The 124275-nt window shown below is 41.9% G+C and overlaps 2 protein-coding genes across 2 annotated transcripts; one reads left to right on the top strand and one right to left on the bottom strand.

The window, feature by feature from the left end:
- The first annotated feature begins 9585 nt into the window (after window positions 1–9585).
- SH3BP5 (SH3 domain binding protein 5) lies at window positions 9586–57810 on the top strand. Its single transcript, XM_075271299.1, has 9 exons — window positions 9586–9840; window positions 22224–22286; window positions 35579–35707; window positions 41155–41319; window positions 44501–44631; window positions 48477–48519; window positions 51430–51646; window positions 54842–55102; window positions 56754–57810. Exons 1-9 carry the CDS (start codon window positions 9763–9765, stop codon window positions 56963–56965), a joined length of 1299 nt encoding a protein of 432 aa, XP_075127400.1. The 5' UTR covers window positions 9586–9762; the 3' UTR covers window positions 56966–57810.
- Window positions 57811–62782: 4972 nt separating this feature from the next.
- Window positions 62783–112451, bottom strand: CAPN7 (calpain 7). The gene is made up of 21 exons (XM_075271298.1): window positions 111493–112451; window positions 93990–94098; window positions 92421–92578; window positions 90989–91056; window positions 88856–89062; window positions 88653–88739; window positions 85230–85356; window positions 81629–81714; window positions 80824–80917; window positions 80574–80720; window positions 80222–80328; window positions 78604–78724; window positions 77715–77859; window positions 76506–76605; window positions 72186–72321; window positions 70903–70978; window positions 69239–69384; window positions 68428–68490; window positions 68217–68347; window positions 65814–65906; window positions 62783–63623 (listed from the first exon to the last, which is right to left on the bottom strand). Exons 1-21 carry the CDS (start codon window positions 111592–111594, stop codon window positions 63479–63481), a joined length of 2448 nt encoding a protein of 815 aa, XP_075127399.1. The 5' UTR covers window positions 111595–112451; the 3' UTR covers window positions 62783–63478.
- Between the last annotated feature and the right edge of the window lie 11824 nt (window positions 112452–124275).

Below are 124275 nucleotides of genomic sequence, written 5' to 3'. Positions count from 1 at the left end.
ATCTGAATTCCGATCCCGATCTTTTTAGGCGGGATCGAGGTTGGAGGTTATTTCCCACAATGCTTTGCTACTGGCCATAATTGGCCAAGTTTTGTGGGAAAAGCTAACAATGTTAGCTAGGTCCCATAGGAATGAATGGATGCAGCCAGCACACAGCCTGTGCCGGCGTCCGGCTGCATAACCCCCTGTGCTCCGGCTGCGTCCATTTATTCTAATGGGAGACTAGCTAACATCTCTAGTAGCTAACACTTACCTGCACAGATCGCTGGTCCCCGCTGTTCTTGCTCCTCTTCTCGCTGCTCCCACCTCCCAGGTTAGTGTTACAGCCCTAGGAAGAAGGCGTGGCTTGTGGCTTAGCAGAGTGTGGGCAGGTACTGGGAGGGCAGACGTGAGTGATACACTCACATCTCCCCGCTCTGTACCCGCCCACACTCTCCTAAGCCACAAGCCCCGTCTTCTTCCTAGGTCTGTAACACTAACCTGGGAGGCGGGGGCAGCGAGGCGAGAAGAGGACCAAGAACAGCGGGGACCGGACCAGCGGCAGCGGATCTGTGCAGGTAAGTGGACACCAGGAGGGATAAGTAGCCAGAGGATTTTTTTTTAAAGCGTTCAATTTTTAGACTCCATGCTGTGTAAAGTGAATAGGTTCATTTTTAAAATCCGATCTTCAATTATTAAAAAAATCCCATTGACTTGCATTGGGATCGGAATTGGGATCGGGTTCGAATGGAAAATGATCGGAAATCGGATTTTAAAAACGATCCTGAAATCTCAAGATCGGCTCAACCCTAATGGGCTCATCTCAGCCAGTTCCAGACACATATGCAGTGTGCCTCTTAAGCCAGCGAGAGTACATTCCTCATCTTGTTAGGTTTCCTAAACTCCAGCAGCATAAGCAACCTAATGTAATTTCACTTTAATGCTCTTCTCAAAGTTTTGGGTATACATTTGCTACAAAGGAAACGTTCTCTGATGTATTCAGTTAGGGTACATTCACACAGCAGAAAAAAAGTGGAATTTGTGACTAAGGGTTGGTTCACATTTGTGTATGTATTCCGTCCGGGTAAAGTCCGCACGGAGATCCCCCAAACGGAATACAAACGCAATTGCAAGCGCTGTGCTGTAAAACAACATGGACTCCATAGACTATAAAACTGAAACTGGACTGGGGACGGAAACTCGGCAGCCAGTTTTCAAACCCATTCACTTGAATGGGTTTGCAAAGTGACCATCCATGTGCATATTCTACCTCTCTACGGTGAAATGGTTTTTTTTTGTTTTTTTTTAACCAGACACAAAGTTCTGCATGTCTGACTTTGTGTCCGGTTAATAACCTGTTGAAACTGATTTGGGTGTCTGTCTCTGACGGTCTGGGTGTGTTGATGCTACCACTGAGCCAACCTCCCCTACATTATGTAAACTCCAGGCTCTAGTACATGACAACTATACAGTGTTGGCCAAAAGTATTAGCACCCCTGCAATTCTGTCAGATAATACTCATTTTCTTCCAGAAAATGATGGCAATCACAAATTCTTTGGTATTATTATCTTCATTTAATTTGTCTTCAATGAAAAAACACAAAAGAGAGTGGAAAAAAAAGTCAAATCATTGATCATTTTACACAAAACTCCAAAAATGGGCCGGACAAAAGTATTGGCACCCTCAGCCTAATACTTGACCATGCCACCGGTTCCATAACGGTTCCAGTTGGTCGCAATTGAGCCCCATTGTCCGGGTGCAGGGATCAATGACCGGTGCTCAATACGTGTAACATGGTAGACCATCTGCACCTCTTTCTGGTGTTGTAGTTCCCTGATGAGGATGCTGTGTACCAACAGGACAATGTAACATGTCATTGCTCATTGGTGGCACCAGTGACCTCACGACCCTTGATTAGCCTGCCCCCTCGCCCGACCTCAACCCCATAGAGCATTTATGGGATGCTGTGGATACCAGTGTCCACTCCATGGAACCAGCGCCAACTACACAGGACCAATTGTGAGCTGCAGTGCAGACTGCATGGATCAACATCCCTCCAGAACTCTTCCAACACCTCGTGGAGTCCATGCCTCGTCGTCTTGCTGCAGTTATCAGGGCTCGTGGAGGGGCAACCCACTACTAACGCTGATATCTTCCATGACTTTTGGCTACTGAATGTACATAGCACATTTTGCGTTTGGGCCAGGAGTTTCATGTTACACCTCTGTGCAGGCCACTGTGATAGTATTATGGTGAGGGGCAGAAAGGTAATGTATGCCCTCATCTTCATTGGCTGTGCACTACACACTATATGTCCATGTATGATTATTCCTCAGCTTATATCAGGGATATTGTCCTTGAGCCTCAATGTATTTATTTTTTAGTTTATGCTTACTTGTATAGCGCCATCATATTCCACAGCACTTTACAGACATAGTCACTGTCCCATATAGGGTTTACAATCAACACTCCCTATCAGTATGTCTTTGGAGTGTGGGAGGAAACTGGAGTACCCAGAGGAAATCCACAAAAACACGGGGAGAATATGCAAACTCCTTGCAGATGTTGTCCTTGCCAGGATTCAAAAACCCAGGACTCTAGTGCTGCAAGGCTGCATTGCTAACCACTGAGCCCCTGTACTGCTTCAGTTCTTCCTGGTAAGTATGAAAGGTCCAGCATTGGTGCTACATTGGGAGGAAATATCACAGGCTTGTTGTTGGAGAAATGCGGTCTTACAGCTTGTTTTGGGCTCAAACGGGGTCTTTTATCAGGTATACAAATGACCCAAATAAGATATAACCAGCAAGATGCACAATGCAACATGTTAAAATTCACATGATGCAGTATTTGCATCCAAATATAGTTGACAGGTAGATGAAGTGAGAGTCTGTAACTGACCACGGATTCCTGGATAACAAAAACTTATCATGCTAGGTTCACATTAGTGCCGAGCTGTCCGTTGTTTGTGACCATCGGGGAAAAAGCGGTGGAGAAAAAAAAAATCCTCTGTGCAGGACTTTTTTGTAAGGGGATACCAACGTAGACTCCTACGCATAGGTGAACTCAGCCATAACAGTATAGATAAAAATAGAGAACTTTTTATTTCCCCTCAAACTCAAAAATTATTCAGCTGTAACTTTCCCTTTCAATTAAACCCTAAACAAATCTCTTACTTGAGTATTAACTTAACTCCTTTGGTAAATGCACTGCTAGCAGCTAACTTTCCTCCCCTAATTTCTACCTTTCAGACAGAATTGAGTTGACTCGCTCAATTTTTATACTCTTGGATGGTCAGAATAGTCCTTTATAAAATGCTTTATTACCACGTATTTTATATTATCTTCTAAAATCAATGGTTCCCATTCCATCATCCACCTTTACCACTCGCCATAAACAAGAGAACCCGTTTGTTTGGCAAGGGGCGAAACCAGGCGTTTTATTCTCCACAATGACAAAGCTGCCGTGACATGGCGGTGTGGGCCCCCGTAATCTCTACCATCACCACTTAGCTTTTATACTCATCCAACTGAAATACTGGTGGGATGACTCTCATGATAAGCTATGGCCAGCATTGGAGGCTCATGTTACCCACATCTCCAACTGGAGAGCCCTCTTAGGCTGAGTGCACACAGGGTTTTTTGGTCCGGAAACTGAGGCGGAGGCCGCCTCAGTAACCAGACCAAATACCAGGTAGCTGCGACTTGATGTCAGTACAGTGCAGCGGCATCCAGTCGCGCACTCCACTCTGGATTAGGCCCAATGAAGGCGGAGGAGGGTGTGTCTTCAGGCGGATTCGCGAGGTGAATCTGTCTGAAGAATGAGCCGTCTTTTTGGTCAGGATTTTGAGGTGAATTCGGCCTCAAAATCCTGACCAAAAACCTCTATGTGAACTCACCCTTATTCTACTCTCCTAAATCTGCTTTAGCCTTTCCGATAGTTCACACATCAATCCAGATATCTTTGACGCCTGATGCTTGGGGTTCTCCTCCCATCATTCTTTTCTACCTATGATAAATTTGTCCATTCCACTTCAGACTTTGATGCACTACATTCCCAATTTATCATTATTAACATGGATCTCCAGTGGAATACGTCACATATCTGACTTTCTTCAAAATAATTCCATTCTCTTCTTTGCTCAATTACAATTGAAATTCCTATACAAGAAACTTTCAAATATATTGAAATTAAAGACTTTTTGTTATCTGACCCCTCTATCCACTTCATCATGAGACTTCCTATAACCCCCGAATGCTTCTAAATCAAAGGGCATCAAGTCACTGTACCTTCTAGTGGCCAATGACCATCCATTTACTAAACCCCCCAGCTCTTGAAATGGGAATCTGACTTTGCTAGGAGCTTTAGCGTGTTGGAATGGAGCAATAAAATGAGTTGGGCTCGTAAATCTACCTCTTGTGCCTCTCACTGGGAGCAATATCATAAACCCCTCTTACAATGGTATTATACCCCATTGATACTCTCAAAAATCTAACCAACGTCTTCACCTAATTGTTGAGAGTTTGCGGCCAAATAAGATCACTTGTGCATATCTTTTGGAGGTGCCTTGTGTTGCTCCTATTTGGCACGCCAGCATTAATTTACCCTGTGGCTATACTGTATACAGTCCGGCATTTCCCCCTCTGCCCCCTTTACTCTCTTTCTACTTGAGATTCATACTATCGCTCCTCATTTTAGGTCACTTACCTGCCACTTCCTTCATGCAGCTCAGTTCCTAATAGCTCGACATTGGAAATCCACTATTATACCATCCCTTGCAGAACTTATATCCATAATTTCTTCGGACTGTATACAAGAACACATAATTGCTGATCAGAAAAGCAAACTTAAGTCATTCTACTCCCATTGGTCCGCTTGGCTGTGCCATCATCCAGTCCCTCACCCCTAAAAATATGGCTCTGATTTCTGAGCCCACGTCTCATGACTACCCACACAACTTCTACATGTCCAATTCACCCCATATCCATGCCCATTTCATGGTATTCTGTGAGTTGGACGCCATCTCCTTAACTCCCCCTGTTGTTCTTATGTTACTCTTGTTTTGTACAAGAAGCGATTAATAATATGCCTGTATAAAATATTATGTACACCTGATTATTTTGTTTTCTTTGTACATGTTGTTTTAGAAAATTTTCAAATAAAAATTTATTTGAAGAAAAAAAAAAAAAAGAGAACTTTTATAATGTAATACTATCAGTTATCACTAGGGGTCCTCGGTGTACCTTTAGGATTTTTGAGGTATTCAACTCCTTGGAATGGTCACAAGATGTCGCTCTTTAGTGACTCTATATAGGATTTTTCTGCAGTATGATTTGGGAAAGTGTCCTTTGTGCAAACTTCAGATTTAGGGTATGTTCACACCGTGGAATTTGAAGAAGGATTTGAGGGAGTCTTCCACATCACAATCTCCTCCATAAACCAACCTTATGGAGACCACGGCAGAAAGCCAAAACTGAGCCTCAGGGTTTCTGGGGTGGGTTTGCAAGTGTGGTTAGTCTACTGTGGGGCTACGTAAGTGTGAGGCCGCACACTGTGATTTTCAAGTGATTTGACCAGGAAACTTTTTTTTTTTTTTAGTGTTTGTCACTTCCACCCATTGAAAACAATGGCAGGCAAAAAAGGGCCAGTTTTTAAACAGAATTTTGAGGTAGAAAACCATCTCAAATTATCCGGGTTATTTTGGTCATCCTCATACCAGCTTTGGCATTCCCTTGTTGGTGATCGCCTTTTAACATTGCAATTGTTTTGCTTACCCTTTGTTAAAGGCGGATCACTTTCATTAGCATTCCCGCCCCCCTCTTTATCTTGGTCTGTGCTGCTCAGCACTTCTAACGGAGCTTACTATGGATATTGTTGTGGAATGCACGCGTGTAGTTGGCCAGTCACGCCTTTGTCTTCTGATTGGCCAGCGAGTTGCACCCCCATTCTCCTATAGGTTATTTGTCGCGCATGCGCAATTATCTGCCTCAGGCTCCTGTTCTGATGGCCTGAAGCATCAGCTGATGTTGATACACAGCGATTGGTCGGCGGTACATCTTAGGGGTGGGGTCTCTGCTTTATTAGACCACTCTGCTTGCGGTCCCTCACGTCCATACATCAGTGTCGAGGGGGAGCAGGAGGGTCTGCACCAGCGGTTCTCAGAATCTTGCTCTTAGAGTGCCCGACTTTTCTCCCTGAATAATGCCTCTGTTGAGACTACTGTCATTAGGGTTAGACAGTTGTCCAAACGCGTCAGATGTCTAGTACTCATTAATTGTTCCCCTGTAGTTAGGGTCTTTTGTTTCACTCGTGTAGGGACTTATTTAGTGGTGATTTAGGCAGATTCAGCAATATTGCCTTGCCCTTTGAATGATAACCTATATTTTTTGAAGGGGTGGCTATTCCAGCCCAGGTATGTAACAGATTGGGGCTTGTATGTCAACCTATTCCTAGGGAGTTAGAACCCCCTACTCAGGTTTTGTGAGGTTCTACTATATTTTGGGCCTTATAACTGGCAGGTTGTGTACCCTATAGTGACTTTGTTTTTTGCCACTTAGGCAATGGCTACACCACCCAGGATCCATTTTTGTCTGTCACCGAATGCTAGGTTCACACTTGCGTTTGGGTCTTTGTTCTGTAGTTTCCATCTTCTGCATGCAAGAAGAGTATAAATGCTCACCGCCGCTCGCGGCCGGACAGCTTTCTCAAGAGAAAGAGTCCTGCAGGTTTCCGTCTCCTACCTCTGTTTTGTACAGAAAACGGAAACCTGCAAAATGGAGACCGGGCGCAGATGTGAACGAGCCCTGAGTGTGGCCTCTTTATACCTTTTATAATACTACTTTTTAATGACATCAATAAAGTTTTGAATTTTATACGTCCTTTTGGTTAGGCGTTACTCACCGAAACCCTTGCTTATTGGGGATGGACTTGGCTGCACTGCCGGGCGGAGCGGCACAGGTCAGGGAACACCAAAAACACACAGCACACAACAAATCACAGTAAACCAGACTCTGAGATCTCTTACCAACAGATGTTTTGGGTAGCAGTGCAGATCCAAGGATCCATAAGGCTAAGGTGGGTAGTCAGCAGGTGGCAGCAGAAAGTCAAATTGTAATCGTACGGTCTGGGTTGTCAACTAGAGGGTAACACTGTACAGTGAGAAATCCAAAGGGAACATCAGATATTCTACGTGAGTAACAGGAAAAGTAAATCAGTACAAAACGGTGTTCAGGAAGCAGAAGTCTAGAGGCAAGCTGGGTCATAAACAGGAGCAGGCACAGTACAAAATTCAGGAGGCAAAGGCAAGGTCAGAGGTCAAGGCAAGGGGTCAGAAACACAGGCAATTGGATACAGGAGAAACGCTTACTACCAGGACACAAGGTACAACTGAATAGCCAGAGCCCTCCTTAAACAGGCTCCAGCCCGCTGCTAGGCCGAAACTGGAAGTCTCCTGTCCGGCTCAGAAGGAGATTGGCAAACCCCACACATCACTGCGGAGGTTTCGGCCTGCCTCCCGAGAGCCGGAAACAGGGGACTTGGGAGTGCCAGAGAGAGAGAGGTCCGGCAGCCTATGCATAGCGCTGCAGAGGCTCCGGTCCTACTCCCAATAGGCTAAGATAAAACAATAGATGTTTTCTGGTCCAACAGCCAGTCTGAAACGGCTACCAAAGAAGAGCAGCGTAAAAAAAAAAGGAAAAAGGAGCCCCCAATAAGTTGAGTGTTTTGTATTTGAAGCCTCCAGTAGGTTGTTAGTCTGACAAGTAGCGGTAGGAAGAAAAGGCAGGTGAGAGGCGGCCGAATGACCTGGGTCAAACCCTCTCTGTCGTGGCTGACAACAGTGGCCGATAACGCCTGCCGGCTTAAAAAACTGGTTTCCCACGCTCCCCATAGTCTATAATGAGGTCCGCCAGGTTTCCAGCTCAAAAAGGCAAAAAAGGCAGAGAGAAAAGCGCGGCTTACATGAGGTTTCTTCCCGCATTTTTAGAGCAGAATGGGGAACAGAATCCCGCATCAGAGAACAAGCGCAGGTGTGAACTGTTAGCTAACAACAGGTGATAAGTATATAGCTAGATAAGGTGTGATATGTATTATACATAGATAATAGGTGATATGTATAATGGTAATAGATAATGGGTGATATGTATTGTAAGTTAGATAGATAATAGAGGATATGTATTATAGTTAAATAGGTGATATGTATTATAGATAAACAATAGCTGATATGTATATAGATAATAGGTGAAATGTATTATAGATAGATAATAGGTGATATGTATTATAAGTAGATAGATGTATGTGATGTACATATAGCTAATAGGTGATATGTACAGTATATAGATAATAGGTGATATAGAGATACATAATAGGTGATATGTATATAAATAGATAACGGGTGATATGTATTATACAGTAGATAGATGTATGTGATGCACATATAGCTAATAGGTGATACTGTATGTACTGTATATAGATAATAGGGGATATGTATTATAGATAGATGATAGTTGATATGTATATAGATAATAGGTACTAGGTATATAGATGATAGGGGATATGTATATAGATAATAGGTGATATGTATATAGATAATAGGTGATAGGTATTTAGATAATGGATGATAGGTATATAGATAATAGGGGATATGTATTATAGATAGATGATAGTTGATATGTATATAGATAATAGGTGCTAGGCACATAGATAATGAATGATATGTATATAGATAATAGGTGCTATGTATTATACAGTAGATAGATGTATGTGATGTACATATAGCTAATAGGTGATATGTATATAGATAATAGGTGATATGTATATAAATAGATAACGGGTGACATGTATTATACAGAGACATATGTGATGTGCATATAGATAATAGGTGATAGGTATATAGATAATAGGTGATATGCATTATAGATAGATGATAGTTGATATGTATATAGATAATAGGTGCTATGTATTATAGATAGATGATAGTTGATATGTATATAGATAATAGGTGATAGGTATATAGATATTAGGTGGATATGTATTATAGATAGATGATAGTTGATATGTATATAGATAATGGATGATATGTATATAGATAATAGGTGCTATGTATTATAGATAGATGATAGTTGATATGTATATAGATAATAGTTGATATGTATATACCGGTAATAGGTGCTATGTATTATAGATAGGTGATAGTTGATATGTATATAGATAATAGGTGCTATGTATTATAGATAGATGATAGTTGAGATATATATATAGATAATAGTTGATATGTATATACCGGTAGATAATAGGTGCTATGTATTATAGATAGGTGATAGTTGATATGTATATAGGTAATAGGTGCTATGTATTATAGATAGGTGATAGTTGATATGTATATAGGTAATAGGTATATAGATAGTTGATATGTATATAGATAATAGGTGCTATGTATTATAGATAGGTGATAGTTGATATGTATATAGATAGACACGGTATATCATAGTGGTCACTGCTGTCGCCCCTCTCACGTAGTGGTGTAGCCGCTGGTGAGGGCTCTGTCCTGGCAGTGACATGGAGGGCGGGCTCTCCTCACATCCTCCTCCTTCTGCTGGTTTCCATTTCCAGACGCTCAGCAGCTTTGGGCGGCCGTACATGGGCTCCGCTGCGCTCCTGCAGTCTATACGGCGGGGCTGACCACAGTGCATGTGACCGGGACATAGGAGACAGCAGTGACCGCTCAGCCCTGTGTGTCCTCCGGTGACCGGCAGACCACGCTCTGACTCACATATGTCTGCTGCATAATGGAAACAATGGGAGTAAGAGGCAAGGGGCAGGAGACCGTGCAGCCCGAGGAGGAGGAGGTGGACCCCAGAATACAGGTATGATGTATGGGCATTGGCATTGTGTACCACCCGGGCGAGGTGACACTTGCTAGGCAGGAGGTGTGTCTGACTGGCTCCAGACAGGCTAATATGCAGGGCACTGGCTAGTGGGGTATGTATTAGTATAGGAATTCTGCTGTAATGGTGCAGTATAGAAGGGCTAAGTCACATTACAGATTGTATACATAGCCATACTGTATGTGTAAGATATTCATCTGCAGGCTGGCATGTAGTATACATGTAGGATATAGTGAGCTGGGTGCATGTAATAGGCATGGCACATCTGACCCAGTATATGACTGAGCTCCCTGCAGGAATCACAATACTTGTGTTTACACACATCATCACAATGGCATTACAATCCGAGGAATCTCACATCACTGCCCAGAAAATCCTGCCAAATCATATGACACTGGCATTAGAAGCATTCATTGGCACTGTGGCACTATCTGAAGTATTCTGTAACTGGGGATTCACTAAATATAATCTCCTCGTATATCATATATAGGGGTCCGTATATGTGATCCACACATGTCTCGGTCTTACTATTTGCTAAATATGCCACATTGGTTATGTCCACAACAACACATGGCACAGCTATTGTAGCACGTGGTTTGGGAACAAAGGATTTTAGGGCATTGGCCAAGGTGCTTTTCCTAGTGACTGTAGTATTACTGGTGTAAGAAGCAGGTAAAATCTCCAGGATAAATCTGATTTCTAAATGTAGTTTGGTCAGGACAATATTATGGCTCCTGGTTAGTCAGTGACATGGATGTATGCACCGTCAGAGGGGGGCGCTCTTGGGAATGTCTGCGCCGTGTAGTGAGATCAAGAAACGGAACCGGCTGTAATTTCTGAATATAATCTAGTTGGTGTTTTCTAACTCTGTAATAGATGATATGCTGTATATGATCTGTTGTATTAGCTGTCAGCCTTTATGTTTTAGTGGAGACACTTATTGTCAGAATTCCTCTTGTTGTAGAAACACAGATGGCAAGTCAGAAGATGCCAATGCACTAATCTACCTCCAATGTCATGAATGTCAGATTGGTGTGAATTAGTTCTGATTTTCTTTCAAAAAGCATTCATGTACATGGCAGTATTATGGCTTTTGACTTGTACACAGACCCAATAGGGTATTCATAGACCACTATTGGATTCCTGTGTACTCTATATGCCTACATTAGAAATAAAAATGCTCATCAAAGTACAGTATACCAATATAGGTATATGTCTTATATATAGTAATGCACATCCCATGTGTCTCCACACCGCAGGGCACACTTGTAGTTGGTGTTAAGTAGGATTGGACTGGCTCATAGGGGAACAGGTGAATCCACTGGAGAGCCCCTGACCTAAGGGAATCTAGTGGGCCCCTTACCTGCCAACCCTTGCAAGAGTGGTATATGGGGCACAGTTCACTCTACATATAATAGGCAGCAGACAGCATGTCATGCAACCTATGCTCCAATATAATATTTAGCATGAGAAGACAACTGGCTACAGAGGCAAGTAAACCACTATCCTCCCTGCTGTGCATAGGTTCCCACTATGCAGGGCAAATTGATTCTCTTCATGGGTTTTTCTTAGACCTGTTAGTTTATGATCTACGTGTAGGACATATTATCAATTGAAAATCACTAGAGCCCTGTAGATCAGCTGCATGCATCATCAATGTGATGCCACGTTCATTGATCACATGGACTATTTGCAGCTCAGTCCCATTCAAGTGAATGTGCTTAGCTATGATACCAAGCACAACCACGGAAAAAAATGTACAGAATAGAGATGAGCAAACAGCGTTCGATCGAGTACATGTTCGATCGGATATCAGGCTGTTCCAGATGTTCGTTTCGAGTCGAACACCAGGTGGCAAACTCAGTAAAAATTTGATTCCCCTCCCACCTTCCCTGGCGCTTTTTTTGCACCAATAACTGCACAGGGGAGGTGGGACAGGAACTACGACAACGGAGGCATAAAAAAAAAAATCGGAAAAAAGTAATTGGCTGACTAATTTAGGTGACCTCCAATTTATACAAATAGTGGATTTAATATCCAGTTCATATGAGACTGTGAACTATGTGACTCAGTGGCGAACTTTTGACATGGGGCCCCCCCGACACCGAAGATCTCGACCGACCCCTCCTACGCATTCCTGCGTGCTCTATTATGCCCCATAGTGGCCCCTGCACACAGTATTATGCCCCATAGTGGCCCCTGCACACACTATTATACCCCATAGTGGCCTCTGCACACAGTATTATGCCCCATAGTGGCCCCTGCACACAGTATTATGTCCCTTACTGGCCCCTGCACACAGTATTATGCCCCATAGTGGCCCCTGCACACACTATTATGCCCCATAGTGGCCCCTGCACACAGTATTATCCCCCATAGTGGCCCCTGCACACAGTATTATGTCCCTTACTGGCCCCTGCACACAGTATTATGTCCCTTAGTGGCCCCTGCATACAGTATTATGCCCCATAGTGGCCCCTGCACACAGTATTATGCCCCATAGTGGCCCCTGCACACAGTATTATGTCCCTTACTGGCCCCTGCACACAGTATTATGCCCCATAGTGGCCCCTGCACACAGTATTATGCCCCATAGTGGCCCCAGCACACAGTATTATGTCCCTTAGAGGCCCCTGCACACAGTATTATGTCCCATAGTGGCCCCTGCACACAGTATTATGCCCCATAGTGGCCCCTGCACACAGTATTATGTCCCTTACTGGCCCCTGCACACAGTATTATGCCCCATAGTGGCCCCTGCACACAGTATTATGCCCCATAGTGGCCCCAGCACACAGTATTATGTCCCTTAGAGGCCCCTGCACACAGTATTATGTCCCATAGTGGCCCCTGCACACAGTATTATGCCCCATAGTGGCCCCTGCAGGACTAAATACTGTCACGTCACCCGCTGACCGCTATACCAGGACAATTGTGGATAAAAAATCTGGTCATGTGCAATACAATTTAGTAACTCCATGTGCCTCATATTAATAGCAGTTAACCCCATCATGTCCCTCACATTAACCCATGTGTGCCTCACCATAAGAGTTACTGATATGTGAGAGACATGGAGGTAATAATAAAATATCTTCATTACTATCTGATCTGCAATGGGGATTTAAAGTTTGCAGCATGTCAATTTATTAGGGAGCCTTCACACGGAGTAAACTCACGTGTATTTTTGCAAAATACACACGTAAAAACACACTTGTAAAAATAAGACTCCCATTGACTTCAATGACATTTTACAGGCGTATTTTTACAGGTGTATTTTTACATGTGTAAAAATATCATTGAAGTCAATGGGAGTCTTATTTTTACACGTGTATTTTGCAAAAATACACGCGTATTTACTCAGTGTGAATGCACCTTATACTGTAAATTTCCACAGTGGATTTTCAATGCATAGGGTGAATCTCAGTCCAGTGTGTAAAAAAAAAAAAAAAGTGACTTGGGGTGCAGAACCCGCAATGTAGCACAATTTTGACTCAAAAAAGAGCTGTGCAACAAAGATGCTCCACATTTACACCGATCTACACCAGAAAACTGGCCTAGATGGGTTAGTAATTCCCCACCTAACCCCATTGACTCAGATCAGCAGAGGAGTTCAGTTATAAGAGAATTTCAGGTCGATGACATTCTGTATGACTGTTCAGTGTTCCCATAACTTGCCTCCAAGCGGAGTCTGTGCCACTTTGCTCATACAATCTCATATACTTCACGGACTATTTAGATACATTTTGCTAATGGATAGAAATGACCTAGATTCAGATTTTTTTCATTTTTTTTTCCTTCGGGTATTATAGATTGTATTAACCAGTATATTATTTCTTTACCGTATAATGTGGGCATATCAGCTTGTTTCAGACATAAATGACCCTTTTCTAAGGGCAATCTTATCAATCGCATACACAGTAGCTTAAACTGCAGGTAGTACTTAAAGGGGTATTCCCACGTCGCATACTCATCAGTCTTCGCTGCTGTAAAATCTTCTTTCTTCCTGGTTTCTTGCGTCATGTGGTGGGCGGGGTTTCACATGCAACCTGCCTGTTTAGCTCCGCCCCAAATTAGCGTGTAGCGGCTGAAGGGCCTGTGATGCGCTCGTAGAGAAAAAAGCAGCCCATTCATTTCAACAGGGAATGGGATCTGCTTTATACGCGCTGATTCTGAACGTGTTTTAACGTTCAGAATCAGTCAGCGTATCCGTAGTGTGAATGCACCCAAAAGCTCCATGCACACATGTGCTTAGTCAGTGTGCTAGCTGTGTTTTTAACGACTAGCACACTAACCCATTATTTTCTATGGCCCTATACACATACCTGTGTATTATCACTGGTCCATGTAGGGGGGCCCCTAAGAACAGATCCTATACCTCGACGTGGACTTTCCGCAGGAAATCACTGGGTCTGTAAAGGCTCGGACAGCACACAGGTATCATCCATGGGCCGTTTTCTCATGGACCTGTTGCATCATACATTTGTGTGTATTTAGTCGAAGGTTGGGAACACATGGCATTCTTGATGTAGGGTAAACAAATCCTATGCACAAAAACACGTGATGTGAGATGTCTTGCGCTGTGGGATTCTTACACATAGGCACCTGGGAATCACTCCTGAAAGCCTGATTCACTAGCTGGTGTTTTCTCTTCTATAGACAATATTTTCTTATTTCTTTTATTATGGATGAATATAACGGGGATTTTGACAGTGAAAGCAGTTTCACCACAGAGCAGGGGTGCAGGGTAATAGTCTGACAACAGCAGAAATGGCGCTGCTCGCTGATATATTACAATGTTTCCTACATTTGTCTATACATTTCACTTAGGCAGAGTTTGTTGAATTACCAGGGCCCATTTGAAAGTGTTTCTCTATACACCCAGGCTTTTTTCATGAGTCAACAGGAAAGCAGTCAGGATTTTACTAGTGATGAGCGAATATACTCGATCGAATACCTCCGCCGCATAGCTCCCGGCGCCAGGGAAGGTAGGAGGGGCAGTAAAAATGCGAAACCCCGGAAGTGTTTTTGCAACGGGAGCTAGGCGGCAGAGGTATTCAATTGAGTATATTCGCTCATCTCTAGATTTTACCCAACTTTCATCATTCTTTTGGGTGTTGCTGTGGGATTTTTTCCAGCAGGCATTACTAAGATAAAAATGCAGTATATAGTATAGGTGAGATCAGTGACCTGCATGTCGGGTTTTTCTGTCCGCTTGAGAAGTCGGACATCTTCACTTGCGGACAGGGAAGGACGGGCACGGAGTGCAAAACAACGCACCCGATGCCCATTGAAATGAATGACAGGTGTCACGGACACAGCTAGTGTCCGATCCTAATGTCCGTGACAGATTTTGAGCGGACACTAGGAGCGGACACTACCTGTCGGACACCGACGGTAGTGTGAACGCCCCCTTATCCTATATCTAAGATCCCAGTGTAAAATAATTGTTTGGAATGTATAGCTTAAATTTTTACTTCCTTTTAAAAAACAAACAAACTAGTCTTCGTTCAGACACAGCAAAAAATTTTTCTGCTGGATTTTCTTCACATTAAGGGGATTTCACTAGAGTTGAGCACGCTCCATAGAAATGAATGGATGCACCTGGTACTTCCGCTTTGACGGCGGCCGGCCACTTAACCCCCCGCGTGTCGGCTACGTCCATTCATTTCTATGCGAGCGTGCTGTTCGGATCGGCTGATGCGAGCGTGCTGTTCGCATCGGCTGATCCGAACAGTACTCGCTCATCTCTATTCACCTTGTGTGTTCCAGGAACATTTGAGACCGTCCTATTCATGTGAATGGGGTTTGCAGAAATTCATGTGCTTGCCATTAAAACATCTCCTTTCTGATGTATTGACAGTTGCAGAAATTTCTGCAACAAATGTAGAGTCTGTGACCATGTGACCTTATGCTAGTAGACTTGCTGCAGTTTTGGGACTGAGGGTCCGGGCACTGGGACTATTTCAGTAGAGCACTCTGTCTGCACTGAGACAGATGGCCTGTTTGCTGTTCTTCGGTGATAAGATTCCCTCCTATACAGGGTAGTAGTAATCTGCTGGCAGTATGCCTGGTATGATGGTATTGGCACAGTGCAATAAATTTACGAGAACTCCAAGTTGTGCCACATTTAATGGGTACTATTGACAACAGTTTCCCAGTTAAGTAAAAATTCAGACATGTTTATTAGGAAATTAGATCTCATCATTTTACAGATCAGATGTGTTCCAGTTAAACGAGAATACATCAAACCTTAGGCAGCAGTTTTCTGATGTCAAAAACTGGCATAAATGTGGGGCAACACGGTGGCTCAGTGTTTAGCACTGCAGCCTGGAGTCCTGGGTTCGAATCCTGCCAGAGACAACATCTGCAAGGAGTTTTTGTTCTCCCCGTGTTTGTGTGGATTTCCTCCCATTCTACAAAGACATACTGATAGGAGAAAAAATGTACATTGCGATCCCTATATGGGGCTCAGTCTACATTTTTTTAAAAAAAACAAAACTGGCAAAAATGTGATTTGAAATTTTTTCGGCTACTTTCTGCAAATATTTTGTACCTTTTCCCAGTTTTCCACTACTCGGGATGTTTTTGTAGGTTTGCTGTAGGTGGAAGGTGACAGAATCACATGACAAATTCATTATAGTTTAGTACAGAAAACTGGCGTAAATTACAATGAAAATGTAAATCGCATCCTCGTTGTTTTAGCTTTCACTTTTTGACCAAGAGATTCACCAAATCTATATAAAAATAAATAAATTATATATATATATATATTTATTTATTTTGGTACATCTTTCTTCAACAAGCCGTCTTAGAATAAGTGGTCTTATGAAACCGCCATGTTTTTGTTTGCTCATTGTCGGGGAATGGCTGCTTGCAAGTGTAACCTTCTGGTTAATAAATAGGTACAAATTTATTAGCATTGCAAGTGTGCTATGATACTAGCAGGGCGCATGTGGTTATTTAATTTCCTAACATACACTTAGCTATAATTTGTTCCCCTGGGTGCTGCAAGAAAAGTCTGAGCTTGTATATTTACATATGCCTTGTCCTCAGATGTACTGTATGATATGTCTATGTAAATAGCCAATCCTTGCGAATGCATAAGACAAACACCCCATGGAAACACCTCCCCTCCTCACATAGCATATGCAGTCTCCAAGATCAGCACTTCAGGCCAAATTCAGACACAGGCCTAGATTTACTAAAAGTTAGAAAGTGCATACTAACAGGCAGTCTGAAAATATGCCGTATTCTTCTTTTTTTTTTTTTATGTAGATTGTGAGCCCCACATAGGACTCACAATGTACTTTTTTTTTTTTACCCTATCAGTATGTCTTTGGAGATGGGATTATTATTATTTATTATTATGCTTCCTTGTATAGCGCCATTATATTCCACAGCGCTTTACATATATTGACAGTCACTGTCCCATATAGGGCTCACAATCTACATTCCTTATCAGTATGTCTTTGGTGTGTGGGAGGAAACCCACGCAAACATGGGGAGAACATACAAACTCCTTGCAGATGTTGTCCTTGGCAGGATTTGAACCTAGGACTCCAGCGCTGCAAGGCTACAGTGCTAACCACTGAGCCACCGCCCTGCTCCCAATATGCTGTATTATTCGCAGTGAATGATTCCCAATGATAAATCTGGTGTATCTTCAGACTACTCTAAGTGTACACTACATTTTAGTTTTCTTACTTTGAGCCAGAATTTTCGGACACCATTTTGGTGTATTGTGTTTCAGTTAAATGACACCCCTTTTTCTGAGAATCCACAAGTCTAGTAAGTCAAAATGTGCCAGTGTCTAGTCATAAGGCTCCGTTCTCATGGAGTAACGCGCCGCTCATTTAGACACGTATACACATGTCAGAGCGCGGCGCTTCAAAACAGATCCCATTGATTTCAACGGGTGCCTCCCATTGATTTCAAATTGAAATCAATGGGATTTGTTTTGAAGCGCCGCACTCTGACACGTGTATACGTGTCTAAATGAGTGGCGCGTTACTCCGTGAGAACGGGGCCTTACAATAACCAAAATCTGCCTTTTTTTAAATTAGATTGAAGTAGAAGACACCCCTCTGATTGGCGGGGCACCCCTCTGATTGGGGGGGGGCACGCCTCTGATTGGCAAGACATTCCTCTAACTAGGCCCGTTCATCTGAAAGTGAAAGGCATGGTAGAAAGCCAGAAGGTTGGAAAGCAGAGTCTAAGAGTCTACCTCAAATTCTTCTTCCTACCTGCTATGTGAACATACACTTCGGCTTTTTCTCTATAATCTGTTCTATATTCCTCAGTGTGAACATACTCTTATACTCACCTGCAACAGCTATATTGGGGCATGCCATGGATTTTTAGCTCTGTTTGTCAGTTTATGATTTCCTTTTGAAAACTCACAACAATTACACTATAAATTCTGAACGAAAAACTTCCCTTTTGGGGTTTTTTTTTTGGTGCTGTTGAAAATCCTGAGCAAATCAGTCCTGTGTGGACATACCCTTAATTTCTAACACTTTGTGACATTTGTATTGTGCTGTGTTCACTGGCGCCGTGAACCATTGTGAAGTAGGATGAGGTTTTTCAGTGTAAGCAAAAAATGTGTCGAGAGGATATAGGCAGAATAACACTACAGTTTTCTCACAGAGGAAATCTTCAATTTCCTCCATACTAAATAAGCAGATGTATGGAATATTCATTGTATCTTGTAACCTCACACCAGCCAATTCATTTCCTCTTTTTCTTAAAGCAACAGGAGACTTGTTAATATAAATGGAAACCTTTCCGACCCTCTAGTCATCTGACCAGCATTTCCACAACAGAAAAGTGATCACTGTTTCACTGAGCCCGTACTGATCACTAGAAGGGGGGAGGGGCTCCAGATCCTTCTCATCATGCAGGACTTATAATGGGAGCTATTGGTCAAACTCTATGGGAGCTATAGAGCGGTCATTCATATTGCACTGCATTCATGGGGCTCAGAAGGAAGGGGGGACCTAACACGTGTGGGCTAGTGATTGGTGAATGTCTCACCATAGATAGATGATGGATCCATTTGACAGGTAACCCAAAATGTATTAGCTGAAATCTCAAATTAAGAAAGTTAAGAACAGCTTAGTTGTTTTAAAGAGCTTGTCCATGTTTATCAGGGTATATGAGATGTATTAATTATTCTGGTAATTGCAAGCTTTCCACAGAAGAAATGGTTAATATGGACAACAACACTGAAAATATTTCTTTACAGTGAAAAAAAAATAAAAAAAAATATGGCATGCAAAATACAACTTTACGATACAATATCTATTTCTAAGTAAAATAAAGTATGATGCTTAGGGGGCGCTCACACTGCTGTTGGATTCTGTCAGAAGTGTCTGTGGCTATTGTCCATTGCTAAAATCTTGCACGGACACTAGCTGGTCCATCTCAAATTTCCATTCATTTCAATGGGATTTTATCTTGTGTCCGTTAACACTCATATTCGTTTTTTCAAGTGGACAAAGAAATCCTACATGCAGGACAAGTGTCCGTTATTTATTTTAGCGTTGAAGTCTATGGGCAACGGACTTCTAACGGACAGTAACTGATAGCCATCAGTTACTGTCCATTTCTGTCCGTTATGATAGTTGTCAGTGTTTTGTTTTGTTTTTTTTTAAATGGACCACACCTGAATGGAATTCAATCCAGTTGATCAGTAAGTGTCCCACCGCTAGTACCCTCACCGATCTCGAGAACCAGAAAGTCTGGTCGTCCAGTGTGCACTGCTGCATTCATTGGAGTAGGAATTGCTAAACATAGACGAATAAACATTCAACCATCTCTGGTGGATATGGATTAACTGGAATACCACTTTTAAGTAACAGTGCCATAAGTCAGCTAAATAATACTTTAATACACTTAAAAGGGATTACCGTAAATACTCGAGTATAAGCCCACCCGAATATAAGCCGAGGCCCCTAATTTTACCACAAAAAAACTGGGAAAACTTATTGACTCGAGTATAAGCCTAGGAGGGAAATGCAGCAGCTACTGGAAAATTTCAAAAATTAAAATGGTGGGAGTTTTTGGGTGCAGTAGTTGCTGGGTGCAGGGAGGGGGAGGGTTGTTTTGGTTGTCTGTTTGCCCCTTCCCTGAGCTTGAGGACTGAGTTTTTTCCCCCCCACTTGGAATTCAGCCTGGCTGAATATAGGGTATCTGCAGAGCTCCTATTAACCCCTTCCTGACAGAAGAGGAGCACTGCAGATACCCTATATTCAGTAGACCGGGCACTTTCAGACACATGGATACCTAATGTGTGTGTTTCGCAGTAATTGTCTACTTTTATATGTATTCTAGGGAAAGGAGGGATTTAGAACTTTTATTTACTTTATTTTTTATTATATTTTTTTAAAGCTTCTTTTTTTCCCCCCACTATTTTATGGGAGATTCTGTACATTACTATTGTGGTTGGTCATAGACCCCCCCCCTCCCCCCAAAAAATAAAAAATTATTTTTGCTTGACTCGAGTATAAGCCGAGGGGGGCTTTTTCAGCACAAAAACTGTGCTGAAAAATTCGGCTTATACTCGAGTATATCCGGTATGTAGGGAGCAAACAGTTTTGATGGTACATCAAAAAAGGCTCAGGGTGCTAATATATATACACTTATCTCCTGTCGCACATATTGTGAGCTTATCATAACACTCCTGGGGGACCCAAAGTCTCCTAATTTTGTTCCGTCTCTCTTGGGCAATGTCCTAAAACCATGTTGTTTTCAAAGAATACCAACATACAGTAATAAAAACAATAGCTCCATACATAACATGAATCTAATAACCAAAATATGCAATTGATAATAAGATTTGTAGCAGCTCATTCTTCGGGTTCACAAGTCTCGCACATGAACCGCTGGCCCTGTCATGACGTTCTATAATATTTCCTACCTACTGTTGCCTGCAGAATGTGAAATGGCCATTATTTATGGTGGATGCACTCTCTTCTGACTAAGAATGCAAATAAATGTGCATGAAAACAACCCCCATCACACTGCCCCCTCCTTTTATCATTAGGTCAGTATAAAGTAGATAATTCCTCGGAAACTCATGAAACTTTTATTAACTATGTGCTGTCAGTGCTTATCTGTAGTGTGTAGCTTAGGTTGAAAAGTTCAGCATTCCTGCTCTGCATTTCAATGAATATTGTGTAGACAAGTCCACAGGGACATTCCAGCTTTGCGTTTGCCTACATTATGCTTATTACATTGTTTTTGTTTGTTTTTTTTGTTTTTTTCATGGCCACGTTCCTTCCTCTTCCTGTATTCCAAATCTAGCTTCTATGAAACTAGAAAATTTCAGACTGTGCCATCCATAGATCTAGTCCAATATCGACCATGGGTCTTGTATACAGCAACTATTTTTTTTTGTTTTAGGATTGTATGTTGCAGCAGCCATGGGCGCCCTAAGACGTTGTCAGGATTTCTGTAATAAGATCCACATTGTCTGTTTCCAGTTAACATTCCAGAGCTGTTTACGACACTTAAACAAAGGAACTGCATGGAAAAGCCCAAAATTTTAAAGGGATCCTACACTGACATAGCCAAGGAAAGACCTACATTCTGTGCCATATGGCGATATAAAGCAGGGACAGCTTTCCTTTAGAAATGATGTTTGCTAGGTATCCTCCATCAAGGCTGAATACATGTCATCACTAAGTGGTACGACCATGACTGCAACTTGGCCACATGCCAGTTAAAGGGGTTGCCCCTCAACGTAAGCTCAGCAGGACCTTTGTCTTGTCCACACTGAACCAGGGCTGTACTTCAACTACCTCCAACACTCCCGTTTAAGTCAATGGGAGCACCGACCACCATCTTTCCCAAAAACATTCAGCCTAGCTGCATTCGGGTTGTTTTTGGAGTGGGACAAAGGTTCTGCTGACTTTACTTCATGTGACAACCCCTTTAAGTTGTTGAACTGCCGGATGACAGGGTGCATGATGCTGTTTCCTGGAATACATTCCTTTATGTATGACAGATGTTGAACATGTAATGCATAAAATATATGAAGTGGTAATAGTGCTAAAATACATTATATCTGAAACTATGGGATTCAATCCTGTATTAGTTTACACCTGGATTTTCTGTACCATGCCACTGGGAAACTATAGCAGATGCAGTATGACTATACCTTTAATGGGTTATGGGAATAATGTCACTCCTTCAGGAGAGACCACCTTTAATTAATAAGTAGCTTTTTACAATGTCCTGAAATTATTGGCTGAGAAACCTATATTAAAAAACATTTTTATATATGCTTTTATTTGTATTTCTCTATATCTTTTTGTTCTTCTATCAGACTTATTGATATATATATATTTTTTTTTATCCAGGGAGAATTGGAGAAACTCAATCAGTCAACTGATGATATCAACCGGAGAGAAATTGAACTTGAGGTATGGAATTCATGGAATAGTGAAAGAATAAATCCATATCTGTAAAGTTATATATCTGTCCTATAACTAGCCGTAATAAAGCCGGAACCTCAGAGATCTGTCACAGTTTTATTGCCCCAGCTCCTAACAACCTTCTGCCTCTCTACATGGTATTTCCTGGGTTGTGGTGAGATAATAGATCTACTATTGTGTACTAGTGTCAGCTGTGTTTCTGTCCAACTCCTCCTTATTGATAACCTTTTATTGGTATACTGTTGGTCATCAGGGCTGACATCACACCACTTCTGTTTTATATTGGCTGTGCAAAGTCATTACAGCCTCATCCCAAAGAAGAGGAAGATGGAGTGGTAGCAGAGGAGACGTTTGCGCTTCTTACAGTTAAAAAATAGACTTTATTTGCACTGAAATACACAACGCGTTTCGAAGAGGACTCCTTTTTCAAGTGTGAATGAAGTACAAACATATCAACATCGGACGTGGCTGACGCGCATGCGCCTGCTGATCGTTCCAATGCACGGCACAGACAGCCGGCTAAATAATTGCGCATGCGCACCTCTCCTCCGTGCCGAACAAGCTCATGCCATAGAAGGGAAGTGGGTGGGGCTGTAAATAGATTGCAAGACCATGATGCTCGTACAAGTGCTGCAACCCCTTGAAACAACTGATCAGGGGGGTCCCAGGTGTCGAACCCCATTGATTTCTTACAGATAACCTATCGTGAGGATAGGTAATCAATAAGAAGCAGTTGGGACAACCCCTTTAACCACTTCACGACTTGTCATTTTGCTTGGTTCATGACAGGACCCATTTTTCAAGGATTTTTTTGGTACATGTGGGTTGGAAGGCTATAAAAAAATAAATTGTTTGGGTTATTCAAATAATTTTTGCTTCTTTTTCAGTGATACATAGGCATTTATTTTATTCTTTTTTTTTTTACTTTTGTGTATTTTTTGCACCCAGTTCCTGTTATGTTATGGCGACTCCCATAGCTGTATTGAATCCTGCGTATGCAGAGACCTGGAAGGAAGGAATGGTAATAAACCATCCTTGCCTTCTCTGTGGGGATACCACCTGTCACTGACAGCCGGCTCCATGTTCCTGCAGCTGCACAATTTCATGCAGCTGTTAATTCTGCAAGGACATACAGGTACGTCCTTGCAGAGAGAAACAGACACCTGGACATTTATAGTCAACGGGTGGTCAGCAAGTAGTTAAGCATTTTCTAAAGATGATTTACATAGCAGATTTACTGGCTCAAGGCTCTTAATGTGAGAAGCCATTGTTATGGTTGATTTCTGAAGTTCACAGTAGAAAGTGAGGTTGGCTGTACTTTTAGTTGTTTACGCTGTTAGTGAAAAAGGTCATTTAAAGGGGAGGTTTACTTTCACCTCCTCTACCAGACATGTTGATGAAGGTAAACTAACCGGTCTCCTTTGTAAATGCAGACACAATTCCTGACCTATTTCATTTGGAAATGGAGATGAAATCTTCTTTTAATAAAGTTTTTTAGTGATTGTCAAAGCAAGTTACTAAAGTGCTTTAGATTTTAAATAATTTATGGTTGTCTCCATTTCACTTCCTGTCATTTGGTTTTGGAAGTGAAGGTTCTGCTGTAGGCTGCCATGTTTTGACATAGGCATCGGTGGCAGGAAGTCTCTCCCACCTCTTGTGTGGCTGTTTGGTTCCGTTCCTTAGCGAACCCAACGCGCTTCTATGTCTCATTAGCCGTGACTGGTGGCTTAGTTTTGAAGGGACTGGCTGTTAAGCTCAGTTCAAGAACTGTTACTGAAACACTTACACACCAACCCTTACCACTCTCTTACTCGAATAGAAGAAAAGTTGGAGTACTCCAGCATGGCCACTACACAGTGTACAGAGCCATGTGTTTCTGTTTCCCTATACTGTATAGTTACGGTGCTGGAGGATGATGAGAAAAGCTGATTGATGGGTGTTGGACCCATTCTAAGGATAGGTCATCAACATGAAAAGCCACAGGTGGACACAGACATCTGAGGCCCCTTGTGCAGGAACACTTATGGACCCTTTGTTTTCCTGCATCTCAAGATAGAGCACTCTCCTTATTTCTCTCTAACAATTCACCAGTAATCGTTGGTTATGAAGTTGATTAGCTTAGACATTTACTCACAGTGTAATACACAGTAGAAAGCTGCTGTTAAGAAGGTCGTTCCTTTAACTTACTGGGCCCCTGTGTAGCTACACCAATGGTATATCTGTCTACAGTCTCCCAAACCTGGAAGTTCCCTTTTAATGGGGACCTTTCTCTACCTGCACTAGCTCTAGTTTATGCATCTGTTAGTAGGCTCCATTCACTGGCTCTAGCACTGTTGGAATTTTTTTTGCTCTAGGTCTTGCCGGTTAGTTTTGGTACCTGATGTCTCTACTGTCAATGGGGTGGTCTCAGACAGGAGCCGGCAATGGAGTATGATTCTATTCCACTTCTGATTGGAGCTCCTAATTATGCGCCCTTGCCTGACCCTACTGCAGTTCACCTTCTTGACAGTAGAGAATCTAAATATCCCATCAAATTCATTATTTGCTTGGGAATGGTGAGAAGAAAAAATCCAACTTTGCTGGAATCAGTGTAGCGGCACCTAATAAAGGATGCTAAAGAGTGGAGATGGTAGAAGAACCTCTTTAATAACATAAAGAGGCTTTCCAGCCTTATAAGATTAATTGACCATTTCTTAGATTGGCAGAGGTCTGATGCCTGGTACCGCCGCCAATCCGATGATTGAAGAGATCATGTAGTTCAGAGAAGCCAACAATTGTAAATGGTGATATCTCCATTTGTGGCTGTTAAATCTCTAGATGTCGCAGTTGATTGTGGCCACTGCACCTCTAGGCTTATACTCCTGCCATCTGGTTGGTTCTTTTAGCAATTGACATCCCGTATACCATCATAGATGCTCTTCATGACCACCAGGAGCCTATTGAGGGCCCCCAGCCCTGCCAGTGTGGTTGATCCATTACAAGATGCAACCCGTTCCACCAAAAAAGTCATTACACCGCTTCATGGACTGTAGAAATATAAAAAATGGGTCAGAATATAGTGTTGCAAAAGAATCTTTTTCTTTTATAGATCTGGTATTGCTACATTTCTACTGACCCACAGAATAAAGGTGTCAAGTCATTTTCTAAAAAATGTGAACAGAGGAGAAAAAAAAGCCATAAAACCTGTGGCAGAATTTTATTTTTTTTTTATTTTCACCACACACACATTTGTTTTCCCATTTTGCAAATTCTAGCCTTTGGAAGATAGGGAAAAAAACCCAACAATCTTAAAACCACTGAAGAACTTTTTCTGTAACTGGTCAATCCTAGTCCAGCAAATACAATTATCCATAACATATATCGAAGTCAGGCAATGTATCTGAATTCAAGCGTCCTTATCAGGATTTTTAAGATATTTTCTTGCAGTCATTGAATATGAACTATATATAACTTTTTATTTTTAATTTATTTTTTGATGAATGTTGACCATGGTTGGCTCACACAGGTTCATGTCTTGTTACATTTACAGTAGTGGTAACTGTATTGTAATTTGCTTTGCTGTCATTGCATTATATTGCAGTGCAATAATAATGAGATGAGAGAGGAAAGCGGTGGTTCTCTTGTCTTGCTGCACCGCCATGCCAGTTTACTCTGTTTGTCCCAGTTTAATGTATGATGTCTCACTACTAGAGAGGATCGAGTAGGTATTCGATCGAATAGTTGAATATTGAGGGTCTACTCGAATCGAATTTCAAATTTTTAAATATTTTTTAATATATATATATATATATATTTTTTTTTTGGTAATGCCTATGTTGTCCTAGTTCATGTCCCACCTCCCCTGCATAGTTATTGGTGTAAAAAATGCGCCAGGGAAGGTGGGAGGGGAATCAAATTTTTACCGCGTGGTATTGTATTCGACAGAGTACGAGTATTTTGAATACCTACTCGCTCATCTCTACTCACTACGAGTACCCAGGTCCATCAGCAGCAGTGATCGATTAAAAGCTTTTTGCTACTTTACATTTATTATAATTGGATACCTTGTATTAGAAGTAGTAGGGGCAGCAAAGCAATGAGAAAGTGACTTGTAGAGCCAATTTTATATTATTGTTATGATGGAACGATTAAAAAATTTCCACGGGAACTTAAATAGCTTTTTGCTGTATGACCCAGGGACTGTGAGCTATTAGTATTGTATGTGTCAGCTGCTGGCACTAGTAGAAAGCGTCTTCTCTTCTCTTAGACTGTAGGCTGGTTATTAGGTGCGTGTTATCTTCAGCAGACATTTCACATCTGTCATTGCCTTGTAGATGGATTCTGAAGCCCCTAATAAACTAAAGATGTCAGGGGGAAAAGTCATGACTGGCTGTATATTACCCCTGCAGCTGTGTTCCTATAGGATTGCATGCCAGTCCATTCACATTAATGGTTTATCACAGGTCTGCCAGAATAATATACGCTCTTTGTTCTGGTTAATAGGAACCTCACTATGTAGCTCATATCCGGAGACTAACCCTGCACAGTGGTGGTCTAGTTAGAACTCAGGTTATTGCAATATGAAGTGTATTAAATAGTGATTTCCCTAAAATATGGCTTTCACAATTTCGATTGTTAGTCATGAAGATTTACTAAGTCAGATTCCTGATGCCATCAACAGAGTACACAGGAAATTTACCATGACTTCGAATTCTCATGGGAATGTTATGATGACAAAATCCTTCTTGGACCAAATATATATGATGGAACGGTAGGTATGTCCTGATCATTACCTAACCCCAGCAAACCCTTTAATCATTGGAACTAATGGGCGGGTGCATATTAGATAATTGTATTCTGTTTAGCTTTCTTCCCATGATCATTCTGTAGGTTTGGATTGGAACATAGTGCACATATTGCTCTTTTTTGTCAATTAGGTTTTAAAGAGGTATAAGGTAGTGGTGGCTACTCCTTCCCACAGTTTTACCCTTAAAGGGGTTGGCCAGGAAGAACATGCCCAACACTTCCAAGTACTTTCCTGCCCCCCTAATTTCCCAAACTTGAATCCAAGTGAGCATCTGTGGGACACCTCAACTGTTGTGTTCACTTTGTGGATCCTCCCCCTCGCACCGTCCATCAAATGTGGGGTGCACTGCTGACAGCATAGCCCTAGTCACCTGAGACCACCTACCCGCACCCTATTGAGTCACTCCTATCCCATCTAGCTGCACATGGCAGATACTCTGGATAATATATATATATATATATATATATATATATATATATATATATATATATATATATATATATATATATATATATATAACATTAGTGATGAACAATAGTTGTTGGTGCATGTCCTTGTAAAGATCTGTAACCCTTTCTTTCTTCACAATTCTGCTGGACTAACTTCACGATAAATGCTTGATTGACTTTTCTATTAATAATTTGCTAGTTCTTGGGGTCAATGTATATTCCTTGAGAGATTTTTGTAAGCTACTGTCAGTTTTCCTGGAAGTTCATTGAGTGAGCAAGTGCAAGGTACAACTAACCACAAAGGAGAAAACCTGATGTCATCTGAAGTATTCGCCTCCTAAGACAGTGTTCACTGGGACAGCTACAGGGAATGTCATGTAAGGCTTTGTGTAATGGGTGAACAATTGTGGTACAAAGTGTCCCTTTTGGCAGAATATTTTTCTAATAATATTTTAACCATCCAAAATATTTTTTTCTGGCTTTTGTGTCAGGATTCATTCTAGTTATGATCTCCGGTTACAATGGCTTCTACTTACAATTGACGGCCAGAACCAATTAATATTGTAAGTTGCTGGATCATTATATAGATGTGTTATTAGGTCATCTACAATCCTCATACCTATACTCATCCAGGCTAATTATTAGGATTTGTAGCTAAATGAGAAACTCAGCCAAGCATTTCTGGGTTACCCTTTAATTATGTCTATGTTGTGAATGGGCAGATGGGTCATAAATGCTATATCTTTGTATACAGGTGCATGCTAAATGCTGCCTACGCCCTAAATGCACATCACAGAGTGTTTCATTATTAAAGATTGGATTTTCCTGTCTAGTCATCTGCTGATATGAACAGAGCCTGTTGTTATTCTTTTAAGCCTGTGATAAAAACTCAGTAAAATTGATTTTAAAAGGGTTTCCATACTAGTACTATAGGATTTAATAATGTGAGACTTGTTTTGTTTATGGCCTATTTTTAGGGTTGCTGAGCTGCAATATTGGCGCGTGGCCACTATAAACCATCTTACTTCTGGCGCTGTTCACTATTAAGTACATGAATTGAACAAACCCCCAAACAGCTGAATTGTGCAGGGCCGGCTAATGGACAGCTACCAGTTACATATTTATAGCCTATACTAAGGATAGACCATAAATGGGGGGGAAAAAAATCATGGACAATACCTTTTTTATGTTTTTTTTTTTTTTGTTCTTTTTAACTATTAGACTGAGGCCTCACGTTGCAGAAATGCAGCTTTTTTTGTTGCGGTTTTTGGAGCCAAATTCAAGAGTGGATTAAGCAAAGGGTAGAAGTATAAGAACTTCCTATATATTTCCCATTCCTTTTGTAACCATTCCTGGCATTGGCTAAAAAAAAAACACAACAAAATCTTACTTCAAAAAAAGCTGCGTTTCCACAATGTGGGGCCTCAGCCTGAATTAGTTTATTTTTTGCCACTACATTGCGATAATTCTGAATATCTATCTTGCTGCCGTCCCTCGGCTATTTTTCTATGCTATGTATATGTTTTTATCAGCTTATTCAAAGCGAAAGAAGAAGTGTTTCTTGCATTATTTACTGGTGCTTTCCCGGTTCATTGTTTCGGTTAAATAGGTTCCACGCGGTGAAGTTATTACTATTTATATCAGTAGCCTTTCTCACTTAGGAGACTAATGAAGTGATTTAGAGAGCAGCCGTCTCCAGCCATGTCTACTGCTTGTCAAAGACTGAGCCGCATATGACCTAGATGTAAAGATGGCTGTGTTATGAACGAGTACAAGAAGATACAGTATGCGGAGGATGGGCATATGGGAACTAAAGATATTCTTTAAGGAGCAAAAAACTTCAACTAGAAAATAGAAAACAGCCTGAACCTTAATCGATGTTCTGGAGAATTAGGCTTAAAGGGAACCTGTTACCAGGCAAATGCAGTCGGTGCAAATAGTTTTATGGGAAAAGATTCAGTATAAGCTGTGATTTACCAATTGAAATCTCTGGTCTTTTTTTGTTACTAAGTCAGGCAGCCTTATCAGTGACTGACAGCCTCCCCTCGATGACTGGGCATACAGAGATAGCTGTCAATCACTGATAGGACCGCCTCCTTGACTTTTTAGCGAGGAATGAACAAAAAAATTTAAATGAATAAAATACTCAAATCTATATATTAATTTGCTCAGCTACTCCTATTCTATAACATACTGCCTGGGGGCAACACGGTGGCTCAGTGGTTAGCACTGCAGCCTTGCAGCACTGGAGTCACAACATCTACAAGGAGTTTGTATGTTTTCCCCGTTTTTGCGTGGATTTCCTCCCATTCTACAAAAACATACCGTACTTATGGGCTCACAATCTACATTTTAAAAAAAACAAAACAACATACTGCCTACAAATTGCCCAATACTTTCTTGGAGTTGTCTTGGATTTCTCTATTAGGATCGGACATCAGTGTCAGAACTTGAAAGGAACTGACCTTGCTGTACCTTTCTTGGGCGCTACATACTATGCACAGCTGTATAGTTCCACTGCTGCTCTGGTGGGGGAGGGGGGTTAGGAGTAGGGCCCCCACAAATGAAGTGTTGGACAATCCCTTTAGTGGAGTACTGAACAGAATACCTGAAGAGGGTGATGTTGTAAAGTTGGTCATACACTTTACATGAACATTAACCAAATCTATCAGTTTTGGTGGGAATGGTCAACCATCTAAAATGTATGGGGTTGTCCCAACTCACCCTTGATGGTAGATATTGAAGGGTGTAGGAGAAGGAATCGGAATGTTGGATTTCACGTTACCCTGTTCTTTGTTTTCAGCTGTGATGTGAGCCACGACTTATTCCCCTCTATTGCCTGAGAATACACATGTACTTGGACCAGGGATGCTTAGAAAAAGCTTTTACTCTTTATTCAAATGAGGAAACAAAGTTTAATATGTTATTGGCATTTTATAAAGACCTGTCTGTATCTAATAACCTACATCAAGTATGTGCCAAAGTAACCAAACAGAATTCACTGATCCTGCCCTCTACATAGATTTCTAGGCCAAGAAATGTTATATCATCATATTAATCTTTTCTTTGTGTCTCTGCTATGTCTGGAATTTTGAAGTGCAGTAAATCAATGGTTAAATCAATGTCTATTTTTTTTTCTTCCTGTCTTTACCTCACCCGCATTTATCTCTGGTTTCTTCACATTTTCGATAGCTCATACTGGGTTACCATCTGCCACTGCCTTATACAACTAGATGAGCTGGGAAAAATTATGACCCAATTCCTAAAATGCTACAGAAATAAACTTTCATATGATTTAAAATCCTAATAGGGCTTATTTCTGAAAACCAGTATATAATTTGGCTTATGACCCGAAGACTAGAATTTTTGAAGGGAACCCGTGAAGTTGTTTTTCGCCCTAAACCAGTTCCAGCACCAAGTGATGACATCTCCTCTATTGTCCCTCACAAAGTCACATTATAAGACTAGGTTCACACTAGTGCTCAGTCTCCATTTGGAGATTCCATTTCCCATTCTGTTTGAAAAATGTAGAGAGAAAAGTTTTGCAAGCAGGACTCTTCATCTCTCCATTTTTCGGGTGGAAACCTGACGGACCCGTTATATTCTATGGAGTCCATAGGTTTCTGCGGGTAACCACTTTTTAAGCAGATTGGGTTTCCAAGTGGATTCGAAGAAAAGAAACCCAAACGCTAGTGTGAACATAGTGTAAGCTGTTAAAAACTAGACAAAGATTCTTCCTGACCCTGTGACTAGTTAAAGGGCTATTCCCATCTCAAGGATCCTATCTATACTGCTATCTTATGTAAATTGAAGAGTTTTCCTATATATATTGCTTTAGCAATGCTGCTTTGTTTTCCTGCTATGTGAAATTAATCCTCCCATTGTTTACACAGTGTTTCCATAGCACCGGTCATGTGTGATAGGACAAGTGACCTCAGTCCATGCTCTCAGTGTTATCTACAGCTGTGCTGTTTAGCTAATTGCAGTTTTCTGTTATCTCTCAATGTAAACACACAGATTATGTTATCTCTCTATGTAAACTCACAGATATTACTGAGTCCATTCTCTAGAAGTATGTGCATATTATTTGATCAGCATTTATATTAGATTTCTAATAATCATAATAATAATCATAATCATAATCAATAATCATAATAATCAATAATCAATAATCATAATAAGTATTGTGATACTTCATAGTGTCCTGTTCAGCAAGCTGGGGGGAGGTGGCTATAACTGTTTGATAAGGAATACGGGCAGTGAGAAAAAGAGACAGCAGACAAAGCTGCTGGAGATGGGGAAAACTCTAAGGTAAATATGCATATACCAATCTAAGGTTTGAAATGCCTAGAACTTCACTTTCAGCAATAGGGAGCTTAGTGAAGGGCACCATGAGAAAATTCATTACTTGAAGTTACACATGCTGGGGCCAGTTTAGGGTGGAAATAACACCTGATAGGTTCTCTATACATTCATGTATTCGTAGTGGTCAATTATTCACCACAGGTCTGTCTTTAGAAACCCTTAGGGTATGTTCACATGGGTTTTTTATGGAGCGGATTTTGAGGCGGTATCCGCCTCAAAATCCACCTCCAAAAATGGCTCCCATTGACTTCAAAGGGAGTCACTCGCTTCTTCTTTCCATTAACTAGTAGCAGAAAAAAGAAGCAACATACCCTGTCTTGCCGCCCATTCATCGGGCCTAATCCGGAGCGGAATACGGCGATGGCTGCACTGGCATCCTGTCTCGGCTAGCTGCGTGGAATTGTTCACACGCGGAATGCAAATTCCATCATGAACATACCCTTATGTGTGTCTACGTCTCTAATATATTACTGTGTATTATCCTGTATCTGTATTACTATGCTGCTGTAACATGCTGAAATTTCCCCACTGTGGGACTATTAAAGGATTATCTTATCTTATCGCTCAGCTGTTATTGCTGAGGGAAGTGGCAGCCAACTATACATTTAATACCCTCTATAGAAGCAGCCAAATTGTAGTAGTAGTAGTAGTAGTAGTATATGCTGTCCATTTAAATAATTGGGCACCCCAGCGTGGTGATTGGGCTGCCAATGATTGCACAGGGAAACAGATTACGGGCTGCTCCTTGTTACTGGACACACATTTTTGTAGATTACCACATGGCCAATAAGAAGCGGCAGGCAAAAATCTATCAGAGGGTCACTTTGTAAGTGAAATAACTGGTGACCCTGCCTGCTGTCATCCATAGCTGCTGTGTGTGGCTTCTCCCTAATACGTAGATGGAATCAGGGAGTTAAGGTCCAAGTGGGGACCAATTTTCAGTGGAGCCACAGTTGGCGAGAAAAAGTTACTGACTCCTGCTTCAAAATAAAATACTTATTTTTAATGATATTATACAATTATTATTGATGTATTAGATGTATACGTTGTTACATATTTACTTTCATAGGAATTCCATCACTAGTTTTTTAATGAATTGGAGGATCTTTATTGCTTCTGGCTGAGCATGACTGTCGGCCAGTTACAGTATAGAGGTGTAGCATTCTGGTTGTCGATAAGTCGGAGTTAGAGTCTGGTTTGGCCTGTTAGCATACTTGCAGAATGGCTTTCACTCTGGAAGACCTAGCATATTTAGGGCAGTGATGCCAATAGCTTAAGGTTCATTATGTTGGGACTGAATAGTATATATTAACATAAATCCTGGCATGCAAGCTATGGAATCTTCCAGTTGTAGTTGCAGTTTGTCTTGACTGGTTGACTTTCCTTGCTTTGAGTATGTTGTTATTTATATGATCCCATATACCATATATACAATTACATGTATGTAGATATAGGTCACTGGAGTTGGAGATGTTAATTAATGGTTATTTGCAAATCCTTGCTTGAAGCCATAATTAACATTGAGGATACTCCCAGGATCTGGCGTTGGATTATGGCATTATTTACAAGTCTGATGATTTACATCCAACCCTGATCTTTCAAGAAAGGTTGGTTTCCAGCTGTGTATTCAGAGCCTTCCATCCCTTGTACAGTAACTCCCAGCGGGAAGGCACAGCTAGATCTTTATGATTTACGCTGTCCAAAAACTCTGCTTGTGGTCAGTGCCAATTTTATGTCCACATTGTCATCATTTATGGAGAAATGTGATTGTTACATAAAACCCCATTCTAGTCAGCTAAAAGCTAAACCTCTGAGCATGTGTCATTATTTTCCATGGCATGGAATCGGGAGGTTTTTTTCTTTTAGTAGAGATAGCAGTTAGCGTAGGAGGGTTTATAGGCTGTGCTTCCTTGTATAAGGTATACAGAAGTCTCTAATGTCACCTATCTTGAAAGTCAACGCCCAACTCATCTTTTTGTCAACTTCTACCATGTTGTATACTGGGAAAGGGGGCAGAAACCCCCAAAAACCTGTCTACATATGTTTTTTGGCTCTTTATTGGGTGGGCCATTGACTTACAGGGTATTAAAATATAGGCAGCACTATAAGGGCAGTTTCCTTCCTTTTGGAGGAGAGCTCATACTTACATAGATTGAATATTTAGAAATAGAAATAATATAATAATTCACCTGTTGATAAATAACATACGGTACATAACAAAATGAGTTTTTAGGAGGCCGGAGTTGTATATTAGATGTAATACAGAGATGTTGTGTATAACATGCTTATTTCCAGCTGTATAGCTTCCTTCTGTTGGTTTATGAAAATGTGTGAAGAGGAGCTATATGGTCTGAGCCTTTCCCCGACTTATAAAGACAGGGTGAGATTCTGCATCTCCGTTCCCATCTTCCCCCTTCTATTTACTGTTTCACATTAGATGGATTTTTGGGAGATTGGGTATAAGGTGAAACAGAACAGCTTTTTTTTTTTCATGAGGATTACAAGTCTTTACTGACACATGCCAAGGAAGTAGACGGGTCCTCTTTAAGGGGATCCTTGTAGAAAGCAAGTTAGGTTTAGTTTTTGCTGGAATGGAACAACAGGGCTATTTCTCGGCTTCTTATTAACTTGTTTCTTGGGAAGTAAGTCTTGCGTCTGAGCTAGTTTACATTGGCTTCTGAAACAACTTTTAATGTAACTTCACCCATTACCCAATGCTAAGTAAATACAAAGTACGTAGATTATACTTTATCTAGTTATTGTTTTCAACGCACGTTATGCTTACTATCAGGAGAGAAAAAGCTCTGGGCTCTGAATTCACTTTTGAAATGGATCCAGACTTATATTGATACTGACTTTAATGGGATCTGTCAGTTCTGCTAAAAACTGCTTGTTTTTTGCGATTTGAATGGCCAACCCTAGTGTTAACCTGTTTACACACTGCAATCAGATTTTGCTTAATCTGGTCATATTTGGACTGAAAACCTGCGTATTTATTTGGATACAGACTCTTTGAATTATCCTCCACGTAGTGGACAGTGGATATGCTTACATCATAAGGAACGCTACGTGATTTATGCCTTACACAAAATATGTGAATTGTTCATAAAATCAGACTAATTTGCATTGCTAAAGAGTGTATGGTGTGGTCTCTTCTTGGTTGCATTGGGTTAGAGAACCCTTCCCCACTAGCAACACCTCTCCAGAGAGTGTGGTACCATCAATATTTTACCCCAGTGTATGCTCAGTCCATGTTTCCCATTGGTGACAGTCAAGAAAACTCCATACTTGTTTATGAAGTCACTTTAAGTTTACCACATTGGCTTTTCACGGAGTAACATTTATAACTACACCCAGCAACTACCCATGGACCAGTTTACCATAATTCCATTTAATAGTGTGACTAGATGTGGACAGGTCTGCATGTAACAAGGTTGGTGGCATGACATGAAATTTACCCACATCCCAACAGCCAACCCATATTGTGAAGGTCTCGTCTTTCAGATAGAGGAGGACTGAGGTATTGAAAGAGCTCAGACATCCCAATTCTTAAATTTTGTGAAGTAGCTAAGGTTTTACATACGGTATTTGGAAGATAACCATTTCTCTTTCTGTAGGGAGGAAACTTGAATATCAAATTCTAGCATATGAAAGATTGAACGTAATTCTGTCTTTTTCAGGATGCCCGGCAGAAGTTCCGTTCTGTGCTGACAGAAGCCACTCTAAAACTGGACGAGATGGTGAAAAAAATCGGAAAATCTGTGGAAGATTCTAAACCTTATTGGGAAGCCAGGAAAGTGGCCAGACAGGTAAGTGGTCTAGACCCTGCAAAGTATCTAAAAATGGAAAATGCTTTACTATGCAGTGGTATGAAAAATTCAAGCCATATAATATGGATGCAAGACGTAAAATAGTTAATGCAGACCTGTCATAAAAATCGTTTCAGAGCATGTCCAAGCTTTTGACCTCTGGCATAACATTTCAAGATCCCGGTTTTATGTGCACGGCTTTCAGCAGAATTAAGAGCCTGACATGTGAAGTGAAGCAAATTTGTTTCATGGGAAATTTTTACTGAGTTATTTGAGGATACAAATCTACATGCAATTGTAAATTCAGTCCTATTTTATATTGGTGACTGTCACTTTCTACAAATGTACAATGTGAAATGAAATGACAACCATGCTCTGCATATATGTAACCTCTGTTATATTACGAGGGGGAGTCAGAAATGACTGCGCTCTGGCTGTGGAATAAATTGTAATAAATTTTCAGAAAAGACAAATACACTAGTTTTCACCCTAATCTTTCTGCTTTTTAAACCCTTTCTGCATTTTCACATACGTGTTCGTTAGAGATGAGTGAGTAGTATTTGATCAAATACCTCGCCGCCATAGGAATGCGTGAAAGTGGCCGAACACGAAGGAGTTAAACGCATCGAATATTCGATGTGCTTAACCCCTTGGTGTTCGGCCGCTTACACGCATTCCTATGGCAGCGAGGTATTCAATCGAATACTACTCGCTCATCTCTATTGTTCGTCATGGAATGTGGATAATTAGCACGGCTGTTTAACCCTTAAGATGCCGTTGTCAAAAAATGGCCACAACATCTTGGGTATCTGTCAGTGAAATTGACACCTCCAGCAGACCCCCGCAGTCATGTCCTATAGAATACTTGTTACAATTCAGTAACTGGTACAATATTCAATGCAATACAGTATTGTTGTGGTTTGTACAGATGATTGAGCGCCACAATGTAAAATACCGTAGGGGGACTTTAAAAAAAAAAAAAAAAAAAGTTAATTAAAATAATAAAAAAAAGTGAAAAAGAAAAACAAACTCCATTTTCACCATCCAAATCTTTTGTACATATATTTGTACTGTTGCCTGTTGCGCTGTACTGTGAGAGCAGTGAGGAGCACCTCCTCCCCTCCTGATAGTACTTGTCCATAGAAGAGTACTGGGGGGGAGGGGTTTTGTTCCTCACCGCTCAGCGTCATTGTTGGGCGGTAAGGAACGCCCCCTCTCACAGTACAGAACAATAGACGCAACAGTGGGGAAGGGAGTTCCTGACTGTCAGAAACGCCCTTTTAACAGTGAAGAGCTACAGTACCGGCACCGATAGCTCTTTACCGGGGGCACAGAACAGGAAAGCCGATAGTGTGCTGAATCCAGCGGACTGTCGACTTTCTAGCGGTGTATTACACTGTATGTGCCCCAGAAGGTGAAATGTACTCTTTAAGTTACCTATTCACATTAGATGATAGTCAAGCCTTCTTAATTTAGTGGGAGGGGCAGACTGTCTATTGTGGCCGGGTTGGGGGGAAAAAGGGGTGTCCCTGTTCTTCCCCAAATAGAAGATGAGATTCTGTAATAAAGAGGAGGTTGGGTGTGCATGTATATAGTGGTGTCCACAGGAATTGTCAGCCAACCATTATCAAAAGTGTTTATTAAAAAAAAAAAAAGCAGGTTTTTTATTTATTTATTTTGTCCTTTATTATATTTTTTTTTTTTTACACAACCCTGAAATTGGCTTGGCAAGTACATAAGTAACGTAGATCTGCCTGCAGCCCGCCAGCTGCTCAGCATGGATGTGAGAAAGTAACATTCAGGTAATGATGTGACTCTTGTTATATTGTTATGGTCCGGATGACTCCAGTAGTTATTGTTCATTGTACTAAGGGGCTATGCTATGAAACGGACCTTGTGATAGATCCTAGCCTTGTATTTGTGAGTAAGCCGAGGATCCATGTTGTTATTTTCCCACTTATTGTACTTCACATCCTCCTCTAATAAAAGCACCGATGACTTCAGACATCTGGCTTCTTAGTTAAGAAAACGGAAATAAAGTAGGTCATACTTGCGTAGCTGTCATTGATGTACCCATATTGTTTTGTCTTAAGGAGAAGGTTGTGCTTAGGCATTCATGATAAAATTCTGAAAGGAAATGCATAAGGGATGTGCTCCAAGATCACTCTTAAAGGGGCATTCCTTCCTTTGTGTGACAAAAATTAGGTCATAGGTTTCACTTCTAAGATCCTGAGCTACTGAGAAAACTGTGGTCCTGTGACCCTAGTTTGCTGATTCTCTACGCCGTCAGTCCCCATACATCCTTTGTCTATGGGCGATACAGAAGAAGCTTAACCTGCTGACATCACTATATACAAAATAAATGTTGTGCAATAAATAATGCATTTATAATAATACTAGTAACATGGTCATTAGAGGAAGACTGGAATGAGAGTATAAATAAAGTATATATTAGTATATATAAATAGTAATAATATATAGTATATATAATTATATATTAAAGTATAGATAAGTATCTAAATAAAGTGTATATGGATATAACCACTATGTATTTGGTTTAGGAAAATGAAGGGTTAAATTATCTCCTCACTCAGAGGTTCCTGCATTTAATTTCTAAATCTCCGAGTCTCATTACCGGCCTTTAGGTCCAGTCATCTAAGGGCTCAATTCTTCCTAATATTGACTGAGAATTCCAGAAGCGGGCTAGGATTTTGATGCCCACCTTGTTCACATGCCCCACTCTCCTCTGAACCAAACATCTTATTGTCTTATATGGCAGTATTATGTTTGGTGATTCAGCCCTGTGCGTCTCTTACAGTGTGTGCTGTTCGTTCTCTTACAGACTATTATATATTCACACTGCAGACTTCTACACCTGCAGCTGTATCACGGGGAGGGGGTGTCAGCGGCGTCTAATGAAGTGCAAGATTAATTTTAATGCAGCACATTCCTGTTATTTTTAGCACATCAGCCACTTCCTTTTTCTGAAAACATCTGAAAAACAGGTTCAGCTGGAGGTATTACAGCCGCGATATGGAGCTGCCATCATTGGGGCATTACTCACGTTCTCCTCTTACATTGGCACGTTTTTCAGGCTTTTTCTGATTATATTGTGTTAAACACCTATCAAAGGAATGGGGGCAGCAATAATCTGGACACCTCATCCAGGGTCAAAAACATAATTATTTCTAAAAATTGTAGGTTTAGGTTTGGCTATGTGCTGGCCACTGGTACCCTGGACAGGAGAGTGACTATGGGTGGAGCAGAAGTGGCAATCTCGGTTCCCAGGCCCTGGTACCTGAGTGGTTTCAGAAACCATTTTATCTCAAAAAGGTATGATAAGCAAAGGTCAATCCACAGTGGGACCCTCAAGTTATATTTTCTGTCAAGAGCACTGAGGGAAACGGTGTCCACAGGTTGTCAGCCACTACAGACATTGCATAGTTGGGGAGACCTGTCTCCGTAACCTCTTTCATTGTATATCTGATATCTATTGGGTCTTTAAGTTATTGTAATACATTAAAGGGGTTGTTCAGTTCCTTTTTACCAGGATGGGTGAGGGTCTATCTCTCACCTCCACATCAGCTGTTTGAAGGAGAATTACCAGGAACACTGCCATACTTCTAGTAGTGGTTGTGCCTGGTATTACAGTTTGCTGCATCTTTATCCCATTGAAGTGTATTAGAAAGAGCTGTAATACCAGGCACGGCTGTTGCTAAAATTACAGAATTGTGCTGTATAGCGTAGTATACACAACAAGTAATGTGAACACAGGGATGCAGCGGGCACTAAGGTACAGACAGAACTTGAACAATTATTTTACCACTGTATTTGCTATGCTTTACATGTGATGTTCTGCCTCTATATTTTTTTTTTATCAAACTGTCAGTGTCCACCTGTAACGAGTAAGCATCATTGACACAACCAATATAAATGTGGAAATGTGGAACCCATACAATATGCATGCAGAACATACAACTGCAATAAACTGTGCGCTGTTATATATCCATTGACCCCTGATATCTTCTGTGAGTTACAACACTTATATCCAGAAGCGTATTGCTTTAAGTGCTTGTTGTATTGATGTGTATGTATTGTGACATGAATCTCTCCTTGTCTGGTCTGGTTCACTGACCCCTCTACTTCTTTGTGTAATGGCACAATGTAATGAACATTGCAGATGCAAGTAACTGTTTCTCTTCTTGTAGGACCATTTGTTTTAGTGTACATTTTTAGGCAGCATCTTAGAAGCCCTGTATCTATCATAATGAAATGACTACGATCTGTTTCAGCCAAAAAGCCTAATCTGGGGTCCTATAAGACTCTTAAAGGGAACCTGTCACCATGAAAATGCAGTCTAATCTGCGGGTATCCTGTTATAGATCAGGAGGAGCACAAGAAATTGATATATAGGTTTGTGGGAAAAGATTCCGTATAACTTGTCATTTACCCATTTATTTCTCTGTTCTTTCTATACTTAGGAGGAAAAATTAAGTCCAGTGGGCGGTCCTTACAGTGATTGACAGCTGTCTCAGTGCGCGCAGTCATATAGAGGAGGCTGTCATTTACTATTAGGACCGTCCACTGGACTCTATCCCTTCTTCTATGTATAGAAATAACAGATAAATTAATAAACTACAAGTTATACAGAATTTTTTTCACACAACCCTATATATCCATCGGCTCAGGCACCCCCCCGCTCTATAACATGATGCCTACATATTAAATTGCTGATGTCATGCTGACAGATTCCCTTTAATGAATATAACGCTCAGAGCTGATTTTCCTTTATATAGATTTCCACATCATAACACATTCCTGCTATCTACAACTACCACTAGGGGGAGCTTGGGATCTATCTGCATACTGGTCATGCTTTGAAGCAAGTATAGGTACCTCCAGCAAGGGTTAACTCCACTGAGACCAACCAAACAGGGAACAAGTTAGCAGGCCGATGAGTTATTTTAATTGAACCATGCTGTGTCAGGTCAGGGGCCGATGATTTATTAACTGGTTTGCTCCTTCCCTGCCCTGACGCAGCACTAGCATGAGGATGGTTTCTTCAGATTACTCATTGGTCCGCTTGCTTATTCCTGTCTGCCCGTTCTCTGGAGAGTTAACCCTTGCTGGAGTTACCACTACTTGCTTCCCCCAAGCACAATCAGACAAATATAACTCTTGTACCCCTGCATTAGAGCTTCTCCCCCCTAAAAAAAAAAAAAAAAAAAAAAAAAAAGAGCTTTCTGGCCCCTGGTATACAGTAGTCCCCTAAACTTCCTCTACTGATGGCTGCAGATAGTAAGAGTTTTGCCATTACTTATCTCTGTGGGAGATTTAGCGCTTGGATCTCTGACTGCTAAGTAGATTTGTTATGAAATTAATCTGCACTTATAATGTAATGTGTTTCCTGTCATTAGAAGTCACTGATTTTATTTTCCATCACTCAGGCTCAGTTGGAAGCACAGAAAGCAACTCAAGATTTCCAGCGTGCCACCGAGGTCCTCCGAGCAGCCAAGGAGACGATCTCTCTAGCAGAGCAGCGACTGTTAGAAGATGACAAGCGACAGTTTGATTCTGCATGGCAGGAGATGCTGAACCATGCCACACAGCGGGTGAGCCATAGAATGACTGGCTTCTGTTATAGAACTTATACTGTGGGTTATGTCCCAAAATACCTGAATTTGGTTCTTTCAACATTCTAACCCTTATGACCATCCTGTGATCTCATGGCACATGATGTTCTTGTAGATCTGGATGATAAAGAAGCCTTATGTACCTGATAGCTTATATTGTCTATGGTTTCTTTTGATGCTACTGAGTTTTTTCCTTGCTGAATGACAGCCCTATTCTTCATGAGATAATGCAGCGAGTGTACTGCTGTGAGTCAGTAGGCAACATAGTGTGGCGGGTCTGATTTACACAGTCATGTACAGATACTAGGGAAAGACATTGCTCCTAAAGGAATCAAACATTTTATGGCACATGTTAAGATTATGTAAGAAATATAAAAAGCTGAAATCATCTCCAGCGCCCAATTTACAGAAAAAATGGCGATCTGTACATGCTTCTTTGTTAACTTTTGACAGACTTTCTTCTGACGGATGGAATGGCATTCAGCAGTTTTATTGTAACCTAGCTCAACATCAGAAAAGCCACTTAAATGTAAATCATGCCAGAATATACAGTGGGGCAAAAAAGTATTTAGTCAGTCACCAATAGTGCAAGTTCCACCACTTAAAAAGATGAGGCGTCTGTAATTTACATCATAGATAGACCTCAACTATGAGAGACAAAATGAGAAAACAAATCCAGAAAATCACATTGTCTGATTTTGTAAGAATTTATTTGCAAATTATGGTGGAAAATAAGTATTTGGTCACCTACAAACAATCAAGATTTCTGGCTCTCACAGACCTGTAACTTCTTCTTTAAGAGTCTCCTCTTTCCTCCACTCATTACCTGTAGTAATGGCACCTGTTTAAACTTGTTATCAGTATAAAAAGACACCTGTGCACACCCTCAAACAGTCACACTCCAAACTCCACTATGGTGAAGACCAAAGAGCTGTCAAAGGACACCAGAAACAAAATTGTAGCCCTGCACCAGGCTGGGAAGACTGAATCTGTAATAGGCAACCAGCTTGGATTGAAGAAATCAACTGTGGGAGCAATAATTAGAAAATGGAAGACATACAAGACCACTGATAATCTCCCTCAATCTGGGGCTCCATGCAAAATCTCACCCGTGGGGTCAAAATGATCACAAGAACGGTGAGCAAAAACCCTAGAACCACGCGGGAGGACCTAGTGCATGAACTGCAGAGAGCTGGGACCAATGTTACAAAGCTTACCATCAGTAACACACTACGCCACCAGGGACTCAGATCCTGCAGTGCCAGACGTGTCCCACTGCTTAAGCCAGTACATGTCCGGGCCCGTCTGAAGTTTGCTAGAGAGCATTTGGATGATCCAGAAGAGTATTGGGAGAATGTCCTATGGTCTGATGAAACCAAACTGGAACTGTTTGGTAGAAACACCACTTTACGTGTTTGGAGGAAAAAGAATACTGAGTTGCATCCATCAAACACCATACCTACTGTAAAGCATGGGGGTGTAAACATCATGCTTTGGGGCTGTTTCTCTGCAAAGGGGCCAGGACGACTGATCCGGGTACATGAAAGAATGAATGGGGCCATGTATCGTGAGATTTTGAGTGCAAACCTCCTTCCATCAGCAAGGGCATTGAAGATGAAACGTGGCTGGGTCTTTCAACATGACAATGATCCAAAGCACACCGCCAGGGCAACGAAGGAGTGGCTTTGTAAGAAGCATTTCAAGGACCTGGAGTGGCCTAGCCAGTCTCCAGATCTCCACCCTATAGAAAACCTTTGGAGGGAGTTGAAAGTCTGTGTTGCCAAGTGACAGCCCCAAAACATCACTGCTCTAGAGGAGATCTGCATGGAGGAATGGGCCAACATACCAACAACAGTGTGTGCCAACCTTGTGAAGACTTACAGAAAACGTTTGACCTCTGTCATTGCCAACAAAGGATATATAACAAAGTATTGAGATGAAATTTTGTTACTGACCAAATACTTATTTTCCACCATAATTTGCAAATTCTTACAAAATCAGACAATGTGATTTTCTGGATTTGTTTCCTCATTTTGTCTCTCATAGTTGAGGTCTACCAATGATGTAAAGTACAGACGCCTCTCATCGTTTGTAAGTGGTGGAACTTGCTCTATTGGCGACTGACTAAATACTTTTTTGCCCCACTGTAAAAAGAAAAACTCTTATAACATTGAATCTGTCTACATTGACAAATTCTGTATTCTGGGTGGTTTTGCAGCACTGGAGTCCTGGGTTTGAATCTAACCAAAGACAACATCTGCAAGGAGTTTGTATGCTCTCCCCGTGACTGTGAACAGGGACGATGTGCACAATCTAACACCCACTATACATTAGAGTCAATTACCTTATAGGTATAGTTTTGGTGGGATTCGTACCTAGGATCTCAGTGGTTCATGACAACAATACTGACCACTGACCACCATGCTGCAATGAAACCATTTCAGATCTGTAAATGATAGTGGAAGCTTTTGTTAACAGTCTTATTGGTATTAACTACAATAACCCCTCAAATAAAATTAGAACGGTGTTTATTATGCATGACAAACACTATAAACCCTACAATTCAGTTGCCAGAATTCATGTTTTATGATCATCTCATCTCACAAAAACAAAAAAGGATTAAAAACTGATCAAAAAAGTCTTATACACTCACAAAATACAAAATGTTACTGGGGTAAGGCTAAAATCTGTTAGATCGTTAAACCAGAGATATGATTCCAGGAATATTTATTTGAGCCATAAATTCAAAATCTGCAAAAAAACAAAAAAAAAAGTGATATTTATTGAGGGTTTTTGCAGTATTGATGTGACTTGTTAGGGGTTAATGTCTGTAGGTGCTGGAACACTCCTCTCCCCAGTGTTACCAGCGGTGGCTGTTGTGTACAGGTCCTATGGTTTATGTGAGGTGACATCTGCAGCCAATCACAGTCATCGGTGGTGACCACTGAGACCTATGCTTGGCTACAGCGGTCTCCTCAAATAATTGGGACCTCAGTTGAATGACCTGGATACAGAAGTTTCCACTGGAAATGGAGGTCCAGGAAGAAGCAAGTACTTTTCTAAAGGCCCCATTTGCTGCACCTTTACAAGTTTAAAAAAAAAAAAAAATCTGAGATATTTTTTGGGCAGAATGTTTTATACAGTGATGTTTACATTCCAGGTTATGGAGGAAGAGCAAAAGAAGACACGCAGTGAACTAGTACACAAAGAAACCGCGGCTAAATATAATGCGGCCATGGGAAGGATGAAACAATTGGAGAAGAAATTAAGGAGAAGCATCAACAAATCTAAGTATGTGTATACAAGGCATAAATACAGCTATATCAGGGTAACACTGGAAGCTCACGGCATAGGAAGGGCTTCCAGATGTATAGAAATATGCTTAAAGAGGACCTTTCACCATATCCGGGCACAGGCAGTTCTATATACTGCCAGAAAGCTGACAGTGCGCTGAATTCAGCGCACTGTCGGCTTTCCCGATCTGTGCCCGGTGTGAAGAGCTTACGGCCCGGTACCGTAGCTCTTCTATGGTCAGAAGGGCGTTTCTGACCATTAGCCAGAGACGTCCTTCTGCCTCGCGGCGCCAATCGCACTGTGCTGTGGAGCCGGGAGGAACGCCCCCTCCCTCTGCTCACACAGCTTGTCCGTAGACGAGCATTATCAGGAGAGGGAGGGGGCGTTCCTCCCGGCTCCACAGCACAGCGCGATTGGCGCCGTGAGGCAGAAGGACGTCTCTGGCTAATGGTCAGAAACGCCCTTCTGACTGTAAAGCGCTACGGTACCGGGACCGATAGCGCTTTACACCGGGCACGGATCGGGAAAGCCGACAGTGCGCTGAATTCAGCGCACTGTCAGCTTTCTGGCAGTATATAACACTGCCTGTGTCCGGATATGGTGAAAGGTCCTCTTTAATATCCGTATAATACATTTTACAATTTTCTACTATTTGTGTTCAGTTTCTCACTGTTTACAAACATTTAATTTTTCGGCAGTAACAAAAAAAAAAAAAAATACACGTAGCGGTTGCAGACATGGACAAAACTAGTCATGAGAATGGCGCACAATTGTATCCAGTCTATCATAATGTATTTAGCTTCACAGAGCATTGCCAGTTTGTTACAATGTATCTGTATACTATACCCTTTACTATCCCTGTTATGTTATGCTGACTCTGGTCACTGGACTGTAATGGCCGTATGGCTGCGCTACTGAACCTGCACACACAATGAACAATTCAGGAATTTCCATAAACCTGGTTACAAATGACGACTTCATTGATTTCGGCTTTGATGTGAAGAATTCTGATGTGCCGACTGCAGAAATTTCCCTTGTGAATAAGAGCAAAAATAGATTGTGTGGCTGGCTGGGCGACATTTTGTGTACAGCGCTATGAAGTTGTGTGGTGTTATGTAAAAAGTGCGAAATGGAATAAAATAAACCTTGGTTAGAAAAATGTCAATATGAGATTATACAGTAGAAGAACATTGGATGCTAACAGTTTATCTTAATGGGATAAAGATGCAGACATGAAGTGAAAGTGATGGACCGGTATGGTTATATTTATCAACGTGTTACTATTATATACATATTACTGTAATATACGTATTAGACTCCGTGTTACTGTTCTATACATATCAGACTGTGTTGCTGTTCTATATGTATCAGACTCTGGATTACTGTTATATACGTATCAGACTCTGGATTACTGTTATATACGTATTAGACTCTAGAATACTGTTATATACGTATTAGACTCTAGAATACTGTTATATACGTATTAGACTCCGTGTTACTGTTATATACGGATTAGACTCTAGATTACTGTTATATACGTATCAGACTATGTGTTACTGTTATATACGTATCAGACTCTAGAATACTGTTATATACGTATTAGACTCTGGATTACTGTTATATACGTATCAGACTCTGGATTACTGTTATATACGTATCAGACTCTAGAATACTGTTATATACGTATTAGACTCTAGATTACTGTTACCGTATATACGTATTAGACTCTGGATTACTGTTATATATGTATTAGACCCTAGATTACTGTTATATACGTATCAGACTCTAGATTACTGTTATATACGTATAGACTATGTGTTACTGTTCTATATGTATTAGACCCTAGATTACGGTTATATACGTATCAGACTCTAGATTACTGTTATATACGTATTAGACTATGTGTTACTGTTCTATATGTATTAGACTCTGTTCACATCTATGACAAATTCTGATTGAGGGCCCATTATATAAGACTACCATGTGATATATTGCCCATACATTGCTCCCATTAGTGACATTATAAAATGTAGTCATAGTGGCCACTACCTGGAAACAAATGTATCCAGGTGTTTTTAGTGCTTTTAGCTTTTATCACTTATGTTTGTTCACACATCCATTGGGCCTTCTGTTCCTATCGGGGAGCTGTGGCACTGTGATAGATCTTTTATATGGTGGGCCCCAACAAAACCTGACGACCCCATTGATTTCTTCATTTGTCATTGCTTTCTGTCATTTTGGCTTCAGGAATAGTGCTGTGAGCTGTCCTTGCTGCCAAATCTGACAAAAATGCAGACGACTGGAACCACAAGTGTGAATATTACCTTATAGTTTACATGTACAACAAGGCAATTCCTGTCATACAGATGACGGTATCAAGGCTTGCGTTGACCAGTGTGTAGTTCAGATGGACACGTACATTGTGTTGTTGTGTTAGGCTCTCTCTTATACTCTATAATTAGATGGATTACTTATGGCGGTGATGAAGCCCCAGAGACAACGTGGCCCCTCTGCTCATCTGTGTCTATTAATACACTCGCTTCTCTGCCAAGATAGCTTTGAGATATTCATGCTATTTTGGGTTTGGGAACAAGTCACATCTGGGGTCAGCTATGGAGAAAGAAGCTTTTTACTCTTCAGTTGAATGGATGATGGACGTCGCGGTTTCGTGTTTTCTAGATGCAATCCCAGATTAATAAGAATAACCCGAGCTTGACAAATGCATTTATAATGTACAGAAGGGGCAGAAAATAAACTAATTTATTTCTGCTCAAAGGTGTCAATTGTGTGATCTGTACATATGTGGCCAGCTCATACAATGTTTCTTAGAAATTCCTATATGGAGGGTTGATAGGACTACACCATGACTACATGACTGCTGCTAAGCTGTTTCTTTGCCTGCAGCTTGTATGACATTTTCATGCATTTTTAATAAACTTTGCAAATATTTCCACCAAAATAAACTTTGTCCCCAAATTTAAAACAATACAGGTTGCAAAGGAATTATGCAAAAGCTATCCAATGCTTTCTATATAGAACCATGTTTTTTTTTTGCATATTTTGCCAGTTCTCTGCTTGCTGTCAGTGAATGAAGCATTATTATATGTCTGCCCAGATCACTGCCCACTGATACACATACACAGATCCACTGCAGACCAGCGTGCTGCCAACTATCATATGCACAGCATGTCCTCAAGACTCTGTGGAGGTTTGTGACCCCATTCACAGGAATGGGCCTGTGACCACTCCACCACCTCTGAACACGGTCTATGTGTACTGGAGCTCTTTCCTGCAGGTTTCTGTTCATACACAGCAAGCAGAGATCTGGAGAAAGTGAAAGTATATTGGAAAGGTGCCGAACTTTTCATAATGTGGTAACCTTTACTAAATGGGGAGAAAATTCCAGCGAATTTAGGTGGAACATATTTTTCCTATGTATGTATGTATGTATGTATGTATGTATGTGGTCAGTTATCCAATACATGTGTTATATGTATAATATTACATTTTTCCATTCAGAATTGTTGCTATACAGTATAATGGGGGTCACCGGAAAAGAACAGTTACTCTTCTGTATCACTGTATAGGCCAGCATTGTGATGGCGTACAGAAAAGCTATAAATCCTCTCCTGCCTGTATTCAGTATTGTCATATGGGAAGGTTTCTTTACATGATGTTCTTATTGTCAGACTATGATGCCTGTGGAGTGCACGGTCCTCTCTCCATGGCGTAGTGTTATATTCTTGCTGGTCACGGATCTCATTCTCCGTCACCGGTGTTTCTGCTGTTCTCTGTGCATGTCTTTTTAATAACCTAGTTTTCTTTTCATGTTCTCTGTACAGACCCTATTTTGAAATGAAGGCAAAGTATTACCTGCAGCTTGAGGTATGTACACACTAGAATTCCTAGTACACCAATGACATGCAGCATTTCTAAAGGGAATCCAAGCTTAAAGGGAATGTATCACCTTTTCTATTTTTATAGTGAAATATATCTTTTTTTTTTATTTATTTTTTTATAACCGTTTCTTGTTTTCTGATTGTGTGGTTTCCTCCCACACTCCATAGACATACCGATAGGGAATGTAGACTGTCTGTAAAGCCCTGCAGAATATGATGATGCTATAGAAGTAAGATAAATAAATAATAATTCGATTTTTCTGTACATGATTATGGGGGCTGCCATCTTGTCTGAGCTTCTCCCCTGCTCTATTAACAACATTTAGTGATATGTTTTACAGAAAAGTCATTGCCAAAGGCAGAAATAGTCTAGGGACAACTCATCGAGGTTCACAGGAGAGTTTTCTAGGCGTGCTAAGTTGCTGGAGGGGAAGGAAATAAGTTGTGACTAGTGTTGAGCAAACCCAAACTGTAAAGTTCGGGTCCGTGCCAAACTTCGTGGGTTTAGGTACACAAACCTGAACTTCAGCTTAAATTTTGGGTTCGGCTCATCCCTAAAGCTGGTTGATTGACTTTTGAGCAGTAACCATGACTGCGTGTGTTCCCATACTGTGTCCTAGCGCATACTTTGCCTCACATGATGGCTCAGTATCTGGCGACACATCTCCTGGTACTGAGAGATGAGTCCTCCCCATTCAATTTCTGGGTTGGTAAATTAGACATGTGGCCAGAGCTTGGCTTCTATGCCATGGAGGTGCTGGCCTGTCCTGTGGCAAGTGTCCTATCAAAACATGTTTTCACCTCAGGGGTGTCATCACCAATGAGGCACTGCCTATCCACAGCCAACATGGACATACTTAAGTTCATTAAGAGGAACCAGGCATGGCTCCCACAGGACTAGGCTGCGTCAGTGCCTGAGTGAATGGTTAAAATGTTGGCCACCTCCTTATCCTCTGCCTCATTCAGTTACACCGCCACATCCACCTCTACCTCTTCCCCCTGGACCTTTACCACCTGTTTCAAAATGATTATTTTATTTTGTTTTAAATATTTTTTTTTTCTTTTTTTCTTTTCTTTTTTTAATTTTATGTTGTGATTTTAAGTACTTTCCCTACTCCATTTTTTGCAGGGCACTTGCTCTATTATTACCCCCATTTTGCAGCACTCCTCCCCTAACTATTGCCATTTTTAGGTCACCCAATGGGGTTCAAGTTTGGGTCCAGTTCGGGTACCCAAACCAAACTCATCGGACGTGAACTTTGATGATTTCGCTCAATACTAGCTGTGACATCTGTTACCAGTAGTGGTTTCAATGATGGGTATTATGAGGTGCTATCTATAAAGGTGTTACCTTCTATTGTAATTCTGTTTGTCTTGTTTGTGATGTAATTGAAATGATGGCCGCAAAGAAAACCACTACAGAATTGGCAAATGTCAGTCTATTATAAGGCATGGTGGCCAGGGTCAAAATTGCAGAATTTAGTATTTTTTCTCTTTAAACTGTAGATATATTACATTCAAACAAAATCAGAAATTATTAAAAAATACATACAGCATTAGTGGGTATTTAGAAATAATTGTAATCTTTGTTGATATGGTTTGTGTGTGCCACGATAAACAGCATTTGCAAAATGAAATTGAATAGGAACATGTAATATAATAGCTAGATGGGAAGTTAAATACTTATTTAAGCCCTTGGTTTAACTAGGTCTGACGTCTAGCATTCCAGTAAATGGAAGCTGAGAAAGCTGCGGTAAAGTTGTACGGCTCTGTACACTCTGTAAATACACTCTCTCCAGTCTGAATGTAGGCCATCAATATCAACTTTTGGACAATCCCTTCAACATCATTTGTCATGTTCCCCAACCTTTTGCAGCTATATTTAGTTTAAGTCAAAGGTCACTGCAGTTGAAGACCAAATTGCCTGGGAGCTTCTTAAAATGGAGATTTGCATGACTGGCAGATAGCAGACGAGTCTGCCACCATGGCTGCTGTGGAGTTTGTTGCCAGTGTAATTATATTTGTTTTCTTGTATACATTGTTTAAGCGTTTGTATAGTTGGCGCCCACTTGTGGCAGTTCCAGGCAGTCAGAATTTTAGTATTTTAAAGTGAACCTGTCATATGAAAATGCTGTGTTGTCTGCAGGCATCATGTTATAGAGCAGAGGAGCGGAGCAGATCAATATTTTAGTATTGTGTGAAAAGATTCAGAATAACATGTCATTTATTCATTGAAATTTCTCATTTCTATGTAGAGAAGTCAAGTAGGCGGTCCTATCTGTGACTGACAGCCTCTCCACTATGACGGTGCAAACAGACGCAGCTGTCAATCACTGACAGGACCGCCTACTTGGCTATAAATGATAAATGACAGGTTATACTGACTCTCTTGCCACAAGACTATATATCATTCTGCTTTATATCCTCCTGGTCTATAACATACTACCTACAGATTGGACAATGTTTTCCGTGTGACTGGTTCCTTCTAAAAAGGTATGCCAAGATATATACTTATATGTAGTCAAGAACAGTTGTCTTCTGAGCAGCAACGCAAATATGTTACGACAACTTCTGTGTCTTGGGGACCGCTGTGACAGATTTGCTCTCGGCAGTGTTACTCTCCATACAGCATATAAACCTACTTCAGAGCATCACTTCTAGGAAGACTTGAGATGTGACAGCCAAAGTGCCACTAAACAATAGAGCAGCACGTGAACAATATCCGCAAGGAGACGGCTTCCATTTATTTACAGTACATAGCTCCAAACCTTCAGACTTCTCCAGATGGGTGGCATCTGCAGTGTTGGACCAACATCTAGTGATGGTATATACTTGCATTATGTCATCATTCCACAAGGTGGGAACAAACATTTAATGATGACCTCTCTATTTCTAGCAACTAAAGAAAACTGTGGATGATCTTCAAGCCAAGCTTTCTCTGGCTAAGGGTGAATACAAGACTGCCCTGAAGAATCTTGAGATGATCTCTGATGAGATACATGAGCGAAGGCGATCTTCAGCTATGGGCCCCAGAGGACGTGGTGTTGGAGCAGAGGGTAGCAATTCAGTAGAAGATCTTTCAGCGTGCAAACTGGAATCGGACACAATTTCCAGTAAGTGTTATTTTCCTCATTCTGTTGCGATCTCTCCGTTCAATTGAAAACAGTAGGAGACAGAATCCACCCCCAAATCTGTGGCACATTCCGCCGTGTGAACATACCCTTAGTGTCTGCTTTGTCATGGATCTCGCACTGCATTCTGGTTTCAGAAACCATAATGCAAATATGCAGAGTCCAGCGTCGTATATTCAATTTCTCTAAAGATGTATTAAAGGGCTTTTCCGAGAGTCAGTGTTTGAGGGAGTGCTGCAGCCTTTCCAATCAAGCACAGCGCCATATATTTCATAGTGGCTGTGAAAAGTATTGCAGCTGAGCCCCTTTATTTGAATGGCACATAGATACTAACATGCCTCATGATGAATGAACACTGGCTTCAACTCCTGGGGTTTAGACCCCCAACAGTCAGATATTGAACCAACATTTTTAAATGCATTTATATAGAAAGGCAAAGCAAAATGGTGTTCGTCTGGACTTTTACCTTCAGTCGGTGGCGTAACTAAAGTCTGTGTTCTCTGGTACAAACTTTTGTCTGGGGCCCCCTACCCCCTTCCCTAAAGCAAATTCTTGTTGGTGACTGTTGCAGGTTCTGCAGCGATATCTCAGATACTTGAAAGGTATACAGGTGTAGGACCCACAACTGCAGTTAGCAATAATACAGTGAGTGAGCATCAAAGTGTCTGGCGTATAAACAATACTAGGACAGTATTTTATGCTCCCACACAGTATTATATGCCCCGCAGTGCCCCCCCCCCCCCCCCACTGTATGATATTCCCCATAGAGCTGGTGCTATTATTATAATATGGGGTCTCCTCAGACACCATAAAATAAATAGAAGCCCAGGAGAGGTGAGTATAAGTGTGTTTTTTATTTGTAGTTATCTCCCCTGGACTAGCATCAATTGGAAAGGGACCTGGCGATAGCCAGACCCCTCTCCATTAAAAATATGTATAGCAATCGGGGAATCGAGCTTTCCCCGACCACTATCATGGTGACTGAGGCTCCAGCCATTTCCACCTGGCCGCTAGCCCTCTACGGCTCTGGTCGCATTCCCTATGACCATGTTGGTTACGTCACTGCCTTCAGTCATTTTACAAGATAGGCATATTACAGATCTCACACTATTCTTCCAGACTATGCTTGGTAAATAAATCACAAGTCTTATTTCTGCAGTCAAAACATGGCATCCTGTATTTCCAGTGCAATGGGATGACCTGACAAAAGCGAGTCAAGTGATCTGTTTGTTCTGCCGCACAGGAAAGAGCCGGCCTTGTCGTCTGCATGGCTTTTTCTGTTTGTTTACTGGAGAAGGATTTGGTTGTTCTGGAGAATGCTCTGCTCCTCTTGTCTATTTTCTGACATAACAAGGTTTCCAGATGGCAGTTCATTCTCAACACAAAATGTTTATCGGGATGAAGAATCCAGTGTATTCCTAATTAGATTTGGCTCCTATCAGAGCTGCACTTCTTTATAGTCCTAGTACTTGTTCAATTGGATACTTGTGGTTTAGATCTTAAAGGGGTTGTCTCCTCTTTAATGCCAGAATACTAGGATATGCTACTAATACTCACACAGCAGAGCTGACTCCTGCCCACCATGCCAGCTGGGGTAGGGAAGCCGCATATTTCTCTTTTAATGATCCCGGCTTGACTTTGTCTGGGTGGCCACATAGAGTATTGTGCCGGTTATTCACCATTAATGTGCATTTCCGAAACTTTCATTATAATGTTTGGAAAGATCTGAGACCAAGCACCCCCAGCGATCTGCTTTACTTTGAAGCTGACACGCAGATAGCAGAGCAGGAATCTGACAACTCTGTTCTCTGTGTAGTGGCTGATCCGAGTCACTGCAGCTTGACTTCCATACAAATGAATGGTGGCGGATTTGCTTAACCTGGTTTGGCCACTACACAGAGAACAGAACTGTCTGCTTCTTGCTCCATTCTCTGTATCAGCTGCTGAGAATATTTATTTAGTATTCTGATGTTGGTGGCTGATCCTAAACATGGCTTATATGTTTGTTTTTTTGTTTTGTTTTTGTTTGTTTGTTGTTTTTTTTTTTGGGGGGGAGGGGTTGTCCAGTTTGACAAATGTTACTGTTTGCATGATAAAAAATTGTACAATTTTCCAATATAATTTCTGTATTAATTCCTCGCAGTTTTCTAGATCTCTGCTTTCTGTCCTTCATTCTGCTTTCTTCCATTGAATAAAAATCAGTCCATGGTCATGTGATGGACACAGGTGTCGCTCGTTACAGTCACAGCATAGTAATCCGACATCTGCCTGGTAACGAGCTCTGCACCTGTGACCATCACATGACCATGGACCATAAATCACATGACCATGGACTGTATATCACATGACCATGGACCGTACATCACATGACCATGGACTGAGTTTTATCCACTAGAAGTAACAGAATGAATGACAACAAGCCGAGATCTAGAAAATCATAAGAAATTGATACAGAGAGTATATTGGAAAATTGTAGGAATTTTCATTATACGAGCAATAACGTTTGTTTTTCAATATTTGTCTGAAATTGGACAACCCCTTTAAGCCTCCGTTTAAGTGTATAAATTGCTGACACTTTTGTTTAGAACACAAGGGCATACTTTTTATTTGTATCCTGTTCTGTCTCAGGCTGCCAGCTGTATTGATTTAAATTAAAGGGGTTGTGAAAGAAAAAAAAATAAAACTTACTAGTGCATTCCCTGCAATGGATACGCTTTATTACTAATACATAAAGAGTTCCCTTGGAAACCCAATAATTACATTTGCAGGGTGTGTTGTGAGGTCACTGACTTAACTCTACTCCCAATGCAGGTCCATAGAGTAGAGCAAAGTTGTCATGTGATTCACGGTTGGCGGTCTCTGGCTATCCTACCCATTTCATGTCCCATAATCAAAAGATGGGGCTGCATACAAGTGTGGGGCTAGTTCTTTTGGTAGTTTTACAATAAGACCATTACCTTTAATCCCTAAAGTCCTGCATGGTAGCTTCTGGGTGAACAGTCTGTTGCCCATTGGCTTCTCTACCATTCTTCTTTGTAGACCTTTTTCCACATTTTCTTCCAGCCCATTCCCATTTATGACTTATGGTTGTAAAAATATTGCAAAACCGCCCTCAAGGTTTGTGCTCTAAATATATATATATGCATGTATAATTTTTTATTTTTTTTTCTTTTGCAGTGACCTCAGAGGTGTTTGACGATGACAATCTCAGCAGTTTGGTTTCAGAAGAAGACTCTGAGACTCAGTCTTTATCAAGCTTTAGCTCTGGCCCAACAAGTCCCTCGGAAGTTCTGAGTCCTTTTCCTCCTGCAAACCGACCTGGCAGCTTAGATTTGTCAAGCCCTATGTCTCTTTCTGAATTTGGGCTGATATCTCCTGTCCTTGGTCCCCGCAGTGAATGCAGCGGAGCATCCTCACCTGAGTGTGATGTGGAAAGAGGTAAGTCAGATAACCTAAAACAGTCATGTTGTCTATGAATAGGCGGATTCTACAGAATGTCTGCAGAATAATAACAAGAGAAGGCATAGTAACTAAAATATTACAGTATATTTCGGAGGACTCCTCTTAGATTAGATCTGCCTAGAGACTGCAGCAGAATGTAAGGAACCCCATAATAGCTCAGTGCGCTTCCTTGGTCACAGCCAGCGTGCAGTGCAGATAGCACAGCATTATGGGACGTATTGAAACAGGGCAAGAGCTAGAAAATGTGTTTTGTAATGCGTATCTCCAGTTAATCTCCATATCTTCACATGTACTATACATTTATAAAGATAAGAACCTTTGTAATATCTCTTACTAAAGTATAAGGTTTCCTCCTCCGTCCCTTCACTCAGACTCTGATGTCTACTAGCACCCATACCTGTATCCAAACTACAAACTACACCCATACCTGTATCCAAACTCCTACATAGACGTCTATTGAGCAGGAGGGGAAAGGGAAGGCTGTTCCTGGCTAGTAATCTGCTGTGGGCTATAAAGAAAGAATCCTTGTCAGTTTTTTCAAACTTTTTTTTCTTTTGGCATCCCTCAAGCTGTCCTGCTGCTGAACTTGTTCCTCACACCGTGCCTGTGATTGTTCGGGCATCTCAGCAGCTTGCTGGGCCGCCATATAATGAGCGTGTTTTTGGCGTTGATGATTTACCTGCTCCTGCATTTCGGCAGCTGTAAAGCTGGCCTGCCTCTGAACTCGTGTGCCCGTGATTATTCCGGCATCTCAGCAGCTTGCTGGGAAGCCATATAATGATTGTGTTGTTGGTGTCAATCATCTCCATACTCCGGCGTTTCGGCAGCTCTCAAGCTGGCTTGGCACTGAATTTGTTCCTCGCACCATGCCTGTGATTGTTCCGGCATCGCAGCAGCTCGCTGGGACGCCATATAACGAGTGTGTTGCTGGCGTCGATGATCCCCCTCAGCTTCACTGGAGGAGAACTCTGTTGATTTCTGGCTACTTTCATAGCTCTCGTTGTTTGTGACAAATTATATTCTCTTTTTCCAGGCATTTTTAAAATTGGCAAACTGCTAATTTGGATTAAGGGGTTTTCCCATCCAGTGTGTCAGCAATGCCTGGAGCAGATCAGATAATATGCAAATACATGTACACAATCCACTGAGGGTTAGCGTGTGTTTACACAGAGAGATAACAGCCCTGGCTTTGTCAGAATCTGAGATAAGCTGCTGCTAAGAGCAGGTTAATATAGTATATGAATATAAATTCATAACAGTCATGAAGCCATGTCATTTACCGGGATAAAAAGTAGCCTATGTGTTAATCAAGGTTACAAACTATCTATATGCCAAATTTCCTTCATATCCGTCCAGCCGTTTTTGCGTGATTGAGTAACAAACATCCAAACTTTTTTTTTTATAAATATATATAATAATATAATAATAATAATATAATATATATATATATATATATATATATATATATATATATATATATATATATATATATATAATATATGTAATATATAAATAAATAGTAGGATAATATTAAAAGCTTAACTGCTCGTAGAATGATTTTCTGCACATAGTGTGTGATATGGTCTCTGGATAACACGTTTACATGTTTTCTGTCACTTCTTTATAGGCAGTCGGGCCGAAGGTTCGGAGAATAAAGCCCAGGACAGAATAAACAATAACAGTAGCAGTAATATTCTAAAATCCAGAGCTTTGCCTGTGCTGGACAACAAGATGAAGCGACTGTCTTTGGAGCGTGCAGACATTGAAAGCAGTGCAGATATAAAGAAGTGTCCGCGCTCTCAGTCCCTCGCCGCACCAGTGCTGGTCAATGCAGTGTGAACAATGTGACATACGGATTACAGAGCAGACTGTGTGCCAACAACTTTCTCTGGGCACATGCTGTGCCTACTGCTGGGACGTAACCTGGTTTTAAAGATGGATGCGTAGCATGAGCTAGTGTGATGAAGCAAGTACAGATGGCTTTGCCAGCAGGCGGCTGCTATACTGTTTGCTGCCCTTATTCAACATTATATCCTGATATTAGAAGAGAAGAGCAGAATATCCATAATCAGAGCAATAATAGAAGCAATGCATCTGAGAGTCTTTGCCAAATGGGAGAAATCCCAAGATGACTGTTTGTAACAAGGTTTTCTGTTTCTTAAGTCTTTGCTATATACGACTGTGTTCTTGAGTGGTGAAGCCGAGATTCTGCGGTCCAGTGTATAATATGCACATATGTTCTCCATTGAATGTCACTGTCATGTAACACTTCAATGTGAACTAGGCATTAGCTGGATCATATATACAATTTTCTTCAACTTGAGTCAAGTTACATAGATGCCATTACTCATATCTGGTCCTGTGCACTTTCTCCAACTACTTGATTTATATTAGTACTGTATCTATCTGCATCACCAGCCATCGGTTCCTCCATGTAGCCATTGTTTCTTGTGAGCATCTACCCACCAGTATAGGAAGTCTGGTGGTTGTATATATCCAAAACCACTCCGAGTCAGAGTAACCCCCGATCTGCCCCAATAAAATCAGTTCATGTGTTTTCCTATTGAGATATCCTGCTAAATGTGCTGCATCAGCATTTTCACACATGATCACCTAACCAACCTACATATTATATGACGCACATCTTTAGTTAAAAAATAAAAGAACAAATCCTATTCTGAAAATTGCACTTTCTCATTTTTTAGTATGACTTTATACTCTGCTACATTACAAATATGAAGAATGATGGAAGTAAAAGAATCGTCTGCCAAGTACATGGACAAGTGATATGGTGTACTGGTGACTGTGTGTAAATAAATTGCTTCTACCATGTGCCATAGGGATGTCCCATCCATTCAAACTATATTACAAGCAATGCTTATATCATAAGATCACGTAGAGGAAACACAATAGTGTCATTCATAGTAACATTTTGTAACCCTAGCTCCTATATCATCATGGCCGCTGAGGTCTAATCGGTTTCCTTAGACAGTTCTTAATGAATTGAGTTTATTTACATGATGCCATCGTTCCCTGTTAATATTGGGTTAGCAGTATGGGAAGATTGTACTGAGAAGACTTCACAAGCCTTTGATCAATGTTTTCATGTTCATGTTGTATCTTGGCCCAGATATATAATACAAATGACCGCAAGGCCAGCGTACATGGTGCATGGTCTTAGTGGCGATGATGCTGCCTTGTTCAGACAGTGGAGTCCCCGCTGCTACAGTAGTATGTAGTAGCCGTATAAGCTAGCTTGTTTTCTGTGTTCTGAAATGGTTTTGCTTTGTATCATTTCTGCTTTCGTATTACTGGAATGTGACCCGTCCTCTGCTGTCTGTTTTGTGTCACAACTTGTATGTTTCTGTACACAGTTAAGTGTATTAAAGGGTGTTTCATGCAATAAAAATTTGTAGATTTCCTGTTGTTCTTACAAAATGTGTTGTGAAAGTCCGTGTCTTAAGAAACTGCCAGTTCACTTTATGTAGTGCAGATACATTCTGAGCAGTGTAACAGTTTCAAGTTATTGTGATACATCTTTTACAGACCCAGCATTAGGAGGACGCTCTGCCATTGGAGTGGATGCCAAAGACTCTTGCTCTGTCTGATGCATTGGCAGGCGACATCTTGGGATCAGGTTCTGTGCCAGGCAAGTCCCATTCACACACCTGGATTGCCAAAATCTGTCCACTTTGCTTTGGGGGACAGTGTTCTGGCAATCTCTCCAGTCCACCAGCCACCTCCGCAATTTTAGGGAGCCTTCACACGGAGTAAACGCGTGTGTATTTTTGCAAAATATACGTGTAAAAATAAGACTCCCATTGACTTCAATGATATTTTTTACACGTGTAAGAATATGCCTGTAAAATGTCATTGAAGTCAATGGGAGTCTTATTTTTACACGTGTGTTTTACAAAAATAATAGGGAGCCTTCACACGGAGTAAACGCGCGTGTATTTTTGCAAAGTACACGTGTAAAAATAAGACTCCCATTGACTTCAATGACATTTTACAGGCGTATTCTTACACGTGTAAAAAATATCATTGACGTCAATGGGAGTCTTATTTTAACACGTGTATTTTGGAAAAATACACGCGTGTTTACTCCGTGTGAAGGCTCCCTTACTGGTGCATTGCTCGCTGTGGATGTCTCAGTCCCACAATCACTTACCTTCCATCTGTGTTTATGGTTCATACCCATAAAATGCAAAAAGGCTGTTAAATGCAATAATGTCAGGATTCTAACAGGAGGAAACGGGGAGCTCGGAGCAGCGTTTCTTCTCACATCCCTAGCTTTCCCACACCTTGTTCTGATACATTCTTTGTGTAAAGATCTATCTGTTGTGATATTGGGAATATACTGTGTTCTACTAAGGCTCTGTTCACACGGCAGAAAATGAAGAGGAATTTGAAACAGACCTCCACCTCCGATTCCTCTTCATGTTCAGCTCCCTGCAGCAGAATGCAGGACGCCAGATCGGTCCAGGTGAATGAGCCTAGTAAGCCGACTCTCAGCTAGCACACTCACAAAAAAATAAGTGTGCTGCTCGATCTTTCCGCAGTGTCAGAATCAGAGCGGAATCCGCCTCAAAATCAGAGGCAGACTTTTCCATGCGAACAACCAACTCTAATTCCTCTTCATTTTCTCCTGTGTGGACAGAGCCTAACCCGTTAAGGATGTGGCCTAGTTTGGCACTGAGAAAAACAATGAACGGTTGTTTTTTACATAACGAGTTGTAATTTTCTGTTTCACCATTTTGGGAAACAATTATTGATGAAATTTAACAAACACTTTCTTAGTTGCATGGCAAAAATGCATTGGGCATCATAAATGAGCTGTTACCTTTATTTTGGTTACAGCGCTACCAAGCTTACATAGCCCTAACTTTATTATACCACTAGCAGGAGGACCCGGCTTCAAACGGGTGTATCTCATTTTTTGTTTGTGTAGTGGCCCATAAGAATTTCCCAGTTTTGCACTGGTGTATTTTGTATGTAGTTTGTGTGTGTGTCCATAAGCGTCAAGTGATCATGTGTATCTCAGTTTAGATATCAGTGAAAAACCTGCGGTCAGTTGTTATGGAGACCTGGAGTAAAGCTGTGTGAATGTGATCTTGTGTAACAGTGTCATCCACAGTGCGCTACCCCTTTATAGCTGACATACAGCAGTGAAGAAAAATGGCTGGGTTGCTATGGAAACCTGGAGTAAAGCTCTGATGTGTGATACTGTGAGCAGACGCACATATCTAATCCTCTGGCGTGAGGTACTGTGTGCAGATGCTCGTATCTAAGGGAGGGTTCACACGGTGTAACGTGCCGCGTGATGTGGCACGTCTACGCCGCGGGACACTTTGCGGGCCGTACACGCCCCCATTGATTTCAATGAGAGCGGGGATCGTATGCGCCGCGCTAGTTTGCGGCCGCAAAATCACGGCCACAAACTAGCGCGGCGCATACGATCCCCGCTCCCATTGAAATCAATGGGGGCGTGCACGGCCCGCAAAGTGTCCCGCGGCGTAGACGTGCCACATCACGCGGCACGTTACACTGTGTGAACTCTCCCTAATCCTGCGGCGTGTGTAATTGTATGCAGATGCTCGTATCTAATCCTCCGGTGTGTGGTACTGTGTGCAGACGCGCATATCTAATCCTCTGGCGTGTGATACTGTGTGCTGACCTGTGTATCTAATCCACTGATGCGTGTGTCACATTTGAATATCAGTGTTGTATTGTACATGTGGAGTGACCGTGTGTATTGCAGTTGGAATTTGAGTGAAAGAATTGCAGGTTTGTGTTGGCTAATTGGGGGGGGGGGGTCATTGTTTTGGGAATGCTGTATCTCCAGAACGGTACGTCCAAGCGAGTTGAGGCCTCATCTTACACCTTCCCGGACACCTGAGGTATTCTGTGCGCCAAATTTGGTGAAGATCAGTCTAGTCGTTTGGTCGCACATAAAGAACAGACAGACAGAAATCCATTTTTATAATATAGAGAGATTAGTGGAGTTGTGTGAGGGCTTTTTTTTTTCTCTTACGGGAACATCTGTTATTATTGGTACCATTTTTGAATTAATGTGACATACCAAATATAGTTTTCTTTACAGATAAATAATAAAAGAAAAATGGCTTTTTTTTTTCTTTCATATTTTACCTTTTTTTTTTTTTTTTGGACTGGGACTTGAACACAATAGAGGCAAGGGCTTATAGATATAGTTATGAGGATGACATGGTGGCCTTCACTGGACCCTGTCACCATGGCAGACACCAACACCATGTGATCCCAGAAAGGGAGAGGGGGGAGGTGAAGACATATTTACATAGGCTGGTGTAAGTTTTAGGGATGCATTCACAGTGCAGTTTAAAACTGCATCAAAACAGTTTTGGTGAGGATTTCTAATTTTATAAATGAAACATATTTACTTCACACACTTAAGTCGTGAATTTAAAGGGGCTGTATCATTGGGAAAAGTCCTTTTTTTTTTTTTTTTTTTTTCTTTTTGAACTGTAATTTTTATTGAAAGGATTTTTGTAAAATACAATACAACACAAGTTGAAAACATAAAAAACATGAACGTGAAGCAATGCATATACCGTCAAATAGACTGGAAATGTATACACATCACAAAAACCTGAGAGTGGAAATGAGGGGGTGGAGGAGGAAGGGAAGGGGAAAGAGACCATTCAAAATACAGTATGCGTCCTAAGATGACCATATAGCCTGGAACGCCTCAACAGTATGGTAAAGTGTGGCCATCAAGTTCTCCATGCTACGGACATCCTTAACTCAGGCTACAAGATCAGAGCCAGAGGGAGGAGAGGCACTCTTCCATCGGAGAGCAATGAGAGTTTTGGCTGCGGTACAGAGATAAAGAAACAATTTAGAGGTGTGCTTACCCAGGGGAAAAGTCATTTTTAACTAAGCACCTCCTTGCATAACCTTTAGAAAGGCTATCCCACACCTACCTTTTGTATGTAAATTGTAGTTTTTGAATGAGCCCGTTTTTATCCACATGCTAATTAGGCTTCAGCCTACACCCCAGAAGTCTCAGCGAGCACCCTCTGCTATGTGTGTGTGTGTGAGAGCAGAAAGGTTGCTGATGACTCCTCTCCCTGCTGTCACACACATAGCAGAGGGTGCACAATGACTTCTGGGTGCTCGCTGGAGCCTAATTAGCATATGAATAAAAACAGGCTCATTCAAAAACTAAGGCGATTAACATACAAAAGGTAGGTGTGGAATAGCCTTTCTAAGGGCTATGAAAGTATGTGCTAAGTTAAAAATGACTTTTCCCCAATGATAGAGCCCCTTTAAAACCTCTGCTAAAAACCACATCAATTTTTTTTATTTATTTTTTTAAAATTTTAGGTAGGGGTGCCCCAATTTCAAACAGGTTGGGAAACACTATTCTATATAACCATAAGTCAAATCATCCCTCATGCTCCCTCCCCTTCCCCCAATTTATATAGCAATGACCTATCCTCAGGAACTTAACAGGTCAGAACAATCTTACTAAATAATCCCCACCATTTAGGGTTATCACAGTGGCAGCTGCTGTATTGTGTGTATATTGTATGTATTGTACGTGTGCTCTCCGTAGCTTCTACCAACACACAGGCCCACTTTTTTTTTTTTTTTTGTTAGAGACCATGGTTCCATACAAAACCCCATAAATAACCTATTTCTATGTTTTTCAAACCAAACGTGCTCATGCAAGTAAGTGAAAATGGACAGCACACGTCATCCTTTTGTGGTCTGTGTTTTTTTTTGTGAAAGTGAAAAACAATTGACACGGATAGAAAATCAGACACATGAACAGAAAACATGAAGGTGAGGCGCTGTCCCGACGCCCTTGTAGAGCTGCTGTAGCTTCTGCCACCATTTATATCACGTTTGTGACTATTTAACCTTACCTGCAACTAAACTAGTGGATTATTATTCCACTTTTGCGATGTAAACAACTGATTTGATGATAAGCCCCCCATGTAATTTCATGGATAAAAAACAAACAAACCATGCACCTACATTTGTAAATGGGCCAAAGCATAATTAGTACCCATAGAATTTATATCCAACTAAAATTTATTACAGCATGGTGGTGAAAAAATATTTATTTTTTTAGGCTATTTATTTGAAATTCTCCAATAAAATATTCAAGTAGAGCTTTACACTGCGTGTCAGCAGTAGCCTTTCCCTTCCATTACAGAGCGCTGCTTCATGGAGTAGGACTTGAAAGCGGTGTATGATAATCTAGTGCTGTATCACATGTAAGCGCCATGCCTGCAGGATTATCCCTCAAGGTGGAATTGTATTGCAGAGAAATGTCCTGAGAAGTATTACGCTTTATTTCCTTTATCATTGTAGCTGTGACACTTTGATGGGGGTTACACTATTGAAGTCCAAAAAGAAGGGTCCTTCCTGTGCGGGCAAGAATGTGGTAGGGATAATATTGTAAAGTCCTGCAGGTACATTGTCTATTTCCAGATAGCAGAAACCGCATCTGTGGAGACAGAAAACAGTACACTCTCATTTAATAGAATCTACATTTATGGAACATGACAATGGAAGGACGGAATATACAGATGGCATAGGTGCTAAATTGTTTCAGGTCTGACTGCTGGGAACTGCAGCACTTGTTGGGGTGACACGAGCCCCTCACCTTGCACCACACGTTCCCCTTTATCTGTGTGCTGCAGCCAGTATTGCAGCTCAGCCCAATTTACATGTGGATGAAAGTGGCTTTATGTGATCTGACAGATCAGCTGGTTGAAGAGGTGACAGCGTTCATGTTAGTGCTGTGGCCTCTTCACTGAACAGGGAGCACAGCGCTGTACCTTGCTTAGGAACTGTGCTTGGTAATGCAGCTCACCCCATTTACTGAAATGGGACTGAGCAGCTGCTTTATCTATAGGTAGTGTAGCTACTACTACAACTTGTTAACATAAGGTAAGATGTAGTCACAGAAAGCCTTCATCTTGTAAGATCTGAAACCATTCCTGGTTGTGGGGCTCAGTTGGAAATGCAGCAAATTTGCAAAACTACCGTATATACTCAAGTATAAGCCGAGTTTTTCAGCACAGTTTTTGTGCTGTAAAAGCCCCCCTCGGCTTATACTCGGGTCGAGCAAAAAAAATAAAAAATAAAAAATCCGTCTCGAATAGCACACTCCCATAGGAATGAATGGCCGCTTAACCCTCTGCGCACCAGCTGCGTCCATTCATTCCTATGGAGCGTGCTATTCGAAACGGTAGTTTCGAATAGTACTTACTCATCTCTAATAGTTTGTGATTTTTTTTTTTTGTGTGGCCTTTTCTAGCATGGAAAAGGTCACAAAAAAAATGAATGGAAGCAGCCAGCACGCATCCTGTTCAGGCGTTTGGCCGCTTAACCCCCTGCGCGCCGGCTGCGTCCATTCATTCCTATGGGAGCGTGCTATTCGAAACGGCAGTTTTGAATAGTACTCGCTCATATCTAATAGTTTTGTTGTGTGACCTTTTCTAGCATAGGGGATAATAAATCTCCAAAATGGTTACTATTTTTTTTTATGTATATGAATTTATATATCATTTATACAACTGTGTTTAAGCAGCATGTTCACAATTCAAGTAGGTTTCCAATCTAGTAAAGTGATGGTATATACCCGGAGTGTCTGTTCTGATCGATCATCACTGTCCTGATGTTAATGTGTTTTTTTTAAATGATCTACTCCGATTTAGTAGCAGAATCTAAATTTTTGCAGGTCTGACTGACATTTAATGGATCAGTTAAAAAAAACCCCGACACATTAACATCAGTTAGGCTAGGTTCACATTAGCACTTCATTTCCATTTGGGGTTTCTGTCCCCAAATCTGCTTACAAAAATATGGAGAGAAAAGTCCTGCAAGCTTTCCGTTTTTTGGATCCCCAAGCAGACCCCAGAACGGAAAGCCAAACGCTAGTGTGAACGTAGTATCAGTAATCCGTTTTCATATTAGTTTTTTTGCTTTTTTTGGGGGGGGTTCTGTTTTCTGAAAGTGCAGAAAAAAACAGACAATAATAACGGACAGTATAATGGATGCTTGCCCGTTACTGTTAGTTAGCCCTAGACCTTATTGTTAAGGTTTCTGTCCTAAGTCCTGCATCCCGTGTTATTATGTCCGCGAAAAAGAAGGGACAAGTGATGGATTTGGTTTAAATGGACAACAAATAACATACCACTGAAATCAATGGAATTAACAGATTTATGACGGTTCTGTTCCGTTCTCAGCATTTTGTAACAAATACTAGCAGCAGACACTAATAACGGTAGTGTGAACGCCCCATAGTAAGTCTAATATTTCGAGAAAAGCTCCTGGTGTAGGCAGTAACATTTCTATAAGCCCCTATTCACTACACTGAGGACAAAGAGACACGCATTTGGCCAGCACACATCACTATGAAGTTTTTGTCTACCGTATAGGAGTGAATCTGACTGAGCATTTCTATACAGAGGGCCCCCTACTGCTTGATGGCTATCACTGCACTGTATTTGCCACAACTCTCCGTCAGATGTATATGCTGTGAGTGTATAAAACAAACAGCCTCAATATAGTACATCAAAGTCTTGGAAAAGGTATCTCAAAAGATAAGCTGTCTGTTTTAGCAGCTGCCAGTGTACAGGCATTTACTGTAGTGCTTCGATCAACACTGAAAGATGGATACATGTGGTACCTGTAATCTCCGCTGCTTTTCTTCTGGAAGCCTGATGACCCCGGATCTCCAGATGTGGACACTGTTATGACCTCAAAGCCCACGCTGTATTGCCTGCAAAGTAAATGAAAAGCTTATAGCTGCATGTTCTAGTAATATGTGATGCATTTAGAACAGATAAGAGCAGAAGAATACACAGCGGGTGAAATAAGTATTGAACACGTCATCAATTTTCTAAGTAAACATATTTCTAAAGATGCTACTGACATGAAATTCTCACCAGATTTTGGTAACAGCCCATCCAATCCACACAGGAGAAGAAATCAAACCCTAGCTGTCCAGAAATGATGTGTAAGATGTGTAATAATGAGAAATAACACCCGGCAAAATGTACTGAACATATGAAGAAAGAGGTGAAAAAAGCCATGGAAAGTCCTGACACCATCTGAAATCTATCAGGAATGAGAAATACCATAAACCGGCCCCGGCCAGGAGCTCCGCACAAGATTTCAGATTGTCAAAGGAGTGAAAAAAATTATCAGAAGAGCCAAGAACCGCCTGTGGAGAGCTCCAGAAAAACCTGGGATCAAATTGTATCAAAGAAAACTATATAAGTAATGCCCTCAATCTCCATGGCCTGTATGCTCACCCACCACGCAAGACTCCATTACTGAACAAAAACCATGTTCAAGGGTGTTTATAGTTTGCTCAACAACATTTAGACAACCCTGTGTAATACTGGGAGAATAGAGACTGGTGAGATGAGACCAAAATTGAACTCTTGGGATGCCATAATACACACCATGTTTGGAGGCCAAAAGGCAACCGCATATCACCCCAAAACACCATAATAACAGTGAAGTTTGGAGGTGGAACATCATGGTGTGGGGATGTGTTTCAGCATAAGACACTGGCAAACTTCATGTGATTAAAGGAAGGATGAATGGTGAAATGTACCAAGACATTCTTGATAAAAATCTGCTGCCAACTATATAGGAGGAGTCTTAAAGCTTTCATCACCAAAAAAAGCTTTTGTACAAAGTATTACATAAATGTCAGTAAGCTTCTTCAATATCTTTTCCCTGTGTCATTTCTCATTATTACACATAACTTAACGTATGGACATCTATGGATTGATTTTTTCTCCTGTGTGGATTGGATGGATTGTTACCGACATCTGGTGAGAATGTAATGTCACTAGCACCTTTAGGAATATTTGTACTTAGAAAACTGATGATGTATTGAATACTTACTTCACCTGCTGTATACTGGTTTATCCTTATCATTTTTACCTCCAATATTAACCTTTTATAAAAATTCTTATTTTTACCCATACATTCTATGATCAATGGATAATTTACTTATATGCAGCCTTTCAATGTGCTCCAGATTGTGTCCCTCTGATCTTCCTACATACTGGATATAGCAGAGAAGCAATCTTAGTTGACAACAGGAAATCTTTTCATCTGTACGGCTGCTAGACTATAGCTGAGAGTGTCCCGCACAGGCAGAAATACAGGGGCTTTCAATACCGGTGTGTATATCTAGGATAGACATGGTGAGCTGTAGTTCAGCGGCTGCACTGATGAAAGCAAATCACACAACAGTGGGCAAATCAGTCACGTTACTATTCTGTTACATCACAAGGAGGCCAGGGGACTCGTGGATAAGTGGAACTGGCCAAAAATTGTACAAGAGTCATATTATGTAACGTAATAGTCTTTGCTCATCTTTACAATGTTGGTCCTGCAGTGATGATGTCACATTCGTGCACCCACTGCAGCCAATAACTGGCCTTAGCAGTCACGTGTACATACAGCATGTGACAAATGAGGGCAGTGTTTGGCTGCAGTGGTGTAAGAACAACAAATGTATAGGAAGGACTTCATTCACTTACACAGTCTCCTATCTGTGAACAATTTTTGAAAAATTGAGGTTTTGTCGCTACAGACACTTATGCGCTAACTACAGGATAGGGAATAAGTGTCAGATCACTGGGGCCAACTGCTGAAACACCCCAAACAATCAAGAGAATGGGGACCCAAAATCTTCCTGCAGCCTCCATGTAAGATAATCCAGTGCACTTGCCCCACTGGGGTTCCATTTACTTCTATGGGGCTTCTGGAGATTGGGGACCCATAAGCTCCATAGAAGTGAATAGGCAGGAAAGTGGTGCTTGATTCAGAGGGAGACTTCAGGGGAATTTTTGGGCCTCTGTTCTCCTCATCGTTGGGGGTCCCAGTGGTCAGACCCCGAGCAGACAAACACATATCTGCTACTGTCTGCATAGGTAATAAGGGTCTATAATGACAAAACCCCTTTAGTGGTAGAATATTATTAAAAATAATATAGTTACTGCTCATTTACATTTGTCATAAAATATTAGTAGAATTCACAATATACTATATAAGACCGATAACCAACCTTGGTCCTCTGAGCTCAACCAGTAATGGTCCAGCCTTGTCCAAGTTAAACTGATATATGGGGTTATTTTTGTGGGTATCTCTGAAGTTACCGCAGCCTCCCGCACTATGGCCTTTCCACTGGCCATTAATCTGGAAGAAAATATACTTGTTAATCCTACACAAAATGTCAGCCATGGTGCCCTATAACCCGCTGGGCACATCACTCTTACCCGTCTATTGATTGTATACGGTGTTGGGATCTTGGAAAATGTAAACTTGCAAGCTGCATACACCTAAAATACAAAGCCAATAACATTGACATCTTTCATGCAAGAAGATGGGGTGCAACCTATTATGATAACCCACAGACGGGGTATATATATATATATATATATATATATATATATATATATATATATATATATCTTCAGACTTTTTAAAATGGGGTTGCCTCACCATAACATCTTATCATCTATAGAACAGCATTTGAGAATTTTTTATCACTGGACCCTTATTCTCATGACTGGTGTGGTTTGAAGCATAGCACCCCCAGTGGCATGCCAGAGTACTGCAGCTTTGCTCCTATTCAGTTGAATGTGAACAGAGCTGTAGTACTATTGCACAGCTGATATACAGTGGACCCAGAGCTAGATTGCTAATACAGATAGCTGTCAATCACTGATAGGACTTCACCCCCAACTAGATTACTAAAAGATTCCAAGCACAGAAAAAGCAGAGCTATATAAATGACACGTTCTACAGAATCTTTTTTCCAAAAAACCTCCGTATCAATCTGCTCAACTGTTCCTGCTACTGCCTAAAGAATTATACTACAATTTTGTGGCGACAGGTTTCCTTTTAGTCTCTCACAGCAGCACTCCATGAAAGTTAATGGCTTCTTTTGGGGCACTGCCACCTGCTGAAAAGTTGTACTCTTCCACTATGAAAATAGATTGGGGCACTTTCCTTGCGCCCCTTGTAGTCCAAAATCTGCGGTTAATTCTTCTTCACTTCTCTTTATCTAGTTTACCCAGCACTTACCCTAAGCGTGTAGAGAATAGTGTTCTGCTTTTCATACTGAGACACCACTAAAGTAAATGTGTGGGTTCCAGGGGTGGTCAGAGGAATCTTTGTAAGGTAATGAGGGCTGTTGATCCGTATTCCATCGATATAAGGAGCAGGATCAGCTGTAAGACACAACAAAAAGCGTTCATTAAACAGCAACAGTTATAATGCACAAAGGATGTGTCAATTATGCAATGGAAAAGATACAAGAAGTAAATCTATAGCATGTAATACCCTTATAAATAGGGGTGTAGCCAGCAAAGACTATTCGCCATTATCACATTATGCTCCATTTCTGGAATGCATATACACAAGGTGGTGAAGGACAGAGAAATGATAGTAACCTGCCTAGCAAGTAATGCAGTACATGAACCCTTAAGCTGGGTTCACATGGGGATTTTTGGACCGGATTTTGATACGGAAACGTCCTCAGAATGCAGTCCAAAAAACGCCTCCCATTGACTTCATTGGGAGCTGTTCACTTCCGCCACAGCATCTTCGACGCAACACCTCCCTCCTGACTAGGCCCATTAGTTTGGGCCTAGCCTGGAGCGGAATGCCGCAACTGGATGCCGATGCACTGCACCGGCATCCAGTCACGGATAGCTGTTTTTTGGACCGGGTTCTGAGGCGGTCCAAAAATCCCCGTGTGAACCCAGCCTAACTGGTATACAAGTTATCCCCTATCCCATGGGATAGATGATAAAGAGATTGTCTAGGCAGGAAGAAATGGGAAAAAAAACAAAACATACCCACTTGTCCCAATGCTCTAGTGTCACCCAGCACGGCTCAGTCCTGTTACTCTGCTGTCTATTTTTGCCAGAATTCTCTGCCAGCTGTGACATCCCATGTCCCTTTCCTTAGGCCGTTCCTTGGCAGTCACGTGACTGCTGAGGCCAATCAGTGGCCTCAGGAAAGGACATGGGAGGTCACAGGTAATATATAGTAGTACACAGCTTTCTCCTAGCAACCTGAGTCTCTCAAATAATTCTGGTTTTGTGATCACAGCTGGATTGTCCGCTGCTCTGAATGAAGCTGTGGTTGGGACAGACCACTCCATTCATTTCAATGGGAGTGCAGAATATAGCCAAAGTACAGCGCTTGACCTCTCTGGTGTTCCCACAAAAATGAATAGAGCAGTGTATATCTTTTTTTTTAATGTAGATTGTAAGCCCTATACGCAAACATGGGGAGAACATACAAACTCCTTGCAGATGTAGTTCCTGGCGAGATTCGAACCCAGAACTCCAGTGCTGCAAGGCTGCAGTGCTAACCACTGAGCCACCGTGTTGCCCCTTAGAGCAGTGCATATCTGTCCCGATCACTGCTCCATTTGGCACGGATAGCAAAACACCACCAATTCTCCTGATCAACAGGGGTCTCACTGGTTGGACCCCACCAATCTACAAATCATTCCCTATTCTGTGGATAGAAGATAATTTCTGAAGATGGGAATCTCCTTTTAACAATGAGGCAGCGTTTTCCTAGCAACAAATCTGTCTCAAATTACTCTGTGCTCACGCATAGGGTTAAACTGGCTCCGGATCTGAAAAGGGTTAACAGTACGTGTGCCGCACTTGTTACTGCCACATTATGGAGAGTTTAGTATTCATACCTATAACTATTACAGTACAACTCACCTGGGTAGTAAACCTTTTTGCCATCATTCTTGTAAACAACCAATGTAATGAACTCTCGATTTTGTGCAAAGTCATCCTACAAGAAACAACATCATTTTAGTAGCTTCTATCTACCTACCTACCTGGCCATCCCTCCCTATAATTCCTGATTTAGACACTAGATTTTCACATTGTTATACATTTAAAATAATACTTATTAATTTAATAAAAAGTGATCATTTGCATATTGACAAAATGGACGCTCTGGTTCACAAGGTAAAGACACTGTTTGATTCTGGTGACCCTAACTAGCAGGGCTGGATTAATATGCTGGATTCTGGATATAGCCTACAAAAAAACTGTAGCGATAAAAAACAAAAAAAATAAAAAAAATAACCACATTTCCAATTTTTGGTTCCGATCCTTTGTGCAGATAATACATCACACACAATTGAGGACATGGGTGTATTGGGTCCATGTGATAACAAAAGTAGTGAATATCTGTGCACAATCTCTGCGTTATCATCTGGCATGTCACAATGTACAATATGGACAGTAACAGGTGACCTGGCAAGGTGCAGACTTCCCATTAATGTAAGAACGGCCGGCTTTGTTCTGGTTAAATATTTACATGCTCATGGCCTCAAGGAGTGCCCGTATAATCGCTCAGAAATATCTGTGACACAAACTGTACATTTCTCAACTTCAGATTGTAGATTTATACATCAGAGAATATTGCAAAACCATCTGCTTCTTCTATGACGTCCCTTCTGATCTGGAGATCAGGTAGAATATTTAATAACATAACTATTCTCACATATTTTACATGACATCATATTCAATATTATAATATTTCTGTACAATTGTGACAAAGACCTAATAAGAGAGAGATAAATTATGTGAAATTCCAATAGTGAAAACTTAAAGGGGTTGTCCAAGACCCCACACGTATTGGATACTGATGACTTATCTACAGAATAGGTCATCACTGTGTGATCAGTGGAGGTCCAAAGCACAGCCCCCATACCAATCAGCTGATATGACTGCTGGAAGATGTATACAGCTAGAAGCAGCTCTGCTTCTATTCACATTGGCTTTCCAGTAGTATATAGAACTGCCTGTTCCCAAACCCATGAAAGGTCCTCTTTAATGCACAGCCAGGTGCAGATTCCCAGGTGTTACAATAGCTGGTCCTATGGAGATGAGCTGAAAATCTAGTTGGATTCCATATTCAATTCCATTAATGTTAGGAATTGATGATATTACATGGCAAACTAAAAAAACTGGTGATCTGCAATACAAACCTTATCTGTGATGTGTCTGCTAAGCAAAATCCACACTGCAGCTCCGCCCTTTGGACACTGCACATCAAGTCTGTACTGAGGGTTGTTTGCAAGACTGTAAGCGTCTTTTACAGGACCCTGCTTTGCATCCCATGTACTGTAAAATAAAATATTACAATATGTAATGGTTTCCTCTTTTATAATATTAAATAGAAATAATAAACAGCCAGTTATTTCTTTGTGCTGGTGGGAGACTCCAGGAAGCAGAACTCAGCAGGGGCCAGGGCTGTCTGGAGGCCTAGAGGATTGTGGAGGGCTATAATTTTTTTTACTTTAACATGCCCCTATTAGATACACTTTGTTTTCAGCGGATAAGGCCACATGCTGCAAGTTCACAATGGGTTAGCTGCGGAGAATCACCAACATGTCTTGTAGTGTAGTGTAGTGGATGGGAATTCAACAAATCCCATATACACACTGCAGAAAAAACCTGTAGCACAAGTCACTTTTGAACATGCACCATGTCGAATATTGCTGCTTGTTCGGACATTGAGCAGTGCAAAAGGTGGAAACCTGGCCTAGCTGCATAGGAAATGGCCTGTGAACTCACAGCACAAAGCAGCCAATTTCTGCTGGTTTTTGCTGCAGGTTGGTGATCTGTGGGATGTCTGGTATGGATATTGTGCTGCAGACTCACAGTGTGGAAGCAAAATGTCTGCTTTATTTAAGCTGAAAAGACAATGGTGAATCTCTATTGAAATATATGGAAATAACAGAGAGTCCCCTGCTCAAGCCACCCCCTATTAAGATCCAGAATGGAGAGCTGTAGTTTGTGAGACACAGTCTTTAATGGAAGATGGAATCAGGAAGCTATAAATTGGTGTTAGCACCACAATTACAGTCTTCTGTTCATTTCTGTTTCAGATTTCATTCAGGAGCAATTGAGGTTTGCAGAAGGTTTTGCTCTTTGCACTACAAAAGGTGAAATCTGCAATTTATCTGTTAGAAAAATCTGTACTACAGGTCAATTCTTACTGCAGATTTCTCCGCAGAGTGTGGATGAGATTAGCAAAATCTCATTCACTTTGCTGGTACTGTAAAATGCTGCAGATTTTTGGCATGCAATTCTTTGACAGAAAATCTACAGCGTACTTCAATAATGTGAACAAATTCTCAATCTGTACAGAAAGGGTGGGATCGCAGCCATCTATAGCAGCAGTAAAGAAAGAAGAATAAGAACAGTTTTACAACAATATCAGCAGAACAATACTACTGGTGATTCTTACAAAGAGGAGGATGAGCACAGAATTATAATCTGAATAAGTAGATCCATATCTTGGCTAACATCTTATTAACACTCTCTGATCTTTCTCCTTCTCCACTTTCCTCCCCTAGTGTTTCAGTATATTCCCTTCAGTAAGGATCCACGTAGTCTAAAGCTTGTGACATCGCTAATCACATCGCTCCAGCCTATGTGTCATATGTAATGACTCACACTACTCATTTCCAATATCCTCATCACCGCTGGATACCAAATGTTAGACGGGGAGAAATCAGGAATATTACCAGGTCTGCTCAGCAGTGCACAATGTTACAGAAGGAGGAGAAATCCTACCATGAGTTACATAGGTCTGAAGTCATGACGACTTTATACTTTTTTGACACAGTAAAACAATGATTAAAAGACATTATAACGTTTTCCAGGCTCCCAGGTGCTTTACATACTGATGACCTATCAAACGTGATAGATCATCAATATCTGATCAGTAGAGGTGCAACATTGTCAAATTGGCTGCCTCTGGGAGCCCCAAGCTACTGTGATTTATGGAGTAAGTAATTGGAGCAGAGCTGCAGGTTCTGTCCACTGTATAAAGGTACCACTAGAGTACTGCAGATCTTCTATTACATGAAAAGGAGCAAGGCTTCTTCCTGCCCTGTTGTTTGCTGTAGCTTCTGGTGCCTGTGGATAGCTTATCAGTATGAAAACTATAGGGGGAGCCAGAATATAGAATAGGCTTCTTCACTGCTTTCCAGGCACTGCACCATACACTTCATAGATCAAGTGGAGAGAGCTACATGTAGTACCAGGCACAGCCAATACAGAATAGTCAGCACTGTGCCTGGTAATCACCATGAAGATCAGTGGTGGTGCTGAGAGCTGAACGTATACCAATGTAAATGGACTATCCAAACTGTGCACTTTAGAGATGAGTGAGTAGTACTCGATCGAGTAGGTATTCAATCGAATATTATGGTATTCGAAATACTCGTACTCGGTCGAATAACACGCAGTAAACGCAGTAAAAATTCGATTCCTCTCCCACCTTCCCTGGCGCTTTTTTTTTTTTTTTTTTAACACCAATAAATGTGCAGGGGAGGTGAGACAGGAACTAGGACAATGTAGGAATTGAAAAAAAAAGAACGTATACAGTCATTGGCTGGCTAAATCAGGTGACCTCCACTCTATAAGAATAGTGGGTGTCAAATTCGGTTCAGATGCGACTGTGAAATAGACAGGGATAGACGTTCTGCCAGGGTTAGCTAGTAATTAGAATTATTTAGGCAGGAATCTTACACTAACAGCTCTTATAAGAGCTAAACTTCCATCTACCACTGCTTGAAGATTGTATATATATACCATCTGTATATACAATCTTTTTGCAACTAATTTTCCCAAAAGCCCTTGTTAAGGCTCCAATTACGTACCACCTTTTCCCCCAATCTACCTTTCCCAGCTCCTGTCCTATACCTGTTGTAAACTAGGTGTATACTTGCTATACAGTACGCTTATATACATCTAACATACATAGGTTTGTGCTCCCAATATACCTTTCCCATCTCCTGTTTTCCATCTCCATCTCAGCTTAAGGGCCTCTAACTTAATTTGGAAGGGCTCATCTCAAGGGTCACAAAAGTAATTTTTGGAGGTCTCACCACATCACACACACACACGCACACACACACACGCACGCACATACACAATGACAGTTAAGGGTGGGGGCTGTTGGATTTCCCATTGCCTATTCCATCTGTGGTTGTCATGGGCAAAGTGATTTAAAGGGGTGCATGCTAATGTTTCTTTAGCTTAAAATTTGTCTTTCTGTCCATACTAATGTGGAGGAAAGAAGGTTTCCAAGTATTTTTCCACTTCCCATAAAGGTTATATTGAGTTTTGAATGTCTAGTTGATAGGCTGTGATAGCGGCGTAATACTGGGAATTGGGCGTGTTAGATGCCCCCAGGCATGCTTCCCCTGCTCTCGCATTTGCATTCCAGAGGTGTTGTCATCATTTCCTGAGGTGTCATTGTAGACTTGGTGACTCCAATTGGTCGAATTTTGAGTTCCCTGAAACGAGCATGTTTTTCCCATACATTATAATGGGATTCGATATTCGATCAAATAGTCGAATATTGAGGTCTACTCGAGTCGAATTTTGAATTTTCGAATATTTCACTATTCGCGCATCTCTAGTGCACTTGTGTTTCCATCACATAACCACAACAGATTTTTATGCTATGCAAATAATCATTAGAAGAACTATATTAAATATCCTTGATCTGATAAAACTTTAAAGGGATTCTATCAATGGCTCTAGTGATTTTTAACTAAGCATATATTTGCATAGCCTTTAGAAAGGCTATTCCACACATACCTTTTGTATGTTAATCCTCTCATCCGTTTTTGAATTATCCCACTTTTATTGATATGCTAATTAACCAGCACAGAGAACCAAAGTTCACTGAGCACTGTGTGTTGTGTGTATACAGGGGGAGGTGAGAGCAGGGAAGGCTGATGAGTCATCACCATCAGCAGCAGCCTCCCTGCTCTCACCTCCCCCTGTTTACACACATCAGACAGTGCTCAGTGAACTTTGGTTCTCTGTGCTGGTTAATTAGCATATCAATAAAAGTGGGATAATTCAAAAACGGATGAGAGGATTAACATACAAAAGGTATGTGTGGAATAGCCTTTCTAAAGGCTATGCAAATATATGCTTAGTTAAAAATCACTGGAGCCATTGATAGAATCCCTATAATATCAATGGAGCTAACGTGTTTCTCCAATAATAAGGCCTACCCCGAAAATTAGCCCTAGCATGATTTTTTAGGATTTTTGGAGTATGCTTGAAATATTAGCCTTACTCTGAAAACAAAACCCTACTCTGAAAATAAGCCCTAGCTACATTACATTAAAAAAAAGTATCCAGGCAGCTATACATGTAAAAAATAAATAGAATGCAGCAGAACAGATTCAGTAGACCCTTCATCATGAAAAGTCGACACCCCCAAAAGAATTGTACCCCAAAAGAATAGATAAACCTTGATAACTTATATGACCTACCTGTGAATGCATGTTGACTCTTTAAAAAGACTTGGATTCCAGCTCAAATAAATGACATCATAATACTGGCACAGGTCTTCCCATGTGATCCAGAAAATACCTAAAAGTATAATCACATTTATTATAGATATGTCCACTGCTAAGTTCATATATCTATGAACTTCTTAGCTGCATCATGCCTGCAGGTATTTGCAGTTCCGTGTCCCTGGACCTCCTATATCATGTTCTCTTGGGCTTTTCTCAGCTATTTGTTTCTTCTGTACATAAACCAGCAGTAGTTATAATGGATAGAAGAAAGGAGGGCAAAACACTTCTGATTGTACATGCCCACAGCCTGAGAGAGACATGCAAAACGTGCTGCAGCTATAACGGGACTATCAGCAGCAGAAAAACCTGATAGGACACCATGTAAGACGTCTTATACAGACAGAGGAGATTGCCTAGCATGAGCCTGCAGAGATTTCAACATTTTATGAAAACTCAGGTACTCTTTGACAAACTTTAAGAACAAATTGGAAATATGTTGCAAACCAGTGGGGATTTAATCATCCACATCAATGATGAGAACAGGGGTCTCTTGTACTGTCGCTCAATTTACATTGAGGTACAAGGGATCCTATTCTTGTGTTTGGGGACAGGGAAAAAGTTATAAACTTGGCACAACCCCTTTAAATGATATCTGTCATGAGCAAGAAAAACTCTTCATCCATGGAGCCTCCAAAGAACAACTGACAGCACCGTGTCTGCAAGAGCCAACACACCAACTGGACAAAGTGATGAGCCATTAATGACACACTTCAGGAATAGGACCATGCAAGCTGGTTAAAAAGTGACTGGTGTGCAACGTGTGAACCTGGCCATACAACCCACATAAAGGTTTGCAGGTCACACAGTTAAAACAGCACTTCCCTTGGTTGTTACAGCGGTGTCCCCTATCCTCTGGAAATAAACATTTTCTGTCTTCCTCTGTACTTCCCTGACAACCCCTTTCCAAATTTTCTCAATAGTCGCAGCAGCTGCCCAATGGTCACAGTGGCCACTTACTTTATCAATAGTCACCATAAACCTGCCACTTCCTTAATTCCCCCCACCACACCCCTCCCAGTAGTCACAACAGGCTTCTCAACAGTTACCTCCCTGTAGTCTTAACAGGGCTCCCCCTAGTTACTGCCTACCATTTGTCCCAGCAGGAGAATTAAGATAAATTACCATTGTCAATTTTTTGCGCAGTCCGGGGGTCAAAGTTTAAGTATTTCTGTAACTCCGGTGTCCAGCTTCTCTCATCTTTCTCACAAAAACGACCTTTCCACCGTAAGTGGCTCCACGGATTTTTCAGCTGGAGAAACCGCAATGTCTGAAAAATAAGAAATACATATCTAAGATTTTTCCTTTGCTGCTTTCAAGAGGCACTTGAACATCAATAGATGGCTGGGTTTCCTTGACCCTGCAACTTACTTATTTACATTGTAACATTTATTTGATTACGTAACTGCATGCCCCAGTTATTACTATATTAGTAATATTAGAGATAAATAAAAATGTAATGCAATCTGGAGCCGCACAATTCCATTAATGAAGCCTGTTGCGCTCATTCATCATAGGATGCAGAACTTTCTCTTCTGACTGAAAACTAAACTAACATAATGGAGGCGAGCGTCAGGAAACTATTTTTTTTTTATATACTGGAATGAATGGAGATGGAGTGTACTCGGTCTGTGTCAGTCATTCCAGCTCTGGTTAAGTCCATTGTTCTCACCCTATGATGGATGGGAACAATGGGCTTTATTAACGTAAATGTGAACTTAACTTGACAGTCATTACTTAATATCACTGCACATTCAGGGCTTAGCAGTTTTGTGGGCAGCCCCACTCAGTGATTATTCTAGAACTTTTCAAAAAAAAAAAAAGTTATTATATTAGTCTGCTCAGGACCTCTTGTACTATAATATACTGCCTGTAAATTTCACAGCATTTTCTATGTAATAGGTTGTTTTCCTAAATAAATACATTGCTACAGCACAAAGTTGCCACTAGAGGGGGCTGTTATTAACTCGCATTAACCAGTAACACATAAAAAGACAAACCAATCACACCGAACCTTGTATTCTCTTATGTCCAAGACGGCATAAGCGTGTGTAGGTACCAAGCCCCATTTTTCACCTTCCTCTTCAGACATCACACCCGTAGCTGTTGTAATAAGTACATCGCCTTTGTGAAATCTGAAATGAACACATATAATTACATATTTTCTATAAAAAAGAAAAGTTTAACATATCACCAAAGTATAGTAGGACAGAAAAATAACATAGAATAAAACGGTTTCATTGGTCATTTGTGGTCAACAACATAACAAAAATAATGCATGTTAGTAACGAAAGTGTTATAATGGACTAAAAACTAAAAATAAGAGGCAGATATTAAATGTCTGGGGATGCGGTCAAGAAATGAGCTTTCTTTATTATATTTGTTCTTTGCAGTTCAGCTCTACTTCTATGATAAAATAATAGTAGCAAATAGAAGTTGTGGATGTTGAGCTGTAGCACAACTAAATCCCAATTCTACTAAGAGTATGTGGATAGTGATACTGGTGGAAAGGCCAATAAGACATATGTTTATAATGGGCCTGACACCGCCATGACAGATGCTTCATCCTCTTCTCACAGCAGTATCAGCAGTATCAGTACCCAGAAAGGAGCCAAAGCACAGCAGAGGTGCAAATCTATCATGACATCCATCTTTCTGCATACAGTGTGTGAAAGAAATAAAAAAGAAAAGAACAAAATATAAAATCAAGACATAAAACACATTTATTTCATTCAGCCAGCAGATGATCCAGAATCAAAGGTATTTTTTTTAAAACTCTTTTTTTTATTAAAAAGTTCATAACTTGATGCTACATATGGGGTCAGATTAGAGTGGAAATACCTGACAGGTTCCCTTTAAATAACCTATGCATATTATCTATATGCCAGAAATAACCTGTGCAATGACATCATCAAAGCATTGATCAATCCCGCACGTTACACAGGAAGAATTATGGTTCATCCCTCCTTGCAGCAAGACCGTAATGCATGAATACTGTGACTACAGCTCATTTCAGGTCCAGACATATTATAACACCTTATTAAAGAGGACCATTCACCTCCTGAGGCACATGCAGCTTTATATACTGCTAGAAAGCCGACAATGCGCTGAATTCAGCGCACTATTGGCTTTCCCATTCTGTGCCCCTGGTGAAGAGCTATCGATGTCGGTACCCTAGCTCTTCACTGTCAGAAGTCAGTCAGGAACGCCCTTCCTCACAGTAGTGTCTACTGCGCTGTACTGTGAGAGGGGGTGTTGCTTACCACCCAGCGTTGTCGCTCACTGCTCTCACAGTACAGCGCTATAGGTGCTACTGTGAGGAAAAATGTTCCAGACTGACTGTCAGAAACGCCCTTCTGACAGTGAAGAGCTACAGTACGGGCACCGATAGCTCTTCACCAGGGACACAGAATGTGAAAGACGATAGTGCACTGAATTCAGCGCACTGTCAGCTTTCTAGCCGCATGTGCCCTACGAGATGAAAGGTCCTCTTTAAGATATTCATTAGTGGTCTGCAATAGTGTAACAATACCTAAACTCACACCTCAATACATTCCAAGTTTAAAGGGGTTTTCAAGGATCAGAACAGGAGACTGTAGCTTGAAGCAAGTAGAACACATTTGGCATTATACCTTTGGTACAGCATCCTAAATGTGCTTTCTTTGTCAAAGGCTTGGTTGTCAGAGTGCATAGCAATCCTCTCTGGTATCCATCCAGTCAGTGCATGCAGGTCAATGTTCTGAAAGACACGTACCACACAGATGTGAATTTGCATTGTAACAATGCTTATGGGGCCATATAACAACTAACCAATGAAAAGAAATAATTGATCAATGTAAAGACAGAATTACACTCCATTGTCTGGAGAGTGTAAATAAGCCCTAAACATCTCACAGCAGTCACATCACACTACTGCTGATAAACCTAAATGTGCACAACACAGATGCCTAAACAACCACAGAAAGATAATAAGAGAGTACTTACTGAATTAGATCCTGGGAAGTCATAACCTCCCATCACTTTCATGTAGGCTTTTTCAATTAGAGATACCCATAATTCATTCTTGTTGTTAGAATAGGAGCACAACAACTCTCCATTATGATCCACGGGCAGAAAATCATCTATGATCACCTGTAAAAATACAATAGATATGACAATACAAGGAACAATTACAGCATACCTCATGTAAGACAAATGTATAGGAACCACTTTCAGGAGTACAATGAAGACTTACCTTTCTAGGTACACCATTAATGTGCAGCTTCACCATGTATTTCCCACATGGGTTGTATTCCGGTTCTCCTTTCTTGTTTTGTGGGTAGATGATGCTAAGTAAAAAAAAAAAAAAAAACAATATATTGGTATACTATCAAAAAAGTAGCTTGAAAGAACAGTTTTATAAAAAGGCTATCAAAACAGTTTCCTGTAACTGAATTTCTTTACATTTGTAATTTTACATTCTACAAGATATGAAATTGATCATTTAAAGATTTTGATTTTGAGACATTGAGTTGTAACCCAGTTGGGTTAAGCAGTGTCTCCTGAACCCTGATGCTCCTTGGAACCTGGTCAGGAGATAAGAGCTGGATAGATCTCAAACAGAGTTCAGCCTTTTCAATACTGCATTGTATGGGAGTAGCTGAAGCCTGCAGACAATGTTTTTACCAGACAATGTCTTAAACCTAACCTGACTTCCCACTGGAAAAAAAAAAAATCTACAGGTAAAAACCTCAGAAACCACTGACTTATTTGTACTAGCCTCCATTGGGGTGGTATATGTTGTTATACTTTTTTTTTGCTGTTTGGAAAAGTATGTCAAATGCAGCACCATTAGCATGTCTATATCCACTACTACTTATTTTTACTGTACATACAAAATGTTATAACATAAAAACTAAACACGCTCACCACTAATATTTTAGGAATTATATGAATATATGAGATACATCTAAAATTACTTCTCCATAACATTAAACAGAAAGTCTCTAAAACTAGTTAAATGTTTCGCACAATGTATTACATGTTTCACTGTGACATACCTAGTGATCAGTTTCTTATTATAGCGTCTCTCATAAGCAGCACTGATGGCGAGGGAGGCCACGAAAGAGCAATCTGACACTATTGTCTGTAGATAAAATACACACATTGGTTACACTACTTCCTTCACAAAGTTCCTGCGGCACATCTTACATAGTCCCTCTCTAAATAAATATGAACCAGATACCTATATATATATATATATATATATATATATATATATATATATATATATATATATATACACACACACACACACATACACAACCAATAGATAAATATCTGCGTGTGTATGAAGTAGTTGCTAAAAACAATACCATATAATAACAACCCATTCATCTAATAGGAGTTGTATGAGAGATGGAGAGGACATGAATCTGGGGGCAGAGATGGGTGACATGAATCTGGGGGCAGAGATGGAGGGACATGAATCTGGGGGGCAGAGATGGGGGGGTATGAATGGGGGGCAGAGATGGGGGGGTATGAATCTGGGGGGCAGAGATGGGGGGTATGAATCTGGGGGGCAGAGATGGGGGGACATGAATATGGGGGCAGAGATGGAGGGGGGACATGAAACTGGGAGCAGAGATGGAGGGGGGACATGAAACTGGGGACAGAGATGGAGGAAACATGAATCTGGGGGCAGAGATGGGGGACATGAATCTGGGGGCAGAGATAGGGGACATGACACTGGGGGCAGAGATGGAGGGGACATGAATCTGGGGGCAGAGATGGAGGGGACATGAATCTGGGGACAGAGATGGAGAGGACATGAATCTGGGGGCAGAGATGGGGGACATGAATCTGGGGGCAGAGATGGAGGGACATGAAACTGGGGACAGAGATGGAAGAAACATGAATCTGGGGGCAGAGATGGGGGACATGAATCTGGGGGCAGAGATAGGGGACATGACACTGGGGACAGAGATGGAGGGGACATGAATCTGGGGGCAGAGATGGAGGGGACATGAATCTGGGGACAGAGATGGAGAGGACATGAATCTGGGGGCAGAGATGGGGGACATGAATCTGGGGGCAGAGATGGAGGGACATTAATCTGGGGGCAGAGATGGAGGAACATGAATCTGGGGGCAGAGATGGGGGTATGAATGGGGGGCAGAGATGGGGGGGTATGAATCTGGGGGGCAGAGATGGGGGGTATGAATCTGGGGGGCAGAGATGGGGGGTATGAATCTGGGGGGCAGAGATGGGGGGGATATGACTCTGGGGGGCAGAGATGGGGATATGAATCTGGGGGGCAGAGATGGGGGGACATGAGTCTGGGGGCAGAGATGGAGAGGACATGAATCTGGGGGCAGAGATGGGTGACATTAATCTGGGGGCAGAGATGGAGAGGACATGAATCTGGGGGCAGAGATGGAGGGACATGAATATGGGGCAGAGATGGAGGGGGGACATGAAACTGGGGCAGAGATGGAGGGGGACATGAAACTGGGGGCAGAGATGGAGGGGGGACATGAAACTGGGGACAGAGATGGAGGGAACATGAATCTGGGGGGAAAGATGGGGGACATGAATCTGGGGGCAGAGATAGGGGACATGACACTGGGGGCAGAGATGGAGGGGACATGAATCTGGGGGCAGAGATGGAGAGGACATGAATCTGGGGGCAGAGATGGAGGGGACATGAATCTGGGGACAGAGATGGAGAGGACATGAATCTGGGGGCAGAGATGGAGGGACATGAATCTGGGGGCAGAGATGGAGGGACATGAATCTGGGGGCAGAGATGGGGGATATGAATCTGGGGGCAGAGATGGGGGGTATGAATGGGGGGCAGAGATGGGGGGGTATGAATCTGGGGGGCAGAGATGGGGGGTATGAATCTGGGGGGGCAGAGATGGGGGGTATGAATCTGGGGGAAAGAGATGGGGGGAATATGACTCTGGGGGGCAGAGATGGGGATATGAATCTGGGGGGAAGAGATGGGGGGACATGAGTCTGGGGGCAGAGATGGAGGGGACATGAAACTGGGGCAGAGATGGGGGGGACATGAGTCTGGGGGCAGAGGTGGAGGGGACATGAAACTGGGGGCAGAGATGGGGGGACAGGAATCTGGGGGCAGAGATGGGAGGACAGGAATCTGGGGGCAGAGATGGAGGGACATGAGTCTGGGGGCAGAGATGGAGGGGGCATGAAACTGGGGGCAGAGATGGAGGGGGGACATGAATCTAGGGGCAGATGAAGGGTGTATATGTAAACAGATAATTTTCTTTTATGAAACTAACAAAATCTTCTCAGAGAACAAGGCTGACTGATCACCACTTATAATCTAAAAAAGATTGAAAAAAATTATAGCAAATAAATGTTTAGTTTTTAATTGCTGTATTTTTGTTAAATATATTAGTTGCTGTTACATATTACTACTTCATATCTTGTTTTCATGACTGCTGTTAAAATACGTGTGTGACATTAGCTGCTGTGTGCGGCCCTCGCAACAACCTCTTGTTACTCATGTGGCCCTCGGGGTACCCTGAGTTTGACATGCCTGATGTAAATGACCTGGACAAATGAACAAGGAAGGCTGGATTGGTTGGTTCTTGAGTAGCTCCTAGATTGGAGACTCTTGCAAACATTTTCAGCTAGTCTATAGAGTTCAGAAAACCTTCACTACATTTCACTGGCACATAGAAGTAGTTTCAGTGGTCACTATATTCAGATGCTATGAGGTTTATAAAATCTTTTCATCTATAGCCATATTTTTTATAATAATTCATTACACTTCATAATAGGAGATGATTTCCATGGTACTTAGATTACAATTTCCCTTTATTAGGATGAATAAAGTTGTATTGTATCAGTGCACCACTGCAGAGTTATTCTGTACTAGAGGTATATGAAGGAGTCTGCCAAAATTTGTATTCTATCTGCTCTTAAAAAAATGCTAGTAGTGCTCTGAATGTGGTGCTTTGCTGAACATTATGGTTTTCTCTTTTTCTGACATACTCTGGGGGTATATATTAGGCTCAGTTCACCTCTTGTTGTTTGCACACGTTCAGAGTGTAGGCCAGGAAAGCGGCCTACACTGTAAATCCATCTGTAGGCTTGTCAGATGGAGCCCAAAAGGTTGGTACTCGGTAGTATAACACAAGAATAACAGGACAGAATAGACTATGCTATTCATTCAATAAAAAGCATCTTTTTAACTGAGGCAGTAATAGCCTATAGGTGATAAATACCACTGTATGGCATCCATCACCTCCAGGAAACAGAAACTATGGGGTGTTCCAGTTACATAATTACCAAAAAAAACAGCAGGAAGATAGTCTCCTCTAAAACGGCTGCCGGCACAGGCTCCTGGTTTCTCATGAAAGGTAATGGGTGTCTCCTCAGCTTAATCTAGAGTGGAAGTGTAAGCCTGCTAGCAGCAACATGCTGACTTCCAGACATGAATATCTACCATGGTAAAGGGGCAAGGAGCTGTACATGGAATATAGGGATGTATCCCACTGTAGGCTGCATGCCTTTACAATGACATACACTACAGCCTTCTGCATATGTCAGTAGTCCTCCGGAACTATAACTATGACTGAACACAAGAACAAAATCTCAGCCTTACAATACAGTACGGTACTGTCTTACCTGCTTTATGCTGAAACTTGACACAGTGTAGATCATGGTGGGGTTGTTTGTGATGTCATCTGGCCTCACCCACCGAGAAAACATGGCTTTCTGTTTGGGGGACAAAGCCAACTTGCCAAATTTGTCTCTGAGATGTAAAAGATGAGCATAGTCACAATCTAGCCATGTCACAGTTTCATATAGTTTTTACCATATTAATAAAATGTGTCAAGTAAACAATGTGAGTATTCAATACTAAAGTCACACAGACAGCGTCACAGACATTGAAGCAGCCATCTGGTTTAGAAAATCCAGAACCTTTATCTAATAGCCAGAGAAGAGAAAGCTATAAAAAGCATCTTTCACTATGGAGGACTAATCATTACTGCTGACCGCTTGGCTTCCCTCCAGCAGGACACTCTGAGACGACCTTATTCACAGAGGATCCTTCTGAAAATCAGTCCAAAGCAAACAACTCCTAGAATTAAATGATGTAGCTGTGTGTCTGGCCACTGGCATAATCACCAATCACAAGAATGGGATCAAGCTCCCCCCTCTGTATGTAGAAGTGGTCACTACCTCACCATTTAATGTCTATGGGACTGTCAAGGATAAAGACCACTGCTTTGCTATACTCGGGGTTCCATAGACACTGAATGGGGCACTGTTTTGTTTGAGGAAGCACTTAGACTAACCAATTTATAAGAGGTCTGTTTCAACAAAGAACACAACTGCAGGCTGCTAGTGTGCAGTCAGTTTGGGACTTTGTCATAGCAAGTGGCTATTCATCATAAGTAACAAGATTTATTTAAAACCAACTATGGTATTACTATTAGAGATGAGCGAACAGTGAAATGTTTGAAGTTCGATTCGAGTAGCCACTCAATACTCGACTGTTCGATCGAACCCCATTATAGTCTATGGGGAATAAATACTCGTTTAGGGGGAAACCACTATTCGACTCAGGAGGGTCTCCAAGTCCACTATGACACCCAAGGAAATGATGCCAACACCCTGGAATGCAACTGGGACAGCAGGGGAAGCATGTCTGGGGGCATCTAACCTGCTCAAGTCACTGTATTACGTCGGGATCCCTGTCAGCTTGCGATATGCGGGAGCTGACTTTTTCCCATAGGAATGCATTGACCAGCGTTGATTGGCCGAATGCCATACAGAGTACAGCATTCGGCCAATCAACGCTGGTTCTGCCGGAGGAGGCGGAGTCTAAGATCAGTCCACAGCAGTCTCCATTCTGGTCCGATCTTAGACTCCACCTCCTAACAGACGAGCCTCTGGCAGAACCAGCATTGATTGGCCGAATGCTGTACTCTGTATGGCATTTGGCCAATCAACGCTGGTCAATGCATTCCTATGGGAAAAAGTCAGTTCCCGCATATCACAAGCTGACAGGGATCCTGACCAGATAGAGCCCCAAAGTGCTAGGTGAGTGACATTCCCCCCTAAATAAAGGTAATCCCCAGCTAACCCTGCCTGTAGATCTGTCCCTGTCTCACATTCATATAGTTCACAGTCTCATATGAACCGGATATTAAATCCACTGTTCGTATAAATTGGAGGTCACCTGAATTAGCCAGCCAATTACTTTTTCCGATTTTTTTTCGATGCCTCCGTTGTCGTAGTTCCTGTCCCACCTCCCCTGCGCAGTTATTGTTGCAAAAAAAGTGCCAGGGAAGGTGGGAGGGGAATCAAATTTTTAGTGAGTTTGCCACCTGGTGTTCGACTCGAATCGAACATCTCGAACAGCCTGATATCCGATCGAACATGTACTCGATTGAACACTGTTCGCTCATCTCTAATTACTGTACTTAATGCGCCATCTAGTGGTGAGTAAGTAAATAGTGCAGTTTCTTAGGCTTAGGGAAAAATTTCATAGAACAGCAGACTAGTTTATTGTAGACAGTTATAAAAACTAATCAGTTTTGTTACTGAAAGTCTGAACATCCAACTGTGGACACCTGAGTCTTCTGGCAAGTAATGCATGCTTATATATCCCTGCCGCTATATTTGGATCCCCTGAGAAGTCAGACCTCACGGCTGATGGAACACATTGGGATATTTAAGGGATAGATGTGGTCTTCTACCCTGGTTAGGGTGGGAGCTCTTTGGGGTACATGGGCCAAGATCTAGTTAAGGGCCAGCAACATTGAGACCGAGATGACCTGGACACGCAGTAGCTCTGTCTAACAGGGATGCCGCTGAGTGGTGAGGAACGTCTCCCCTACTCCTGACAGTACTCAAGTATTGGAGGGGGGGCTTTCCTCACCCCTGTCATCACTGGGTGGTAAGGAATTCCCCCTCTCACAGCACAGCACAACAGACGCTACTGTGAGGAAGGGCGTTCCTGACTGAATGTCAGAAACTCCCTTCTGGCGGTGAAGAGCTACAGTACCGGCACCGATAGCTCTTCACCAGGGGCACAGAACGGGAAAGCCAATAGTGCGCTCAATTCAACACACTGTCGTCTTTCTAGCGGTGTATTACACTGTATGTGCCCCAGGAGGTGAAAGGTCCTCTTTATTCATATGTCCATTTTCCATAGAATATAATGTTCAAAAAATTGCAGACATTTAACATCCGTCATAAGTCAGTTCTTTTCAATGGAGTCAAATCCTGCAGCACACGATATTATCTTCTCCAAAATAAAGGATCTATGACTGATTTGATGAAAATAGATGGTAACAGATGACAGATCAAATATCAATGAAATCAATGGGATATTTAAAGGATTTTTGATAGATCACGTAGGGCATGTTCACACAGAGGAAAAGGTTGTGGAAACCTTTTCCGCGGTGTGAACATTCTGTGGGGCTCGCCGCGACTGAATGCCGATACAGCATTAGCATTCCATCGCGGCATCCCACTCCTGTGTAGGCCTGAATAAATAGGCCTACACTGGAGCGTGCTGCAGATGCCACGGCTGAGTCAGCCAACAAATTCACAGAAAGAAGGGTCAGCTCGCTTCTTTTTTCTGCTACGAGCTAGTGGAAAAAAGAAGCGAGCGGCTCCTATTGAAGTCAATGGGAGCCGTTTTTGGCAGCGGATTTTGAGGCAGATTCCAAGTCAAAATCCGCTGCCAAAATACTCTGTGTGAACAGACCCTTAGAGTCCGTTGTTAACATTTTTTAGGGATGCTAACAGCAGTAGTGTGAACATCCCCTTACAGAGGTATATTTAGAGACTGTAGAATCACTACAGGTTACTGGGATTAGGTTAATAGGCAATTTACTGCTGACAGACTCCCTTTAAAGATGAACTTCTGTAAAAATATTACATTTAGTATAACCACTCCATCATATGTTTCTATTAATAAATTGTTAACGTTTTTCCTTTTGTATGGCTTTTCTACAGGTTATAGAGAAAAACAATAATGTAACCCTATGAATATGTCTTCATCTTTTTTCTAATCACTTTATATTCACTTACGAGAATGGCATAGGGAAGGCAAATCGCTCCCGAAGGTCAACGCTCATGAAAGGCACGTATTCAATGCCATTAATTTTTGAGGTTTTCCTGTAAAAAAAAAAACAAAAACCCCCCACTGTCAGTATGGAAAATAAAAGGAGGAGAATGGGACCAATACATATGGAGGGAATTGTGGGAATGCTGCCTGCTAGATGATACCATACCTTAGCACTTCTATTTCCTCTGCTGTATACCTCTGACGAGGTGGCTCGCTGTTGTGGGTCGGTTTGGCAGCTGGTGGCTTATCATTTAAGCTGAAGTCTGGACCCAAAGGAAGGAAACTTCGTGTTGGTTGGTTTTGGCTTTGCTTAGGGGCAGATGGCTTATCTTTCGAAGATGATTTAGACATGGAGTCTTTCAATGATTCTGCTCTGTTGAAGAAATTGAAGAAAAGTTTCACATAAGCATGGATTCCACCAATAAATGGAGTTGCCGGCAGGACCACCGTTCCATTCAAACCATAACCAGCCCTGCTTTAACCATAGGACAAACGGTGCACTTTCACCTGGCCCTATGGCGACGGGGGATCCTTTGAGACAGCGGGACAGTCAAGCAGTGTTGTTTCGAATGTTGTCCCACTGTGCCAGGCAGCTGCTCAATATGTTGAACCAAACTTATATTGCACTTATTTCTCCCTTAAAGCTTCCAGGAGCAGAGACAGAAGGTAACAGGAAAAGGTGAGTATTAGGCTTTTTTCTTTACTTATTTGTGTAGGGGCCACAAGCAGGGGAATATGAAACCGTAGGGGCCACCAGGAGGGGGGACATGAAACTGTAAGGTAAACCAGGATCTGGAGTGGGACATAATATAATGTAATATAATGTCTGAGGGGCAACAAGGGACACGGTAATGTGTGATGTCCCATTATTTTATAGATGTATATTGTGTTATTGGCCACTGAGGGACATAATGTATGGGGCTACTAAGGAAGAATTGTACTGTGTGAGAGCCACTAAGGGACATCATCCTACTGATATTATAAAGGTGAAAGTATGTGTGTTTGGATGTTTGTGTGTTTGGATGTTTGTTCCTCAATCACACCTACACGGGCGAACGGATTTGTCTGAAAATGCGCACATACATACCTTGGGTCCCGGATTGAACAATAGGCTACATGGAATTCCCGTACACCACCGCAATTCACTCCCGTGCTTCTCACGGTTCAATTCGCTGCAGGACCTGGCACACTGTAAGACCTGGGATGACGTTATCCCAGCCCCTTCAGCAGCTCACCTGATTGGTTGCCGCTTCTCTATGTGGGTGGAGTTATCGTCCGACCGCCGTCCACACCAACATGGTGTCTCTGAGCGGTCTGGAGCGTCCTGCACAAGGGCCTCTACTCTGGGCCAGCGACAAGTCCATACGCTGCCCCACCTGTGTGGCCTCACCACGGGACCGCAGTACTCTGCCGTGGCCGGACATGGGTCGAATGCGCCGCGCTCTGGAACGCCGGTTCGGCCAGCTGTCCCGTAGCGTCTGCCGTGTCTGGACACTACAAGTCTGAACATCGGTGAAGCCCAGGGTGTGGTGAGTTCCTGGGGGCAAAGGGGCACGGGGTAGGAGGAAGGAGTGACCACATGGGGAAGCGGGTAGGGATAAAGGGGGGTGGCTGGTGCCAGGAGGGAGAGGAGGTAAACAGTTCCAGCGGGCCGCAGGGTGGGCCCCGAGGGTCCATGGACTCACAGGTGTAGGAAGGGCCCGCTGCGGACACAAGGCAAAGGAACAAGTCTGCACACCGCTCCAGGTGGGTCCCGCAGGGGGTCAGGGTTCCGTGGATGAAGTCGCAGGTAAAAGCTAGTACTATATAAAGGCTACTAATTACTAATTTGGGCAAGGAAGGTATATCTAGTAGTGGTGATGGGGGTCCACTCATGATTGGTTATTTTGCTATAACTGGTTGATATAGGTTTTTTTAACCTCTAAATGGGCTATCAGAATTAGAAAGAAAAGAAAAAAACAAAAAAAACCTAAAGACAAATAAAATTAACAACTAGGAGGATGTTAGCATATTTAGTCAGAATTGCCCTGTTTTAACCTGCTTTAATTTATGAAAGGACTTTTCCAGATAATCTACTCTTAAGTCATCAAGTAAAGATCATACCCCAATAATGATCCATTGACTTTAACAGAACAATAGAGCCTACATTACTGAATTTTGGGATCCGCTTGGTTTGAAATCCGTTTCTATGTCTTTTTTAGAATATAAGGTATGCTATAAAGGTATAAAGGAATGTGCCACAGACAATGGTAGAGGAACATCAGGAAGAAATACACGGAAACAACATGTACATGAGCACCTGTCCAAAGCCTGACGGGCCAACTGTTTCAGTTTTGTCTGCAGGTTTTGATCTGTAGTTTCATTGGACTGAAATGAAACAAAAAGATTACAAATTCTTAGAAAAAGTTAACAAACAGCTTTCAACATTTAATTTCATAGATATATTAGTCAGATTCAAGGTATGGAGCAGGAAATCAGCTTAACCTCTTCCTGCCACAGACATTTTTCGATATTTGTTTTTGACTCCCTGCCTTCCAAGAGCCATAACATTATTTTAACATTCACACACTTATATCAAAGCATCAATAGCCATATGTCTGGGAGCCTTTATAAGGAACTGTCCTGCAACGCAAAAGGTACGGGGCTGATGGGGACCGGCTCTGGGGGCATTAAATAAAGCAATGCCTGCGAGTAGCTCCAAGTCTCTGCTGTGCAGTACAGTTAAGACCCGGTGGCTATGGCGGCTGCTCTGCTGCAGAGCGGCCACCGTCTTTAAAGATCTGGATATTGGGAGAGAGTTAATAAGTGGAGAAGCAAACAGATCTCCATAATAAGATTTATTACGTTTCTTATTTTCTTCTGCACTATTCATTGATGAAAAGTTGCTTAGAACCAGAGATACTCTTTAAACAAAAAATAACACACAGAGTAAGACACAGTGCCTAATTCTTTCAGTAACCCCTTAAGTTAATATACTCAAGTTGCAGTGGCCACCAACACTACATGTGGTTGCCAGGGTTTTCACATAGCTTGTTAACAGGCTGCTTGATTTTGGTAGTAATACCTCAATTAACATGAATAATTCCTTCCTTCCCTTCTCACACAACAAGTGGTGCAATTTTGGCCACATGCAGCCCCCACAACAAATTGTGGTGCTAACGAGTGCCATAGCAAATATACAGGGTGTCCGGAAAGTAAGTACACCAAATGAAAGGGTGGACTTTAGCTGGTATATGAAGCGTTTTTTATTAATGAACATGTGACCGGAAATGCACCGCAAGTAGACCAAGATGTCGGTTTCCTATCCCTCGCTGCGCCATGTGAAAGGAGAAACGAAGAAGAGAAAGCGCTGTGGATACAAACAGATGCTACAAGAGACTAAATACAGCTACATCCTCCAAGCCACGGAAGAAAATAGACAATAACAAGACATAATAGGAGAATCTTAGGAGAATCATTTTTTAAAGCCGCTCTTTTTGTTAAATCTCCCTCAATAAAGAAGTTTATTTTTTCTACATTGACAAAGTTTATGACTAATTTCTCTTGCTGCAGAACATCTCTCATTATTTGCTTGGTCAATAAGATGACACTTATGTGGTACTGTATGTGCACTATGTAGATGACGTCACTTTCTGATGAAGGCTGCAGCAGTATAGAAAGTATAAATGTCAATATTAAACTCGTCCTGTCTCTGTCCTGGTATCACGTCCAATACGTGTGATTATACTCACGGTTGTCAGGCAAAGCTCCACCGCCTCAGAGTACAACTCGATCGCCTCTTCTGCATTCCCTTTGTCATCTTCATCAAACGCCTGGGTGACAAGGAAACGCGCTCGTTCTAAGTCCAAATGTTGCTTTGATTTCAAGGGGTCGATGTTCTGTGCTTGAACTGTGAATAAAGAATACATAAGTCAATACTACTCACTGGGGTATACGGACATACTTAGATAAAAAGATCAAGAAACGTCTAGTCTGGAGATTTTATCTCTTTTTAAATACCCAGAATGACATGCCAAAATGAAAATACCTAAGTAATATTTACTCCTCTACACTACTGCCTTTTTTCAACAGTGGGAGGCAGAATCTGTGCGGGATTCCACCAGGTGAAATGTGCCCTTAGACCTCATGCATACATGCCAATGTTATACGCCTAGGCAAATCCTTCCACTGGAAATATTGGCTTTCTTCAAGTTTATCATCTACCTTGTAGATAGACAATCATTGTTTCATCAGTGTAAGTTCCACCTGTATTGTGGCTCGTACCATTCACATGTACTGCATCAAGCACACACGGAAATGATAGTTGGGAAATGTGGTTTTAACCGCACATCGTGGGCAGTGTTAGATTTTGTAGGAAGGCAGTAATCATCTTATGATAGCTCAGTCAGCTCCTGATGAGTCTGTGGGAAGCAGATGAAACGCGTTGAGCCCAGCCATGTCTGAATAAGAGCCAAAGAAGGGGGAAGAAAAAAAAAAGAAGAAAAAGGAAATTTTTTTTTTTTTTCATGTTAGCCTACAGAAATCTGGCTGGAGCGCTTCCCCTATCATTGGGCTATAGCTAACATTCACAGGCCCGGGAGGGGGGCATAGCTCCTGAATCTATATCTTTTACGCTCAGTGGTACAAAGTTATTGTCTAATTGCAGAGTGTAGGTTTTCATCTTGTACCACACCGAGGGGTTGGAGAGGTAGCTATATATCAGGTAGCCTTCCATATACGGCCCGTTGCACAAGACTCACTGGGTGTTTATTTTTCATCAGGTCTAATATAAATGGAGGGGCGTGGTTTATTTTAGCCTCTTTGTATGTGTGCCTGATCATCAATATTGCCTTATTGTTGTGCAACACACAGCACTAGTTTGTATTTTAGAACAGGCAGGGGATGATAGTGTCTCTTTATCACTCATATTATTTATCTTGAATAGGGTAGTTTAATTATTGCACTATTCATGCTAGGGGGGTCTACATATATTATAGTTTTGACCTAGACAGGGTCTGCTAATAAAGTATAGTTGTGCAGACATAGGTCCTGTGGTTATTGAATACACGTAGTGATCATAGACTGGGGAGCCATCATACCCTGTCTGTGTTTTTGCACTATATACACGGGTAAATGCCTGTTGTGGGTGGGGGTCGTTTTTAGCCTCTATGGCATGTTAAATAAAGGTTATGTTTTAGTACATTTATCGGTCTGATATCTAGAGTCAATCAGCCACTCTGTGAAGCTTGTTTCTAACAATGTAACCGGTGTATAGTACTGTGCACAGCGGAGGGTGCACACTTGTCACCATGTCCACTTACCTGCAGTATATAGAGCTTGAACTCTTTCCTGATATTCATTTATCTTTTCCTGAATATTCTCTAGTGAAGATCCTGCCATTTCAGCATAAATAAGGGCTTGCGCGGCCTCCTGCATTGTAAAAATCAAAGTTTATATTTCTATAGGTCATGCAGTGTAAAGCGTACAAGAACTTTCAAACAACTTTGGATTTCTGGTGGCATTTGTGCCATTTATACATTTTCTTATATGATTTATCATTCAATTCTGGCTAATTTCAGTGAAATCCTGCATTGCTTTATTCATTCCCTTGTATTTGTATTGAGACCTGAAATTTGTACACTAGGTGCTTTCACTAGGTGTATGGAGGGATGGCTGCTGTATAATGCAGGGAAGTCAGGCATTATGTAACCTATACAGTGGTTCTGGTGATATACGAAATAATACAGTCTGAGAGCTGTCATAGGATTTCAAAATCACATTTCTACCTGTATTATTGTTTGAAAATACAGTCAGGACTAGAAGCAGAGTCCTCTGGAAATTTTACATATATAATTACCAGGGTAACTGTATTGTCAAGAAATATGTGCAGGGTCTTGGGCAGTTAGCTCTATGATCATATAACCCTCTCATTTTTTTGCTGTTATCCCTATTATGGCTGCAGCACATTTTGCCTCTGAGGCTGTGGGTGTGAACAATAAGAAGCAGTCTGCCCCCTGCCCTATCTATCTATTACTGAGAATACTGGTTTCTTATGTAATTCTGCCAAGAGTAACTGTACAATAGCATATAGCAGTCATGCATGTCTGATTTTGTGTCTGCGGTTTGGGATGCACCTTTGTATTTAACAGAATGCCTTTAAAGACGACCTTTCATGTCCTTACAGATTGGCAGTATTATATACTGCTGGAAAACTGATGTTAGCTTCAGGACCAATAACCTTCCAGTGTCAGAAGGGTGGGGCTTTACAGTTGATCGTCATGCTGGACTGTGAGGAACGCCCCCCTTGACAGTACTCTTCCATAGCCTTGTAATGTCAGAGTTGGGGTGGGGGGCTGGGGGCGTTCCTCACAGCAGATGCTCCATTGACTCCACTGACATCCAGTTCCAGTTCCTCTCTGATGCTCCAGTGATCTTGGATTACTTTCTTGGGGCAATGATGTGCAGTTCATTCACAGTAGTATGTACTACTTGCTGGCCCTACATATTACCAGTGAGGCCTGTGGTTAGCTTCAGTAGTCATAGGCATGTATAGAATACTGTCACTCCATGAAAGTAAACAAAAACCACTAGGCGGCCAATGGAGCATCAGTGCTGGATATTACATTGTTCTGCCTGTTGTCCAGTTCATACAGTAGCAGATCCAGTCTATGATTCCATGAACTCCAATATAGAAAGTTCTGTTATAGCCCTTGGAATGGATTTCCTTTAGATGTTTCATAACATGGGTGATGCCTTGTTCTGCACATCATTGGTTCTGACCAGCAGTAGATGGTTGCCCTTCAGAACCATAGCAATGCATTTTAGCGTAGATTCCACTAAGCTTTGAAATCTTTCTGCAGGAAATTGGCCCATGCAGACAGTCTGGCTTCTATGGTCATGATCTAAAGCCTTGTGATATGGGGAGTTTGGTCATCTGCAATGCTAAACTAATCCCTAGTCTCCAAACGCCATCCAAAAGCCAAAACATGGGTGTGCCAAAACATTCTCCACACAATCACTCCACCTCCACCAAACTGCTGACACCCGACTCGCGCTGTTTGCACTAAATTCTAACTCTCCCATCAGCACAATGAAACACAGTTCTGACTAGGCTAGTGTTACCCAATGTTTTCAGACACTAGGTACCCTTGAAAACAAAATTCTTCCTCTGGGCACCCCTACAAAATAATTTTTACCAAAAAAAAATGAAAAATGGCAGTTTTGTGTTTTTTTGAATGAATTTTTTGAATTTGGAACATAAATTTGTTTCACTTGTAAGTTTAGAAAACCTCACCAAAAACCACAACAAAACTGCATGTCTTTTTTCACTGATGCAGTTTTGATGTAATTGTAACCGCATCACAACTCCAATTGGTAATATTTCCCAATGTCCGCAGGCAAATGGTAACGTCCCCCAGAGGCTCCAAGTCTAATGGTAGTGTCCCACTAGTGGCTCCTACACAAATGGTAATGTCCTACTAGTGGACCCCAGCCATATGGTATTGTCCCCCTGGCATATTGTAATACCCCCCCCCCAGTGGCTCCCTGGCATATGGCAATGTCTCCCGGTATCCCCCAGGCATATGGAAATGACCCCAAGTGTCTCCCTAGTATATGGTAATATCCCCCAGGAACTGGTAATGTCCCAGCCCAGTGGCCCCTGGGCAAATGGTAATGTTTTCCAGTGGTCCCTAGGCACATGTAATGCACCCCTGTGGCCCCTAGTCAAATGGTAAGGTCACTAGAGAAATTGTAATGTTCCGAAGTAGTCTCCAGGCAAATGATAATGTCCACCTGAGGCCCCGACTGATTGTGACATATAAATAAAAAAGAAAAGTTTGTTTTGGCAAGTCTGTTGCTCTTGTCTGCAGTTTGGTGCATTAGGTCTCCACCAGGCATTACTGGCAGATGCCTGAGTGATGAAGTAGGATAGCATTCTGCTTCACCATTCTCTTTAACTACAATGGCATCCTATTTTGCCTCCATAATGCCGCGGCACCCTGTTACTGGACTATGCAATATTGCTCCACTGCTCAGTTATCTGCTCTTAAACTGAAATACCAGCCCCATCTAGACTAGCACCAGTGACCGCTCCTTGTTCAAAGCCACTTGGATCGCACATTTTCCCATGGTAATATGGATTCATGCTGAAGTTAATCGATGGAAACTTGCTCACTTGATTTCATGCCTCACTACAAAGTCATGTGTCTAGTTTCCGTACAAGGAAGCTCCTATTATGAAAGGGTAGGTGTCTTTAATAAAGAGGCCATTCGGTGTATACCCAAATGTATATTGAAAATATCCTGTGCACACATTTCAGATGGCAAATGCTAAGACTTCCAGTTGTGCCGATATTTAGAAAATGAAAGACATACTGTATATACGCGAGTATAAGCCGACCCGAGCATAAGCCGACCCCCCTAATTTTACCACAAAAAAACTGGGAAAACTTATTGACTTGAGTATAAGCCAAGGGGGGGGGGGGGGGAATGCAGCAGCTACTGGAAAATTTCAAAAATTAAAATGGTTTTTGGGTGCAGTAGTTGCTGGGTGCTGGGGAAGGGGAGGGGGTGTTTTGGATGTCTGTCTGCCCCTTCCCTGAGCTTGAGGACTGTTTTTTTTTCCTCACTTGGAATTCAGCCTGGCTGACTATAGAGTATCTGCAGTGCTCCTATTAACCCCTTCCTGACGGAAGAGGAGCACTGCAGATCTTATATTCAGTAGACCGGGCACTTTCAGACACAGGATACCTAATGTGTTTGTGTCTCACAGTAATTTTTTACTTTTATATGTATCCTAGGGAAAGGAGGGATTTAGAACCTTTATTTATTTTATTTTATTATTTTTTAAAGCTTCTTTTTTTCCCCACCATTTTATGGGAGATTCTATACATTACTATTGCGGCTGGTCATAGGACCCCCCCCCCCCCCCCCCCCCAAAAAAAAAAAAAAAAAAAAAAAAAAAAATTTTTTTTTTTTTTTTGCTTGACTCGAGCATAAGCCGAGGGGGGCTTTTTCAGCACAAAAACTGTGCTTAAAAATTCGGCTTATACTCGAGTATATACGGTATCTAAATAATGAGAGACAAGTCATCTTCTGAGTCTACAGGCACCTGAACCTAGTGAAGCAGAATACCGTACATATCTCAATGTGAAAAAAACTGTGACTCAATACAATGATCTGTGTAAATCATCTATACTGTCACCAAAACTTTTGATATGTACAATGAGAGGCAGGTCTACTGAGTACCATATACATACACGAGTCACAGACAGATAAATATACATATATGCACATAAATAACTAAAGCACCCCTATTTCTAGACAGTCAGGTTAAACTCTACCTGGCGGACCTGCTATCACTGTTTATATCGCACTTTATTACTTGTTCTGTACTACAAATCTGTTTGTTTTAGGGATGTGATATGTCAGTCCTGCCAGATTCCCAAAGAGGACTGGTTGTTAGTGAGCGCCTTGTAGGGGTTGATAGATGTGTTAGGATCTATTAGTTCTGTGATCACAGCTCAGACAATACAAGCACTTGTGGTCAAAAGAGACTGACAATAAGGACAAAGATCTACAGCCCCTCAAATTACTGCAGAGATGAAGGCAAGTTTATAAATAGGCTCTCTACTGTCAAGGTGGGTGATCTGAGACTGGACATCCCAGGACAGTAGAGTGGTACTCTAATAATTAGCATATTGGTTTATAAAACTACCACCAATTGCTCAACAGCTGTAAAGGCTAGAGAAAAAAATCCCAACTGCGCCAGAATCAGTGGAGCAGCATCTAATGGAAGAGGTTAAGAGCTGGAGCGGTGAAGGTGTGAAAGGTCCTCATTAAGAGCACCATTATCAGGTCTGAGTGCACTGCACAAAGAGGATATCTATAGCAGGGCTGCAATAGCCAAAACTAAAGTCAAGCTTTGACTTTTGACCATAGCGGCATCTGACTGCAGTTCTTATGTCAGTCTTTGCATATCGAGGTGTGATCACAAAACCACTACACCTCAACACACCCATCAACCTAACAAATTGGTTGACAGACCAGGCACATGCCAACAATCAGTCCCCTCGAAAACAAACGCGGGTCTGACATATCATGCCTCCAACACAAATAAACTGGTTTTCCTTGCAGTGCTGGAGTCCTGGGTTTGAATCCTGCCAAGAACAACAACTGCAAGGAGGCTTGTATGCTCTCCCTGTGTTTGCGTGGTTTTCCTCCCATACTCCAAAAGACATACCGATAGGGAAAAATGTACATTGTGAGCCCTATAGGAGGCTCACAAACCACATAAAAAAAAGGAAAAAAACATACAAATAAACAGTTTTTTAGAACAAGACAAGAAAGAAAGTTACAGTTATATACAGTGTGTCTGTACACACACACACACACACACATGTACAGTATAAATGACAGTAACTTTACAAGTGACAATCTTGGCGATATATATGTTTGTCTTTATGTTTTACTTGCACAATTACAAACAATTTAAGAAACATTCTTATGTTGCATTCCAAGATATCTTATTTTTTGGGGATGACGAAGTTTTTATTGTTATTATGTTGGTGTACATACAACCCAAGACTAGGCCTGACATGCCTACCTAACCCTTTAGGGTGACTCATTTATGTCACCGGTTCTTTTCCAGTGACCAATTAGTGGCCTCACCTTTCACGTGAGGAAAAGTATTTGTCTCTTTTTTTTTTTTTGCAGGACATATTGTAGTGTTTACTAGTATCAATTTTGGGTATGTACAACTTTTTAATCACTTTTTATTACTTTATTTGGGGGATGAGAGGTGACCTCAAAACACGACAGATTTTTTTTTTTTAAATTGTTACCGTTAATGTTAAATGGGCATTGAATGACACAGCCCCCTCTGTTGGGTGTCTGACTTCATTAACCCCAAAGTAATAAGAATGACGGACGCTTTCTTCCGTCACCTTTGATCATTTTCTGATTGAAAAAAAAGTTGTTGTCAATTACTTACCATACATCACAATGTAAGGAGACATACTTATCTTATAGCAATTATGACATACTGTCAATAGTATCTGATGCATAGCAGGAAGTAGAAGGGAGTGAGGTCACATGTACTAGGATCACATGGTAGACACCTTAACTAATATTACATTACATCACATATCCAGGTGACTACGTGACTATAGAGTAAAGTGATCAGAAGGAAGAACTTTAAGAAAAAGGCTTTTTCCATATAAGTGAACACACAAAACAAAGACAAGATGAGATATCAAAGCAATGAATAAAAGCCACATCAATAGAGATTATTCAAGGAATTTAAATTCCAGAATTTGGACCAGGATTGGAACCTTGTTCTTCCAGGTTGGTTCTGACAACGGGTGACATGTCAAGGACTCATCCTCCTGTTTAACAGGTTGGGTGTTACAAAAGCACTGCCTCTTTGACTGCCTGTATCAGCACATGCTGCAGCTCTCTCCTCTTCCCCTGATACAATTCACATAGAATCAGGGAAACGCGTCCACATCAGGAACCGCTATTTATGGTCCATGATCCACTTCTAACTAGCTCTATTTTAATCTATTAGCTAATATATAGGACTGTGGTATATCCTTGTTAGGGCACGTGTCCACCGAGATGTCACTACATCACACATCTTGTATGTAGAATAGCTGAGAACCTTATGTGCGTGGATCTTCTGACCAGCCTTTAGGCAGATCTTCTAGGGTCTTCCTAGATTAGAAGAGGGGGGTATGCTCTTTTTAGGACAAGTCTCCTCGGGGATGTTACTACACCACCGCTGTTATGCAATGAACAGTTGAGGGAAAACGTTTCTGTCTGATGTACCCGAGATCCGTTCTACATTTATGGGATCTTTTTCAGCCAGCATTTTTTTTTTTAAATGTAGATTGTGAGCCCCATATAGGGTTCACAATGTACATTTTTATTTTCCTCTATCAGTATGTCTTTGTAGAATGGGAGGAAATCCACACAAACACAGGGAGAACCTACAAACTCCTGGCAGAAGTCGTTTATGGCAGGATTCGAACCCAGGACTCCAACGATGCAGGGCTAACCACTGAGCCACTGTGTTGCCCCTCAGCTATCATTTTTTAGTGCATACCTAGGAGTCATCCTTTTAGATATCTGCAGATAACCCTGTATTTTTGCATTTTAACAGCTTAACTCCCTATAAAAGATTTGGCTGTGGTCCACTACCTATAGAATCTATTATCTCATAAATAGTGTATAGCCTGAGTTTTCCTCTACACAGAGCCGACATCATTGAACACAATTTGCAGTGTCCATGTTAACTCTGGATGTTGTGGAATAGTGATTTACCCCTGGCAGGATCTGGCATGACCCTCACACACACTGATCATTGTCAAGGAACCATGAAGACAGTCTTAACACAATAATATTATTTACAGTTGTCATCCGGTTAAGTCACACAATATCTTCTTTTATTATTACCCTAATAAAGGATATGCTTTATTCTGTTCATTTTGAGAGGCCTGCCCAGTCCCTATTTTCTACACAAGTTTAGATAGGGCCCTATAGTGAGATATTCCCAGTCTCCTTCTGATATATGCGCATGCCCACCAGCCACAAGAAAATGGCCGCCTACACAGTATTGTAAGCAGCCATTTTCTTGTGGGCAACGGGCATGCGCAGTCGGCTTTGCCCTAGGCCTAGAAGTTTGAAGCCAGCCTCCTGAAGAAGACGTGAAGAGGGGCCGTTCCTTAAGAAGATGGAGGCGGCGCTGGAGAGTTCTCTCGCATCATTGGGGACGCCCCCAGTGCCGTTTGAGCGCTGCGAAAGAACTCATTTGCATACTGACGAAAACTGGGATTTATACCAAACGGCGACGCGGAGAAGACATGTAAAGGTAGGAGAATAGCCTTTCTTAAGGCTATTCCAACGTGTTAGCGAGAAAAAATTGAGTTTTAATGATAGGATCCCTTTAAAAGAGTGGACACCGCCTACTGTGCTTAGTGAATAATGTAAAAATGCTGCTGCACACACTGAATTTGCTAAAGGTATGGTAAGTTTATTTACATAAATTAAACAATCGTTGCGCCATGGACATGTAGCAATAAGCAAAAAGGAAAACAATAGATCAAATTAATGTTTTGGTTGTTGGACCTTCATCAGATATGATCTATGTACAGGAAGCAGGGGGTGTAGTATGTCTCAGGCATACACCCTCTGCTTCCTGTACATAGATCATATCTGATGAAGGTCCAACGACCGAAACATTAATTTGATCTATTGTTTTCCTTTTTGCTTATTGCTACATGTCCATGGCGCAACGATTGTTTAATTTATGTAAATAAACTTACCATACCCTTAGCAAATTCAGTGTGTGCAGCAGCATTTTTACATTATTTGCTGTTGGATCGAAGGATCCTTTCTGCTAGCACCATGCTATATATTACCCCTGAGTGTGCGGCACCATTGCTTTCTATATATACTGTGCTTAGTGAGACTAGGAGCTCTCAAGTCACTGCGAAGAATGCAATGCTGTGATGTCTGCCACCTAGTATTACCTTATACCTTAAATATAGACTTCTGATGGGCTTTTATTTTTTAAATAATATCCGGACATTGCCTATTTTTCAAAGGCCAAGATATATTGTAAAGTAAAAAAAAATATGGCAATGATGAGGTCCTTGTAAAAATATGCAATCTCAGCTGCCATGATGTAGCTCTTGCTTTCTTTCTTCCTCATTCTCTACATTGACTCTATTTATATGCACGGCCTTTATTCTTCCCACGTCTTTCAGTAATTGATAAAAGTCCTCTGGGCTGAAACGTCATGTGGCAATGTGTCACCAGAAATGTCCTACTGATCTTATGGGAGTATTATTGCCTATAAGTCCAGTGTTTTAATGACATTCATCATAAAGTTATTTTAACATCCTTTCGGGTTGTCTATTTAATGACATCAGCCTTAGGGATTATTAGGGCTAGTTTACATGAAGTAAAATGGTCCGGATTTTAACGCAGGAAGTTGCATCAGAATCCAGACCAAAATCCGCCTGCCGCGGCTAGCCACAACTGTCGCGGCTTCCGATGGTTGTGGCTTTCCGCTCCGGATTAGGCTCAAATTAATGGGCCTAGTCGAGAGGGAGGTGTCGCAAGGCGGATGTCTGCAGCTGAATCAGCCGCGGAATCCTCCTGAAGAAAGGGTAGCTTGCTTCTTTTTTCCGCAAGTGGGAACAACCACTCAAGGAAAAAGAAAATGACCGGCGCCCATTGATTTCACTGGGAAGCGTTTTTTTGAGCCAGATTCTGACGCAGATTCTGCACCAAAATCTGGCCCATTTGACTCCATGTGAACTAGCCGTTATGGGTCTAAAATGTAATTTTGACTGGAATATTTTGGGACCCGTTAGATTATGAAATATTTAGGTACTCAAAGGCAAAAAATCTACAAATCAAATGATAAAAAGATTGGGGAAAAAAGGGATATACTGGTATTTCATTATCTGGTTTTAATAAATAATACTGTATATACTCGAGTATAAGCCGACTTTTTCAGCACATTTTTCATGCTGAAAAAGCTCTCCTCGGCTTATACACGAGTCAGGGTCCACGGAGCACAGAAAACTGGAAGGACCTGGAAGGGGGAGGTCCTTTAGTGCTACTGCTCTGTGATTGGCTTGTCATGAGGTCATGTGACTGTGATGTCATCAAAGGTCCTGTAGCCACTGATATGTAACATCTGCAGATAAGGTTGAGTCTAAATCCTAGTAGCTCCGCCCACACCAGAGTCCGATCACATGGTCATGACGTCATCAGAGGTCCTTTAACATCTCCCCTGCAGATGAGTGGCCAGGATTCGTTGTGTCTTATGGAAGATGTCTGTTGTATGGAGGAGAGGAAGCTGCAGTAACGTGACACACACAGGGACCTTCCTTTAGTTACTCTGCCTATTAATGTCAGGCATTTGGGGTTATTAGTTTAGTTTCAGTAACTCCTTGTGCCTCACATTAATAGCAGTTAACCCCATAATGTCCCTCATATTAACCCCTGTGTGCCCCATATAAGGGTTACTAATATGTGAGACGCTTAATGAAGGACCTTAATTATGAAGATACCTAATTATTACCTCCATATGTCCCACATATAAGTAACTTGTATGTGAGGCACACAGGGGGTTAATGTGAGGGACATGATGGGGTTTAACTGATATTACTATGATCCCCATGGAGTTACTAAGCTGTAATGCACATGACCAGACTTTTTATCTGCAATGGTGGTTCCCCCCTCGGCTTATACTCGAGTCAATAAGATTTCCCAGTTTTTTGTGGTAAAATTAGGGGCCTCGGCTTATATTCGGGTCGATTTATACTCGAGTATATGCGGTAATAAAAAAAATTGCCAATACATTCCAGGAAACTCAATATCAAACCAGCCACATTGCATAGTAGGGGACATTTTGTCCTGCACTATCATACCTTTAAATAGTTCAATAGATGCACTATTTGCTTAAAGAAGCAATTTGCATAAATATGTAAATGAGACTCAAGTGTAAAGACACGTCAAAGCCTTTAAGAGTGCCGGCCAAGAAATGCCAGGCATATGTCCAAGGTTATTAACTTTTCAAACAACTTAGTCTTATTTCTGGACCAAAACATAACGCACTTACATTAAAAATGTGGCTGCTTGAATAGCCTCTCTAAAGTTCCTGCTACAAGATGTCTCCCTCCAAGTTAAACTTGCAGTTCACTCCCTGTTGCTACCCAAGGTGCTTCCATAGAGACTGTGATCCAATATTGTTTACCTAATGTGAGTGTTAAGGTGAGGTTATTTTCTCTCTTCACACAGTGAATGGAGAGGGGAGGGGTTGATTCTACTTACAGCCTGCACACACATCTCCAAGGTGTTGCTCTGTATAAAGGACTGAACATTCTGCAAATCTCACAGCTTACAACGTCCAAAAAGCCTACTATGTACTTGTATCTACTTCTGGCTGCTTCTTTGATTACAAATGAGATATTCTTCACAGACAGCAAGCAGCTTTTCTTTTATATTCCTATGTGTTAGTTCCTTGTCTGCGTTTATTTGCCCTGTACTTGCAGTCTTAGTGTTCCTGGATTTCCTATACAATGATCACTTTTGTCAGCTATTTGTTTTCTACTGTACAGTTACTTCTGGCAGAATTACATATAACCAGTTGCATCAGTAATACACAGTAAAGATGGTAGACTGCTTCTTATTGAACATGCCCCCTGCCTCAGAGAAAAATGCAAAATGTGCTGCACCCATAATTTGATTAACAGCAGAAAAACTAATAGTAAGTTATGTATAAAAGCTCATACAGTCACAGAACAGACTGCCCAGCAAGACCTTGCACATATTTCAACTTTTCATGAAAAGTGTTATCACTGTCTCCCTACATCACTGCCCCCTTCTTCCTTCTTGTTGACGACTTCTCCTCTTTTTCTTTGCTACCTCCTCCGGTCAGCTCGAACGAAATCTCGCACATGCTTGAGATTTCGTTCACGTGAGTGGAGAAAGAAGCAAAGAGGAGGAGGAGGTATTAAGAAGGGGGTGGTGATGTAGGGAGACGATGATAACACGGGTGTGCTCGGAGCACAGGGGGAACACCCCCTGTGCTGAGTGGAGGATAATTTACATAACTAAAAAAAAAAGCCTTTTTCTGAAAAACACCAGCGAGAATCAGGAACTAAAAGGTATGCCTATAATAGCCTTTCTGAGGGATACATGAATATAGTGTTAGCTAAAAATTGAGAATCTCAATGACAGACTCCCTTTAAGTCTGATTTACTTATTTTTGCAGTCTATATATTTCCAAAGCAATCAGGGCTGTGTCATTGTAGGCAAAACCACCAACTCGGACTCCGGCTCCTTCAAAATGGCCGACAGCAATCGTAAGTAAAGATGCTCTAATTCATTAAAGAGCCAGTGGCTGAATCTCTATGAAAGTAAATATATAACAAACTATAAATCTAATTATATAATATTAGTACTTGTATAATATCATTACAAATAACTAATCATGTTATTTTGAGGCTGGAGCTGGTAACTTTTTTTTCCAACCCTGACTCCATATTTCTGAAAAAAATTGGCTTTTTCAAAGAATGGTCCACCTATTGGACTATCTAAATGTATAAATGATGCTCAGCATAATATTCCCTATAATACATAGTTACTAGAGATGAGCGAACACTAAAATGTTCGAGGTTCGAAATTCGATTCGAACAGCCGCTCACTGTTCGAGTGTTCGAATGGGTTTCGAACCCCATTATAGTCTATGGGGAACATAAACTCGTTAAGGGGGAAACCCAAATTCGTGTCTGGAGGGTCACCAAGTCCACTATGACACCCCAGGAAATGATACCAACACCCTGGAATGACACTGGGACAGCAGGGGAAGCATGTCTGGGGGCATAAAAGTCACTTTATTTCATGGAAATCCCTGTCAGTTTGCGATTTTCGCAAGCTAACTTTTCCCCATAGAAATGCATTGGCCAGTGCTGATTGGCCAGAGTACGGAACTCGACCAATCAGCGCTGGCTCTGCTGGAGGAGGCGGAGTCTAAGATAGCTCCACACCAGTCTCCATTCAGGTCCGACCTTAGACTCCGCCTCCTCCGGCAGAGCCAGCGCTGATTGGCCGAAGGCTGGCCAATGCATTCCTATGCGAATGCAGACTTAGCAGTGCTGAGTCAGTTTTGCTCAACTACACATCTGATGCACACTCGGCACTGCTACATCAGATGTAGCAATCTGATGTAGCAGAGCCGAGGGTGCACTAGAACCCCTGTGCAAACTCAGTTCACGCTAATAGAATGCATTGGCCAGCGCTGATTGGCCAATGCATTCTATTAGCCCGATGAAGTAGAGCTGAATGTGTGTGCTAAGCACACACATTCAGCACTGCTTCATCAAGCCAATACAATGCATTAGCCAGTGCTGATTGGCCAGAGTACGGAATTCGGCCAATCAGCGCTGGCCAATGCATTCTATTAGCCCGATGAAGTAGAGCTGAATGTGTGTGCTAAGCACACACATTCAGCACTGCTTCATCAAGCCAATACAATGCATTAGCCAGTGCTGATTGGCCAGAGTACGGAATTCGGCCAATCAGCGCTGGCCAATGCATTCTATTAGCCCGATGAAGTAGAGCTGAATGTGTGTGCTAAGCACACACATTCAGCACTGCTTCATCAAGCCAATACAATGCATTAGCCAGTGCTGATTGGCCAGAGTACGGAATTCGGCCAATCAGCGCTGGCTCTGCTGGAGGAGGCGGAGTCTAAGGTCGCTCCACACCAGTCTCCATTCAGGTCCGACCTTAGACTCCGCCTCCTCCGGCAGAGCCAGCGCTGATTGGCCGAAGGCTGGCCAATGCATTCCTATGCGAATGCAGACTTAGCAGTGCTGAGTCAGTTTTGCTCAACTACACATCTGATGCACACTCGGCACTGCTACATCAGATGTAGCAATCTGATGTAGCAGAGCCGAGGGTGCACTAGAACCCCTGTGCAAACTCAGTTCACGCTAATAGAATGCATTGGCCAGCGCTGATTGGCCAATGCATTCTATTAGCCCGATGAAGTAGAGCTGAATGTGTGTGCTAAGCACACACATTCAGCACTGCTTCATCAAGCCAATACAATGCATTAGCCAGTGCTGATTGGCCAGAGTACGGAATTCGGCCAATCAGCGCTGGCCAATGCATTCTATTAGCCCGATGAAGTAGAGCTGAATGTGTGTGCTAAGCAAGAGGGTGCGCTTGAACCCTTGTGCAGCCTCGGCTCTGCTACATCAGAGCCGAGGGTGCGCTTGAACCCTTGTGCACACTCTGCTTCATCAAGCTAATAGAATGCATTGGCCAGCGCTGATTGGCCAATGTATTCTATTAGCCTGATGAAGTAGAGCTGAATGTGTGTGCTAAGCACACACATTCAGCTCTACTTCATCGGGCTAATAGAATGCATTGGCCAGCGCTGATTGGCCAGAGTACGGAACTCGACCAATCAGCGCTGGCTCTGCTGGAGGAGGCGGAGTCTAAGATCGCTCCACACCAGTCTCCATTCAGGTCCGACCTTAGACTCCGCCTCCTCCAGCAGAGCCAGCGCTGATTGGCCGAATTCCGTACTCTGGCCAATCAGCACTGGCTAATGCATTGTATTGGCTTGATGAAGCAGTGCTGAATGTGTGTGCTTAGCACACACATTCAGCTCTACTTCATCGGGCTAATAGAATGCATTGGCCAATCAGCGCTGGCCAATGCATTCTATTAGCGTGAACTGAGTTTGCACAGGGGTTCTAGTGCACCCTCGGCTCTGCTACATCAGATTGCTACATCTGATGTAGCAGTGCCGAGTGTGCATCAGATGTGTAGTTGAGCAAAACTGACTCAGCACTGCTAAGTATGCATTCGCATAGGAATGCATTGGCCAGCCTTCGGCCAATCAGCGCTGGCTCTGCCGGAGGAGGCGGAGTCTAAGGTCGGACCTGAATGGAGACTGGTGTGGAGCGACCTTAGACTCCGCCTCCTCCAGCAGAGCCAGCGCTGATTGGCCGAATTCCGTACTCTGGCCAATCAGCACTGGCTAATGCATTGTATTGGCTTGATGAAGCAGTGCTGAATGTGTGTGCTTAGCACACACATTCAGCTCTACTTCATCGGGCTAATAGAATGCATTGGCCAATCAGCGCTGGCCAATGCATTCTATTAGCGTGAACTGAGTTTGCACAGGGGTTCTAGTGCACCCTCGGCTCTGCTACATCAGATTGCTACATCTGATGTAGCAGTGCCGAGTGTGCATCAGATGTGTAGTTGAGCAAAACTGACTCAGCACTGCTAAGTCTCTGCATTCGCATAGGAATGCATTGGCCAGCCTTCGGCCAATCAGCGCTGGCTCTGCCGGAGGAGGCGGAGTCTAAGGTCGGACCTGAATGGAGACTGGTGTGGAGCGATCTTAGACTCCGCCTCCTCCAGCAGAGCCAGCGCTGATTGGTCGAGTTCCGTACTCTGGCCAATCAGCGCTGGCCAATGCATTCTATTAGCCCGATGAAGTAGAGCTGAATGTGTGTGCTTAGCACACACATTCAGCTCTACTTCATCAGGCTAATAGAATACATTGGCCAATCAGCGCTGGCCAATGCATTCTATTAGCTTGATGAAGCAGAGTGTGCACAAGGGTTCAAGCGCACCCTCGGCTCTGATGTAGCAGAGCTGAGGGTGCACAAGGGTTCAAGTGCACCCTCGGCTCTCCTACATCAGAGCCGAGGGTGCGCTTGAACCCTTGTGCAGCCTCGGCTCTGCTACATCAGAGCCGAGGGTGCGCTTGAACCCTTGTGCACACTCTGCTTCATCAAGCTAATAGAATGCATTGGCCAGCACTGATTGGCCAGAGTACGGAATTCGGCCAATCAGCGCTGGCCAATGCATCCCTATGGGAAAAAGTTTATCTCACAAAAATCACAATTACACACCCGATAGAGCCCCAAAAAGTTATTTTTAATAACATTCCCCCCTAAATAAAGGTTATCCCTAGCTATCCCTGCCTGTACAGCTATCCCTGTCTCATAGTCACAAAGTTCACATTCTCATATGACCCGGATTTGAAATCCACTATTCGTCTAAAATGGAGGTCACCTGATTTCGGCAGCCAATGACTTTTTCCAATTTTTTTCAATGCCCCCAGTGTCGTAGTTCCTGTCCCACCTCCCCTGCGCTGTTATTGGTGCAAAAAAGGCGCCAGGGAAGGTGGGAGGGGAATCGAATTTTGGCGCACTTTACCACGTGGTGTTCGATTCGATTCGAACATGGCGAACACCCTGATATCCGATCGAACATGTGTTCGATAGAACACTGTTCGCTCATCTCTAATAGTTACTAATTTCTGATCACATTTCCTAGTGAGAGTCCCTTTAAAGAGGACCTTTCACCATATCTGGGCACAGGCAGTGTTATATACTGCCAGAAAGCTGACAGTGCGCTGAATTCAGCGCACTGTCGGCTTTCCCGATCCGTGCCCGGTGTAAAGCGCTATCGGTCCCGGTACCGTAGCGCTTTACAGTCAGAAGGGCGTTTCTGACCATTAGCCAGAGACGTCCTTCTGCCTCGTGCCGCCTATCGCGCTGTGCTGTGGAGCGGGGAGTAACTCCCCTCTCCCGCTCCTGATAATGCTCGTCTATGGACAAGCTGTGTGAGCAGAGGGAGGGGGCGTTCCTCCCCGCTCCACAGCACAGCGCGATAGGCGGCGCGAGGCAGAAGGACGTTCCTGGCTAATGGTCAGAAACGCCCTTCTGACTGTAAAGCGCTACGGTACCGGGACCGATAGCGCTTTACACCGGGCACGGATCGGGAAAGCCGACAGTGCGCTGAATTCAGCGCACTGTCAACTTTCTGACAGTATATAACACTGCCTGTGCCCAAAAGTGGTGAAAGGTCCTCTTTAAATAATTACAGCATCCAAGCCTCCGTGTCCCTAAAAGATAAACCATAAATAACTGACATATACAGTTCTCACTTCAGTGAGATGCAACTGTATCCAGAATGGGGGGGGGGGGTCGGTCTTCCCCTCCCCCTACAACATCATGCCAAGTGTTACAGCCACTGTGAATGGAGAGGTGGCCATGTATTTGGCATCCCTCTCTCTATTTACTTCTATGCCACATCTAAGTAGACAACAAGAATAGAGGTGGTTGAGCTTGATATCTAGAACAAAGGAGTCACCAGTTTTACTTTTTTCGCAAGGTTTTTTTTTTTGCATAAATGAGTCCTGAAATCTATACCAGCTATGATTTGGTGTAGATTTCAGTCCAGGCACATGGCCCTGCCGTATAATACACATCTTTATCAGTGAAGTGCATTTTCCCCCTGCACCATCACACCACCCCCTGCTATGGTTGAGTTTTCATGTGACATTTTGCTTATCCTAGGTTCACACATGCGCCTGGGTTTCCGTTTTTTGGAAAAAATGGAAACCCAATCAGCTGAAAAAGCGGTTTCCCACAGAAACCCACAGACAATAATGGGGTCTTCCATATTTCCACACAAAAAATGTAGAAAAAGAAGTTCTTTTATTTTTCAAGAAGAATGGGGGCTGGAATCCCCGAACGGAAACTGGGCGCTAGTGTGAGCCCAGCCTTGGGAGAGAAGGAAGGTTGGTGACATAGTAGTCAGCAGTGGAGGCCTGCTGTCACAACTGGGTGTAGCAGAGGTTGCTCTCGAAGGATGGGATGGTTACTGTGACTTAGGTTGGGTTCACACGATGTCTTTTGGCACGTAATGTGGCACGTAGACGCCGCGGGAGCTTTTCCGGGCCGTATACGCTCCCATTGTTTTCAATGGTAGCCGGTACCGCGGCGTTATTTTGCGGCCGCCACAAAATCACGGCTGCAAAATAGAGCCGCGTATACAGTACCGGCTCCCATTGAAAACAATTTTAACGTATACAGCCCGCAAAAGCTCCCGGGGCGTCTACGTGCCACATTACATGCCAAAAGACATCGTGTGAACCCGGCCTAAAGGAGAGTGGGCACTTGTAGCAGACACCTGCAGGAATTTTACCACTAGAAGTCCTATTCAGGAGAAGGGGACAAATCCTGAAGGCACATGGACAGCTCCTAACTTTTGGAGCGAGCTCCTAGACCTGGCTAATGTTTTTCCATGCCTGATGTATCATCTATGTTTTACCATAATAAATTCATTACCATGAACCCCAATCAACTTCATGTGGCAATTGCAGTCAGGATGCTTGTACCAAGTAAAACATTCTATAAATTTCTAGAAGTCTTCTCTTTATATAAGTGCATATTATATGTGTAGGCCCTTGGGTTATGTACATCCATACCTTGTAAAAGAAGACTGCCTCCTTGTATTTTCCTATTTGATCGTTGACCACCGCCAACTTTGCAAACTTTAGAGCATCCAGTTCGAGTATGGAGGCATCCATGGTGACAGCTAGATAGACAAGATACAAAGTATACAGCACAAGAAGAAGTAATAAATAGGTATAAGGGAAAGTAAGATGATGTGTCAGTCAGTACAGCGATCTGTGCTTGGTATAGTCACTAGCGGCCACAGAGAGACTACTGCTCAGAAGGTTTTTCAGTTCTAGAAGACAGACTTGAGTTGTCTTAGAAGATGTCTTGCTCTGGCGTCAGGCAGTAAACAGGTGATTTGCTATTATTGTCGCAGATTGTCAGACGGAAGCCCAGGCTGGATTGGGATTTAGAATCTTCTCTTCCTAAGTCTCTATAGATGTCATAGTCGCCTGAGTAGCGATGTGTCCTTAGGGTATCCAGTAGGACCCATCATACCCCTGCTTGTACTTCATACCACACCATTGCCTGGCTCCGCTGGGGTAGTAGTAGCAGTGATTCTGATGAAGAGTTACCAGGGAACCTCATAAACCCTTCCTGGTAATCCAATGATAATGCCAACACACAGCTTATCCACAGTCAGAGGGCTGGCTGGGGACTGTATTCCTGGCTGTGGCCCCTATCGCAGGACCGTCCCACCTTGTCAGCAGTCAGAGCCCGGCTGCCCTGATAGATGGAGGTGTTTATGTGTTCGGGCACCCTGTCACTTCCTCCTATGCCTTTGCAGGCGGCTCCTAGGCTGTGATGAGTAGGAGGGAGCAGCCCCAGTCATCGTGCTGCCTCCACCCCCTGCCAGTGACACAGCAGCCTCCTCACCTGCTGCTATGAGGACGGGCTGCTAGAGTATGCGGAACTGAAGTGCGTCCCCACCTCCAGGCTGACACACAGGAGAGGACTTTCCACAGTACGGGCTGCCTGGAGAATGCAGCTTCCTGTTAGTACTGGGCATGCGCGCTGTTACCTGATAGTATAGTGTTGTGGGCCAGCCCATGGCTTTGTAGGACGCTTGTGGCCTGGCGTTGTAAGAAGTTTTAAGAAGTAAGTGTGATCCTCTGCCATTATATACTGTCTGCACATGCATGTATCTCATCCTCTGCCATTATATACTGTCTGCACATGCATGTATCTCATCCTCTGCCATTATATAGTGTGTGCACATGCATGTATCTCATCCTCTGCCATTATATAGTGTGTGCACATGCATGTATCTCATCCTCTGCCATTATATACTGTCTGCACATGCATGTATCTCATCCTCTGCCATTATATACTGTCTGCACATGCATGTATCTCATCCTCTGCCATTATATAATGTGTGCACATGCATGTATCTCATCCTCTGCCATTATATAGTGTGTGCACATGCATGTATCTCATCCTCTGCCATTATATACTGTGTGCACATGCGTGTATCTCATCCTCTGCCATTATATAGTGTGTGCACATGCATGTATCTCATCCTCTGCCATTATATACTGTGTGCACATGCATGTATCTCATCCTCTGCCATTATATACTGTGTGCACATGCATGTATCTCATCCTCTGCCATTATATAGTGTGTGCACATGCATGTATCTCATCCTCTGCCATTATATAGTGTGTGCACATGCATGTATCTCATCCTCTGCCATTATATACTGTGTGCACATGCATGTATCTCATCCTCTGCCATTATATAGTGTCTGCACATGCATGTATCTCATCCTCTGCCATTATATACTGTCTGCACATGCATGTATCTCATCCTCTGCCATTATATACTGTCTGCACATGCATGTATCTCATCCTCTGCCATTATATACTGTCTGCACATGCATGTATCTCATCCTCTGCCATTATATACTGTCTGCACATGCATGTATCTCATCCTCTGCCATTATATACTGTCTGCACATGCATGTATCTCATCCTCTGCCATTATATACTGTCTGCACATGCATGTATCTCATCCTCTGCCATTATATACTGTCTGCACATGCATGTATCTCATCCTCTGCCATATTATACTGTCTGCACATGCATGTATCTCATCCTCTGCCATTATATACTGTCTGCACATGCATGTATCTCATCCTCTGCCATTATATACTGTCTGCACATGCATGTATCTCATCCTCTGGCATTATATAGTGTCTGCACATGCATGTATCTCATCCTCTGCCATTATATACTGTGTGCACATGCATGTATCTCATCCTCTGCCATTATATACTGTCTGCACATGCATGTATCTCATCCTCTGCCATTATATACTGTCTGCACATGCATGTATCTCATCCTCTGCCATTATATACTGTCTGCACATGCATGTATCTCATCCTCTGCCATTATATACTGTGTGCACATGCATGTATCTCATCCTCTGCCATATTATACTGTCTGCACATGCATGTATCTCATCCTCTGCCATTATATACTGTCTGCACATGCATGTATCTCATCCTCTGCCATTATATACTGTCTGCACATGCATGTATCTCATCCTCTGCCATTATATACTGTCTGCACATGCATGTATCTCATCCTCTGCCATTATATACTGTCAGCACATGCATGTATCTCATCCTCTGCCATTATATAGTGTCTGCACATGCATGTATCTCATCCTCTGCCATTATATAGTGTCTGCACATGCATGTATCTCATCCTCTGCCATTATATACTGTCTGCACATGCATGTATCTCATCCTCTGCCATTATATACTGTCTGCACATGCATGTATCTCATCCTCTGCCATTATATACTGTGTGCACATGCATGTATCTCATCCTCTGCCATATTATACTGTCTGCACATGCATGTATCTCATCCTCTTCCATATTATACTGTCTGCACATGCATGTATCTCATCCTCTGCCATTATATACTGTCTGCACATGCATGTATCTCATCCTCTGCCATTATATACTGTCTGCACATGCATGTATCTCATCCTCTGCCATTATATACTGTCAGCACATGCATGTATCTCATCCTCTGCCATTATATAGTGTCTGCACATGCATGTATCTCATCCTCTGCCATTATATAGTGTCTGCACATGCATGTATCTCATCCTCTGCCATTATATACTGTCTGCACATGCATGTATCTCATCCTCTGCCATTATATACTGTCTGCACATGCATGTATCTCATCCTCTGCCATTATATACTGTCTGCACATGCATGTATCTCATCCTCTGGCATTATATAGTGTCTGCACATGCATGTATCTCATCCTCTGCCATTATATACTGTGTGCACATGCATGTATCTCATCCTCTGCCATTATATACTGTCTGCACATGCATGTATCTCATCCTCTGCCATTATATACTGTCTGCACATGCATGTATCTCATCCTCTGCCATTATATTGTGTCTGCACATGCATGTATCTCATCCTCTGCCATTATATACTGTGTGCACATGCATGTATCTCATCCTCTGCCATATTATACTGTCTGCACATGCATGTATCTCATCCTCTGCCATATTATACTGTTTGCACATGCATGTATCTCATCCTCTGCCATTATATACTGTCTGCACATGCATGTATCTCATCCTCTGCCATTATATACTGTCTGCACATGCATGTATCTCATCCTCTGCCATTATATACTGTCAGCACATGCATGTATCTCATCCTCTGCCATTATATAGTGTCTGCACATGCATGTATCTCATCCTCTGCCATTATATAGTGTCTGCACATGCATGTATCTCATCCTCTGCCATTATATACTGTCTGCACATGCATGTATCTCATCCTCTGCCATTATATACTGTCTGCACATGCATGTATCTCATCCTCTGCCATTATATACTGTGTGCACATGCATGTATCTCATCCTCTGCCATATTATACTGTCTGCACATGCATGTATCTCATCCTCTGCCATATTATACTGTCTGCACATGCATGTATCTCATCCTCTGCCATTATATACTGTCTGCACATGCATGTATCTCATCCTCTGCCATTATATACTGTCTGCACATGCATGTATCTCATCCTCTGCCATTATATAGTGTCTGCACATGCATGTATCTCATCCTCTGCCATTATATAGTGTCTGCACATGCATGTATCTCATCCTCTGCCATTATATAGTGTCTGCACATGCATGTATCTCATCCTCTGCCATTATATACTGTCTGCACATGCATGTATCTCATCCTCTGCCATTATATACTGTCTGCACATGCATGTATCTCATCCTCTGCCATTATATACTGTCTGCACATGCATGTATCTCATCCTCTGCCATTATATACTGTCTGCACATGCATGTATCTCATCCTCTGCCATATTATACTGTGTGCAGATGCGTATATGTGTATAGGGAGATATTTGACATTCAGTTGTCCAATTTCATGCTTTTTATTCTTTTTTTCCACAGATTTTTTATTTTTTTTTGCTGGCAATGGCAATGACTTCAGAAACATTAGACCAACCATGTGCATCGGGAAGCCATGTTCCTATAGATAACCCAGTAAATGAGAATGAGGCAAAGAATCTCTTTCAAAATATTGAAAATTTCAATTCCATTCGATCAGCAAATTATGATAAAAGTGCAATCTTAGCTAAACTAAAGACTGCAGTAACATTGATTGAAGGCAACAAAGTAAGTGAAGAATCAGGTGAAGAAATCAACCAAATCTTGACCAAATGACTGTCATCATGTGAGAAATTAGAGGAAAGTCATTTTCCAATGAAAGACAGTACCTTGAAGGAGCCTGCAAACAAAAATATTTTACGGCAGTTACGTTACAAATCTATCAAAAAACGAAAACCCGAGTGACCTTACTTTTGGGTTAACAAAACCGTTCGTTGCGTCCCCACCTCCAGGCTGACACACAGGAGAGGACTTTCCACAGTACGGGCTGCCTGGAGAATGCAGCTTCCTGTTAGTACTGGGCATGCGCGCTGTTACCTTATAGTATAGTGTTGTGGGACGTCGACCCAGGAGAAACATTTGGGCCACAGAACTAAGCGAACGAAAACGATCCATGTTACTGGCGGCAACCAATCACATTACAGATATCTTATTTCTAGCTGAAGTGTGAGAATGAAAACATGATTGTGATTGGTTGCTCTCAGCTCCGTTAATAGAATATCGAAATCTGAGTACTACAATTCAAACTAGGAAAGCTTTATTGTGCAGCAGCTGTCATCAGAGTTCCATGTACTATACACATTTCTTGACGTCACATTATTGCTGTATGCTGAGATTTTCCCCAAAGTTTTTTTTCTTAAAGGGGACCTGTCACTTAATTTCCTTACACTAAATCACATTTTACTGCTTTACAATGTTTTTAATATTGAGTAAAAATAAAGTTATGATTGTACAATGTCTAATTACTCTTAAAGGGTCAAAGGAGCAATAATTGTTACAAATCTGATTTACACGCTGTTGTGGGTCCGGTTGTTGATATAGTGAACATGCCTGTTTGTGTTAAAGTGCAATCTTGCTGAGAAAATCCATATATAATTGAGCTTTTTCTGTGCCTCCTGTGTTTGCAATGTTTATCAGCCACAGGGACACAAACAGATGCTCCAGTTGGCAGGACCAGGACCCTGGTTCACCAAACCCCCCATTTACATTTGGATTAAAAGGTGATTTGCTTGACAGCAAGATGATGCTTTAACTCAAAAAAAGGTATGTTTCTATTATCTATGGTTATGGGGTTAATGTCACTCCCTAAGGAGAGACCACCTTCTCAGGCGTATGGAGTCTTAGAAAAAGACATTTTAGCTCCACTGGGGGGATTATGGGAAAAATATGCAAATCTGATTTCTCCTTAGGGAGTGACATTATCCCCATAACCTGGTCTAGAAGTCTCTCACCTCTACCAAGTCAGTTTTCCCTGCGCTGTGCTGATGAGATCCAACCAGATTGAAACAGTGCTGTCCACAGCTTTGATACAAAATGATGCAAAATCCCGCTTCATTGCAGTAAAGGCTTGTTGGAAAGTTGGGAGCTACCCCAAGAGGGCAGCAAACAGAGGCACTGTTTCCCTATTTACATCTAGGGGAAACAGATTTGCATATTTTTCCCATTCTTCTATTATCTATCTCACGTTTGTATTATCTATCTTACTACCCCCCACCCCACACACACACATTAGTGTATAAGTGGTTTGGAAGCAGTGTCGTTGGTAGACTCCATTTAATAACTGTATTTTTTATTCTCACTTCTGAGAGTCATAATCTTATTACTTGCTGTGAACATACTCATCTGAAGGTTTGATTTTTGCTAAGTTTTTCTTTTTGGGGTCAGAGAAAAACAGCAATTCTCCCATTGAATCTCTAACTATAAATTTTGCAGCATTATTCGGCCATTATAAACAACATGATAACTTTATGGATGAGTACGGTTACAATACGAAATGTATTTTTTTATTTTACTCCTTTTACATAAAAGTGTATTTTTGTAAAATATTATCAAATGTTTTCGTGTTGTCATACTCTGAGAGCCATTCCTTTGTTTTATCTCTCCATCAGTTAAGCTGTGTGAAGGCTGGTTTTGCGAGATCAATTGATGTTTTCATTGATTTAGAGTAATTTTTATTTCTTTTTTTGGGTGACTGTAATGATACTTTTTTTTATTTTACATGGCATTCATTGTACAGATAAAATAATGTGATGATTTTATAGTTTAAGTCATTGTAGATGCAGTAAGACTAATTATGTATTTTTTTATATTTTGTATGTAATAAAACAATGGGGAGAGAATTGATTGATTTAGTCTTTTACTTTTTTTTTATGTCCCACTACTTAACATAAAAATGCAGTGACAGTTTCACACTGGCTAGACCTTATAGGTTTCTTTGAACCTGAAGAACACTGTTAGGTCTTCAGCTGTCAGAGTAACCCCTTGGCAAGGTGAATCAATTGCTTCTGTTTAACTACTTAGATGTGACAGATGCTATTAAAAATGGAATCTAAAAGGTTAAAGGGAATGTGTTAGCTGGTTTGGAATCACTAAACTGCTAGTATGCCATTAAGAAGTTGGGATTTATAGTCCAAAACCTCTGTAACATACCACCACCCATCACCAACTTCTATACAAACCAAAGTTTGAAGATGTCCAGATTCCGACGAGATGAGTCTGGTGAGGGTCTTCAGTTTTGGGGCAAAATTATTATTAAGGTACTATACTAGTCAATTCTTACTGCACCAGAGCATGTATAGTGAGGTGAGATGAATTGCCCTCAGCTTCATACACTCAGCCCTGCCCTCGTGACTTTTGAGGGTTACGTAGCATACAGCATGTGAGCTTTTCTAACCTTATTTTCTGCACAGAAATGCATATTTTAGGGGGCCACACGGTGGCTCAGTGGTTAGCACTGCAGCCTTGCAGCGCTGGGGTCCTCGGTTCAAATCCCACCAAGGGCAAAAAGCCATCTGCAAGGAGTTTGTATGTTCTCCCCGTGTTTGCATGGATTTCCATCCCATATTCCAAAAAAAAGACATACCGATAGGGAAAAATGTACATTGTGAGCTCTATGTGGGGCTCACAATCTACATTTAAAAAAAAAAAAAGAAATGCATATTTTATACTGATAAACCTATTGTAAATGAGTATAGAGTGTAGAGTTTTAGGATAGGTTAGTCAAGTGATTTCCTTGTTTTTCGTCATTTCAGCCATGACGACAATTCCTGCCCCAATTCCAACTCCTTAGGGTTAGTTCACACGTTGGCCGTCTGCGCGGGTTTTGACATAGAGAGTGACGCGGTGAGCCAATGGTCGCGGCTTTCCCCTCCTATGTTGGCTCAAATGAATGAGCCGACATAGGAGGGTGCTGCCGCTAGACGGAAGCCGTGGCCCAGCGCGCCACAGTTTCCACCTGAAGATAGGACATGTCGCTTCTTTTCTCCGCTAGCAGCAGCCCGCCGCTAGCGGAAAAGAGAAGCCCGGCGGTCTGCATAGACCCCCATTGTAAAGGGGCGGATTTTGAAGCGAAATCCACTGTCAAAATCCGCCCCTTTGCCCACATGTGAACGAGCCCTTAGGAATAACCAGGGACAGGTAGGTTAGGGCTAAGACACTTCTATATTTCTAGTGGCATATTTTACATTACATCTACCCAACCAGTGAAGAAAATTGTGGATATTCACTATTGATGTATAATATTAGGAAGCAACATGTGCAATTTTTGGTTCAGGTTTTTAGTTTTGTGCTAATAAAATATTACATTTATTTGGGTGAGCATACATTTTCTGTTTTGTTTTATGATTGAAATACAATGAGTAAATATGCAACAAACTTTGCATCTAATTAATTATACCATATAAATAATTGCATAATATAATTAATCGTTTTATTTTGGAGTCAGAAACTTTTTTTCCAACTCTGACTCCACCCAAACTCAGTTACGATAGCATCTACACAGCCGGACCTTGAAGTCATATTATCATTTCAGCAAATAAATGTTATGTTTTGTAAAAAATAGAAGCTGTAATGTTCATGTTCTGGACACAGAGGTGAATGACTGAAGAGCACAAGGCTCAGGCTGCACTATGGTTCTAGGTTCGAATCTGGCCAAGGACAACATCTTAATGGAGTCTGTATGTTCTGCCCATATTTCCGATGGTTTCCTCTCACACAACAAAGACATACTGATAGGAAATTCAGACAGTGTTGGCCGTATCTGTAAAGTGCTGTGGAATATGATGGCACTATGTATGTAAGCAAAATAAATAGATGGCAGGGAGGAAGGTATACTGTGAGACCTACTGTATGCTTCGGGCATCCCACTCTTCAAAGGTAGTGGTATAATGCTTCAGACAGATCATTAAGAGTCATAACTAATGCAATACATTCATTGTCTGTAAATTCCTAATGCCATACAGAGAAAGACAGCTTTGAAATGAGGAGTACATGTGCTAAATGTAGACTTTCAAGACACTCTTTATTTTAAAGCTTAGCTCTTGCATGTAGGTGATTAACTTTGTCATGAATCTGTGATTTTCTTTAGGAAGTTTTGCTGGGTGCCTCTCCTTAGAAGATCGTTGTAATCAGAGACGCGGAAAATTTTATCTTCAATGTTCTTAAAATTAAAGTTATCTTTCCTTCCGCTCAATAACTGACAAATGCCGAGTTCATGAAAGGTGCCAACAGTTATCGCAAACAGTTCAGTTGTGGGATCTAATGTGGCTGCTGCCTGTGCTGCAATCTGGTTTTGGGCAATCCCTGAAGATCTACCATCAGAAAATATGATGACTTTCCTCTTTACACTGGGTCTCCCACTGGTGCTCAAATACTTACGCAGATACTTTAAAGCATCAGGTAGGTCTGTGGATTCATCGATATATGTAACTTTTGACATACGAGATACTGCATCCTCTATGTTGTCAGTGAAAGGTACTTCGAGCGTCTGTGCCCCTGTATTGCTGTACTGAATCACAGCCAGCTGTAACATTTTGTTTATGTTCATGTCTTTGGACAGGATCTTAGACATTGTGAGTTTTAGAAATTCTTTAACTTTTTCAAAGTTACTATAGCCAACACTGCTGGAGCCGTCGATCAGGAACAAAATGTCAGTGGGTTCATCAAACTCGACTGCAATAAAATCAGAGGCAATTGTAAACTAATAGCTCTGTTGGTCATACCAGCAGACAACCACAGCGCAGACCACATATTTTGGGCCCTAAGTCTAATGCTATGTTTTTGCACCCTTATGTAGTTAAAATACTGACATAAATTTGATAGCATGTCTAATATTTAATGGTAAGTTTACTTTTGCAAGCAATATTTTCCATCTGTTATCTCTAAAATAAAGAAGTGCTGGCTGCAGAAGAGCTTTATAAAGACATTACAATGGGGTACAGCATTAGGCACAAGCATGTCCATGTTGCACCATTTAGCTAGTTTGCGAACAGAATAAAAGTATTTTTTTTCTGAAAACAGATCATTCAACATAAAAACTGGTATGTGTGGCAGTCTTACAGATTGCCACACGCAACAGTACTATTAGCTGCATAGGGTAATTAAAGGGATCCTATCATTCAGATGGGATTTTTTGTGCCTAACACGTCGGAATAGTCTTAAGAAAGGCTATTCGTCTCCTACCTTTAGATGTCTTCTCCGCGCGGCCGTTCCGTAGAAATACAGTTTTTTGCCGGTATGCAAATGAGTTCTCTTGCAGCACTGGGGGCGGGCCCCAGCACTCAAACAGCACTGTGGGTGTCCCCAATGCTGCCAGAGAACTCTCCAGTGCCGCCTCCATATTCTTCAGGAATGTCGTCTTCCTGTGTCTTCTTCCGGCGAAGGAGGTGAAACTTCTAGGCCTCGGGCAGAGCCTACTGCGCATGCCCACGGCCACAAGAAAAATGGCTGCTTACACAGTAAGCAAGCGGCCATTTTCTTGTGGCCGCCCCCAGTGCTGCGAGAGAACTCATTTGCATACCAGCGAAAACCGGGATTTATAGCGAACGGCAGCGCAGAGAAGACATCTAAAGGTAGGAATAGAATAGCCTTTCTCAAGGCTATTCCAACGTGTTAGGCACAAAAAATGCCATGTGAATGATAGGATCCCTTTAAGGCTAAGGCCCCACGGGCCGTAATCACAGCGCTAAAGCGCTGCGGAAAGAACGCATTGCGGTTCTTTCCGCAGCGCTTTTAAGAGAAAGTTCACAGAGTTTTCCTCTGTGGACTTTCTCTTAACATTATATCTACAGGAAAGCCGCCGGCATTTCCGTAGATATAATTGACATGCTGCAATTTGCAAAGACGCAACGGCTCTGCAAATCGCAGCATGTCCGCGCTGCGATCCTTTCCGCAAAGTGGGGATGGATTTCGCATGAATCCCATCCACTTTACCTGCACTGTACAACGCCACGATTTTTCCTTAGCATCTCCACTGCGGGGCAAATCGTGGCATTTACGTCCCATGGAGCCCCAGCCTAAAGAGGACCTTTAACCATCTGGGGCACATGCGGTTTAATACACCGCTAGAAAACTGACAGTGCGCTGAAATCAAGCTTTCCCGTTCTGTGCCCTAGGTGAACAGCTATCGGTGCCGGTATTGTAGCTCTTCACCATCAGAAGGGCGTTTCTGACAGTCAGTTAGGAATGCCCTTCCTCACAGTAGCGTATATTGTGCTGTGAGAGCAGTGAGGAATGCCTCCCTCCCCTCCTGATAGTGCTTGTCCATAGACAAGTACTGGGGGGTGTTCCTCACCGCTCAACATCATCGCTGGGCGGTAAGCAACGCCCCCTCTCACAGTACAGCACTATAGACACTGCTGTGAGGAAGGGCGTTCCTGACAGACTGATAGCTTTTCACTGGGGCACAGAATGGAAATGCTGATAGTGCGCTGGATTCAGCGCACTGTTGGCTTTCTAGTGGTGTATTAAACTGCATGTGCCCCAAATGGTGAAAGGTCCTCTTTAAGGTAGGCAACTGGCATAAGTATGATAAGTCTTTCCCATACAACTTTAAAAGAAACCTATAAGGTGCTTTGAAGTCACCAAACAGCCAGCATGACATTATGCAGCTGGAGTTTAGGGTACCAAACATGTAAATTACAGCTGCCCATCCCTGCAAAATGAAGAAAATCCACAGGATATGTCAGAAATATCTGATGGCCCAAATCTTTAGAATGAACCCCTGTAGACCCTGACCCTGTGGCTACCATCTTAAGCCGGGTTCACACGGAGTATTGTGGCTCGTCATTTGGTATGCACACGCCGCGGGATCTTTTGCGGGCCGTATACGCTCCCATACACGCGACGCTATTTTGCGGCCGTGATTTTGCCGTGTACGTACCAAATGACGAGCCACAATACTCCGTGTGAACCCGACCTTACTCCCATTCCTGCTGACAGCCAAATCCAAGCTGCCACCAGTGGTCGGGTTATGGAAACAGCCAAGCACATTAAGCTACACAGTTTCTATAACTCCCTTTCACTTTTCTATAGGAATTATATAAACTGTTACCTCAGTGAGCTTGGTTGTTTCCATTACCCGGCCATCTTTGGCATCCTGGATTTGGCTGTCATTGGGGATAAGGCAGCAGCCACCAGAACACCAGAAATTTCCGTGGATAAATGACACAAAACTATATATATATATATATATATATATATATATATATATATCAATATGTAAATGTGCTGAGCCCCTCCTGCTTTATAACATGCCTGCAAATTGCACTGCATATTTCTGATGACAGGCTCCCTTTAAAGAGGACCTTTCACCTCACGTTCAGAAACTCAACTCTTTGCATTCTTCAATAGATGCTGCTTCATTGATTCTGGCTGAATTGGAATGCTCTTTGCTGTCAGGTGGGTGGTCTCTGTCTGCTCCAGCTCAGGGCCACCCAGTTGACAGTACGGAGCATAACTATGCTGAAATTAGCAGAAATGCTTGCTCATGAATGGTGGAAGTTGGAGAAAAAATTCTAACTGCACCAGAGACTGGGACAGCATTTATTGAAGGATTAAATGAGTTGGAGTTTGTAGGGGTGGTGAGAGGTCCTCTTCAATGGAAGGTGAAAACCTCTGCATGCAATGAGTTCCCCCAAGTTGTGGTTGCAGAAAAATACCATGACTAGTGTATGTTAGGAAGAAGAAATGCTAAGACTCTTTCCTCTTTTTCACCACTGGCACTATTTGTCCCTTCCACTAATTTTTGCCTGCCTGTAGTTTGATATAAAAATCCATCACTATCCATCTGTATTTGTGAAAATAAAATAACCACATACCTTGACATGTGAAGTCAGGACACATGGAATCTGAAAAAAGAGAAAGATTAT

The sequence above is a fragment of the Leptodactylus fuscus genome, chromosome 4 (assembly GCF_031893055.1).
Source record: "Leptodactylus fuscus isolate aLepFus1 chromosome 4, aLepFus1.hap2, whole genome shotgun sequence".
Taxonomy (NCBI): domain Eukaryota; kingdom Metazoa; phylum Chordata; class Amphibia; order Anura; family Leptodactylidae; genus Leptodactylus; species Leptodactylus fuscus.
Note: the sequence above shows the minus strand (reverse complement) of the source record. Positions and strands in the feature narration are given on the sequence as shown.

Bases quoted from the DNA above. Each gene is read 5' to 3' on its own strand.
- SH3BP5 (XM_075271299.1), top strand. From the start codon at position 9,763: ATGGAAACAATGGGAGTAAGAGGCAAGGGGCAGGAGACCGTGCAGCCC. The intron at 9,841-22,223 runs GTATGATGTATG...TTTTTTATCCAG, and splicing joins AGGTGGACCCCAGAATACAG to GGAGAATTGGAGAAACTCAA. The intron at 44,632-48,476 runs GTATGTGTATAC...TTCTCTGTACAG, and splicing joins AGAAGCATCAACAAATCTAA to ACCCTATTTTGAAATGAAGG.
- CAPN7 (XM_075271298.1), bottom strand. From the start codon at position 111,594: ATGGATGCCTCCATACTCGAACTGGATGCTCTAAAGTTTGCAAAGTTG. The intron at 80,721-80,823 runs GTAAGTCTTCAT...GTATTTTTACAG, and splicing joins TTAATGGTGTACCTAGAAAG to GTGATCATAGATGATTTTCT. The intron at 70,979-72,185 runs GTTTGTATTGCA...TGTTTCTTGTAG, and splicing joins GCAGACACATCACAGATAAG to GATGACTTTGCACAAAATCG.